The following is a 143,177-nucleotide window of genomic DNA, read 5'->3' on the forward strand; positions in this document are numbered from 1 at the left end:
GTGAGAGTAAATATTCGACATCCCAATTATTAACGGGTCATGAGCCAGACATATCTCATCTAAAAATATTTGGGTGTGCCGTTTATGTACCGATTGCATCATCACAGAAAATAAAGATGGGACCTCAAAGGAGGATGGGAATATATGTTGGATATGATTCTCCCACCATTATTAAGTATCTTGAGCCAACTACGAGTGATTTATTTAAGGCCAGATATGCGGATTGTCAGTTTGCTGAATCCGAATTTCATATGTTGGGTGGAGAGAAAGACAAGCTGGTCAAAGAAATATCATGGAATCAAACATCCTTAAATTGGCAAGATCCTCGGACTCTAGCATGTGATGCAAAGGTCCAGAAAATTATACATTTGCAAAAGCTAGCTATACAATTGCCAGATTCCTTTGCTGACCCAAAGAGAGTAACAAAATCGTACATACCAGCTTGTAATGCACCAGTATGTATTGATGTTCAGAAGGAACACAATAAGCAAGTTGCTACAGAGTCTAAGGCCCGTTTGAAACATGGTAGACCATTAGGTTCCAAAGATAAGAACCCTCGGAAATCTAAGAAAGGTGCAAATGAATCCGGGGTTAAGGAAATGATAGACATGGCCGCGGCAAATCCTAAGGTACCTAATGAGGTTTGGGATGCTGAACCTCAAGGTCCTGAAGGTGTTGATAATAATGAGATCTCAATCAATTTTATCATGTCTGGAATACAATAGAACCGTAAGAATGTCGACATTGATGAAATATTTGCATATAAGGTAGCACTTGAAATAAATGAGGATCATGAACCCACGTCTATATTAGAGTGCACTCAAAGTAAAGATTGGCTAAAGTGGAAAGAAGCCATTGACGTGGAGTTGAACTCTTTAAAGAAGAGGAACGTGTTTGGTCCGATCTTAAGGACACCGTTCGATATAAAACCAGTAGGACATAAGTGGGTCTTTGTAAGGAAGAGAAATGAGAATAATGAAATCGTGAGATATAAGGCATGGCTTGTAGCACAAGGATTCTCTCAAAGACCAGGAATTGATTATGAGGAGACTTACTCCCCTGTGATGGATGCAACGACTTTTAGATATTTGCTAAGTCTGGTTATAAGAGAAAAACTGGATTTGCGGTTAATGGATGTTGTAACCGCATACTTATATGGTCCACTGGATAATGAAATTTACATGAGATTATCAGAGGGTATAGAGCTCAAGGATAAGAGCGGTTCTCGAGAACAATACTGCATAAGGCTAGACAAATCCCTTTATGGACTGAAACAAAGTGGTCAAATGTGGTACAATAGACTAAGTGAGTACTTGACCAAGGAAGGCTATAAGAATGACCCAATCAGTCCATGTATTTTTATAAATAAGTTTGCAAACAAAGGGTTTGTTATCATAGCAGTGTATGTGGATGATTTAAACATCCTTGGAACCTCTGGTGAAATTGCCCAAACAATAGAATATCTAAAGAAAGAGTTTGAAATGAAAGACCTAGGTAAAACTAAGTTCTGTTTGGGGTTACAGCTTGAGTACATTGAAAATGGGATCCTTGTGCATCAAAAGGCATATACTGAAAAGGTACTCAAGAGATTTAAAATGGACCAAGCTCACCCATTGACTAGCCCAATAGTTGTGAGGAGCCTGGATTTGGATAAAGATCCATTCGGTCCAAAGAAGGCCGATGAAGAAGTTCTCGGACCTGAAGTGTCATACCTCAGTGCTATAGGAGCGTTAATGTTCTTGTCTAGCCACACTAGACCAGACATAAGTTTTGCCGTGAACCTCCTAGCAAGATTTAGTTCTTGTCCAACCCAAAGGCACTGGGACTGTATTAAACATGTATTACGTTACCTACAAGGAATGTTTGAATTGGGTTTATATTATACTAACTATAAGTTAGAAGGTTTAGTTGGTTTTGCTGATGCAGGTTATCTATCGGATCCACATAATAGATTTTGGCGATGCATGAAGCTAACCGTGAGTGTGTATGGTTGAGATCGATGACTCAACATATCAGGACAGATTGTGGAATGACCGACGATAAAGAACCGACGGTTATATACAAAGATGATACAGCCTACATCGCACAGCTTAAGGAAGGATACATTAAGGGAGATCGGACAAAGCATATTCTACCGAAATTCTTCTTCACACATGAACTACAAAAGGCCGGAGAAGTTCAAATGGTACAAGTTCAATCTTGCGACAATTCAGCCGATCTCTTCACCAAGTCACTACCAACATCAACATTCAAGAAGCTCACGCACTAGATTGGAATGCGGAGACTTAAGGACTTCTAGGGATGCTTGGAACAGGGGGAGTAATGCGTGATGTACTCTTTTTCCTTCACCATGGTTTTGTCCCAATGGGTTTTCCTGGTAAGGTTTTAATGAGGCAGCACCCCCAAGCGCATTACAGAGATCCTTCCTAGCACTTGCATGGTTATGTCATCCAAGGGGGAATGTTGTAAAACATTGGATGGTGGATATCCATAACCGGTCCATACACGGCCCATACTCGACCCATGTACGTCCAAGGCCCATCGGCCACCTCCTTAGTCTATGTCGGTTTATGCTTCCTAATGTAATTGGGCTTTGCCCTTGACTATATATATGTAATGTACCATTGAATCAATGAGAATAAGAACAAGAGATTTACACTTTCGAATTCTCTAGTTTATAACAAAAACGACATAATCAATGGTTACACGAAAATATATATTTAAAGAAGCAAATTTACGATTAATTTACACACAAAAAAAAAGAAGAAGCAAATTTACACTATACTATTCTTGATAAGAAGTATAGTGTAAAGAAAGGATTATGGATACATAAATCATGTTCTTCTGTAAGTCGTAGTGACACAGGGGAATTGAATGACCAAAAAAGACACTATCAATGAACGTTGCTTAAATATGAGGAGAAAGTGTTGCTTGCATTGCATGATGTGGTGACGTGAAAGACATAATTCTTTGTCGTCAAAGAAAACAACAGCAACGACAAAACCTAACATACAACGTCACCAGTAGTCATTTCCAGCAACAGTGATCATATTCACCAATCAGCATTGTATATATTTTTCCTCATTGTAGCGACTTGCATTCGTAAAAATCAATTGTATTCCCATAATTAACTACTCACTTTTATTATCTACTCTTCTCTACCCGAGTCCGCCCTAGCCATTGTCCAGAAGATCAAATCTTCGTCCGCCTTCTCCGTTGATCGGTGCTCATCGCCGTAGCTGTGAGAGGGCCCCGTTGTTCTGTTCTTTGTTGTTTCCTGCCTTCGTTTGTGTTGTCTCGGTTGGATCTGGTGGATCGATGGGGTGGTTAGAAGCTCAGCGAATGATACGTTCTTCACAGTGAGGGTTGCTCGACGGTCTTTGAGCGTTTGTTTCGTCCTCCCCCGGCGGTTTCAGGAGAAGCCTTGTTTGCCTTTGTCAGATCCAGCGGTGTCTTGATCTCTTAGGTGTTGCTTCTCGGTTTTGTGGCCATGAGTTCCTGTTGTCTCCTGTTTGAGTAAGGTGTCTTTCCCGTCCTTCACTTGTTCCGTTTAGATAGGTCTAAGTGTTTAGTGTTGTAGAAGTGGTTGAAGTTTGGCCCTTGATTGGGGAGTCTTGTGGTTTGGTTAAAGTTTCGATCTTGGGTTTTGTCATTGCGGTAGGAGCGGTCTTTTTTGGGTTGTGTGGTTGCAAGTTGATTGTTTTAATTCCAGAGCTAGCAGCTCCACGGTAAGACTCGAAGAATAATATATCTCTTGACCATTCCTTTCGTTTGCTTCCGTTCATGTGCTTCTCATTGTTTGAAGCCGCTTGGTTTGTTTGGTTGCGATTATGTTTTATCCGCCCAACCTTTGTCTCGTCCATCACCCTTGGTCTTCTTTTCCAGTCTTTGATTCCCTTTAGGTTATTTCCCTTTCTAAGTTTAGGCTTCGGTGTGTTAGAAGTTATGCTATTCTTAGTTGTTCGCAGTTGGCTCTTCTCTTGGTTGTTTGTTTCGCTGTGGTTGATAACTTCTTCGTTCCATCATCGTGCTCTTCTGAGTTCGGTTTTATCGAGAGGTTAGGTTGCGCTCCTTGTCCTTGCTTTGCAGATCCGTTGTGATCTGATTGCTTTTTGGTAAGGCTTCTACACAGATGATTCTGGACGATGTTGTCGTCATCGTCGCATTCAAAAGTGTTTCGAGTCTTTGCTTGTCGGGTTATGAAGTCTTTGGTTCTGTTTTTAGAGATTGGTTCTCTTCTTGATAGGAGGTAGTCGTTCTTAGCTTGGGATTGGCCGTAGGCATCCTTGGTAGTTCTCATCCAAGTGGTTCGTGAGAAGAGTATTCTTGCATGCTAAGACTAGTGTATTGTGTAAGGGATTTTGCCTTGTTGCCTATTTCTTTATTTTAAGGGTTCATCCTCTTTTTTGGGTGTAATTTCTCTACTTTGTAATTTTTACCTAAGTATCGTTTTATGTCTCCGGGAATTTCTGTTTGTTCGCCAGCTTAGTTTCCCTCTTTTAGGCTTTAGACTCCAGAGATATTTTTGTTTTCCTCCAGCTAAGTTGTAATTCACCATGTATCCTTCCAAGTTTTTATAATATCAGTTGACAAAAAAGCGACTTGCATTCGTAATAGGTACATTGCTATACTTATTTAATTTGTTTATTCTGGATACTTATTTAATTTGTTTATTCTGGATGATTGAAGCAAGCCTTCTATGTATAATGGGCTTTCAGTTATGCCCAATTATTTTAAAATCCATAACAAAAAATTTACTCAATATAATTGTATTACCTGCTTATATGCATGGTTGTGTTAGAGTACAGAAAATATTAGCTAGCATTTGAATTTTTCAGAATATTAGTAGATATATAAGACGCAATCATAGAAAAAAGATATAATTTTAATGGTTAAAAGAAATTTCTTAAGAGAACTCTACAAATAAATTTAATTCTTAGTAAGAAGTATTTATTTTTTATTAATTCAAGAGAGGTTGGTCTTAATTAGCCGTTGTTTATAAATACTGTTAAGCATTTTACCTATAAACAATGTTACGCGACACACAAACAGTGCATATTTATAATACATAATCTTATTCTAACATCTTGGTCATATATAAAGTCTATAATTTCAAAGAGAACAAAACAAAACACGACAAAGCAAACGTACATATATAATATCAAGAGAAAAACAAAACAAGATAAATCAAAGTTTGATTGTGCATCCACACCAACCACTAACATGGCAGATTTAGTTACAATTATCACCTTACATGCTAAGCTATGATTCCTATAAACATATATACCCTCATCATACAAGAATTGAATATTGTAGCACATGCGTGGACAATTATTTTTCCTTGTACAGTAGTATAACATATATAGAATTACTAATAAGAGATTTCTATTAACATTAAGTTTGTATAATCAAACGGATATACATTACGAAACTAATTGTACCCACACATTAAAATTCGTATATCATTGAGAATTCTTTTGTGATTTCTTATAAATATTATTCGTAGATCGCTATGTACATGATATTTGTATCATTTGATAGATCCCTATCTTTAGTCCAACATCTTAATAAATACATAATTAAACCTCTACGATCAGATTCAATACCACACTTCTGAGTTCTGACGATTATTAAATCACATCGTCGTACACTATATAATAATTACAACTTACAAGACCGTTCTATCTACATTCATTTTTTTTTTTCCTTTTTTTGAGTTTGTTGCAGTGTATATCCCTAGATTTTTTCTGTATATAAAATTAGATAATTATAATGGGATAAACGAAACATCGTTGAAGCCGTGAAGTGGCATTGGTCTACACCAAAAGCAACACAAAAAGACAACCACTTCACATGGTTTGCTCTTACATTCATAACCGAATCTAAGTCACTTTTTAGTTGGTTGTAAATTTGTAATTACTATTCCACCACCACTTTTTTTTTTTTTTTTTTTTTACCTTTTAGAGTATTTTTTTTATAATCAATGGAAATGTAATTTTACTCAGTAGAATATGTGACACGAGGCTTATAAAGTTGCCAGAATTTAAGACGCATTTTATTAAACGTGTTTGAAGATTTTTTTCTTTGAAACCTTTGTATATATAGGATCTGCACTGAATAACTTTTAGAATATACAAGATTGAACATAAAGAAAGAGTTATAAAAAATTAAAAAAATAGTTAAAACAAATGGATCAAACCTTTTGAGATTAAACTCCTTCCCTTTCAATTAGAGGGTTTCAACTCTATTGAAAATGTGTAGTTTAATTGGGAATATCTTTGTATTTTGCATGGAAATTTTAGTTGTTTTACAATAATTTTTGGAAGATCTTTGAAGATTTTGGAAGATTTTCGTCGGTGTTTTAACCTAGTTCTTCAATTCTTGAACTCTGCCGTCCAAATTTTGAAAGTTTATTTATTTAGAGCAGTATGTTTTCGTTGATTAGTGAGTGCTAAAGTATACAATGGAGTATGCGCTTGATAAGGCTCTACATGAAATGTCGCTTGTAGAAGACAAGCCGATTGTCCTGAAGAATCTTCTGCTGTTCAACTCTTGTATTCAGAACGAATACAATATCATTGGCTGGTATTATGTCCAAGAATCAAAAGATGTCGGCTTTAATTCATGAGATGCCCAGGAATTGGAGGCTTTATATTCGAGCACGGGGATAGCTTTGCCTAATGATTAGTTCCAGTTCATTTTTTATTCTGAATCAGATCCCTCGACGGTGCTAAATACAGGGGCCTAGACGTTTAATGATTGGAGTTTTACGCCTGAGCGTTAGGTAGAGAAACCTCCTTCGGATTATCTGAAGATTCTGCCAATTTGGGTTCGGCTTCGCAACATTCTGGTGAATTACACCACAGCTGATTCAATCATGGAGATTCTTCAACACATTGGGCAGGTTACACATGTTGCTTTTTATCCACTTAAGCCATGCAGTAAGGGTTATGTTCGAGTTATGGTACTGCTTTTTTATGTCAGTAGACCGTTGAAGACGGTTAGGGAATGACAAATTCCTTCAAGACAAATAGTCAATATTGGAATTGAGTATGAAAGAATCCAAAGACGATGTTACCAGTGTATGCATCTCACACATGATAAGGAGATATGTCCTTTTAATCTCTTAAACCTGCAAGTTCTTGTTATAGGAGGAGTTTAGCAACCATCAGTCATTCCAAGTCGATTAATACCAAGGATAAGCAAGGATGACTCTCTCTTTGGTGTGCTAACAGATGATGATGTGGGAATTGATCTTGTCTATGGTAGACCAAAGATAGCAAAAGATGTACTTGATGAAATGCGACAATATCTTTTTGTTGCAAACCCATAGGTAAGAGAAGTTCATAAGGATAGGGTCAGAATTGAAGGTCTGTTTGGGATTTGGATGGTGATATTCATGGTCAGAAAACCAAACTACGACTTGAAGATTCAACCAAGTTCACATCTGATGTTGAAAAGGGAAGGGATTAGACTTTAATTTTGAGGGAGCAAGCTCTATTGAAGTGGCTACAGAAGAACGCATTGCCTTGGCAGTTTGTAAAAAAAAGGCATAGAATTGCAATGCTGAAATGTCACATTTGTGGTTTTTTATGGGATTTTCCCTATATTGCAATGCTGAAATGAACCCTCTTTAATTTGAATGCAAGAAAACATGACGAACAAATCCCGACATGATAGCAAGATGTGGTTCCTTTGAGAGAGTTTCTCAAGCATTTCCATAAAGCTGAACGTCGTGTGTTTGCCTCTAAACTTTAATCCAACTTAGTGAAAATGCATAGAATTGTTGTGGATTCTCCTCACATGTGAAACAAGGCTGATAGTCTCATCTTCGGCCTCTATCCCAATTGTAAATCCATCTTTGGCTTATAAGAGTTTTTGAAAGTGTTACATGAGCTTAAGATTTTAATTTAATTTTCTTTTTCAAATAAAATCAAGATCAACACAAAAATATTTTGCATTGGAAACCTTCACACCAAAGACTTTCATTGCATTAAGTTTAGCTCACAGGACCTTTAACTTGAAAACATCGGAAATAAATTGAGTATACACGGCGAGCCTCATCGAGAAAACCTTGCATCTCCTAGAATCTCTTTGGAAGTGATCCATTATATTTACATTTTGATATTCTTACCAACTTGAATATACCAAATCAACCATAAAAAAATTCAAGAATATGGACTCCTATTATGATAAGATAGAGCAAAGTTACTTTGTGAAACTCGTAAGACCTCTTTAGTATCCTTACAAATCATCGTGAGATGTTTTTTTTTTTTTTTTTTTTTTCATACTTGCATGTTATTATCACTTTTAAATAGGTCACAGATCCTAAAGTTACTTTACCTCTAACATGATTTACTCTTGATTTATCATAAATCTATGGTTTTATCCCGATGATTATTAGTTATGAGTCTTATGATCATCAAACACATGATTTAATATTAATTGGTCATCACTTCCTTTGAACCCTTGATGCGTAGCCCATAACTTATCACACTCATCTACGGTCATGTGATTGTTAACCCATTCATTTTTAATACACATTTATACATTTTTCTATTATATATGTTTCTTAAATTACATGTTTTTATGTCATAAATATTGTAGATCAAATAAGATATTATTATATCAATGTTTTTTGTACATACACATTTTTTTGACAAATTATGAATATATATTAAATTTATCTAGTATTTCAAGTTATTTGGTAGACAAGTTATTTGATGTTATGTTAAATTTATCTATTATTTCAAGAACAAGGGCCTTACTACAACCATCACTTTCGAAAAAAATGAAAATATAGAAATTTCAAAATTTCAAAATAAAAAATTGTGTTCAAGTAACAAATTAGCTTACTCTTTATTTGATTTGATAAATTTCATTTAACTGAATAAATGTGATGGTACAATGTATATTTGATTATTTATAAATTATGAGTAAAATTAAATTCATTATCATAGTGATAAAAGTTTTATTGGATTTTTTTTTTCGTCAACAGTTTTATTGGATTCTTAAATAGTTAAACATATTTTATATATATATTAAAAATTTTACTTGATTTTTAAAAATATTATTCGAAAATATATGATGTTGTCTAAATGTGGTGATACAAAATACATGATGTTGTTTAAAAATTATTAGACAAATTAAACCAAAGTTCGTCATCATTTTGATGAAGACTTTATTGGATTTATACAATTCAAAGTTATAACATGATTTTTTTTTCGGAAATGACAAATCTAATTAAAATTTTGTATTGTTAATATTTTGACTAGAGAAAATCACTTAAATTATTTTTAAATCTCTATTATATCAAAACATTTAACTGAACTCACCAAACTTATTAAATCTAGGAGCGTACCAAACATGATTTAAATGTTTCCACAACATGTATATAGTTTGATTACTAGCGAATGCGAATTATGAATATTGATGGAGATAAACTTATATAAAAAATCAAGAATAAATCTACCTATCTATCCATTATAAGGTCAAGTGTAGGACGTGGATTCTTGTGATACATGTATAATTATTTGTTGTGGACTAGTTGTATACTTGTATGTCTGTGGAAGTATGTCTTTGAGAGTGTCGTATGAAATAAGGTTTTCTTTACCGATAATATCATTATTACTGAAATTTATAAAATCATTAATTAAAAACAACAGAAATTTAAGAAATTATTGTTCACATTTGATATCAACCGTAGAAGTTAATACATAGTCAAACACATCCAAATTATTATAACCCCAAATATAGCTTATTTTTAAAATGATATCAGTTCAAAATCCATGTCATTTAGAAGAAAAAAGCAGTGTTCAAGAAAGCGATAGGCGGTATCTAGACGGTGACCCAGCGCCTAGTACCTAGAACGCTTAGTCGGAGCATAGACGGTTTATAGGCGATTTAGGCGTTTACAACATAAAACATTATATATATAAAATTATATAAAAATATATGTTAGAAAACTAAAAAAATTATAAATTATAAACAAAAGTAAGAAAAATACATTTATTTAAGTTATATTAACAACATATAAATTTTTATAATTACATATACATATATAAAACTTAATAATTTAAATATATGTAGTTAAAAATCAAAAATAAATATTAAAATAAAATTTATGTCATTTTAAACGGTTTATGCGGTCATCTAGGCGTCTGCTGAACGCCTAGACGGCGCCTATACGGCCGCTTAGACCACTTTCTTGAATACCTATTTATTTATGATTTTTCCTCCATATAAATATATGTTTTCTATTTAGAGTGACTATTTAGTATTAATTCTAAATAAATTTAGACAATCTGTCTAAACATGATGATGCAAAATATATATATATATATATATATATATATATTGTGGTTTAACTATTGATAATACATTGTTATTGAACTATACGTTTCATATAATATATATAAGTTTAACAATCTGTCTAAACATGATGATGCAAAATATATCTATTGTGGTTTAACTATTGGTAATACATTGTTATTGAACTATACATTTAATATATATATATATAATTTTAACTTGAATATTTTTTAAATGACAAGTTCAACAACATTTAATATATGTCTCTTCTTTTTATTTTGACCAGAATAAAAAAATTGCATAATCGTTAAGATCTCTAAAAATGCAAAATACTTAAATTACACCAGATTCAGGTTTGTGTTCTTTTCTAAAAGGAAATTAATTAAATGAACACAACTTTAAATCAAAATCCAAACAGACCAATGCATACACCACACACAAGACACAACCGAACAAATCAAATCAAAGTAAATTTATTGAAACCTTGCAATAATCTTATTTTATTTCACATTATAATTACACATCAAAACTACCGTCTCACTCAGCTAGCTCATACGAATCTCTCTCATTTCTCGATGTTCTGCTTATAATAAGTCTTTGACCACTAGTCTTCTCTCTCTCTCTCTTCCTATATATACCAAATCACATCCTTCTCCATCCACACTCTCATTCTCTCTCTCTCTCTCATCAGTTCTAAACAAGACACTCGTAAAAAGAGTTCTTGAACTCACAAAATCAAAATTGTCAGATTTTCAAGAAACTTTTCTAAACAAAAACATTATTCTCTTTCTCTCTTTCTCTTACTCAATGATCTCGTTTTCTCACTGAGCCAACTCGTTTCTTCCTTCCTAATACTTTAAAGAACTCGGATCTTGAAACCATGTCGGAAGCTAATAATAATAACACGGCGGATGCAAAGACTGTTCCTGCGGAAGCAGAGAAGAAGAAAGAACAGAGTTTACCGTTCTTTAAACTCTTCTCTTTCGCTGATAGATTCGATTACCTCTTGATGTTCGTTGGCTCTCTTGGTGCCATTGTTCATGGCTCTTCCATGCCTGTCTTCTTCTTACTCTTTGGTCAAATGGTTAACGGATTTGGTAAAAACCAAATGGATTTACATCAAATGGTTCATGAAGTCTCGAGAGTAAGTAACAAATCTTTTTTTTACCTTTTCTTTTTCTTGTTTTTATCAATTTAGATCCAAGATCTGATCTGTCTTGTTGGTAAAATCTTTTTTGCAGTATTCTCTGTATTTTATCTACTTGGGTTTGGTCGTTTGCTTCTCTTCATACGCAGGTTTGTTCCATAAAACTTCAATCCTTTTTTTCTTTTTTTTTTTTCTGAAGCTTTATATTCACTTACCAAACCCAGAAAACATCACATTATAGACAAGATCAAGAAATTAATTTATTTAGATTCTTGTAAAACAGTATGAAACTAAGCATTTTTAAAAAAAGTTGTATTTTTTTTTTACTTGATGAAATTTCAAATAAACACAGAAACAGAGTCAGATTACAGCAAGATCAATAAATGTAAAAGGTTGAATTAGTGAGTTTTTTCTCATAATTTTTTTACCAAATTTACTGTGAAAGTAAACATTTTTTTACTCAACATTTTTTTTTCGTGCCTCGATTAAAAACCCAATAGAAATCACAATCTAGAGAGAATCAACTTATATATATAAAAAAATGTTTGGTGTTTTTTTTTTTTAAATGTTAAAGGATAAGCCAAGTCCACGTGATTCATGGACTACTACTTTGTCTGTATCGATCAAAGAATATGAACATCTCTCTCATATTTATTACAACTTAATAACCATTAATTTTTTTTTTTTTTTTTAACAGAGATTGCATGTTGGATGTATTCTGGAGAAAGACAAGTAGCTGCGTTAAGGAAGAAGTATCTTGAAGCAGTTTTGAAACAAGACGTTGGGTTCTTTGATACTGATGCAAGAACTGGTGACATTGTCTTTAGTGTTTCTACTGATACTCTTCTTGTTCAAGATGCCATTAGTGAGAAGGTAATTAATGAACCAAATTTGCTTTTATTGGGTTTTGATTTTGATGTTCTGTAATTTTACTAGACATTTTTGTATACCTTTTAATATTTTTTTTTCTGTTACTAATGAGGGCCATCAAAATCTAGTATTTGTAGGTTTTTTTTTTTTTTGTTACCGGCGGGTCCTTTTGTTTTTCTGATCAGTCTTTATCAAACCTAGCTTTGGTACGGTTTATGTTAGCAACCGTCGTTTTATCTTGCGCCCTTCAGGTGGTAGGGAAAGAAAAAGGACGACTATGTTTTTTTTTTTTTAACGGTTTTTACAAAAATTAAGTTTTTTTTTTAACTATCAGATTTTCAAATATTAATAATACCATTTTTATCTTTTTTTTTCTGTAATTATTTAGTTTTGTTTCTATTTATTTTTCCCTCCTGTCTCTGTGGTGCACGCTAGCAAGTACGAGATAACGTGCACTGGGGTCCTTTTGTTTCATTATTATTGTCATCACTCTGTTGGGTTGATGAAGTGATTTAATAACAGAGTAGTTGAAATTTATTTTTGTAATGTCAGGTTGGAAACTTTATACATTACCTCTCAACATTTTTGGCTGGACTAGTGGTTGGGTTTGTATCAGCATGGAAACTAGCTTTGTTAAGTGTTGCTGTGATTCCCGGAATTGCTTTCGCCGGCGGTTTATATGCTTATACTCTCACCGGAATCACTTCAAAGAGCCGTGAGTCTTACGCTAACGCCGGTGTTATCGCCGAGCAGGTAAATTAAAAAAAATATATATCATTTCTTTAATAATAATGCCCACCAACTGTTCGATGTAATGCTTTTTTTTTTTTACTGTTCTTAGGCTTGCTTCTTTGTACTTGATCTCTCAAATGATTATGTTTTTTTGTTTTTCAATCTAAGGACATAAACAGTGTTTTTATTAATTAACATTTAACTTTATTGAGAAATGATGTGTTTTTTTTGCAGGCTATTGCTCAAGTTCGAACTGTTTACTCTTATGTTGGAGAGAGTAAGGCACTTAGTTCGTATTCAGATGCGATTCAGTATACGCTTAAGCTTGGTTATAAAGCTGGGATGGCTAAAGGGTTGGGTTTAGGATGTACTTATGGAATAGCTTGTATGTCATGGGCTTTGGTTTTCTGGTATGCTGGAGTTTTTATTCGGAATGGACAAACCGATGGAGGAAAGGCGTTTACTGCTATATTCTCTGCCATTGTTGGTGGAATGTAAGAAACAACAACATAGTAATATAAATTTGGTTTTGTTGTGTACTTGGATGTGACTTTTTTATGTGTTGTTGTTGTTTTTAGGAGCTTGGGACAATCTTTCTCCAATCTTGGGGCGTTTAGTAAAGGTAAAGCGGCTGGTTACAAGTTGTTGGAGATTATTAACCAGAGACCGACAATAATTCAAGACCCGTTGGATGGGAAATGCTTGGAGCAAGTTCATGGGAACATTGAGTTTAAAGATGTGACGTTTAGCTATCCTTCACGGCCTGATGTTATGATCTTCAGAAACTTCAATATTTTCTTCCCTTCTGGGAAAACTGTGGCGGTTGTTGGTGGCAGTGGCTCTGGAAAGAGTACTGTTGTTTCCCTTATTGAGAGATTTTATGATCCTAACAATGGTAATTTGATCGGAAATGTTTCTCTCTTTTTTTTTTATCTGAGTCTTTTTTGGCTTGTGACTGGATCATAACTTTAAGTGTTTCTTTAATGAGCAGGGCAAATTTTGTTGGATGGTGTTGAGATTAAGACGCTTCAGTTGAAGTTTCTGCGTGAACAAATCGGGCTTGTGAATCAAGAACCTGCGCTCTTTGCCACTACTATACTTGAGAACATACTCTACGGGAAGCCTGATGCAACAATGGTTGAAGTGGAAGCTGCTGCCTCTGCTGCGAATTCGCATAGCTTCATTACATTGCTTCCTAAAGGTTACGACACACAGGTATCAGTCACTATCTATGGATGGTATTTGAATTTATGGCTAAGATAATATCATGGCCTTTTGCTTACTTTCTGGTTTTTTGCTGAATGTCAATACACTTAGGTTGGGGAACGTGGTGTTCAACTATCGGGTGGACAGAAACAGAGGATCGCAATTGCTAGGGCGATGTTAAAAGATCCAAAGATTCTGTTACTAGATGAAGCTACAAGTGCTCTTGATGCTAGCTCTGAGAGCATTGTTCAGGAAGCTTTAGACAGAGTTATGGTAGGGAGGACCACCGTGGTTGTTGCTCATCGTCTCTGCACCATCAGAAATGTTGATTCCATTGCCGTGATACAGCAAGGCCAAGTTGTTGAAACCGGAACACATGAAGAACTCATTGCCAAATCTGGTGCTTACGCATCTCTCATCAGGTTTCAAGAGATGGTTGGTACTCGGGATTTCTCAAACCCGTCAACTCGTCGCACTCGTTCAACCCGTTTGAGCCATTCTCTTTCAACGAAATCACTCAGTTTAAGATCAGGAAGTTTGAGGAATCTGAGCTATTCATACAGCACTGGAGCTGATGGTCGGATAGAGATGATTTCAAACGCAGAGACTGATCGAAAGACTCGTGCTCCTGAAAATTACTTCTACAGGCTTCTCAAGCTCAACTCACCGGAATGGCCTTACTCACTCATGGGAGCAGTTGGCTCAATTCTTTCTGGTTTCATCGGACCTACATTTGCTATTGTGATGAGTAATATGATCGAAGTCTTCTACTACACAGACTATGACTCAATGGAGAGAAAAACAAAAGAGTATGTTTTCATCTACATCGGTGCTGGACTATACGCTGTGGGTGCTTATTTGATCCAACATTACTTCTTTAGCATCATGGGAGAAAACCTCACAACAAGAGTAAGAAGAATGATGCTCTCAGGTATGTGTCCAACTCGGAGCTATTCTCCTGTAAATTTGCTGTAATGTATTTCCGTTTCTGATTATTATTTTGGTTTCTTGATTATTATTAGCTATCCTGAGGAATGAGGTTGGTTGGTTTGATGAGGATGAACACAACTCGAGCCTGATTGCTGCCCGGTTAGCTACTGATGCTGCTGATGTTAAATCTGCCATAGCCGAGAGAATCTCAGTAATTCTACAGAACATGACTTCACTACTCACATCCTTCATAGTTGCCTTCATTGTAGAATGGAAAGTCTCACTTCTCATCTTAGGCACATTCCCACTTCTAGTCCTCGCTAACTTTGCCCAGGTAAAAAAATCTAATCTTTTTACTCAAAAAGTCATTTGATTTCAGCAGCTACATTCATCCACAACATTAAAAAAATTAAGAGTTATATGATCTATGAGAATCTTGCATCAACCATTATGATCTCAAGAAAAAACGACAAAAGGCCAGATTTCTATTTTAATTTATATTGCTTTTCAAAAGTTCAAAACTTTATAGAACATGGCAACACATCCCACTGCCTCTGCACGTGCTTCATCTTCTTCTCTTTCTCTGAGTTGCATTTATTTTTACAATAATAATCATAAAAAAATTATTAAGAGGCTCTTTTATTTTTTTTCTACTTTTTGGTAATAGTGTAAGGGTCAAGATCATGGAGCCCTCACATCAATAAATGTGAAAAAATACATAAACAGTAGACTTTTTAATTTAATCTCTGGGCATCTGTGTAGAATATTTATTATATAGTTTCTATTGGTAGTACGGCCCATAGATAACAGTGTTCACGAAAATAGCTAAGATTCCTCTGTCTTTTATGCATCTATCTTCTTGCTTTGCTTCTGTTAAATCTATCCTACTTTAAGCTTTCATATTTACTTCTCTCTCTGAACTCTGAACTTGTGATCCCAGTCTCTCATTATTTAATTCCTTTGCCCATAAAACCTCCCACTACATCCAAAAAAAACCTGCAACATTTTTTTTCACCCAAGAACCATTATTTTTATAATCTGAAAGGCTTCATTGGTCAAAGTTGTTGTCTCAGTGTATTATTTACTTATCACAGTGTGTGTGTCAATGTTTTTACACAATCCACTAGTCAATGGTTTGCTTGTGTTTCTTTGTTTGGTACATTAGGTTGTGATGAGTTTTTTTTTGTTTTTTACTGGCTGCAAGCTTCAGAACTTTGCTTAGATATCACCAACAATTTTTTTCACCCGTGATCTACTTAGTTGAAAAATCTATCAATAGATTTCACAATCAAGGAGATAGATTCATTGTACTTGCAATTATTTTGATGTGGTTGATGTTTTGCATATGTGATCAAAGTAAATCTGAAAAGAACAAGACTTTTTAAGATTCAATTTTACGTTTACAGTTAAAATGGAAAAAGCAAGACTTTTTAAGATTAGGCTTTTGATTTGTTGTCTAAATATGAAAAGTTAATTGTTATTAACCATCCATAATTGTTCGGATGCATAATGTAAATTTATGTGGCTACATTGCAGCAACTGTCTCTAAAGGGTTTTGCCGGAGACACAGCCAAGGCTCATGCAAAGACTTCGATGATTGCTGGTGAAGGAGTAAGCAACATTAGAACTGTAGCAGCCTTCAATGCGCAGAGCAAAATTCTCTCTTTGTTCTGTCACGAGCTTCGTGTCCCTCAGAAAAGAAGTTTATACCGAAGTCAAACATCGGGTATACTATTTGGCCTCTCACAGCTTGCTCTTTACGGATCCGAGGCTTTAATCCTCTGGTATGGTGCTCACCTTGTGAGCAAAGGCGAGTCAACCTTCTCTAAAGTGATCAAAGTCTTTGTGGTTTTGGTTATTACTGCTAACTCTGTTGCTGAGACTGTCAGTCTTGCTCCTGAAATAATCCGGGGAGGTGAAGCTGTGGGTTCAGTTTTCTCGGTCTTGGATAGGCAGACCCGGATTGATCCTGACGATGCTGATGCTGATCCAGTTGAGACAATCCGTGGAGACATTGAGTTTAGGCATGTGGATTTCGCTTACCCTTCAAGACCTGACATCATGGTTTTTAGGGACTTCAACCTTAGAATCCGAGCTGGACATAGCCAGGCTCTTGTGGGCGCAAGTGGGTCAGGGAAGAGTTCTGTGATCGCGATGATCGAGCGGTTTTACGACCCTCTTGCTGGAAAAGTCATGATTGATGGCAAAGACATCCGCCGGCTAAACCTGAAATCTCTAAGGCTCAAAATCGGTCTTGTTCAACAAGAACCAGCTCTTTTTGCAGCAACCATCTTCGACAACATCGCATATGGGAAAGATGGTGCAACTGAATCCGAGATAATTGAGGCAGCTCGAGCTGCAAATGCTCATGGTTTCATCAGTGGTTTGCCTGAAGGTTACAAAACTCCAGTTGGCGAAAGAGGAGTGCAGTTATCAGGTGGACAGAAACAGAGGATCGCGATAGCAAGAGCAGTGCTGAAGAATCCTACAGTGTTGCTTCTAGACGAAGCAACTAGTGCGCTAGACGCAGAGTCAGAATGTGTGCTGCAAGAAGCCTTAGAGAGGCTCATGAGAGGCCGGACCACCGTGGTAGTTGCTCACCGCTTGTCCACCATAAGAGGCGTTGATTGCATTGGTGTGATTCAAGACGGGAGGATTGTGGAGCAAGGCAGCCATTCCGAGCTGGTAAGTCGACCAGAGGGAGCTTATTCAAGGCTGTTACAGCTTCAAACGCATAGGATTTGAAGCTTGACGGATTAAAAACAAAAAGTGGGTTTGTGTAATTTTTTTTTTTTATCTGAACTTTAATTTGGAAGGTTTTCAATGAACTATAATGATATTATGAATAGGTGTAGATAATGAAGCTTTTGAGTATCTATTGAAGGGTTCTTTCAGGTTTCTTCTTCTCTTCTTTCTCTGTCAGAACTCAGAAGCTTATGTGCCCGTTTTGGGACTAAACACTAAACTAGCTTCTCGTTAAGTACGATGGCCTTCACGCTCTTCAGCTTCTTTTGGTACAAAGGCCTCAGAAGTATTTTCATGAAAATCCATTCTTATCTTTTGTGACAACTAGGTTGTTGTTATTCATTTGGAAATGTTCCATGAACGTATCAAAACTCAAAAAAATCGATCGTCACTTACTTTGAGATGAGATCCTCAATGACAGCTTCATTATCTACACCTATTCATATATCATTATAGTCCATTGAAACCCTTCCAAATTAAAGTTAAGATTAAAAAAAAAAATTACACAAACCCATTTTTTGTTTTCCCACACATGATCAACTATATCAAGGCAAATAAGACATGTTTATAATTGGTAAATATTATTTTTTACAAATATTAACTTCTAGATATCTTAGAAGAAATGTTCATATGTTGCATGTACATATATCATCTCGATTTATTAGATTATGATTATCAGTGTTTAATATACTTAACTGTGTTCTTCTATATTAATTATCTTATAATTGTTGAAAATCAAAAGTTGAACTTCAATTATTCAGTTCGTTTTCATTATTTTTTATTTTCTTTTGTGTGTGGGGGCATAAAGTTCCAATAATTTATATGGAAAGAAATTAAAACTAAAGAATCCAACTGTGAAGCTCTTTAATCTTATTCTATCTGTTGGATCTCTTTGCCTTTATTTGCTTTGCATGTGGTTTTTGCTGTTTATTGTAAGGACCATATCTTCTTATAATTCTTTTTTCCCAATCAACAACACATCAAATAGTATAAAACTACAAATATTTTAAAATGAAAACATAAATTTTTAGCCTTTTAATATCATTATAAAATTAGAAAGAAATCAAGAAACTATATAATTGGGACTATTTCCAAACTGCGATTTTTGCCTAAACCATTTCTTAAATTTGCCTTTTTTTTTTTTTTTTTTTTTTTTACTTTTTTTGCCACTTAAAAAAACCAAACTAGCTTAATGGGCTTGACCTTAGATTACATACAAAAGACCCAACAGATACAAAAAGAAGGAGAACTGACAGATCTGAGTTGTTTCCGTCAAGGGATTCGATCTGGTGAATCCGCCGCAATGCCGTCGATCTTGCAACCATCAGCGCTACAGTTCGAACAACTATCTCAGGTTGATCAGAAGGATCCGATCCTCCTTTCCGGCGAAAGCACTTTGACGTCGTTTTCCTTCTTTTTGTATCTGTTGGGTCTCTTGTATGTAATTCAAGGCCAAGTCCATTTGGGAAGATCCATTATATTTTAATATAATAAATTTTAAAAAAAAAAAAAACAAAAAAACCAAACTGTTGGGATTTTCTTTTGTATAAAATACATATTTAATAATAATAAACTATACCTTAAAAAAATTCGGAAACAAATAAACTGAAACATCATCTGTAAAATTATGTTTTAGATATAAAAAATGACCAATTTAAAAGATTTTTGACGAAATAGTAAAAGTTACAAATGCCACTAAAATTAGTCCTTATCTCGTAATTGATTCTATTGTAATTTGTGGATCTATCACCAACACCTGCGACCACATGGCAGTACATGTAAACAATCAAATTTTCAAGATACTAATGCTTAAAAGAAATTGAGATTGTTGCACAATAATATAAACATTTCAAAAGGAAAAGAAAAAAAGTAATAATCATCATTGCATATCTCAGTGAACAAATATATAGAAACTCAGGAAAAAGCTGAATTTATGAATTTTATGAAAAGTGTTACACTACTGTGTTAGTAAGTAGTGTTGTTATCATTACAACTTTAAAAATAATTGTGAATGTAAGCAAAACTTTTAACTAAAGAAATAGATTGAACATGAAGCAGCCAGCATTGGGAAGGACTCGCATGTCCCTACTCTCACTGACACACCTCAAGTGTCCAGTGCGTTGGGTTTCACTTTACAGTATATGTTTTTTATCTGAGTATTTTGTTTAATACTATAGATAGTGTGGAGACATCATGAGGAAAATTAATCATTCAACTTAGGCATAATTTTGATTGTGTAAAAACATTAATATTTTTCTTTTTATGGCCAATTAATAATTCGGCGCCAATTGCAAACTAATTTTCTGATTTATAGCAGTTGAATAGTATATACACTAAGTATTCTAATGAATTAAATAATGTATTATTTTGACTAATTAAAAGGAAGTAAAATATTTAGAATGGAAATCAAAATCAAAAAAATGAGCCGATAGATAATGTCCCCAAATTTTTTGTTTGAGTGTAAGATATTCAATCCAAACAAAACAGAAAAATGGTGTTTGTAGCCCATTATAATAGAACTATACACTTAAGAGTTTTTAGAATTGTGTTTCTAACTTATTGTATTATTTTTTTTTTTGCTTATTTTTACTATTGTTCGGGATGCTTGTTTATCTATAAGAAAAAAAAATCTACGTGTTTAACTTTATTTCATGTAAATTTTACAGTTTTCGTTTAGTTTTTCTCCAGAAAAGAGTTTGTAACCGTAAACTTAATAGTGGATTCTTTACTGTGAACAAAAAAAATATTACTACACTCATCCAATATTATTCTCATACATCCTTGTTTAAAAATATCTACAAAATCAAAATCGTATTTGGGAATCCGACCAAAAAAAAAAAAAATCGTATTTGAGACACGTAAAGATGTTTTTTTTTTTTGAACAAACAGATGTTATCATTTACTATTGAAAGAGTAACATACATGAAGAAGAGTAGAGTAGCTTAAAAGATAACAGGAGGGCATGCCCCAAATTTTACAACAACAAACTAACATAGTAAGATAAGAGCAAATGATATTAAGAGCTTGAGAGCTATAGACCACAAGCTAGAAAGCTTATTGGAACATATGAGATCAAGACATATCAAAACTGCTTCCAAGAGCAAGCCAATGGAAGAGAAGATGGCCATTTCCTTCAAACGAGGATTTGGTGGCAAAGAAGCGGACAAAGCTGACGTTCTCACCAGGGTGGGAAGGACTACTCTAGGTATATCTTTGTCAAGGGTTCGAGCAAATTTGAGAATGCTCTGAAAACCGGTCACTACAAATGTGGTGGCGGTACTGATGATGGGATAGAGACGCTTGAGGAGATTGGGGTAACCTTTGCTACCTTGAGCAGATGTCATAATGCCCCGAATCTTCAGGCTGATCTGAGGGAACTTCAAAAAGTTGATGAAATGCAGATTGGAGAACATAGTCAATAGGCAGAGTAAAGGGAGGAGGCGGATGAAACAGAGGTAATCCTCACTCAGTGGAGCTAGGATCATAATGCCAAGTTTCAACAAGTTATTTCCTTCAGAGAATACAGTCCTATGTGTTTCAGGTAACATGGTTTTTAAAGGACTCTTAAGCCAATCTAGCAACGTAACTAACTTAAGGTTCACTAGCAGTCTTCGAACTAATGGAGACCTTAAGCTACATAATTGTTGACTAGAATGGGGAAGAGTGGATTGCAGGTCAGACCTAGTTACACAATGACACTGAGGCAGTCGAAATATTGGTGATAGATACGGTACAGGTGCAGAGGATGCAGGCAATAAACCAAGCCCGACTGGCGGGACAAACATACTGATGAAGCTCAGCCAAACAATCATCCAAACCAAGCCAAACGACTGGCCATGACATAAGGGGTTTTCAAGACAAATAAGTGCATCAATTGTACTGCTACCGAGTAAGACTCGACTTGACCAAGGAGTGTAGATTGACACTAACCAATTTGACCTTGGTATGAAGTTATAAACGGGTCTAGGGGACTTCCAGATCAAATATAAATCATGGTTTATCTGAGGACAACTAACTTCCAGGGTTCCAAGAAAAGAGCGAGAATACAACCTGGGCCAAATGGATAACAAGAGAGCAAGAGAGGGTGCCGAGCATGTAGGTTGCTTTGTCAAGATCTTCATTATCTCCGGCGTCAGAACAGAGCTCCCGTCCAACTGCAACCAAGTGAAAGCCTTGGTGAGGGGATTAAAATCCGAGGAGCGGTAAGATGTTGCGGTTGACAGCAAAGTGAGGCAGTGAGATCGACAGGAACCGAGACTAGTGGGGCAATCATGGCTCTCAGAGGTAGTAACAAATGATTGGGGTCTCAATGAATCAGGCTCACTGAGAAGAGACACCGGGTGCGGAGGAGAGGGAGGGGGTTGAAGCTGGAGCATGGTCGGAGGTGAGATTTGGAATCTCAAAGAGTCTCCGATGGGGTTGAACAAAGAACCAAACGGACTAGAGAGAGCGAGAAAGCAGCAGAGATGAAGGAACAAAGACCCAGCGGCGCCGATCGGACTTGGCGCCACCAGAAAAGAGTACCTCGATGGTTGTGCCAGAGAGAGGGTGGCTAGGACGAACTCGGGTTTTCAACAAAAAAATATAGAGATAGACACGTAAAAATATTAAATCTCAACTCAAGGGTGATATATACTAATATACACAGTTCGTTTTTCTTCGGTGAAAAGTATGCTTTTTGTATTAGCAAATTTTATATTTAAGATGGCCAAAATAATTTATGCATTGAGGCCTTTTTTGAGGTTATTATAATTCGGATAAGTAGGGAAAAAGTGTGAAGACTATTTTTGGTTTTCATAAAAAAATATCTTTCCTTTATGATTGTGCAGACATGTGAATGCTTCACTTTCTCCCATTTTCAACAATGTCACTCATTGTATTATTCATATTTTGCCAGACTGTTTATATGTGTAAAATCTCCTATCTGTATCTATCAATCATTTCAGAACATCATATCCATCAGTTCTTGGACATTGCTACATACGTTCGTTTTGATGTATGAGTTACGCCTACAGGCTTTGAATAAAGTGGACCGAACAGAACACGCGATATATGATGCAGTTGAATTGCATGTTCTACATATTGTTACCATTCAAAAAAAAAAAAGATGTTTATCTGTTGAATAAAGACGCCCAAGAAAATTACAAAAAAATTTCCTATGCAATTTTAATTTTATCAAAAATAAAGACGTGAAGCATTAAAAACGCAAAACATATATATTTTCGGGGTCATTTTTAAAACCACATTTAAACCCACACTAGTTGTCCAAATTAGGTCAAATAGTAGTATCATGTATATACCATATCTATAAATAATATTATTTTTTATTTAACTAATTACGATTATGACATCTAATTCTATTTTTTTTATCAAAGTACAGAGTATTTATTGTTATCGCTGAGGATAAAATGATGAAATTGTTACTTTGTAAACATTTCTCATATGTGAACATTTTTGAAGTCATATTTTGGTGGCTAGTAGCTTTAAGAAGTTTTCTCTTATATCCACCCGAAAAATTGTGAATTACTAATCATTTGATCTTAATCTTACTAGATAATTTTAAAAGTTATCGGTCAACTTTTTTTTAACGATTTCAATGTTGTAACTTCAATATATTCATCCCAAAATGCCCTACAGAACTTATTTTAAAATACATGTATCGACTATCGTCATGCATGTTAATATCATTGGACGTAATTCGTTTTACATAATTCGAGCTACTATTATCTCAAATTCTCAAGTCATCAACTCCGAGACAGTACACAAGAGACCAATTCATTAGCAAAAATACATCAGATTGATGTAATAGATCAACAACTAATAAAATATCAAGAAGTGATTGACATGGCTATTAAACTAGGGGTTTAACTACTTTACTGTTTTGTATATCTCATTTTGATAAACTGATATGGATCATCTAGGCCCTTGCAGTTATAAATCTCGAAACAAACTCATTCTCCGATTCTCGTATCAAAAATATAATTACATAAACACATAAAATTCACAACATTAATGCTCACAGCCTCACACACAAAGCAAAGGGTCCCTTCCCTTATACACGCATGAAGATGTGATATATGTTCAAAAGGTGAACTACTTCAGAAGAACAGAGTACAGGTACAAGAACAGAACATCGGGATGTTTATTAACAATCAAGAAGACTTACACAAGAGTAGAAGGCACGAGAAGCTTCTAGAAGAGTAAAGAACTTCCTGTTTACAATATGAATGTAAACATGAGGAAAGAAGAAAATTTCCTTAAACATAAAGGAAAAGGAAATTGTCCAATTCCTATTAGGATTAGAATAGGTAGATTGCCTATTGTGTGGCAAAGACCTAGTTCTATAAATAGGGTGCTAAGGCCGATTGAACACTTTAGCACAAACAAGAGAAAGTTAACCTAGCTACTAAGTTTTAGTCTTTAAGAAAAGAAAAGAGCTAAGAACTTAGAGAGAGCGTGAGGTTTCTTTAAAGAGAGTTTTGAGAGATTAGAAAATTGTTTAGAACAAACTTGTAAACAGATTTTCTATTAATCAAAAGAGAGTTTAAAGAAATCATTGGTTCATAGATCAGATCATAAGTTCTCACACTTTCAATTGGTATCAGAGCAACACTTGTTCGGATTACTACAGGTGAGATTCTGCGGACAGGATGGATAGCTACGAAGATCTGATCAACAACAACAAAGTCATCTTGGATGATGGAAATTATGGGTTTTGGAAGTCGATGATCAAATCCATCATATGAGGTATTGACCGCCTTGCTTGGAAGACTGTTCTAGAAAAGTGGGAGGAACCAACGATCAAGGATGAATCAGGCAAGCGAATTCCCAAACCCGAAGCAGAATGGACTGATGAAGAATAAAAGAGATCAAAATACAACTCAAGAGCCTTAAGTGCTATTCATTGCAGTGTTGGGAGAAAACAGTTTGATTTGATTCAAGGATGTGAAACTGCTAAAGAAGCATGGGATATCCTTCAAATTCATTATGAAGGTACAACAAAAGTGCAGAATTCAAGAAAGGATATGTTGGCTTCTAGATTTGAGAATCTAAAGATGGAGGAACATGAATCAATTTCAGACTTTAGTTCAAAGTTGAGTGCTCTATCACAAGAAGCCTTTACTCTTGGGAAGACGTATAAGGATCAGAAGTTAGTCAAAAAGTTTTTAAGGTGTCTTCCATCTAGGTTTATGGGACTGTCTCTCAAGATTTAGAAAATCTCAGTTACGGTGAAGTGGTTGGAATGCTACAGGCACACGAGATGGACCTTAATGGGATTAAGAAATCAAAAGGAATAGCTCTAGCAGTAAGCAAAGACTTAACTTATCAAGGAGAAGAAGATGATGTGAGCTTGTTGGTAAGAAGATTTGATCAAGCTTTAAGAAGGATAGAACAAGGTCAAGGTCAAAAGAAGAGTAATTCATTCAAGAAGACAAGTGAAGACAAAAAGGCTGATATGCAGTGTCATGAATGTAAGGGATATGGTCATTTTATCCGAGAATGTCCAACAATCAAGTTACGAGATGCCAAGTGCACAATCTGTAAAGGGACTGGACACACACATGAGGAATGTGTGAGCAACTCTAAAGTCAAGAAAGTAAAGTCTATGATTAGCATTGAGAATGAATCAGATAGTGATAGCAGTAGCGAAGAAGAACTCATTAATTTAGTAGCTATGGTGGGTATTACTGAATTTGAGAATGGGGAAGAAGTAACTGATTCAGAATCAGAAGGAGATGAAGTTCTTGACATTGTTCAGAGTTACAAGAAAGTGCGAAATACACTTATTTCTCTAGGAAAGGAAAATCAAGTTTTGATAACTGAAAAACTTCGTTTAGAAGCACTTGTTATGTCGTTACAGAATGAATTGGTGGATGAGAAAAAGCTGGCTAAAGATTCGCTAGATCTGATGAAAGAGAAGTTGGTCTTATCGGCAAAAGCTAACAAGCTTGAAGAAGAGCTACTTAGAGAAAAGAATAAATCTACAGAACTACAAACTGAATTAGACCAACAACATAGGAAGATTCATATGTTTGCAGGAACCAAGCAACTTGACAAAATTTTGAGCTATGGGAGAACTGAGAAGACTCATAGAGGATTAGGCTTTAATGAGAACATGGGAGCTAAATCACAGACAACCAAATTTGCATCTGCGGGAGCCTATCAATCTGAGAAGGAGACATCTTATGGTGTTTCTAATGGATCTTTGACTTGTTACTTTTGTGGAAAAATCGGTCACTACAAACGTTTTTGTTACAAATATTGGCAGAAGGTCTGTACCTTAAAGCAACAAGGAAGATTTTTCTGGAATGGAGTTAGAAGACAAGTTTGGATGAAGAAAGCTGACCTATATCAATCGGAATCAATGGTAGCCTCAGGATCAGGGTTTAGATGCAATATGGCCATGATTACTGAAGAACAAGAAAAAACAGAATCAATGTGTGATATGGCTTTGGTTACTGAAGAACAAGAAGACACGGAGCCTTGGTTTTTTTACAGCGGTTGCTCAAGACATATGACTGGAACAAAGAGTAATCTACAGAATATCAAGAAATTGAAAGGAGGTACAGTAACATTTGGAGATGGAAGTCATGGTTTTATACAAGGCAAAGGTACAACACGTGATACAGAGCTTCCACAACTGGTGAATGTGTATCTAGTTCAAGGACTGCGTGCAAATTTAATAAGCATTAGTTAACTCTGTGACGAAGGATTGTCAGTTTTATTCACAAAAGTTGATTGCAAAGCATTGGATGTGTCGGGTAATGTCAAGTTATATGGTGTAAGATCTGGGAATAATTGTTAGATGTGGGAGAAACATTCAATCAAATGTTACAGTGCTAGAGGGAGTATAGATCTATGGCATCAACGACTTGGACATATGAATACAAGGAATCTTGCTACTCTTGTGAATAAAGAGATAATTCGAGGAGTACCTAAGCTTAAAGGGGAAGACAATATGGTGTGTGAGCCTTGTAATCAGGGAAAACAGGTCAAAATTCAGCACAAAAAGGTTCCATATGTTCAGTCAAAATCAGCTCTGGATCTGGTTCACATGGATTTAATGGGACCAATGCAAGTAGAAAGCCTAGCAGGAAAGAAATATGTGTTTGTTTTAGTTGATGATTACTCCAGATACACTTGGGTTCGTTTTATTCGTGAGAATTCAGATACAATAGACAGCTTCAAGATTTTAGCTTTACAACTACTGAATGAACGAGGAGGAATCAAGAAAATTCGAAGTGATCATGGTGGAGAATTTCAAAATGAGGCTATGAAGGAGTTTTGTGAGCAACATGGGATTGCACATCAATTCTCAGCACCAAGGACTCCACAACAGAATGGAGTAGTAGAAAGAAAGAATAGAACTCTTCAGGAAATGGCTAGAGCAATGATTACATGGAAATCAAGTTCCTAAGATATTCTGGGCTGAAGCATTGAACACTGCGTGTTATATAATTAATAGAGTTTATGTCCGAAGGGATACTACAAAAACACCCTATGAGTTGTGGAGAGGCAAAACACCAAATCTGAGTTACTTCCATGTGTTTGGATGCAAATGCTATATCTTAAATGACAAAGATTATCTTGGCAAATTTGATTCCAGAAGTGATGAAGGCATGTTTTTGGGTTATGCCGAAAGTAGTACAACATTCAGAGTCTACAACAGACGTACAGGTTTAATCATGGAATCAGTGAATGTAGTCTTTGACGATCAATCTGTAGCTGTACAAGATGATGATTCAGACAATGATTCAGAACAGGTAAGCATCACTAAAGCACACAATGAAGTTTCTGAGTTGGATGTTCTAGTTACAAAACAGAAGAAGTACAACAAGTTCATAAAAATCATAAGAACTAGAACAGTTTGAGCGTAATGATGTTTGGGAACTGGTTCGTAGACCAATAGATGTGAATATTATTGGTACTAAGTGGATTTTCAAAAACAAGATTGATGAGAGTGGTGTTGTAGTTCGCAATAAAGCAAGATTAGTTGCACAAGGGTATACACAGATTGAAGGTGTAGATTTTGAAGAAACTTTTGCACCAGTAGCAAGGCTTGAGTCAATAAGACTGTTTTTTGGAATGGCTTGCATTCTGAACTTCAAAGTTTTTCAAATGGATGTTAAGAGTGCCTTCTTGAATGGGATCTTGCAAGAGGAAGTGTATGTTGAACAACCCAAAGGGTTTGAAGATCCAGTTAGGCCTGAGTATGTATATAAACTAAAAAAGGCTCTTTATGGTTTGAAGCAAGCCCCAAGAGCTTGGTATGAAAGGCTGACTAGTTTTCTTATGGAGCAGAACTATAACAGGGGAAGTGTGGACAAGACTCTGTTTATTTTGGAACAAGGTGGTGATATTATGATGGCTCAAATTTATGTTGATGACATTATCTTTGGAAGTACTTCAAAAGAGTTGGTGGATAGATTTGTGAGTAGTATGACACAAGAATTTGAGATGAGTCTGGTTGGAGAATTGAAGTATTTTCTTGGGTTGCAGATTATACAGTCAGATCAAGGTATTTTTATTTCACAAAGTACTTATGCTAAACAACTTCTTAAGAAGTTTCAGATGGATAAGTGCAAAGAAGCTGTGATACCTATGAGCACTTCATTGAAACTGTCAAAAGATGTTGATGGTAAGGATGTAGATGTCAAGCAATACAGAGGAATGATTGGGAGCTTACTTTATCTTACAACTAGTAGACCAGATTTGAGTTTTAGTATGGGTATATGTGCAAGGTATCAGTCAAAACCAAAACAGTCTCATCTTGAAGCAGTCAAGCGAATTATCAAGTATGTCAAAGGAACTGTTGATTTTGGGATTTGGTACTCTAAAGGTTCGAACAAAGGGTTGGTTGGTTACTGTGATGCAGTTTATGCAGGAAGTGTAACAGATCGAAAGAGTATAAGTGGAGGTTGTTTCTTTCTAGGCAACAATCTAATAGCCTGGTTGAGTAAGAAGCAAAATTCAGTGTCCTTGTCTACAGCTGAATCAGAATATATAGGAATGGGGATTTGTTGTACTCAATTATTGTGGATGAAGCAGATGTCAGCTGATTATGGTATGGATTCAGGGGAACTACAAGTATATTGTGATAACAAAAGTGCAATTGATACTCTAAGAATCCTGTTCAACATTCAAGGACCAAGCACATTGATGTAAGACATCACTTTATCAGAGAAATGGTTGAGAGAAAGCAGGTTCAGATTGATCATGTTGATACTGAAGATCAGTTAGCAGATATATTCACAAAGACTTTAGATTTTAATCGTTTTTCAACTTTAAGAAATTCAATTGGGGTTTGTGAGATGTGAGTCTTTGTGGGTCTGGTTCAAGAGCAAGATCGAGAAGATGTTGAGTTTAAGGTTAATTAATCGGTTTAATTTGAGCGGATTATATGATTTTGATTATATTTTTGGAGAAAATCGGTTTAATTTTGGTTAAAGTTTTAAGAAGATTTGCTCGAGACTTGTTTGATTTATGAAGCATAGGTTGTATCGATGGGGAGAAGATAAAAAAAGATAATAATAAGACTTTTTATTTGGTATTGTCTTTGGTTGTATCGAAGAAAAAAAAACATTGTGTGGTGTTCTTCGGGTGTATCGACGATTTGAGAAGATGGTGAGATCAACTCGACGAGGGTTGGTAAGAGGAGGAAGGAGATCAATGGAAACTCGAGATGATGGTAGGTTTAGTCGACCTCAGTTGGTTGATGAATCGAGTAGTGATGAAGATCAATCTCACTTTGTCGATAAATCCGGTGGTGATGCTCAAATCGATTCAATAGAAGGTGAAGATTCTTCACAGAATGACCAATCAGAACCAGATGATCAAGTCTTTGAGATGGAAGATGAAGAATCTTCAAAGAATGAATCGGCACAAGAAATTAGCTATGAAAAAACTATTGGTAATGAGGAAATCGATTCTGACTCTGAGAAAATTCGTGTGCAAGAATCGCTTAAGCGTCGAACAGTAAAACGGAGAAAGACAAAGCAAGGATCTTCTTCTACACCGAAGCGGTCAAAATTCGCAGAATCAAGTGACAAGAGGACAAGGGGAAAGTTTAGGTCTAATGTGTTTGTGTCAAAAGCTGCTCAAGCCAGGTATTCCCAACTTATAACTAGGGAGTTTATAGAAGAAAGGAATTTAGATTTCTCGCAACCTGATGAATTTGGGATTTTTGATAAAATCATGGAGTTGGGATTACAAGAATCAGTTCAAGGGTTATCGTTATATGTCAAGGAAGTGATATGTGAGTTTTATGCCAATTTACCAAACGAAAAGGCCAAAGATGGTGTTAAGGTGTTCATTAGAGGGCAGTGGTATGAATTCTCTCCTAGGATGATCAATGAGGCGTTTAATCTAGATTATTTGACTTTAGATGAGAACAAAGCCAGTGATGCGGTTAATAAGCTGAGTAAGAATGAGCTTGCAGTAGTTCTAAGTGGAAAAGATAAGTTGCCTTGGTCGAAGTTGAAAGTTAGGGATCTTCCTGGAGAGGTTGCAGCTCTTTTGATGTTCGCTGCTTATAACTGGGTTCCATCTGGTCATCCGAATCATCCTTCAGTCGAACGTGCTCGAGTTGTGTATAAGCTGATTAAAGGTATTCGTTTTGATCTCGGACAGCTGATCTATGATCAGATTGTGGGTATGAAGTGGAGTGATCCTTCAAGGCATGTGATTTTTCCTTGGACAATTTTTGGAACTCTTAAGATTCAGGATGGTCCACTTGAGTGGTCAAATGCAGAAGAAGAAGTTACAGCTAAGTTATACACTAAAGATGTTCGAACTGGATATGCTTATGGGGTTAAACACGGGTTACTCACTGAGGATGGACATCCTATACCAGTTCAAGAACAAACAGATGAGGGATTTTCTTCGGCATCTGAGGTAATTCAGTTGGGTAGCATTCGTGTGCCACAGTTAGGTCAAGCAGATGAGGAGAGTTCATATGCAGCTTTGGTCGATACATCACAAGCTCTTCAGAGACTTACAGAAGTAGTACAGAGGCTCATACAGAATCATCCACTTTCCAAGATGATTTGAGTTGTTTTTAACTGTTGTATTCTCAAGCAGGGGGAGCTGGAGAAGAAGCTGGTCTGAGATTCTGGGGGAGCTTTGAGCTTAGCTTCTAGCTGGTCTGAGATTTTGGGGGAGCTTTGAGCTTAGCTTTGTGTTTTCATTACAACTTTGGAAGTTTTTTCGGTGATCATTTTGGTTCATTTTGTTTGGATGTTTGACTATGGCTTAATGATCCGTTTTAGGATTCTGTTATGAACGGTTGACCTTGGTTTTAAGATATTTGTTTTATCTAAGCCAAAATTTATTATGCTTGAGAAACACAAAGTTAAAAAGGGGGAGATTGAAGATGTGATATATGTTCAAAAGGTGAACTACTTCAGAAGAACAGAGTACAAGTACAAGAACAGAACATCGGGATGTTTATTAACAATCAAGAAGACTTACACAAGAGTAGAAGGCACGAGAAGCTTCTAGAAGAGTAAAGAACTTCATGTTTACAATAGGAATGTAAACATGAGGAAAGAAGAAAATTTCCTTAAATATAAAGGAAAAGGAAATTGTCCAATTCCTATTAGGATTAGAATAGGTAGATTGCCTATTGTGTGGCAAAGACCTAGTTCTATAAATAGGGTGCTAAGGCCGATTGAACACTTTAGCACAAACAAGAGAAAGTTAACCTAGCTACTAAGTTTTAGTCTTTAAGAAAAGAAAAGAGCTAAGAACTTAGAGAGAGCGTGATGTTTCTTTAAAAAGAGTTTTGAGAGATTAGAAAATTGTTTAGAACAAACTTGTAAACAGATTTTTTATGAATCAAAAGAGAGTTTAAAGAAATCATTGATTCATATATCAGATCATAAGTTTTCACACTTATGATATGTAATATGTTGAAGGTTTTTGAGTAAATTGTAATGTGTGCATGAAACGTGGTTTGATAATGATAAGACGTTGACAATTCTATTGCCTCTGCTTCAAGCAGAGGGTCCCTTATCTGAAAGTGTCCCTCAAATCTTCCAGCCTTATATATCTTTCACAACTTTACTATATATGCTCATCCTTGTTTCTTAAAGTAAATATTTTTTTAATTTGCATATTGAAATCGACCTATCACACAACTTGTTATATTGTGTAGTGTTTTTTCCACTTTGACATGGGTTCTGTTGGTGTAGAAAGATAGTCAAGTTACGTCTTGTTCACATTCGATGAATTATAACGTTATCTTAAGGTAAGATATATAAAGATTTTTCCATGCAAAAACAGACAATGCACAAGATTACAATACTTATACTTTTAAAATAGTTACATGCACTTATTCTATAAATAGTAGTATAATAAATACACTTAACTATGATAAATAAAATGTAGCCGAGAAGACGGATTATCTACTAACGAACCTATGCAAATATATTTAGGGTTCGACTCTCTGCACCAACAGCTCCGCCTACCTTGCGCAAACTCGTCTCACAAGCAACAATATACCACATCTGGAAGCAGCGAAACAACCTGATCCACAACCAAGTCTCAATACCTCCGACCATATCTTTCAACATCATTTATAAGGAGGTAAAAAACATCATCACCGCACGACAGTACCGGAAGCGTTTCGGAAATCTGATGTAGCGATGGATTTAAAGAACTCTTTTAGAGTTTTCCCAATCTTCTAATCTTGTTTTTATTCTTTTTGCCAAGGTTCAAGACTTGATAGCTTTCCATTTTCAAAATGTAAAAGCAAACCTTTTCATTTTTAATGATATTAACATTCTTAGCAAAAAAATATATGTATTTAGGGTTCGTATCGTATGGACTTATTCTACCTACATACCGCCAAAGAAACTCACATGGACCGACCAAACCCGACTATATTTCAATAAGGCTTTATAATGGGCTTTAATTTAGGCTTTTCTTTCCGGAATATACATTTTTAACTTAATGTTTTTTTGAACAAACATTATTAGTTCAAAACAATATTCCCTCCGTTTAAAAATATAAGATGTTTTAGAGAAATTTTTTGTTTTATAATATAGGATATTTTCTAGTTTCTATACAACTTTTAGATTAGTTTAGTATTTTATATTATGCAGTATTGTTTCTGATTTGTTGAACTTGTTAAAAGTAAAGACTTCTTAATCTGCATGCTTTAATTAAAACAACATATATTTTGAAACGGAGGTAGTATTAATTAGATGCAAATATATAACTGATGCAAAATAGATAATTTTGCTATACTAATAAGGCCAATTCTCACAAATAGCACTATATATATCTTGTATAATGAAGTTCATGAATTTTTTTACAACAAGTGCATAACATCAAATTTGTTACAACTGTTTTAAAAAACTATAAGAATTATAAACATAAATTATATTTTGCTAAATACATATATTTATATTCATTTTGTATTTAAAATACTTCAAGGTAATCAAATGTTGTTAACTAAACATATACACATTTTATTTAATTACAAATCAACCACATACATATATAAGACAAAATCCAACTAATATGTGTTGTCTGTTTTTTCCTAATTTTTTTCATTAATTGACTAATATATAAATTAATACAACTAAAGAACATACATGTTAAAAATGTATGTAGGTTACAATATTTTTTCCTTTTCCTTTTATTTCTTCAATTTGAAACTATACAAACTATGACTATTTTCTTTAAATCGAAAACCTCATAAACTAAATCAATCATCTTAGTTTGGTAGGAAACGATAGTAGGATAACAATAGCAATTTGTTACGAAAACGACTTGCATAAAATTGGTTAGGCTATATAATTATGTAACCAACCATTTCATCGTCTAGTAGCTTAAATCGTTAAAGAATGGAAGAAATCACACAATTTGATTATTCATTACTCTCATCAATCTATTAAAAAACAGATGAAGAGATAAGCAAACGGTTGAACCAGCCATCCAATAACGATATTGAATTGGTGTTCAATCCAATTTTAAAAACAATGGTGATTAGCAATATTATGAATCATTTGACAGATTGTGAGCATAATTCAAAGAACAACCGTCTTTCTTAATTAATTATCTGCCATTTATGCATAATGTGCTCTACAAATTGAAATGAACAATCTTGATAATTATTCGTTTGTTTCTTTTCAAAAATACATTTTTTCTATGCCACTTTTGAAAAATATCTTTTCATGGTGTCCATTTTCAAAAATACCCATTTTCAATATATAAAATGATTAAATTCTAAACTTTAAATTGTACCTCCTAAAAACTATACCCTAAATATAAAATTGAGATTGTGACAAAAAAATATATTTATATATATATATATATAAAATTGAGAATCCAAACTAAAAAAAAATCTAATAATTAATTTAACATATTGTAATTGTGTAAACGAGAGTAAAAATAAAAATGTTCAAAAAGAGTATTTTTGAAAAGGGGTATCTCAAAAAAGATATTTATAACAAATTCTCTTTAAATAATTGATTTTAAAATTATAACTTGGAAAATCTTGTAATATGCTAATATGTACTAAAATACATTTCAAATACATATTGTAAATGAATGAACATGAAGATTTATGTGCCTATATTTTGGACTAGATGTTTATTCATCATTTTTCTTAAAAGCTACTATGTAGTTGAATACATTTTATTTTTAATTTTTTTCATCACTTATTTAGAACGCAACAGTATGTTTATGTCTTTTTTCCAAGTTAAATAACATATATATATATATATATATATATAAAGTAATTTGTAACAAATAACACCCCATTATCACAATATATGCTTTGATGGTATTTAAGTTTCGTTAGATTTGAAATTCAAATATAATTATTGCATCTCATTACGCTGTAATAGTCATATTATAAAAATGATATAATGTTATTTTATTTGGTATTAGTAAAGAAGTACGCTTAACAATCAATAAAAACACTTAAAAATCAACAAAAAAACCAAAAAAAATATATGCCTAGGCATTATACATTAATCCACCAACCGCCTTAGCTAAAATTCTGTGTTTAGTTAAATATCATTCTATTTTTACTTTGCATTACAATAACCAAATTTGATTTTTAAACATGAAAATTAATTAATTATTTTATTTTGCATCCATATTAATTTGATATATTCTACCTAATACATATATAATATCAAGTCTTATACAAAATGTAAAGTTGAAGAAAGAAAGTTTTTAAACATTCAAATCGGAGAAAAGAAAGATAAAAAAAAAACAATATTGTAACCGAACATTCATACCTACATACATTTTTAACATTTTATGTTTCTTATTTGGTTTAATGTATATATTTAATCAATTAATAAAACACAAGGAAAAACACAAACAACACATATATGGATGTTGAATTCATCTATCTAATTCTTCTTGGTTAAGATAAGTTCATCTTGTAACATTGGTTTTTTTTTTTTTTTTTTTTTTTTTTCTTTTGTAATCATTGTGTTGATATAAATTTGATTTCTAAAATATCAATGTACAATATATTTGATATTGTCTCACAAAAGTTTCACTTTTCAACTACATGAAATATGAGTCATTGTGATCTTCATGACACTAAATTAAGCTTTCCTTTTGTTTTTACTCTCTTGCATAATTATTTTTTTCTTGAGAAATCTAATTTCAGTTTGATATCTATCCTAACAAGCTCATCTGTGCATAAATCATATTGCTTTAGATTAACACAAATAAGACTTTCTCTCCAACATGTAGCACAAAATATAATTCGTATACAATGCTCTAATAATAATCTATATATAATAGCAATCCAAATAAATGCCATCAAAAATTGAGTTTTTTCAATCATATATTTTAAATTGTGTATTTTACAAAAAGTTGTGACTGTTCATTATAACGGTTTTTTTTTTGTAAAATTGCAACTGTTCATTGTAGAGCTGTGTTTATTCGAATATTCGTATCTTTTGAAATCTATATAGTATATATATATTTGTCTGTTTGAACTGTTTTATTTTTTTACCATGACACAAAATAATATAAAATTTTAATCTCAACGGTTTTACAGCTTTCTAAATTATGCTCGAGGATTCATTCTTTTAAAAGTTAGAAATTCCTCCAATTCTTGATTTAACAAAAGATTTTTGGAATGATGAATCTAATTCACAATTTTTAATTAATTCACTTATAAAAAATTTGATGAAAATACCTAGTTTTTTTTCAAAAGATTTGGATGGATTATATAGTGAGTTTTTGGATTTGACTTTTCAATATGGTAATAAAGATGTCTTCTAAGCAGTTTATATGAGTTATTAGGTATAATCAAGTGCAAACACAACCGTTGCAATTTTTCGTAATACCTTTTTGTAAAAATTTTGTTTTCATTTGTTTTAAAAAAATTCAAACGATTGTATCTGTTCATTGTAGACTTTTGTTTTTTTACTAAATTTTATTTCTGTTTTTTTCATTACAACTTTTCGTTCTAATAGGTATATCTATTTAAATAGTCATGTCTTTTGAACTCTCCTTATATTTGTCTCTTCATCAGTAACTAAAAAGTTCGTTGAAACAAATTTTATATTTTATGTTGAACCTAAATAATTGAATATTAATATCTAATATTTAATATTATTTTATAATCTAACTAAAATTTTAGAAATTATTATAGCAATATAGAAATTTAAGAAAACTTAATATAGAATTTACATAGGGGTCTAGTTATTGTAACTTTTGTTAAAAACTATTTAAATATTTAAAATTTATTTTATTTTGTTTTTAAAAGTTGTATATTTTAATTTTTCGCTGTACAGTTTTACTCATTATTAACTATATTTTTAATTACAATTATTTAATAGAAAGTTACATTTACTTATTACAACCATTAGTGCAGTATTCTAGATAACATTTTGTCATAATGATTTTTTAATTGTAGCTTTTTACCATAATTTTTCATAAAATTTCTTATATTTATAATACATTAAACAATATGTTTTGCAAAGTTGCATCTCTTCTAGATAACATTTTTTGATAGAAGTTTTCATTTTGATGGTTGTATTTTTAGTAACAGTTTATGTTTAATGATTATATATTCAAACTATTATTATATTATATTCAAATGATTTTATAATGTATAATTTAAATTTTTTTTTTAATTTTTTCCTCGCGATATCGCCAGGGGGGTTTGAGTCATAGTTAACATATAGAGAAACACAATAAAATAGATCAATTACTAATATGGTGATTTAAATTGTTTGAGCAAGATTATTACGGATTTATCATTTAATTTAGAAATTTTTGTTGCAATAAATGTATAATATGGAACATCACATAGTAATTATTTGTTTTAATCTATAAGAATTATAACATAATTTTTTTCTAAACACATATTATAATAATATTCAATTTCTATTCAAAAACACTTTAAGGTAATACATGTGTTAACTAGCCAGACACGTTTTATTATATAACAAATCCCCACATATACATGAGGCAGAATCCAATTACTACATATGGTCGGTTACAATATTGTTTTTCTTTCTTTCCTTTTTTATGTTTTGAATGGAAAAAGAATGTTTGATCTTGATATTTTATACGGTTTTAGGTATAAAATAGATAAAATCAGTATGTATGTCAAACAACTTTATGTCCGTGAAACTCAAAATGTTAATTATTTTCTCAGGCAAAGTAAAAGTTTGATGATATTTGACTAAACACATAATTTCAGTTAAGTGAAATATCGGGATTTGTTGATTAATGTATAACGCCTAGCTAGGTTTTTTTTTTCGGTGTATCATTTTTTATAATATAAAAATTAGACATAATATAATGCAATGATTATATTTACTATTGAAATTATCAAAAACTTATAAAACCTGATTCCCAACAATATATACTAAATTATGATATCCGAAAAAACAAAATACTAAAAATATAATTAAAATAAATTTTTTTAAAAAAATTGGTGGTGTAGCGTGGATACTGTTATAGTTAAATATAAATCTAAAAAATCCAAAGTAAAATATGTAAATCAAAGTTATTCATTTGGTCAGGAAGCAAACTCCTCCACTCACTATCAAACAAGTACGTCTCTACTCAAATCTTTTTCAATAAACAAATATATCTGCATGTACTTGTTCACAAAAAAAAGCTTCGGAACTTTTCATACCAAGCAAAAACATCGAGCTTTTTTTTTTTACAGGAGAAGTTCTGTAACAGAGAGTGTGTTGAGAGATTCTTGAAGGTGAAAGGAGATAATGTGAAAAAAGCTGCGAAACAACTAACCTCATGTCTTTCATGGAGACTAAACTTCGATCTTGGTATGGTTTTTTTTTTCCTTTCACCTTCATATATGTTTCTGTATATACGTTTGCTTCATTTTGAATCAAACGCTTTTGTGTTTTTTTTTTGCATGTTAAGAGCGATTGGGAGCAGAGGAGTTCTCAACGGAGCTTGGCCACGGTGTAGGTTTCCGGTTTACGCATGATTATCAGAATCTGCGTACCCAAAAACAGTAAGTTTATATGATTAATCAAAAAAAACTTTTTTTTGGGGGGAAGGTTTACGCGTTTGGTGGCGTTTACGATGGATACTGCGATCAGAGTGTTGTTCTTCTCTTCGATGCAAGTAAGTATGCTAAGTCTATGCTATTACCGTATTTTGGGTTTTTAGTTTTTAGTTTTTTTTTTGGATTGAGTTCGTTCGTTTGTGTCGAGGACGGGACACTCCGACATGTATGTAGTAAAGTTATGCATTAATTTGATGTTCCGACTTGTCTTCCAATTCATGTGTCAACGTCAATGCTTTTGTAATTACGGCTAATCGCAAAATTATCTTCACTATAGTTTTTATATTTTACGGCTAATCGCAAATATCCTAGTAACTACTAACTAGTTTGCTAACTGTTTGATATTTACCGTTTTGTCCTTCATAATATTTTTTTGGTACTTGATAATCTTCCAAATTTCTATGTACTAATCCGTATTTTGGGTTTTGTTTTGGTTTATTTGGTTTTTCTTGTTTTTTCGGATTTGAGTTTCGTTCGTGACTTCGTGTAAGGGACCGGAACACTCGTACATGTATGTATGTAACTATATATGCATTTTTTTTATGTTCATGCTTCTTTTTGTAAAGCTTATTACTCACTCATTAATCGTTTTTGTAATTACGGCTAGTCCCCGATATTTTTTGAATAAACAAATTTTTCTTATTGAAAGTTTAATAGGAAAAAGCTTTTCCACTCACTAATTGTTATTGTAATTACCGCTAGTCCCCAATATTTTTTGAATAAACAAATTTTCCTTATTCAAAGTTTACTAGCTAGCATAGGCATAAAAACCACATCCAAATACCCAACTTGAAATCTGGAACCCGACTCAAAAAACTGGATTCGGTTTGAATATAGACTTGCCTATAAATTTCGAAAAGACGAGATTACAAAGAGAACTGAGTATATAACATCGATGATTGGATCTGTTACGAGTACTTTTTTCTTGACTGTTAGCATTTAGCTTATGAAAGCAATTTATTTCAATCTTATAGTTATAATTTACTAGTTGATACTTGAAACTTACGAAGGATCATTAACTTTGTGGAGATCAAACAAAAAAAAAAACTTTGTTGAGATCAAATTATACTCCCAAGGATCATTAACTTCATGTAAAATCTCAACTTTGGAAAAAAATGCGCACGTATGTGCAACGTTTGTCATGAATTCGAAGTCAATTGTTCTAATTAAGACAGCGTGGTCGTTACGTTGAAACAATTTATAGAGCATTTTTTAAATACTACTCCTATGTTCTTTTGTGAAAATTATCTACAAAACATGCATATATATATATATATATATATATATATATTTTGCAATGTCGTTCTGAAGTTAAATGTACTACTTTACATTAATCAACGTTTGAATCTTGATGTTTAGTTTAAACTTTAAACAGTTAACGCGTTGCAATGAAATCTGTCATATTTGATATGTTAACTGACATAACTTGGTAAAAAACGTGATTGATCATATAGATAAATGTTGAGTTTACATGGCTTTTTAGCTTCTTCTTTATTTAGGACTTACGAGTGATATGTGTTTTAATTATGTGGTAAACTGAAGATTGATAGAAAATAATTAATTCTATGTGATATTCGAATCATCTAATATGTACTCTTTAATTGTTTTCCTTGTAGTGGAACATATTGTGATCCACTATAAACACTTAAACAGTGTGGGAAGTAAATAAAAACAATTAAGAGGTAGATATATAGATTTTGAACGACCCAAAAAAATGAATAGTAATGTAGAAGAGTTCATAATAGCAAGCAAAATCCAAAAAAATATTAATATTTAAGTTCGAAAAAGAGACATAATCATGAAATTAAGAAGAGCAACTCTAGATTGAGACACTGTTAGGGATCCCTTTCCCAGTAACCCACCCTTCTCTTATGTAATCCGTAGTATTCGGGTATAACAGAGTGTACGGTATGTTAACCGGTCCAGTCCTGTTCTTCAATCTCTTGTTTTTGTTTCTTTTTATAATGTTGTTCTCTATTAGCTCCAGTTCTTTTCCAAACCGTTTAAACGCCTCCAAAGCCTCTTCATCAGCCGTCCAATTTGGTGATTCTCTCTGCCCTAAGTAGACCTCGTCCGTTGAATGCAGAGACAAGGTCTCTATGATTGAGATCCCAAGAAGAGTCTGTAACTGCGGCGTGATCATCTTCAAGAACACTACATTAGTGTCTTCTGCCAGCTCAGTGTACTCAACAGTACCTGGATCTGGCATAAACCGGCGGCTGATCGTAGGCCGATTAGGAAGAAACCCAGCGTAAGGATACTGTCCAAAATTGACTGTTGCGTGAAGAGCAGAAGCGATCCAAATGATGATCGTGCAAGATTCGATGAGGTCATCGCGGGTTTGCATCGATGGCCACCATGACTCGTGTTGTTTGTCACCGTGGCCTTTGGTTCGGAGCTCGGTCCACCATGATTGGATCTCTGTATCGGTTTGAACGGTTTTGTCGTTCTTGTAATAGAATTAGCAATATTCTATGACCCACGTTTTGATCGCTGACCAAATCTCTAAACCGTCAACAGCATAAGGGTAATCCTCGATCAAAAGCTTAACACCACTGTAGCTATTTGGATCTTCCACGGCAACTCCTCTGCAGAAACATAGCATTTTAAGGCTATATGTCCCAAGACTCTAGGTTTACTTGTGACTCAAGAATTGAGTAGAAAGAGACTTGATGCTTTACCTTTTTACGAGATCATTAGGGAGAGCTTGATCGGTGAAAACCCAATTCTTGTAAATTGAAGAAGCCAATTCCATGGCATATCGACCAGGGAAGACCGTTATCTCGAGAATCCCGTCTGAGTTTATTAGGACATGTCGCGCCAATGCATTGATGTTCATTGTGTCATGGAAATGAGGATGTAGAAGCTTATAGATAGGATGAACTACACTGAGTTGCCTATTCGACGCTATTATAAACGGTTCAATCACCGCATGCGTTAACAACCTGCAAAAACCATAAGCGAACCGGTTACTTCAAACCAAAAATCAAATCTTTCTAGATACTCCACAATGTTGTCACCATTTATTTACCAATGGCTTATAAGCTGGTGATAACCAGAATCATTCACCGCTGCGTAAGCCTTTGCAAGCTGCCAAACTGATCCCTCTACTCCTTTCTCTGCTGGTGTGAAAACTTTGCTCACAGATCCATGTGCTTCACCTTGTGGGTGTGGAAGACTCAGCTCTATTGCAAGAGGCTTCAGAGTTCCGTCTTCTTGAAGCAAGAGAAGGGTTCGAGTCGCGTAGGTTTTAGTGTTTGTTGTGTTTATCCTCCTCAAGTAAGGCATTAATGCGTCATGGTGGTCCAATATGTATAGCTTATTCTGTTCCAAAGCCTTTTTTTATACAAACACAAAACAAAATTACACCAATTGCAATTAACTACAATCCCTATAGAGCTGTTAATTATCAAAGAAGTAAAGGTATATAATATATACTTACGTCTTGAACATTGATGCAAACATTCATGTTTGCTTCTATGTGCTCTTCGCGTATTGAGCTATCTTGATTTCCGTACTTTGAAGAGTCCAGATTGCTCTTTGGTGGAAACTCCTACATTTTTGTATATCCAGTTTATTTAGTAATCAAGCAAGATCAATCGATGAATTTAAATTATTTCAAATCAAGAAGAAGTTAAATGATAAGATTTAAACCTGGAGACGACTAATCACCACAGGATTGAGACCAGCCAGCATTTCCCTGGCAAATTCTTCATCAGTTCTCCAAGCCGACCTACTCTCTGTAACAAATATAGGATCACTATATGTCAAAACTATAAAAAGTTTAGGTCTAAATCGACTATCCAACTATTTATATGTTACCTTTGAGAATGTCAGGCAATGGAAACTTCAAGAACCGTTCTCCGTCATTACGAATGAGCTCCCTAAACATCTCCCATGGAATAATGTCACGAAGCTTAGAAAGGGTGTGACCATTGGCAAGCTTAATACTACCGTCATAGAGGTGAAAAACATCTTCATAGGAGTCAAACTCGTTGATGGTCTTGTTGCAAACAGAAGCGATCTCAGGGACAAGCACTTTAGTCACCGCTTTGAGTGCATAAACGAGGACGTCAGAGAACTTCACATGGCTAAACCGCTCATCCCGTGGCACGTATATGTTTAGGTTGAGTAAAGCGAGCCTGCTCTCAGACTTAGGGTCTGAACAAACAATGACATATACATCAAGTAACCATTGAGTTTTGCAATGTATATATGATTTCAAAAGTTTGAGTTGACTAACCAGATTTATTGGGTTTACGACCAGTTTTTCCACGACGGGGATAAGGAAGCTCAGGTGAACCACCAAGAACCGGACGGACTAAGTTAGGGCCTTTCTCCGGAGCACCTAAGTCGTTGTAATAAGCGTAGTCGTAAACTCTGTCCCATTCTTTGAGTTCTCCTTCTTTCTCATTACCTCTTAGATTCGTTAGCTCTTCTTCTCTTAGTTCTTTCAGTAGCTCCGGCATATTACTTGGAAGATATGTCTTTTTTTTAATTTAAAAAAAAAAAATAGTAATTTGGTTAAATACTAAAAATAAAATTAAATTTAATAAACATCACTTTGACTTTTGACGACTATAGTCCCACCCCACTATATTGTGTATACAGAAAATTATTTTAGAATAACGGAAGAAGGTGATTTGTAAATCCGGTTTCATTCTTTGGTACAATAATATGTTTTGTTATACACACACGTACACGAATATTACTTTACAGTACACACTACTACTACTAACATACCACTAACCAGTACCCCCTTAACATACTACTTATCAGATTAGATTGTCAAATATTACAGGTCAATTTATATTATGACTTGCACACTTGTCCCAGTTCGTTTTAGCGTGTTACCTTGTCAGAGAAGAAAACGCGGTCGGAACGGTATCGGTGACTCGGGTAGATCCAAGAATTGCATAGGAAATGTATCGGACCGCCTTCACCTTCCGGGAAGCCGCGGAGGGTAAGGGACTTGAGGTAGAATTGGCTATGGTGGTGGTTCTTGATCATAAACGCAGCCGGTGGTCCCATTGACTCGTCCCAATCAAACGTGACTCCAAACGTGGTTTCCTCAGCGGTTACTGACGTTTTTATTTTTGTTACCCAATTCTCCAGATATGCTGCTTTCCCAAGTCTACCTCTCTTCTCATTGGCTGATACATAATACCCAAAATATTATTTTATTTAAAGTAAAACACATAAACTTAGGTTGGAATGTTGGATAAACTAAATAAATTAAAAAAAAATAAAAAATTTGTCACAACATCATGGTTTATATCAACAAATGAATCTACTATATTGACTACTAATCTTAGTTTATTCTCAAATTTGATTGATTTGAGAAAAAAACAGATTGATGAATCGAGCCAACATGTAAACTTTAGTGATGAAATCGAAAGAAATGAGAGGATAACTTTTAGAGGTGGAACTTAATGCAAAATGTAAACGGGTCGGGTAAAAGAAAGAATGAATACCCGGGTCGGGTTGGAGAGAGCTGATAAGGTGAAGAGAGACGCGACGACCAAGAAGTTCATGGATTCGATCAAGAAGAGATGCCATGACGTCTTTGAAATCAAGAAGGTTCTTCTTCATCACAACCACTTCTCCTTCTATCTTCATCGTCTTAGAGTGAGGTTGAAGAAAAGGTGAAGAGAGATTGCGAGAGTAGAGAGATTCTAAGCTTGGGGGTATGGTATGAAGATAATAGAGAAAAATGTGTAAGATTATAAGAATGTTCTTCTTTTTCGCATATTAATCTGATGTTAATGTGTTACTCTATTTATATTGAATCTAGACAAAACACCAAGGGGTTTTAGTTCTTACATTCTTTTCCTACAATAAATTATTTATCCAATTCCCATAAAGTCAAAACTACACCAAGTACTATATAGTTTGTTTTGAATCAGCCTATACATGCATGAATATACGTTTCATATACTCCAACTCCATACGTTTCATTTTCTCTGTCCTGAATATATGCTATCCAGGACAATAAAATCAATGATCTCTCTGAAGTCTTATATGGTGGAATTCATGAAGTGCAAAGTAAAAGATGGAAAGTCTGTTTCTTTCTGGTTCGATAATTGGACAGGTCATGGGCCTCTTCTTACTTTCATTGGTGAGAATGGTCCACGGGATCTTCGCATTAGAAAGTAAACCAAGGTAGCGAGGCGGTGAGAAATGGTGAATGGTGGATGCTGGGAGCTCGCTCTGAGGCACACCAGCAACTCATGATCACACTAACAACAATCACCCCGCCCCACGCTCTTTAGGGCCATGATGTTTATCTATGGCGACGAAGGACACGTTCACTCTCAGAATCTTTCTCTTCGAAGGAAACTTGGGAGCAACTGCGATCAATCTCCCCTCTAGTACCTTGGAAAAAAGTGGTCTGGTTTAAAGAAGGAGTTCCCAGATTTGCTTTTATCCTTTGGCTAGTAATGAAAGGAAGACTGCCTACGAGGGACAGGTTGCGAGTGTGGGGACTAAATGTTCCTGCAGCTTGTGTGCTCTGTTCAAACGGTTTGGAAACTCATGACCACCTCTTCTTCAATTGTCCTTACTCCGCAGGGATTTGGCAGACTTTTGCTTCAAAAATTTGGAGTCACCCACCAGCATCAATTGGCTCCATCTCCACTTGGATTATGCAGACTAAAAACCCAAGATTTTCAGGTGAAGGGATGCTTGTCAAACTGCTTCTGCAAACAACATGCTACCTTATCTGGAAAGAACGAAATGCGAGGATTTTCACCAGCATCCACTCTTCCGCCTCATCAATGCAAGCAGCTTTGGATCGCGCTATCAGGGATAAGCTCATCACGGTGCCAGGATCTCTTCTTGCTTCATACTTTGGTTGTATCTCTTTCCCTTTCTAGTCCTTCTTTGTCTTTCTTTTAATAAGTTGTCTCAACATTGTACAAAGAAAATCAGAAAATGGTAATAAATTTAACCTGTTACCAAAAAAAAAAAAAAACTCCATAGTTTTAGACTTTAGGATAAATTAATGAGACTATATAGGTTAATTTACTAGTTTTAGTCAAATGTATTTCAATTTCATTTATGATAAATGATCAAAACCAAGTAATGTAATTAAGATTATAAATTTATTTGGGAGTATGTAAATTTTTGTTTCAATATATTAATATCTGGTCTTTTGCATGTCTTTCCCCCTTAAATTCAAACTAGGTATTATCCTGCGGATCCGCAGGCTGAATTTTTTTTTTTTGATAAAAAGTTGTATTAATTTATTTTTTTTATTATTTTATTTATTAGTTTTTAAAATCTAAATTGTTAAATGGAACTGATTTAAATTTTATTTGATTAGATTTTTGAGAAAAAAATTAACCCTTTCTAGTAAAAAATGTTGATAAAATTTGTAGTTGTAGATTTTATTAAATTAGATTTGTAAAATTTTAAAATTTTAATTTTTTTTTCAAGTACGAATTAGTTATATTCAAATATATTTTTTTAACTTATTGATTTAATTTGCTCTGTCGACGATTTTATTTATTTATTTATAATTAATAAAGATTAATTAAGTAATTAAACTTTTCTAATGACAAGTGAATGTAATTTCTTACACATTTTAAGGTTAGTTTCATATTTGTATTTCAAAATTAATATAGTTAGATTTAATAAAAAATAATCCGAAATATAAACTGCAATAATCTTATGAATAAACCAGTGTATATATCGTACACACTACATAGATCATGGTCTGAGAATCGATTATGTCTATGTAAAAATGTTACAACTTAGAACATACATCATTTGGAACTACATGATCCATACGGTGCAAATTAAAAATATTTCTTGTTTTTACATAAGTTCCCATATTATTAAAAATATTACTGTTCTTAAAAGCAGTAGAGAGATTATGGATTGAAGGACCATCAAGGATGGTCTTAAGAAGCAGCAGAAAGAGCACTCAAAGTAGGAGGAGGATTCTCATGAACGAATTTGAACCCAATTCTTTTGCGGTAAGCATAAACTTGCATGCGAATGAGGGAAGGAAATTTCACCTTCATTTTGCCAAAGATTGCAGATACTGTGCGTGAAGGAACCTTTGCCACAGCTTCTCGGAAAGCAACATGGAGGAGTATTTTTAAAAATGGGTTATTTTTGAAAATGCCCTTATTAATATTCATAAAGTATACAATAAAATTTGAGCAAAATCAGAATACTAAATTCCAATTTTTTCAAGACTTTTAAATGATTAATCTTGTTTATCTTAAACTACAGTTAATTATTAAAATAGTCCGCATACCAACAGGTTCCAAACAAATTAAGAAAAAATTTAAAAAGAACATAAAAACACAACAAAATAGTAATGTAAAAGGAAAAAAAATTAACCCGCGATGTAGCGCGGATACTATCCTAGTTAAATATAAAACTAGAAAATCTAATGTAAAATATGTAAATCAAAATTATTCATTTGGTCAGGAAACAAACTCTCATCATTCTATTGAAAAACAGGTGAAGAAAGAAGGAAACGGTTAAGCCAGCCATCCAAGAACAATATCGAATTGGTGTTCGATCCAATTTTAAAAACAATGGTGATTAGCAATATTATGAATCATTTGACCGATTGTGAGCATAATCCAAGGAACAACCGTCTTTCTTAATTAATTATGTGCCATTTATGCATAATGCTCTACAAATTGAAATGAACAAACGTCTTTCCTGTGATATGATAATTATATGTTTATTTGCATTTAAATAAATTTTACAATTATAACTTGAAAATCTTGTAATAAGCTAATATGAACTAAAATACACTTCAAATACATATTGTAAATGCATATTTACCTGGACAGTAAGTAGATGGCTGCGCTTGACGACTCTAGGGTTTTTGGTCTCACTGAACACGATGCCACCATGGTGGATGCCGGGGCACGGGATCGACCTCCAGGAGACCCGCCGAATGGTTCTCGCGTGTGGGTTCAGAAGGTGATAGGGAGTGCTGGAGGAGGGCGTCCAATTCCGGAAGAGATCTTGGATGATGACTTTGTGGGGGGGGGGATAGGATGCGTTTGAAGTTTCCTGATGGAGAGGATGGAGAGCCGGTGGTTACTATTGGACGAGAGATTCTGGATGCAATGCATGGCTTGTGGAAGAATTGCATGATTGTGAGGGTGCTGGGTAGGCATGCATCACTACCGGTGTTGAGTAGGAAACTGCATGAGTTATGGAAGCCTCGTGGGGCGATGTTTGTTATGGATCTACCGCGTCAGTTTTTATGGTTCGTTTTGAGGGTGAGGATGAGTACTTGGCTGCGTTAACCGGTGGTCCGTGGAGGGTGTTTGGGAGTAATCTGATGGTGCAAGCGTGGTCACCGGAGTTTGATCCGATCCGGGATGAGATTGTGACAACCCCGATGTGGATAAGGTTGTCTAACATTCCGATACGCTTTTATCATCAGTCCATTTTGATGCGGATTGCTAGAGGATTGGGGAAGCCGATCAAGGTGGATTTAAACACTTTACACTTTGAGAGGGCTAGGTTTGCAAGGATTTGTGTGGAAGTAAACTTGCAAAAGCCGCTTAAAGGGACTATTATAATTAATGGGGAACGCTATTTCATGTCATATGAGGGACTCTTAAACATTTGTTCAGGATGCGGTGTATATGGGCATCTGGTGCACGCGTGTCCGAAGGTGGTGTTAGCCAAGAAGGTTAGCACAGTCAGTCAGTCACTAGAAATGTCGTGGAGGAGAAGAGCTGGAGAGGAGATGCTCCCGCGGACGATGGGTTCACCCCGGTTCGTCGACCAGCCTGGAGAATTGGACCGTCGAGGATTACGTTGACAACTTCGACTGTTAGAGAGGTTGTTAATTTGGGAAACCAGGATCGGATACCATTAAGGAATATTGATGCAGCGAATATTCTAGTATCTAATCGATTTGGTAGTACTAATGAGGATATCCCATTAATGGAAATGACAGAAGATGTGAATTTTCCAGAATCGAATAAGGAAAACGCGGGTATATTAATTTTCGGTGGACAAGGAAAGAGTACTTCCCAAGTTAATGCTTGTCCACGTGATGAAACTCAGCTGAAAAAAAGGCTTTACCACGTTTTGAGGCCCATGAGAAAAGACCCGATTCGAAACAGCGTGTAGGGGCTAGTGGATCCAAGCCCACTAAATCATCAAATACTCGCCCAACTCGTGGGTTGGTTTTTCGACCCGTAAGAGAGAACTTCGAGATGTCTGTTAATGGCAAACGTCTCAGAGTGGAGAACGCAAATCTGGGTCGTGCCGGAGGGTCTAATGGAAATGAGGATTTGGCAAGTCAACGGTCGGCGATTCCGGGTAAGAGTTCTGTTGATGCTAATGGTCATTTACCCTCGGGGATGGGAGAGACTTCTGTGTCGACTGAAGTGGTGATGGCTAGTGAATTGTCTGCGATGGAGACGATGCAGCTTGTCGCTTAACGTTTTGGCCTGGTGGTTCTGGTTGGGATCCAAGAATTTATGATGAATTGCTTGTAATGGAATTGCCGGGGGGGGGGGGCAAATAAACCCGCTTTTTGACTATCATTTAGGTATATTTTGAAACGACATCCTGTGGATCTGCTGGCGTTATTTGAAACTTACGCAGGGGGAAGTCGAACAAATAAAATTTATCGTAAGTTAGGCTTTGAAAACTCATGTCGAGTGGACGCAGTGGGGCGGAGTGGAGGTTTGTGGTTGTTGTGAAAGTCGATATTGGGCAGGTAGAGGTTGTGGACTCATCTAAGCAATTTATCCATGCACGAGTTGTAAATGGCCTGGAGGTGTTAAATTTGATTTTGTTTACGCAGCTCCTACTGTTAATCGAAGGAGTGGACTATGGGAAAATTAAAAGAGTTTGTCACAGCAATTTCTGGTCCAGTGCTTATTGGTGGTGATTTTAACACAATTGTTAGAATAGATGAGCGAACTGGCGGAAATGGAAGGTTATCCGAAGATTTTGGAGAGTGGATAAATGAGCTCTCTCTCATTGACTTAGGGTTTCATGGCAATCAGTTTACTTGGAAACGAGGAAGAGTGGAAGCTAATTTTGTTGTCAAGCGATTGGATCGTATCTTGTGTTGTGCTCAGACTAGGTTGAAATGGCAGGAAACCACAATTCAACATCTACCTTTCCTTTCGTTGGATCACGCATCTTTATTTTTGCAGTTGTCCCCGACAATGAGTAGTAATCCTTGACGGAGACCATTTAGATTTGAAGCCGCGTGGCTGCAACATCCCAGCTTCAAGGAGTTAGTGGCTACGTCCTGGCAAGGGAGTTTAAAGACGCCTGAAGCCTTGCTGGCACTACGCAAAGTTTTGCGGCAATGGAACAGAGAGGTGTTTGGAGATGTTCACCACCGTAAAGAACAATTAGTGAGTGAGATTAAAACTGTTCAGGATCTCCTGGACATTACTCAGATTGATGCTCTTTTGGCTAAGGAGGAGGAACTGCTAAAGGAGTTTGATGTTGTTCTTGGACAGAAGGAGGTACTCTGGCTTCAGAAGTCAAGGGAGAAGTGGTTTGTGCAAGGAGACAGAAATACCAGTGTTTTTCATACTTCTACAATTATTCGAAGACGAAGAAACCGAATTGAAAGTCTAAAAGATGATTCTGATAGGTGGGTAACAGAATCAAAGGAATTGGAGTCATTGGCAATTGAGTATTACACACGACTATATTCTATCAATGATGTTGATGCAATGGTAACCATGCTGCCAAGGGAAGGTTTTACGAATCTCTCTCATGAGGATTGTGAGCTTCTATGTAAGCCGTTCACGGGGGTGGAGGTTGAAATGGCAGTTCGAAGTATGGGCAGTTTCAAATCACCAGGTCCAGATGGGTATCAACCGGTGTTTTACCAACGATGCTGGGATATTGTAGGGAACTCAGTGATACAGTTTGTGTTGGAGTTTTTCGAGTCTGGAGTTCTACCACCAGCTATGAATGATGCCTTACTTGTGCTGATTGCTAAAGTAGTGAAACCGGAGCGGATCAACCAATTTAGACCGATCAATATATATAATGTCTTGTTTAAGACAATTACAAAACTATGGTCGAACGACTTAAGAGTTTGATGCCTAAACTCATAGGACCAGCCCAAGCTAGCTTTATCCCCAGTCGCTTAAGTACTGATAACATTGTGGTGGTACAAGAGCCAATGCATTCCATGCGGCGTAAAAAGGGTCGTAAAGGGTGGATGTTGCTCAAGCTCGATCTTGAGAAAGCTTACGACAGAATTCGATGGGACTTTTTGGCTGACACTCTGCGAGCTGTAGGTTTCTCAGAGGTTTAGGTTGGTTGGGTGTTGCAGTGCGTCTCGGGTCCTGCTATGAGTTTGTTATGGAATGGAGAGCGAACTGACTCTTTCACTTTTCAGAGAGGACTCCAACAAGGTGATCCAATGTCACCTTATTTGTTTGTGTTATGCATGGAAAGACTATGTCACATGATTGATTATGTTGTCATTGATAAGAGATGGAAACCGATAACTTCGTCTCGTGGTGGACCGCAACTCTCTCATATTTGCTCCGCGGATGACCTGATACTTTTTGATGAAGCATCAGTAGCACATATACGAGTGATATGGGGGGTGTTAGAGAAGTTCTGTACATCCTCGGGTCAGAGGGTCAGTTTGGAGAAGTCGAAGATTTTTTTCTCCACTAATGTCTCTTGAGTTTTAGGACATGCTATTAGTGCAGAGAGTGGAATCAAGTCTACCACAGATTTGGGGAAGTATTTGGGGATGCCTGTCTTACATAAACGCTTTAACAAAGAGACATTTGGGCATATTTTGGAGAGAGTTTCGTCTCGTCTATCTGGCTGGAAGTGTCGAGTTCTTAGTTTTGTAGGAAGACTAACTTTGACGAAAGCAGTTCTATCTTTGATACCAGTTCACTCGATGTCTACCATTATTTTACCTCCGTCAATACTTGCTGAGTTAGACAAAGCCTCGAGATCTTTTCTGTGGGACAGCCAGCCTGAGAAACAAAAACAGTATCTTCTTGCATGGGATAATGTCTGTCAACCTAAGTCTTAAGGGGGGGGGGGGTTAGGCATCAGAAAAGCAAAGGATATGAACAAAGCGCTTATAGCAAAGGTTGGTTGGCATTTACTTAATGAATAGGACAAGCTATGGGCTTGCGTGCTAATGAGTAAGTATAAAGTTGGTTCTATTGTTAATACAGCATGAACTTGTGTGAAGAGTAACTGGTCTTCGACATGGCAAAGCGTGGGGGTTGGTTTGCGTGAGGTTTTTTATCATGGCCATAGTTGGGTTATTGGCGATGGCAGAACTATCAGATTTTGGCAGGACAGATGGGTGTCGATGGATATCCTTTCTGATTGTGCATTGGGTGCTCTTCCAACTGATAGTGAGGGAATGTTGGTACACAATTTATGGGTTGATGGAGTAGGATGGGATATGTCTCAGATTGCATCTTATCTGCCTAAGGATAAATGTCTGGAGTTAATGGCGGTGGCTTTGGACCGCTTTACAGGAGCGAAAGATAGACTTTCATGGGGAATGACTTCAAATGAAAATTTCACTGGTAATTCTGCTTATCGGATGATCACTTGGAAGAATGACTTAGGACCTAATATGTCTGCTTTTTCTGGGAATATATGGGGAGCAGTGGTTCCGGAACGGGTACGTCTCTTTCTCTGGTTGCTTGGACATCAGGTTCTCATGGTAAATGTCGAGAGACAACGCAGACACTTGTGTGATTCGAATATTTGCACGGTATGTAAGGGTGGGTAGGAGTCAATACTGCATATTTTGAGGGATTGTCCGGCTATGTCTGGAGTGTAGTTGAGACTGATTCCTACACGAAAGAGAAGTGTGTTCTTTAATCAGTCCTTACTGGAATGGATTTATGAAAATTTGGGGGATGGGTTGGCGGTAGGAGCTTCTCCATGGTTGAATATCTTTGCGATGTCAGTTTGGTGGGGTTGGAAGTGGCGTTGTGGTAATGTATTTGGTGAAATTGGGAAGTGTCGGGATAGAGTTCGCTTTCTCAAGGAGCTAGCTCGGGACATGGCTACGACAAATAAAACTTGTGGGGAGAATATCAACACTTCAGGTCGGGTAGAGAGGTTGATCGCTTGGACGCGACCTGAACCTGGTTGGCTGAAAGTTAATACTGATGGCGCTTCACACGGAAACCCGGGTTTGGCTACTACAGGGGGGGGGTTCTCCGTAATGAGTTGGGCGAGTGGCAGGGAGGGTTTTCACTGAAAAATGGTCGCAGTTCTGCACCTCTAGCTGAACTATGGGGTGTTTATTATGACTTATGTTTGGCATGGGAGCAGCAAGTACCTAGGGTAGCATTGGAGGTTGACTCTGAAATGGTGGTAAGTTTTTTGACGACAGGGATAAGTGATCACCCGCTATCTTTCCTGGTGCGTATGTGCCATGGCTTTCTCTCAAGGGACTGGGTGGTCCAGATTTCACATGTGTATAGGGAAGCTAATTGTCTTGCCGATAGATTAGCTACCTATGCGTTTTCGTTATCTTTAGGTTTACATATATTTGTTGTTGTTCCAGATGTTGTTGCACCTTTGTTAATGGACGATCTCTCGGGGCTTTCACGTTCTAGAAGAGTCCGTTTGTAATTTTCTTTTATTAAGTTAACAAAATCTCGGGGGACCTAGGTCACCCGGTGTTCAACCAAAAAAAAACATGAAGATTTATGTACCTATTTCGGACTAGATGTTTATTCATCATTTTTCTTAAAAGCTACTATGTAGTTGAATACATTTTATTTTTATATTTTCTCATCACTTATTTAGTATGCAAGTGCATGTTTATGTCTTTTTCCAAGTTAAATAATATATATATATATATATATATATATATATATATATAAAGTAATTTGTAACAAATAACACCCCATTATCACAATATATGATTTGATGGTATTTAGGTTTCAAATTTACATTTGAAATTAAAATATAATTATTGCATCTCATTACGTTTTAATTGTCATATTATAAAAAATGATATAATGTTCTTTTATTTGGTATTAGTAAAGAAGTACACTTAAAAATCAATAAAAACACTTAAAACTCAACAAAAAAAACCAAAAAAATATATGCCTAGGCATTATACATTAATCCACCAACCGTCGTTTTTACTTTGCTAAAATAATGTATTTAGTTAAATATCATTATATTTTTACTTTGCATTACCAAAATCAAAATTTGATTTTTAAACATGAAAATTAGTTAATTATTTTATTATGCATCCATATTGATTTGATATATTCTACCTATACATATATAATATCAAGTCTTATACAAAATGTAAAATTGAAGAAAGTAAGTTTATAAACATTCAAATGGGAGAAAAGAAAGATAAAAAAAAAATATTGTAATCGAACTAAATATAAAACTAAAAAAAAAAAAATCTATGGGAGATTTTCAAAAATACCCATTTTTCTAATGTAAAATATGTAAATCGAAGTCATTAAGGTTAGTTGGGTAATTATAATGAACGGGTCGGTTCTATTCATATTTTTACAACCCGAAATCAGTGATTTGGATCCTAATAACTACGTTAGTCGTTTGCAGAAACAATATTGAAGTCTCTCACATATGGTAATATTCGATTTTAACAAAACTCATATCGTTAATTGCAAAGACTGGGGATATTAATCTAACTTAAGGCCCTTCAAAACAATTAAACAAAATTAGGTAATAATTCTCTAGATTACCATAACGAATATGACTAATTAATGATACCACAATCAATAAAATCTATTATGTACAACCACAACCTTTAACCTGAGAATATTGAAGGCAAATTCTCATTTACAAGATCTTATAAATTTGCTCATCAAGATTGGGAGATCCTTTCTAATCCACCACCGAGCAAAACTCTATCATTTTTCATAAACACTATAAATAATACTTCATTCTCATTACCTCTATTATTGCCCCCCTTTTGTTCACATGGGTTAGAGTAATTTTTTCTACCCACGTCTGAAACAGTTTTTGTTTTTGAGATTCAATTCAAACTGATAGCTGTGGATTATGTTAGTTTGATCTTATAGTTTTTGCAACTGTGGTTGGTTAGAAATGTGTAATTGAATCTGGACTTATGTGTGTCATTGTAGCTAACTATGATGATTGATTTCTTACTCTTAAGAATTTAGAATTCAATTTTGGTTTTTAGGCCCCAAAGAGTAGTCTAACTCTAAGGTGACTGCAAGAGGAAGAATGGTGTAAGTGATTCTGTTTTGCTCTCTAAACATATAATATCATTCCTTTATCTCTCGATTTGTTGAAAAAGTCTTCGGTTTCAAAACGAAGTAACAAATCCTCTCTTTGAGAAGCGTCAGAAGCAGTTTGGCATCAGAGGATCTCTCCAGATACATCAAATGGCTTAAGTCGAATCTATTATATCGAAATCTATATAATGACTAGAAAACTAAGTTGCTTAGTATACCATTTTATCATTTAATGGGAAAAGTGATAATATTAATATGATTTGAGTTTTTACAAACTAGTTTTTAGTCTTTTATTAGATAACATATACAATAAATATTTGCAAATAAAATGATATATATATCAAACATTTTACTATCATATATAAAAATATACTAAAAAATTGTCGTGTACCAAAACAATATTCTTATATTTTATTATAAAGATATCTAAAAGTGCATAACATATTCAAATCATTTTCATCAGAATTAGGATAGAAAGAATATTTCAACAATAAATTAAAAATATAACGTATTAAAATTTGTTTAAATAATATGGGACAAGCTTATATGAAGGGGTGAATTTGAAACAATATTAATATATATATTGTAATCCAAAACTACGATGAGTTAAATTTTCAATTTATAATATATTTTGTTAACACCATTAATACTAGAATATATGATATATCAAATCATATCATTTTAATAAAGAGAATGTAAATAAAAAAAAAAATAGCATTATCCGAAATGTAACATATATGTTTATATAATGACATAACGTGCATATTTCAATTCAAAAAAACTCAGTCTACTCATGATACAAAATCATAAAGTTTTTATATATAAATAAAATACAAAAAATTGTTTCATAGTGTATCACAGAGTAAATCCTAGTTGTAGATATTTTGTAAGATCTAAAATAAAGGAAACAAAATAAACAAAAAAGTAATAATAAAAATAAAAATAAAGTTATTGACATGCGCTAGATGCGCTAACCGCTTTGCTTAGGTTTTCTCCATCTTTTTATTTTTTAGGCGCAGAAAAAAAAAGACAATATGTATCAAAAGACAATGTTGGTTTGGAAGAGAGATACTTCTACAAGTGGTGATTGTTCCAATTTTGAGGTTAGTTAAGAGCTTTTCTCTGGTGGGCACAACGAGATTTTGTTCATAGCAATGTAAGTTTTTTTTTTTTTTTTGTCTCGTTAACTTTAAGACTGCGTTTTAAGAATTTGCTGTGTATCTTAATTATATAGTTCGTGGATGCTTATATAGACATCAAATGTATAAGTATATATATTTTCTGCTAAAATGTATTGGTTAAAAGTAATTTCTAATTTTGAAAACCAAATTTTATATGATAAAATATAATATACAATGTAAATTTTTAAAATTACCAATACATAAATATTCTCTTGCATTCTATATTACTTTATATTAGCTTTAAAAAAATGACGAATGAACATCTAATGCACATGCATCTTCATGGACATGGTCGTGCATTTACACAGTGTATACTTGTATTTGATGTGTATTATAAATACTAGCTTATTGCATAATTTTACAAGTTATAATGGTAAAATGTATTATTTGAATCCAAATAAACGAATAAAGATCTTGTCACAAGAAAGACGTTTGTTCATTTTGTATTGCATCATGTTCGATAATACATATAACTAAAGCATGTTATTTTAACTCTGTGGCACTTACCGTGTGAAATAGACATTGATCCCGGAGATTATCATATAACTAAAGCATGTTATTTTAACTCTGTGGCACTTACCGTGTGAAATAGACATTGATCCCGGAGCTCAACTATGGAAGTTGCTCTTTTCTCACCAATACCCTGTCATTCATCAATATAACCCAAGAAAATTAGTTTTCCGTTAAATTAAGCTCAGGTTTCGTCAAATGATTCAAGATACACTTGCTAATCATCATTGTATTAAAAACCGTATCAAACATCGATTCGATATTGTTGGTGAGTGGCTGGTTCAACCGATTGGGATGATGGACTTTCAAAATTTATGATATTTTAATAAAAAAATATTAATATTAATTTAAAATCTATTTAATAAGATATATATATATATAGAGACGGTTAAAAGAAATTTATGTATATACATATATATTTGATCTTTTGGTGTCATAATATAATAGTTTTAAATAATAATACAGAGAAGGATTTGAGCTTGGTGGTGGATTGGCATAGCTATTATCCAGGTAAGTTGTGTTGTTTTATTGTTAGATCAATTAGGAAATCAATAGTTGTGAGGAATTAGGGATTTGCGGCGAAAATGAGCTTGAAGGGAGGCTCGGATCTTGATTTCTGGGTTGGTTGCGTTCAACACCGACCAACACTAACACCTGCGGATGAACAACGCGAACTGGTTCGAGAGGGCTACTTCAGGGCAATGTTTAGAGGATGAAACAGAGTCCGATTTTGCTGAATTTTGGTAGGTATCTTCGTGGTGCTGTAAGCTTCATATCCAACAGTGGGTTTGTGAAGTGAATGGTTGATTTGTGTTTTAATCAAGTGTTTGTATTGTGGTCTGGTATAGATTGTTTTGTGTGACGGTCGACACCAGCATGTTTTTGTGTGTTTGGGTTCTAGGAGGACAGCTAGAGTTAGGTTTGGATGAGGAGAGTTGACGGAAGTGATTCTGTGAGCGTCGGTGTGTGCGTTGGTTCTCAAGTGGTGCGATGGGTGACGTTCGACACCAGGTGAAGGTGTCGTTCGACACCAGGTGAAGGTGTCGTTCGACACTAGAGGAAGATGATGCAGGGTCTCAATTGTTGTGTTGTGGTTATGTTAGTTAGGTTTATATTTTTCTGTTGTGCATGTTGATGACTGGTTTATGTTAATTGGAGTTGTAGATGTTGGATTATTGTTTGGCTTGTAATTAAATATTATGGAATATTTAATTATATTTTTATTTTGTTTTTTAAACGGATCGGGTCGTTTCAGTTTGGTATCAGAGCCCTTACGGTTCTAGGGCGGTTCAGTGGATTGGTGTTAGAGTGGCTTAAGGAAATTTAATTGGTGGAATTATTTTTCCTGTTGTTTGATGAATGATGTTTTTGATAGAATTGATTATGAGTAGTTAGTCAATTTTCATGTGGTATGAAGTTCTAGTATCATTCTCTTCGAGCCTTCAATGAGATTGCAGGGTAAGTTGTTTTGTGTGTTGTTAGTTGTGTAATGTTTTTAGCTTCTGTGTGGGAGGTGCAGTTGGAGAAGTTTTGTGGATGAATGAAGGTGTGTCCAGATTCGAGGACGAATCCTCGTTGGTGGGGGAGAATTGTAACATCCCGGTTTCCTAATTTTAGAAATTGGCTGGTTTGATTTAATTTCTCTTGGTTTAGAATCGGTTTTGAGAAACCCTAAGATTGTGTTTATAACTTTATGACGCCTCCTTCTCTTTTGTGAGTGTCCACACTGGTTTCTCAGAGGAAGAGAGAGGGAGAGCTCTTGGTCGACTGTGAAGAATAGGGAGAAAGAGATCAAGAAAGCTTTGTGTTAGAGAGCAGAATCGTTAGGGTTTGGGAGGAAACGGTTTTTACGTATCAAATCGTACTCAAAGGTAACGAAATTTGGTATATTTATTCTCAACCTTTTCATTGTCATTCTCCTTGTTACAGAAGTGGATTTGGATTTAAACTTGATGAGTTATTGGCATTTTTGTGAGACACGTTTTCTCAGACGCGAGTTAGGACCATCGGGGATTGTAACTGAGATCGTGGTCTCGTCTGGTTTCCGATCGGCACGAGATTTTGTGGGAAGCTTCATGACGTCTAGGGCTAGCTTTTCACCAGAGGAGTTGATAGTGAGTTGGTATAATTGTTGGGAAGTGTTGTCCGTGGCTGGACAGAATCAAATATTCCAGCCCACCTCTCTTGTTACTCGGTCTCTAGGGATGGTTGGTTGTGCGACTCAGTAACTAGATGAGGTGGTGTTTGGTGTATTTGTTGAATTTTTTTTAAGAAGCGATTTCTATGCCGGTTGCCTCGTCGGAATTATGGGGTTCTGGTAAATTCCGTGGATCCTATGTGAGGATTGGGAATCCGGGTGCGGTCGTTTCAGACTTAAATTTAATGACTTGAGAATTCTATCTAAGGAAGTGTTCTTATCAATAGAGTGAATCAAACGAGTTCCAAGATTTTGAAGAATAAATCTTGAAAGGAACTAAGAGCTTAATATCAATTCAGTTCTACTTTTAATTTCAGATGACTCTTGAAATGAGAAAACATATAACAGTACTTCATATAGATCAGGTGAAAAGAAAAAATACACCTCGTGGCTGAATTGATGCGAAGAAGAAGAAGGTTTCGAAGAAGAACCATCGTCTTTGCGCTGAAATCAACGACGGGAGTAAAAAACTCTCGATCTCTTTCACGATTGGCTACTACAATCGCCGACGTTATTTCAGGAGGACGAACCGTCGTGTTCATACAAATCCGCATCTTCCACTTCTTCATTGAACCAATTTTGGCATAGGAGTTCCAAACCATCGTTTCATCCAGATCCGCCTCTTCCAATTCTTTGTTACTCATGAGTCTTCCTCTTCTGAAAGATTGCTAGTCTCTCTCCCACTCTCGATCTCAACAGATTGCCCTAATTTTAATTTGGGGAAAAGAAAAAAAAAGATAGGTCATTGATACTTAAGGAAAGAATAATGTTTAAAGTGGTTAAGGGTGAGGAAAATGCTATAAATTTGCTACGTTTAGTGTTGCGGGTCATAGTGTTACAATATTTTATGTGACTAAAATATGTAGCATTTTTCTACAAATTATATATGTTACAATTTATTACTATATAGCTACACTTAGTAACTAATTAGGCACAAATTATATTAACTAATATTTTGTCACTAATTTGTAACATTCCGATTATAGTTTGGTACTATTTTTTCCATAGCAAGCACATATAGCTATATGAACGTGTTTTACTAGGATCTGCAGTTTCATCATTGTCAAACTGAGATCCATTAGGCTTCTCTGATTGTGGACTATCCCCATAATCACTGAAAGCTGTCCTAAACAACGCATCGAACCAGAAATCTGACCATCATCATTTTTATCTTCACATGTATCTCAATGCATACTCCACATTTAGGGATTTTAAAAGTAGGTTAAAACCCTATGGGTACCCGAAACCCACATATAATGTAGAGTTTTCGGACCCGTTTTTCAGTAAGAAAAAAGTGGGTAAAAACGGGCGGGTATCCGAAACATACAGTCATACACAAGTTTATCCTATAAGACTGTGAGTACCCATTTGAGTTTTTTTTCTGAAACTTTTTTTATTAAACGAAACCGTTTGATTCATAATAACCCTAGTGTAATTGCTTCCACTCGATTACAACATCAAATCAGTTGTGTTCTTCGTTGTTTTCAATTTTCAGACAGAGCTTTTCTAGATGATTTGCGGTGAATGCTTCTTTCAATTGATGAATTGGGTGATTTGCAGTGAATGCTTCTTTCAATCTTCGGACGGAGCTTCTCGTGACTCTCTCTTTCAGGGGCGGATCTAGTAAGAGTTGTATGGGGTCAGCTGACCCCACTAATTTTTTTTTGGGTGTATTTTTAGTTATAAATTATAATATAACCCTTCTAAATTTTGTAATTTGACCCCTACAAATTTTGTATTTTGATTTTGACCCCTACAATTTCTGCATTTTTACCACATTTTAAATTAAATTTTTATTTTGAGCCCCAAAAATTGTATTTTTATCCCCATTCTTTTAAAAAACTTCATTTTAACCCTCTAAATTTTTCTTTTTCATTTCTTTAAGAAAAATAAAAATTATTTGGACTCCTCTAAAAAAAATTTCTGGCTCCCCCACTGCTCTCTTTGTTAACGAAATCGTAGGTACCACTCCTCTTTGATTTTTATTTTCTGGGTTGGTTTTAAATAACAGTCTTTGATTAATATGGTTTTTGGTCCATCAGTGATTGGGAATCTTATTTCTACTGACTACTGTTGAATATAAAACGTTTGGGATATTGTAAACCGACGATTTCGTTATAGTAATTGTGTGAACTAAAGTGTTATAGATGATTTAAATCCATATAATGTAAACATGCGATTCTTTCATATGTATTTAACCTTTTTGTGACTTTTATTTATTTTTGGTTTTTGCTTAATCTAATTAGAGATTATAAATATTTGAAAATTGTCACAAATATAATAAAATACACAAAATACATAATATAAATCACGCTTGTTTTTGGTACAAAAAAAGGCTATGACATAAAAATACACAATGTCTAATGTAAAATACATTATATGAGATAAAAAAAATTGGGTACCTATGAGTTTAGCCACGAGACTTAAAACTAGTTCTGGTTTATCCACAAGAATTAAAATCCATTCGGATTTTTTGAACTTGGGTTTTTTCAGGGTGGGTTTTTTTGGGTTTGGGTCTGGCCGAGTTTTTTCACCCACCACAACATCCCTATCCACACTACTTTCCTCTTGTATTTATGATCCATCCCTCTAATCACTAAATGATCTACAACTGCATCTACCGGTTGATGACTAACATAACATTACGACAATCGATGCACGGACATCAAATCTCGGTAGGATAACCCAAATATTTTGATGAAGCATTCACAAATTTATTTGCCCCTTCAACATACTTAATGTTATTCCTGTAAGTGAAGTCCAACTACCCATATAACTCACATTCACACTAATACTTTAAAATTATTTTAGAGATAGAAAGAGAGAGAGAGATTTTTTTTTTTAGCAGGCGGGAAACAAAAAAAAAAATCCCGCTTAATACATAAGATAACACAAAAGACACTCAAGCGCAACTAAAAATTAGTAATGTAAAAAAACAAAAAGAAAAATCACACTTTCTAATCCCACACACTTTTAATAGCATAACCAATACGTAACCGCTACTAAAAAGTAGCGTCTATCTCTTTTATTGCGGAAAACAAGAACGCTATCTTAAATTGCTATTAATACTCACATTTCTTGTAGTATGAAATCATAGATTATCCATAATTCTTCTCGGCTAATGTTGGGTTTGTGTTCTTCTCATTGTAAGTCCAGGAAATGCCAATTCATGTGGTTTTGAAGATGGTAGAAGGAAAATGGACGCCCAGGAACCGTCGATATTCACCGTCTCAGCTCGCCGCCGCAGCTACACATCATTTCTCAATACCATAATGTATAATGGATTTAGCCATTTAGGCTTGTCACTATGTGAAAAAACCCGACCTGTTTTTTAAAACATAATTAAATCTAATTCATCCATCTTACAATAACCAAAACACACAATAAAAGATACCAAACAACTACAATACGATATTGCTTATAACCAATATAAACCAGCAACCCCAATTAGACACAACCACAGGAATACAATAACAACAATAACAAGAAGTTCTCCAATAAATAATAAACCAACAATCAATCCAACATAAAACTGTAATAAACCATCCAACAAAAACCTGAAACATTGAACCAGCAACCTAGCAACACTCTAACGACTCAAGTCTAGCAACTCAACATAAGCCAGACAACACATCAATGAGCCACTAGAACAGCCTCCTCTTCATTGCTTTGGTTCCACGATCACACTTTGCCATTACTTGCATCACAAACAACAATTAAGACACATGAGTATTATCACAAATACTCAGTGAGACAATCCTCCCATCTAATGGGCTATACACATAAGCAATTGATAATCCAATGTTCAACAAACAACAAACAGCACAATCAAACAAGAAAAGCAAGTATCAACCGTCTGCTGAAGAGGGTGTCGATCGACACCTGATGTCTACTGACACCCTCCTCGACAAAAAAACCCTAGCAATAACGATCAACACCTGTCTAAGTCCTCGCGCCGTCAACATCTTGGTGTCGACCGACACCCACCTGGTGTTGATCGACACTGATACCGATCCCGTAGACAAATTCACTTCGAAGCTAAGAGTCTGTTCTTCACCTTCCACTGTCTCCATTGTGGCCAAGGCTCACCCATAAGTCACAAAGGCCATAGAAGCCACGAATCAATCCTAAACCAGTAAAGAGCAAGAAATACAACCCATACAACATAGTTATAGAGAGAATCTCAGGGTTAGATTAGTCATGGTCATGCACTCACCTCTTAAACAGGAGAAATGTAACCAACCAATGACGAATCCAACACACCAACAAGCTTCTCTGACACCTCTTACCCCGGATCTTCCCTCTCACAAACAGTTCTCACAAGGAACATGCACAAGAGCTTCAAGGAAAGGGGTTAGGAACTCTTTGGAAATTTTAAGAATCATTAAAAGACTAAGGGAGGCGACCATTAGGTTAATCCATCGACCACTCCCCTTATATATGACCCCTAAATTGAACCACCTCGAACTGAGAACTATAAAAAACAAACTGAACCGTCCGCTAACTTATGGTGTTGATCGTTTAAATTGTTGGTTTGAAGCAGTTTGGGATTTGGAAGCCCTAGATCGTGGTATTTAAGGGGACGGTCGACTTTAGGGTTTTGTTAGCCTCCTTGTCGTTCCAGAGAGTTGAGGAAAGGAAAAAATCCTAAAATTTCCTGAGAGTTCCTGGAGGCTTTCCTGAAGGTTTCTAGACTTGTTGGTGGTGTGGGTTGTTTGTGGAGAAGGAGATCTGGGCGTGGGTGACATTGGGGAGCTGCTGTGAGGCTTCATTCTTTCTAATTCAAGGTGAGGTGAGCATGACTATGGCTTACCTGAGTGATTAGATCTTTGTTAAATGTGTTTCTATGATTTGAGATTGATTTCCTTGTGTGTTTGTGTAATGTTGTGGTTGTTTGTGGCTTGGTTTGTTTATTGTTAGTGCCATGGACGATTTTGTGGCTTGTGGAGGCCGTGATCTGTCGCTGGAGTCGATGGGAATTGTTGCTAGGGTATCAGGGTCGATTGACACTAGGAAGATGTCGGTCGCCATCCAGTTGTGGAATTTTGTGATGTACTAATGAGGGTGTCAGTCGATAATGGTGGTCTGTGTCAGTCGATACCAGGAAGGTGTCGACATTGGTGGTTGGTCTTGGCCAGCACCAGAAGGATGTAGGTCGACACCAGTGTTCAGCATACTGCGGATGTATCATTTTGCTTCTCTGGTTTAGTTGTTTTCTATCGACTGATGCGTGTGGACTTTAGAGGAGTTCAACGCCAAGTATTTCGCGCAAGAGGCGCTTGATCGCATAATGGCGCTGTTCATTGGATTGATCCAGAGGAACCATATTGTGCTAGAGTTAGACGCGGAGTTTAGTCGGCGCTTGGTATATGTAGGTCGGGTGTTGGAGCCGGAGTAGGCTCATGTGTGAAGATTTTTGTTAGATGATATGCTTAAATTGTAATACCCTAGATGTACTAATAGCTTTGCAGATGTAATATGTAAGGGGTAGAATCCACAGAGACTGAAGATGCATACAATAGATTTAATGGATTTTTGATTATGCTAAACAGGAATAGTAGTTATAATTTTTAATGCAAAAATGTAATTAAAGTTCTGGAAATTCAGATGGAATAAAAGGTAGGCATAGGGAATGATCAAAAAAAATTATGGAGTATCAAGTCAATTAATCAATCAGGATTCAATCAATTAATATCATTCTTGAACTCTAAACACAATAGTAAAATAAATCATTTCTCAGTGTGAATATTATCTAAATTCATAAATCATAAAATCAAATCTCTTTGCAAATTCGAATAATCAAATCAACATTACAGTTTAAGTTTAGTTTGTTCACAAAATTGCAAAATCAAATCTCTTTGTAAAAAGCAATTTTGTTCATCATAAGTTTTTGTCAAGAAATCAATCAGGCTCTCGTATAAATCGATTATCCTAAGGTATTAATTCTAGGTGATCAATGAAGAATCAAACAGTAAAAACAACCAAAGATGAAGAATCCAGAAAAATCAACAGATCTAATAAACCATAAAATCCTTAATGAGAATCCCTAAACCTAACAAATAAATTACTCAGACATCATTGAAAAAACACAAATCAAAATATGAATAAATTGCATTAAAAAGTAGAATAGAGAAGTTAGGGAGTTCAAAATCTCTCTCAACAGGATTGAGTTCTAACTTGTCTCTCCAAAGATCTTTGAATCTCTCTATCAATCGTCAATAGCAAAATAAAGCAGAAGCGTTTCTAGGATCCTAAGCTCCTCGCGATAACCTGAGGACTCAGTTTAAAGTGAGGAGTTACGCTACGAGAGCGGAGCTGATGTAAACTTCAGTTGGGATAGAGGATGACATGAGAGCATAGGTCGTGATAGTCAGTCCAATGGTTCAGACGAGTGAGACTCAACCAAAGCAAGGGCAAAAGAAGAAATGGGAGGATGCTTGGGGGCGAGCAAGGGCAGTCGAGGATGCTTTGGATGAGGGGGGCAAGGATCACAAGCAGGCGAATCTCCACATGGTGTTGATCGACACTTGCCAAAGCAATCGCGCCATCAATATCTTGGTGTCGACCATCACCCACCTGGTGTCGATTGACACCGACTCCTGCAGCTTCATTCTCCTCAAAGCTGCTGATCGGGTCTCCATCTCTGGCCACACCAAGCTCAACCAGGAATCTTCCAGGAGTCTCAAAAAGCAATAGGAAGCAGAAAAATCACACAAACAAGCAAGGATCAGTCGACAACTCACAAAACACCAAAATAGAGATCTCAGTTTAGATTAGCTATAATCATGCACTCACCTTGAGAATAAGAAGATTCATAACCTAAAACGATGAAGCTAGCACCTTAGAAACCTCCCCCACATTTTCTTAGCGTTATATCCTCACTCACAAGAAAAGAATCTCACCAACCAACACAGAGAAATTCAAGAAAAGGTCCTAGAAAACTCACATGAACTTTTTTTCTCTTCTCTTCTCTCTGGAAAGTCGACGCCTCGATCAGGAAGTCCACAAAAACTATATTTGATTCAATTTCAATGGGATGCAAAGTTTGATAGTTGTATACTGACTTGATTTGCATTGTCGTTAGTTCGGATTCTTCAAACACACTTAGTGAGGAGGAATCATCAAATTCAGTGATGATGAACTCCGTGATTTGAGTGACAGTCTGGAGTCCTAGAATGTATCCCTCTGGAGCATTGGTGTTGATATTGTTTGTGTCTGAACCACCACATTCAGTAAACAGATCAGGATGAGGAAAGTAATCATCATCATCATTGTTTCCAGGACCATCGTCATATGGTGGATTGTCATTGGGAGGATCACCATTTTCAGGTTCATCAAAGGAGAGAGGACAGTCTTTTGCATCATGCGTCAATGCTCCACATTTTGAGCAAATATTCTTATGTCTCTCATAGCGGAATTTGAGAATTGTGTTCTCCCCACCAGCAAATTGAAAGTTCTTCATGAACCATAGGGGAATGTCGTAATTCCAGTTAACACAATCTTAGTTCCTATGTAATTAATCATAGCAGCTGTGAGATATTGAACCGGAATACCACGAACCTGTATCCAAAAGGGGATAAACTTCATTGCCTCGTCCGTTATGTTTGGGTACCATCGATGAACCGACACCATCCAGACATTGAAAGCCCAAGGTCCCCGACGCAATGCCAGATTGAGGGTTTCTTCCAATTTGAAGATAAACAACACCTTACCCTCGCCTAGAATATGACCACGGTATGAATCAACAAAACCCCATACTTTTGGCATTTGCCCCATTATTGCTCGTAGGTTATGTTTCTTTTGGTTTAGAACCGACACAATTAAGGAGAAACGGTTCACGTTGGCAGCGTGAACACATAACTCCGGTGGTAATGGAATCAGGGCATCATTGATACCCAAGTCTAAATTCTTGAAATTTTTCCGGGTGTTATCACTCATATCTCTTTCTCTATAAAGAGTGTTTGGCGAGAAATAAGTGTTGGTGAGTGAATCCAGCACAGAAAGAGGTTGTTTATGTAGAGATTTGGCCATGGCGGTTTTTCAAAGCATTTCTCAAACGAGAAAAAGAGGGAAGAAAGCTGTCAACAGATAACTGTAAAATGGATAAACCGTCAAACCAAAAACAGAAACTGATTTTGATTGTCGGAAAGACACTCCAGATTGGAGAAGGAGGGGGCACGATGAAGAAAACGGTTTTCGCCCAGAAAATCGCCCACAGAGCGAAGAGAAGCCATTTGATGATGTATAATAAAAGTGTGAAGAAAATCCATACAAAATTAATTTTATGTTTCTTTGAAATCTTATACTCTTTTCATTTATTAGATGATTTTTTTTTTTTAAATTCTAAGATAGATGATTTTCTCACAAATCCATACAAAAATAATTTTGTTTTTATTTGTTTTAATCATATATAGTATACATATTCTTTTTTCATTGGTTGAATTGTGTGTAAATAAATAGTAAATGATATTTTTATTTAAAAATAAATAAAATTTAGATAATTTCTTAATTTGTGTGCATAATTATAGAAAATCATATATAAAAACGTAAGGAGTATTTAATTGTAGTCAACTAATCAGAAGTTATTTTCAAATGTATATGTTCCAACCACTAAACCAATCGAATAAATATTTTCATAACATTTTGAAACGCAACCATCTTTACAAACTCTCAAACCCATACCCACACTTAAGAGCATGGTCATTACACATACTCATATGAGTGTCTTTATCTTTTAATGATATTAAAACTAATATTAATCTCTTCACATCATTGTTTTTAATTTTTGTCCTCCCATTAGTCATCTTTGGGTGTCTAATTTTATTTATTAAAAATGTGTTTAAAGAATTACAAACAAACAAAACTCAAGACAAAATCCACAAGAGCAGAACCACTTAGCTGTTAATGCATCTGCTGCTGCTGCTACTACTACGTCTGGATTGGCGTATGTGTCTGAGGCTCCAACCACATCTGGCCTAAGACTGGGCATAATCCTTCTTCGAGTACATTGTTATAAGATGAGAATTGCAGTGACCTCGCTCTTGAAAGTTACAACACATATGAGTGAAAGAGAGAGAGAGAGAGATGGGCAAGTTTCATCAGTTTAGAAAACAATGCACTCACAATCTTCTCTTCTTTTTCAGCTATCTTCAGCACTTCTTTCTCTACCAAAAAACAGGAAACTCTTTGTGGATCTTCCTGTTTAAGCCTTCGAAGAATTTACGGATTTTCAAATGTAAATAATGACATTCAACAGTATCCATTACAGCGCATTCCATACATTCTCGACATAGCCATCGACCATCTGGAAGCATTACATACTTTGTCCCATAAGACTGCAAAGAACCATTACAAGTCAAATACTACTACAAGCCAAGGCTTTCTTTAATTTCCGTTATGACTTAGACCAATCATCAATAAGAGTATACCTCTAATCTTTCACAGCTGCAACACTTGGCAGTTCCGTCATCGTCATGACCAGGGCAGTATATCTCCTTCCAACGGATGAGCATGGAACTCTCTTTTAATCTGACACAAAAATTATTTCTACAGTTACAATTACATCCACAAGTCTTGTATACATACTACTGTCAGTCATAACTATAAATGTATTAAGTCCATTGTTGTTTCATTCTTATACTTCATCTGCTTCAAAGAAAACTAATTGATACGATTGTAATGTACCCCTCCATTTACTAAGCACAAACATAAACTTCCAACCAACAATGGATCTGAATAAGTTGATTCATAAACTAAACACAAACATAGTAGAATGTTGATTCAGAGATATAACAAAACAGATAGAGAGATAGAGAGAATTAAATCTCATGTCATCTTAGAACAGACAGACCCAAATCTACCATAAACGAACAGAGACATCAAATGTACCATAAACAAAGAAACATGAATCAACTTATCCAAATCGACGAAATCAAAATTCACCAATACTAAAAGACGGATCCTTACAACAAATAAAGAAAGTCCCACAAAAGCTTTAAACCTAGAACGAATGGAGATCCATACCTGATACAATCTGGATACCGATCAAAACTTATATGTTACAGGGATTCCTATTTTTGTATTTACCTAGTGAATAAATGAATAAATCAGGGGACACATGTGAGATCCATACCTGATACAATCTGCTTAATCAGGTGAAGAATCTTTTTTTGTGGCTAACGGAACATTGACGTAGCAGATAGTGAGCTGTCACATTGAGCTGTCACACATGAGTCGTTCAGCTTAAGAAGGAAGAGCGATGCTTCATCTTCCCCATTACGATTTATCTAAGAATAAGATCTTTTGTAATCTCTCTCTCTCTTTTCTGATATCTCTGTAACAGTGTTGAGCTCAGCTTACCGGAGTTGTTTCTGAATTCTAGACTCTTGTAAGTTGGGAACAGGATCCTTTGTTTATTACGACACCATGACCAGGATCGGTAAGATAGATTTTCCTCGTTTTCATGGTAGTGGGGTGAAAGAGTGGTTGTTCAAGGTGGAGGAGTTCTTTGAATTTGATCGAATACCACACTCGAGTAAGATCAAAATGGCAGCTGTGCATTTTGACAGCCACGCGGCTCATTGGCATCATGCGTTGGTACAGTCTAATCTCTATTGTCATTTGTTGCGTGATTGGCATGATTATAAAATGAAACTTAAGGAGAGATTTGACGATGTGTTGGAGGATCATATTGCTGAGCTTAAGCGGTTACATGAGACTGATGGTATTGTTGATTACCATAAGAAATTTGAGCTGCTTAGAACGAGGGTCAACATGTCTGAAGATTATTTGGTTAGTGGGTACCTTGCAGGCTTGAGAGTGGATACTCAAATGCATGTTCGTATGTTTCAACCACAAACGGTGCACCATTGCTTGATGTTGGGTCGACTCTATGAGAAAGCACATCCTCTGAAGCCTACACAGCAGAGTTGGACACCGAGTAAAGCACCTGTGGGAAACAATAATGGTAAGGGGATACTTGGAGTGAAGAAGGAACCGTCATCAGGGGGTTATTTTGAGAAAAAAACGGAAGATAAGGTTGATGGGTTGGGATCTAAGAAACTTTTATCTAATGCTGAGATGTGTGACAGGCGTGCTAAAAGGTTGTGTTACTTTTGTGATGAAAAGTACACTCTAGACCACTATTTGAAGCATAAGATGAAGAAAGTGATGACGAAGAAGAGAGTAATGGTACGGGGGAGGTCACACCTCGAGTGTCAGTGAGTGCACTGTCATGAGTGGAAGAATATGACACGATGCGGGTTAAAGGATTGTACGGGAAGAGGATCATTTTCATGCTCATCGATTCAGGCTCGACTCATAACTTCATGGACCCACGGTCTGCAGAGAGATTGGGTTGTGTAGTTTATTCTTCTCAAATGACTCGTGTATCGGTGGCAGATGGGATGAAATTGGTAGTAAGTGGAGAAGTTTACAACTTTCAGTAGACATTTCAGAACACAACATTCACTGCTGAATTTATGTTGATTCCACTGGGAGGTTGTGACATGGTCTTGGGAGTTCAATGGCTTCGGACTTTGGGCGTTATATCATGGGAGTTTAAGGAAATGGAGATGAGTTTTAAATACGGGAAGCAGAGGGTGATGTTACATGGAATTAAACCAGGTTCTGTTCGGGAGGTCAAAGCCAGCAAAGTAAAAAAGTTCAAGGATCACGAAGCGTGATTTCTATGATTTATGCAACAGAGGTTGGTAATGTGGAGGAAATGAGGTTGTGCAGTGTTCAAGCGGAGGAACAAGATGTTGTGGAAGGAACGGAGATTGTGGAAGTATTATGAGAGTATGAGGATGTTTTCAAAGAACCTACAACTCTACCACCCTTCAGAGTGACCCATGACCACAAAATCCCATTAAAGGAAGGAGTAAATCCTGTTAATATCAGGCCTTAGCGCTATGATGTTAACCAGAAAAACGAGATTGACAAAATGGTGGGAGAGATGTTGGTAGCAGGCACAATCTAGGGAAGCTCCAGTCCATATGCATCACCGGTAGTACTAGTTAAGAAGAAGGATGGTACATGGAGACTTTGCGTCGACTATAGGGGCCTTAATGACTTAACGGTGAAGGATAGGTTTCCCATTCCTCTGATTGAAGATTTGTTGGATGAGTTAGGAGGGTCGAGCGTTTATTCAAAGATTGACTTGAGAGCAGGTTACCATCAAGTGCGAATGAACCCTACAGACGTGCATAAAACTGCTTTTAAGACCCACAGTGGGCATTAGGAGTATTTGGTTATGCCTTTCGGCTTAACCAATGCCCCTGCTACTTTCCAAAACTTGATGAATACGGTATTCATGAAGTATTTGAGGAGATTTGTGCTCATTTTTTTGATGATATACTGATATATAGTGCTACGAAGGGAGAGCCTGTTGAACATTTGAGAGCTGTTTTTCAGTTGATGGAGGAGAGTCAGTTGTACGCGAAAAGAAGCAAGTGTAGTTTTGCTACAGACAGGGTGGAATATCTTGGTCATTATATCTAGGGTCATGGTGTGTCTACAGATCCGAGTAAAGTAGCTGCAGTTGCAGAGTGGCCTGTACCAGGGAACTTGAAGCAGTTGAGAGGGTTTATGGGCTTAGCGGGCTACTATAGACGGTTTTTTCGTGACTTCGGGACTATAGCTCGTCCATTGACAGTGTTGACCAAGAAGGATGCATTTTTATGGAAAGACGAAGCTCAACAAGCTTTCGAGGCATTGAAGAGAGCATTATGCGAAGCCCCAGTGTTGGCATTGCCTCGGTTTGACAAACCATTCTTGGTGGAAACAGATGCTAACTCTCGGGGAATAGGTGCAGTACTGATGCAGGAAGGGCATCCACTAGCTTACATCAGTCGTCATTTGAAAGGGAAACAGTTACTTCTCTCCATTTATGAAAAAGAGTTGTTAGCAGTGGTGTTTGCAGTTCAGAAATGGCGTCATTACCTTCTTCCTAACCACTTTGTAATCAAGACAGATCAACGGAGTCTTAAATACCTACTGGAGCAACGCCTGAACACACCGATACAACAGCACCGGTTACCGAAGCTTCTGGAATTTGATTTTGAAATTCAGTATAAGGCAAGAAAGGACAATTTGGTTGCCGATGCATTGTCAAGAGTAGAGGGAGCAGAGGTTCTCCACATGGAAATTCAGAATCAATATGAACAGGATGGGGAGGTGAAGAACATCATCGAGGCTCTTAAACAGAATCCGTTGGTGAAGAAACATTACTCTTGGGCTCAGGGGATTATGCGTCGAAAAAGCAAGATCGTGGTACCCAAAAAGCAGGAGCTGCGGACTTCTATTCTTTAGTGGTTGCATTGCGCGGGCAGTAGTGGTCACTCGGGTAGAGACGCAACTCTCCAATGTGTTACAGTTTTATTTTACTGGAAAAGGGATGTTGAAGAACATTCAAGCTTATATCCGAGCCTGTACTGTATGTCAATGCTGCAAGTATGAAACGGTGGCGAGTCCTGGTGAGCTACAACCATTACCAATTCCTGAAACTCTGTGGACTGATCTATCCATGGATTTCATAGACGGGTTGCCGGAATCTGCGGGAAAGACGTGATTATGGTGGTCGTTGATAGGTTGAGTAAGGCAGCTCGGTTTGTGTCTCTGTCACACCTTATACAGCAATGACGGTAGCTTAGGCATTCATGGACAACATCTTCAAACTTCACGGTTGTCCTAAGTCTATTGTCAGCGACAGAGACAAGATATTCTTGAGTACATTTTGGAGAGAATTATTCACATTACAAGGGGTGGAGTTGAACTTTTCCAGTGCCTATCACCCATAGAGTGATGGACAAACTGAGGTGGTAAACCGGTGCTTGGAAACATACCTCTGTTGCATGTGTAGTGATCGACCGTTTGAGTGGAGTAAGTGGCTTCCATCGGTACGATGGGCATGCTCTAACATTTGCTACGCTTAAACTAGTCAAACATTATCTCTTGATTTAGTTTAGCGATTGCCAATTTATACTATCATAAAACACTTTTCATTTGGCATTGGTAAAACTGTTAAAGGCAGCAGAAGTAGGAGTTATAAAAATAATTAATTGCTAAATTGACCAATCAGTATTTTTGTTGTGACTAAAGCAAAGGTAGGTGAAAGTGTGCTTAAACATCATTAAGTATTTTGTCGGGGCATAATTTCATTTCTTTGAACGAACTTTTTTTAGTTATCGCAAATATATTATACAGTATTCTACTTATAATAATTTGGAGACGTATAGATGACTCGTTAAAATCACTATTATAGCATGCTGTTTTGTATATTATTACGCATTTTAGTAACATCGTAAAGCTTAAACCACGTTGATTCCGCAGCATAAACCTATGTATAATTTTTTTTACTAACCAAATGAAAATATACTAAAATAGTTGCACTGGGAGATTCAATTATTGCATAAGGCTGCTTTTCTTATTATGTATAAATAAACTTAAATTTGAATAATCCTATTTTGTTACATTATGTTTGAATGGACCAAAATTGATGGAAAAAAATCATCGTTGGACATAGAAACATCGTGGAGCCTAAGAGGCCTAACATTTAGTACGTGAAACCCACATGGACTAACATGTTGCATCTCCCTTAGCTATTAAGTTAGAATAACTATATTTTCATGTATAATACAGACACATATACGCATAATGTCTGCATTTACCTGCATTGTTTTTTAAATGAATAGAGTTTTTGGTTAGATTCTTTTTTTTTCTCACTGAAAATTAAAATCTTATTAAGAAGAAAAGATGTAGTCAGCACAAGTTTGGCTGTATCAATCAAATCTAAGAGTTATAATTGCAAAATTTGTCCAAACAAATCCAAGTTTGAAGGGAAAAAGGCAGAGTCAAAACATAGTGATTAGCTTCTTTTCAGATATAGGAAACGAAGTTTCTCAAACAAGGGCTCTTGACTTTGATATATGAGGTGTATTTTTATGGTCAGTAGTTCTTCAAAGTCATTATAAATGCATGCTATATATAACCCCAAATCTTATATGAGACACTAGCTCAGCAATTACAATATCATTATTGGTATGCAATGCATGCTTTGTGTATTCAAAATATTCATCAGAGAACAAATTTAAATAATTTAAATCCGCGGATATAGATATCGTTATCGGATATTGACTTTACTCTTCCATAATCTCCAAAAATCGATAGCAACAACAAAACTGACTAATTGAAAAATTCAAAAAAAAAAACAAAAAAAATGTTTACCACCTATAATTATACAACAAGTCAAGATGGCTATATGGCTTATTTAATTGAAAGGTTTTTTGTTTTTTTTATAACAATAATATATTATATATTCAAACGAACGTGATGAATAAAACGTATAAGTTTTTAATATTCTTTGCCGTATAATTACTCTTTAAATTACGTACGAATTGTTAAACGTTACTCTTATAATTACGTATGAATGGAAAATTCGTCTTGAGTACTTTTCTCAACCTAGCTATAAGCCATAAAACTAAGAAGCAAGGAATAGTGCGCGTATTTTCCTTTTTTCCCGAACGTCTTATTTGTCTTCTTTTTTTTTTTTTTTTTTCAACGTCTTATTTTATTCAAATTATAGTCTAGGTCTTATTTGTCTTCTTTCAAATAAAACAACAAAAGACATTTGACTGTTTACGTCGCGGTCACTCAAAATGTTATACATTCAACTTTTGTTAACTATATATACCTAATATCATAGTAATTATAGTTATCATTCAACTTTTTTTTGATAACCATGAAGTACTTTCAGACCTAGACTCTTATATCTCTGGATCTAAAATCAGCTTTTAGTCTATTCTCTTTGCAAATATTCTTTCTTTCAAGTGGACTTGAACCTACTTGTTCGTGTTTGACTCATTAACCATTATCATATTTTAGCTCCTTAGACTAACATTGTCTTCCTTGTATTTCATTATTCTAGTCACCATTGTAAAAAATAACAATTTCCCAAGTTCAATGATCAATAATACGTACAGTACAGTTAGACTACAACTAATTGTTTTTCTTACTTAATTGAGATGTGTTTAATACCTTTTCATTCAAACAGAGGATATATAAAACAACCATGTTATTACAAAAATAATCAATGTGATGTGAAGCTTAGGCAAACAAAGATTTAACAATCACATACTTTAGTTGTCCCCATAATTAAAGAACGAGATATAAATAAGATAAAATAATTCGTATGAACAACTTGATTGATATGTTTTTTTTCCCTTTATATTTAAATCCGATAATATGTGTGAATCGTATATAATAAACGAATAAATATATTCCCCTCCGTCTACTGTTTTAAATTTCTAAATCATAACTAAGAAACGAAAATAGAATACACAATCTTAAACTGTACTATTAGCGATTAATAATTACGAATTTCTCCTTAGGTTTTACTTTTTTGATTAGTAATTCTGGTAGATATTTCCCTATCAGCTTGGAAGTTGGAGGAGAAGACATCGTTCAGTTAGCTATTATTTTAGTCGTTAGTTGTTAAAACGTCAAACAAGGTTCATGAGTTGAATAAAAATACTACTACTAATTAATTACTAGACTTTTCATAATTTATTGACACTTTTCTATGTCATGCAAACAATGTACACAAATAAAGGACGTAATTAAGTACCTTTGTGTGTCCCCGTGATAATCATGATTTAGAATCTAAAGTGGCATAATAATCTGAGATCTTAAGCAACCACATGGGACATGCATGCCGTTTAACATCGAGTATACTAAATCTCAAGCTTCCGAAACATAGGAGATAACTTCGGAAGCAGACGAACTTATCATGACTACTTTTTTTGGGTAATCGATTGCATGACTGAAACAAGTCGTCCATGCTGTTTATATATATAATTCTTTTCTAAAACCCAATTTTCACAATTTGTTATATCAGTTTTTTCTTATTATTTTAATTTCAAAAAATTAATGAATAAAAAATACATATAAACTAATCACTCATTTCCTATCTTAATTTCTATATAGAAAAACATTGATGTAAAAAAAAAAAGATGGACAAAGATTACGGGTAAAGTTCAGAACTCACGATTTAACAGAAAAAAAAAATATTAATTAAACATTCTCTTGCAGTCTTGCTACTGTCTGCAACAATGTGTTGTAAATTTTAAGCGACCACACTGATTCAACTAGACCAACTCATCGAAATGGATCATACATGACATAAAGTTAGGTTTGCAATCTTAAATGGATGGATTGCTATGTTGAGTTTTTAATTTCGTAATTAAGATGATCGATCAATTCAAATTTCCTGGATCAATTCTAGATCTTTCTATTAATCGAAAGTGGGATAAAATCGTAAATAGTAATGAAATGAAAATAGAAAGTCAATGTCATCACATGGTATTGCCTTTTAGTGACATGCACATAAAGGGCCACATTGTTAACTCAACATGGAACACATCACTTAAATCCCACTTCAACTTCAGCACCAGCTTTGGGAACATTCAGCTTTTTACATCTATCCTCCTCCATTACAAAATCCAAAACCATCGTCTATTATTCAGCATAACTATATTATATACAATAGTTTGAATTATTAATATTGTACTAGTTTTCTAAATTATTGTCGTCGGTAACATATTTTCGTATAAATAAATTTAGCTACGTAAATAGTTATATGATTGTATTGCATGAATAGTATTATAGTGTAAAAACCAACATTTAGTTTAAAATATACATTTTGAAATGGCCAAATATGTGTCTTTAGTAAAACAAGTTGTGTATTACTTATCTTTAATAATAGAAAAATTCACTTAGAACTCTAACATAAATTTCACGTCTAGGGTGACTATATTCTTTAAACGGTTTTGGGAAGAGGTTATCAAATATTCAAATCTCTTTCTCTCCCCTTACATCATTGTCTAGGTTTATTGCTCTGTTCTCTCTCTTTCTTGTGGTCCTTGACCTCTTTAAATTCTCTCTTATCACTTTCTCATTTTCTTTATATCTCTAACTGTCTCTATAATCCGAAACACTTTCTTACAAATTTCTCTCTTCCTTGCTCTTCCTTTTCTTCTTTCACACCTATTCAACACAATATACAACTATTGTGGAGTTAACATAAACCCTTTATATATAGCTTCTTCCACTTTCCTTTATAGCTCTCTTCTTAGTACAACCCTTCTCTCTCTATATATCTTCTCTAGATTCCAATCTAGAAAATTAGAGAGATAAAGCACACAACTTAAAGGTCTTTTTCTTGGGGCATTGTAGTATTACAAACTAAACAAAACGAAGAAACAAGAAAATGTCAAGCAGAAGACCAAGACAATCTTCGAGTGCTTCAAGCATCTCTGATGACCAGATTATCGACCTCGTTGGCAAGCTCCGTCAGTTTTTACCGGAGATTCGTGAACGGCGCCGTTCCGAAAAGGTATATTCCCATTTAACCTCTTCACATATAAAAAACAGAAAAAAAAGGAAAACAAAAAATGGGAGAAGACATATAAATCATACAAAAGAAACCAAAAAAAGTCTATACTTTTGACTCCTGACAACTTTTTTTGTTTTCCATTTTGAAGAAATTAAAACGTCTATAAAGTCATGTCTTGTGATGTCCGTACATGTATTTTTCATACTTGACTTGACTCTTAATGATGTTTGTTGAAAATGTGCAATCCTTGCTAACGCTATTATTTGTGCTCAAAACAGGTGTCAGCATCGAAGGTACTGCAAGAGACATGCAACTACATAAGAAAATTGCATAGAGAGGTTGACAATCTCAGTGACCGTTTGTCGCAGCTTCTCGACTCAGTTGATGAAGATAGCCCTGAAGCTGCAGTGATTAGTAGCTTACTCATGTAACCTTCCACTATATTATTTATCATGATTATAACTTCTTAATATTATATATTTTTTTAATTTTATCTATATATATATATATGTAATGAAATCTTGATCGTCCTTATCAAGCGACGTGTTTTAGCTTTTTATGAACTTCCGAATTTTTGTTCCAGCAGTTACATTAATTTCATAGTCAGTAGTATCCTAAATTTGTGATATTTATTGAATAAATAATGGACATTCTGATGACGAAAGATCGAGAAAAATGCAGGATGACTGGATGAATATGATATAAATATATATACTTTATCCATTTTCTTATAAAAATAGTTTAAAATTATTAATTGTTGGGTAAGCAACCGGCTCATATTTATTGCGTTTCTATAAATGACTATGACGTTGACGAAGTAATGAGACGTATCTACATTTAACGATGATATTTAAATGTGTGAAAAGCTATTGAGCATGAGTGAGTATACATGAATGTCCGACAAATCTTTTTGTAAATTTTTGGCGTATGGGCTGCCACGTAACTACGTTTGAAATGTCCCATGAAGACCTTTTACTTTGAAGAGAGATTCGTAATTTTCTAGAAAACATTTTGGAGGGAATTAAATGATGGTCCGCCAGTTTCTATTCGTTGTTATTATTTTTGTATATAGTTTCTTTAACTGAGAAAAATGCATCTGAAAAGTTATACTTCATTCTACTAAAAAAAGGTTTAAGGCTTCATTTTACGAAAACTTCGGACACCTAATAATATTGAGCCGGATAAATCAGACTTTTCTATTAACCTTCAAACTTTTAAAATTTTATTGATTTGAAAAATATGTTTAGTCAAGATGTATTTTACTATCTATCTTTACATTTTTGCCCGAAAAAAAAAAAAAAACCATTCCATTTTCGCTTTTTTCCCTCAAAATTATGTGTATGGTTTTTTTTTTATATATAAAGTTTTGTTGATTAAGACCATTTACATTTTAAGTACATATTTTATTTTACCAAGAGACTATAAATTAAAATTTGAGACATTTTTTTACGGTGAAAAAATAGACAGTAATTTTTTCTCCCAAAAGTTAAAAATAAAGAAATAATTGCTATACATTTGTTTCATTGTTTGTCACTTCACGAACATGAACATCTAACACATTTAGCACATTTCTTTGAGTAGATTCACTAATACTCCAAGTCACGCAGCAACAATGTGCTGAAAACATGCACAAAATCAGGCATAGGTGAAAAAGGTTAATTGAAGCAAAAAATGGATTTATGGGCCGGACTGGCCGAAGGGGCATAAAAATTAAAATTTGGAAAATAATCTTGGCTTAATAACAAAAAAAAGGAATCGGATTCTATTTATACTTTAATAAGTTCGTCATCATATTTATAGTACACATTGCAATTCCTGGAACATGCATCTCTCATGCACAAACCTTTAATATACATTACCAGTTTTGTTTTCGTCTACTTTCTTGCATACTTCTAGAAGCTAGCTTCTCGTCTTCACTCAACTCTCGTCCTCAACTGAGGATCAGCTTCACCGGCCCATCTCTACTCATGCAAAGTAGGCAACTGTCATAGGTCTAATATTAAATTTCAAAATAATTCTTAAGATTAAAATGCCTAATTTTGCCAATTTTTTTTATTAAAAGATTTTTTTCCTCTTTTGCTAGAGGCCTCAAAGATATTGAGACGGGCCTTAGATACCCAATGACATTTTTAGAAACTTTGCTTTTCACAACTTTATGAAAGAACAATTCTTCTTTCTTACGTGCCAGATGATGACAACTGATAAAGTATTTGTGAATGCGGTAATTTTCTATGTGTTATGGTTTTGGAGAATTAGATATTGTGTGGTGCAAGTATTATAATTTTATTTCTACCTCTTTGAAGATTATTACCATATTTATTGTGGATTAGCTCAGGACAATACACTTGGAGATATTTAAGCTTGAGACTAAACAAAAAAAAAAAGAAAAAGCTGTTCAAGAATGATAAACATGGTCATGCTAAGTGCTGGTCGGCATTTAGGAGTGCCCTACACAAAAATAAAAAAATGTTCCATTTTCACATATTAAAAAAAGTTATAACTAACAGTAACAAATATAAAATCACATTATAGACTTTTTACATATCTTAAAAAAAAAAAAAAAATCTTTCTACATCTATATTGCTGTAATATCCATGATCCAAATTTTTGGAAATATAGTGAGGGTGTCGATTGACACTAGTGATGGTGTTAATCGACACCAATTGCAAATAGGTTAATCGGTTCAATTTTAATTCTCCGGTTCGCGTGCTTGGTTTAGGCAAGCCCTCGAAAGCAAAGAAGAAAGAGAGTTTAATTCTTCCTTCGTGCTTTTAGCCGTTTTCACCCTTTTAGAAAGCAAAGAAGAAAGAGAGTTTCCAGATACTGTTCTTCAGGTTTTTGGTAGATCCTTTGTCCTGTGAGTGAGTTTTCTTCCTGGAGAGTGGGGATTCAAGGCTAGGGACGTGGTGGGAACGTTGTTGTTGTGCTAGCTTCGTTGTTTGGCTTATCTAAGCTAAGATCTCTGTTTTTGTGACTTTTTGTGTTGTTTGGTTGTTTCTTTTGGTTGTTTGTGAGTTTTTCGTGGCTCACGAGGCTTGGATTCGTAGTTGGGATCGTGTGGAACAAAAAGGAGAAGCTTGGAGGCAAGATTCGGAGGTTCTGTTCGAAGGAATTCGATGCTCGGTAACGGTGTCGGTCGACACCAACGCGAGGACGACTCAAGGACTTGACAAGTGTCAGTTGACACCATGTGGTGGTGTCGGTCGACACTGTTAGGGATTTGGGGAATGTCGAGCATGGTGTCGGTCAACACCAGATGACCAGTGTCGGACGACACCCTTCTGCAGCAACCGGTTACTTCATGTTGCGTCGTGCATTGCCTGGTTTGTTTTATTGTTTGTTGATTGTGGCATGAGAGATCTTATTGCTTGTGTGTATAGCCCAATAGATAGAAGGATTTCCTCTCTAAGTATTTCTGGTATATAGTTACGCCTCTCTTTTGTGTTGTGGCGCAGGTAAACGCAAAGTGTGATCGCGGAATCAAGGTTATGAAGAGGAGGATGTTTTAGAGGCTCGGTTGTTTACTCTATGTCTTTGTTAGGATGCTATAGTAGAACTTAGTGGTCTAGAACGGATGCCAGGGTTGTTGGATTTATGATTAGTTATGTTCTGGATTGTTGTCGGAATTGATATTATGTTATTTCTTTAATTGCTATTGATTAATGGAGTTGAAAATTTGTTATCCGCTGTTGTTATTATTTGGGGGTAGGTTGATAGTGATTATGAGATCACTAGATATTAGAATATATATAGAAAAAAATGGGTTAGGTTGTTTCAATTGCTTAAAAGATTTCTAAGTAAAAATAGCCTTATAAATATCTTACAAAAAAAAAGAAGTTTTTTTTTACATATATATTGCTTAACAGATTTTTCATTAGAAAATACCTTCAAAATTTAAAGCCCGAATCTTTGGTTTCAGTGACTTCCCTTGTGGGCCGGGCCTATTCATGCTTAGTGTTAGTTTGTCAACTGCTGCAAAACAAAATTCAAGGAACTAAGAGTGTTTGTAGAGGACATCACTCCAAAGCCCATTGAAGCTTTTGTCCAGTAGAAAACAATGGGCCTTAACAATTGAACAAAGCACAATGCAGCTTCTCCAACGGTAACAAAGTAACCTCTTTCACACCATGCATGTGCGGCAATTCGTACAGTCAAACTAGCATTTACAGCTAACATTACACCCAAGTGAAGAACAAATTCGATGTTTTTACATCTCCAATTCTATGCAAATGATGACACTTGTCAGGAATCAATCCAAACATAGTAATCCTTATTCTATTTTATACTATATATAGAATATGTGATATAATGAGTGAAGATAAGAATGAAGTTATCCTTTTGAGTCTTCTTTCTCCAAGTTTTCTAGGGATTTATCCCATGCTTTTATGGTATCATAGCGTCGATAATACGATCATGGCTACACTGATTCTTTTTCTTCCGCTCCTTTATCTATCTCATAGGTTGTGACTCTCAAGCTTACAAAGTCCAAATAACTTTTATAGAAAACTCAATTTTGAATCCTTTATTTCACCCTAAAATTTTACTCGGATATATTAATGGTTTGATTCCTCGACCAGCAGCTACTCGTTCTATCAATAATGGTCAAGGTCTGTCTAAAGAACCAAATTCGGATCGGAGTTCATGAAATGGGTCAGAAACGATTAACTAGTCATGGCGTAGATTTTTGGCTCTCTGTTTAAACCAGCGTTGCGAGTGGTCTATCGTATGGAAGACCTACGGAAGAGTATCTTAATGAAATGAACCAGATTTTTGATCAACATGATTCTATTGGCTTTCTTATGACTGAGTTAGAAAAGATATATGGATTACTTCCTGGTCTAGGCAAAGAGTATGAGCTGTTACTACTATCATAGAACACTCTTATGGATTTGTTGCCTGGTTCTTTAAAGTGATTCAGCTTGATGATAAGTTGAAAGCATACTTTACTGCTTCCACCGTTACGCCACATCTTGCCTTCCAAGCTGGAAAAGGCTACTTCGATAGAGGAGGATCTAATAACAGAGGAGGCAGGTCTGGATCTAGTGGTGGCTATCGAGGCAAATGAAATGATTACACCTTAGATCGCGGTTTCCAGCAGCATGCTAGTAGTCAGAATAGTGAGAACAATAATTCTTCGCGGCCAACCTCTCAAATATGTGGAAAGTATTACTCTCAAAAGCTACAATCATTACAATGAATCTTTTGTTCATCCGAAGTTACCTACTGATTTAGCTGCAATGAGGGTGTATGAGGGAGACCAGAACACAGGAAATAAGTGGCTTCTTGATTGTGGATCCAACTCACATTACTAACTCCACTGCAAATCTGCAACATGCACAATCTTATCAAAGCCACGATTCTGGAATGGTTGGAAATGGTTAGTTCTTGCCTAAGAACTCACATTGGATCTGTTCAACTTTAGACGTTGATAGTTAAATATCTTCCTCTTAACGTTGTGTTTGTCTGCCCGAATGTTACTTAGTCTCTTCTATCCATATCTAGGTTGGGTTCAGATTATCCTTGTTCTTTTAGATTTGACTTTGATGGTGTGCGTGTTAAGGACAAGCATACGAAGCAGCTCCTCCCAATCGAAAACCCGAATAAAGATCACTATGTGTTGAAACCTATTATTCTACAAGATAACTTTCTACTAGTGATGAAGTTTGGCACAAACGTTTGGAGCATCAGAGTGCAGAGGTTTCACAACACTTGTCAACTACTCAAGAGATATCAATAAATAAACGGACCAACAAGCTTTATAAAGCATACAGGCTTGGAAACTGTGCTCAGCTTCCCAAATTTTCTTCAAGTTTTGTAGCTAGTAAACCCCTTGAGAGATTGCATTGATATATGGTGTTTTTTTATCAGTTTTCAGTCTTTTAATCATTCTTATTTTATATCTTTTATTGAGTCAAAGTATGTTTTTAGAGTCTTTTAACTTTTTATCGAGTCTTTACAGGTTTTAGGGCACTTTGGAAGAAAATGAGCAATTATTGGTGAAAACAAACATAAAAGAAGTGAGAGAAGACAAAGGCTTCACAGAAGATTCTGGTGGTCTACTACCAGCTGTCTACCTCCCCTGTGATGCTTGACTGCTGGCTTTATCAACGATTATGGTGGTCTACTACCAGTGGTCAACCTCCCCTATGTTGCTTGATTGCTGGCTTTATCGAGGATCTAGTGGTCTACCACCAGCGGTCTACCTCCCATGTGTTGCTTGACCGTTGGATTTATTAAAGATTCTGATGGTCTATGACCAGCTGTCTACCTCCCCCGTGTTGCTTGACACCTGGTTTTTGGCTACTCAATCTGGTTTGATATGGTATTTTATCTCCTTTTAAATACTCTACACATGATTAGCAAATGACGTTTTATGCTATTTTTCACAGTTTTTTCTACACTTGAGATTAGAAAATACCTGAACCGTCTCTCCATACAAGTAGGATCTCCATATCCTTAATGCAAAAACAACTGCAGCCATTTCCAAATCGTGCGTAGGATAGTTTTCCTCATGCTTTCTAAGCTGTCTTGAGGCATAGGTGATCACTTTATCCCCTTGCATCAAAACGCATACTATGCCAACCCTCGATGCATTTGTGTAGACTGCATATGGTTGGTTTGGCTCTGGTAGAGCCAAAATCGGGGCTGTTGTCAACGATTCCTTCAATTTCTCAAATGCTTCTTCCACTTCCTTACTCCAAATAAACGGAACTCCTTTACCGGTAAGTCGCATCAAGGGTTTAGCTATTGATGAAAACCCCTTTACGAATTTTTGATAATATCCTGGGAGTCCTAAGAAACTCCAAACATCCGTCACCAACGTAGGTTTCGGCCATTCTTGAATCGCATCTATCTTCTCGGGATCGACAAATACTCCTTGCTCCGAGACTCGATGGCCAAGAAATCTAATTTCTCTCTGCCTGAACTTACACTTACTAAACCTTGCGAACAACCTTTGTTCCCTTAGTCGCTCCAACACTTTCTCTAAATGATGTTGATGCTCTTCGTACGAGAGTAAATGAGGATATCATCGATAAATATTATCACTAACTGGTCCAGATAGTCATTTCATCAATCGCGTGAATGCTGTCGGCGCATTGGTGAGCCCAAAAGGCATCACTATGAACTCGTACTGGCCGTCTTTATCGAAAACACAGTCTTCATTACGTCAGACTCAAAGATTGGAAATTTGTGATGGCATGAGGCTAAATCGATCTTGGAAAACCAAATTGCTCCCCTGAGTAGATCTAACAACTCGTCAATTTGCGGGAGTGGTTATTTGTCCTTGATAGTGATATTGTTTATCCCATGGTAGTCTATGCACAACCGCATACTCCCATCCTTCTTTTTGACAAACAAAATTGGGGTTCCCCATGGTGATGAACTTGATTGAATAAATCCCTTCTCAAGTAAATCCTCCAATTGAGTCTTTAGTTTGGCTAACTTGGTTGGGGCCATTTGATACAGCTCCTTAGCAATTGGAGTTCCACCTGACTCCAGGTTTATAGTAAAAGGATGACTTCTCGGTGGAGGCAATACTTCTAATGGCCTGAACATGTCTCCATAGTCTTTGACTATATCAATGTCCTCAACATTCAAATCTTTTATGTCACCTCCCCCAACAGTGGTAAGAGTGACAAGATAAACGCTCTCTTGCTCAATCAAGTTTCCAACTCTTATGGGCGATGCGAAATATGCCCCTCTGCTTGGGCTAATCCCATGGAAGATTAGAGGTGGCTCGCCTCCTCTCTCCATTATCACTCTACTCTTACTGCAGTCAAGCTAAGCTTCTTACCCTAACAGCCAGTCCATACCTAAAATGACTTTAAATCTGTTCAACAGCATAACAAGATGATTTGATGGGAGATTTGTGTCATGCACGACCACTGACACTCCTTTCAATATCCTCTAGGTCTCCAAAGGTGGTTGGTTACCAGCAGTGTGAACAATAACACTAACTTCCTCTTCCTCAAACCCTTTCTCAAACTGGTCGATCACCTCAGTTGTCACAAAACTGTTGGTCGCCCCAAAGTCGAACAATACATGCGTGGGGTTACCACCCACCAGTAATGTTCCTAATCCATAATAAAAAAAACTGCATGCAATACCAATCAACCAATCATATAATCACACAAACACACACAACAAGGAAGTTAGAACCCAAACAAACCTGTTATAGGACCTTTCTGAGATCCTGAAGGTTTGGCTGGCTCTATTCCTAAGGTATACACTTTAGCCGAGGTTTCTTGCTTCTTCATCAAGGGTTCCTTAACGGTCACCGCAAGCGAAGCTCGATTGGGAGGTTGGGCGTTTGGCTTGTTTGGATTCATAGGACATGAGGTCGCGTAATGGCCTATCTCACCGCAAAAGAAACATTTGACTAACGCACGTTTGGGAGACTTGGTTTCCACAATTGTCGGGCAGGATCGGGAAAAATGTCCGACCTGGCCGCACATATAACATCCCCTCGGGTCAATGTTTACTGCAGTACGTCCACCTTGGTTCACAACCATACCACCCTTACTACGGTTGATGTTCCGGTTTCCATTGATCTCTTGTTTGCTCCTTCGAGAATTCACCACCCTCCCTTGTGGCATCATCTCTTCCTTTTTCTCTTAAACCACTCTACCTTTTTCCAGTTTAATCCCTTCTTCAACGTTTTTGGCTCTCTCTGCAAGTTAGGTGACACTCGCATAGGTCACAACTTGTAGTCTACTCAAAATCTCTGGCCATAGTCTCGTAAATACTTGGCCATAGTCTCGAATGCTCCTTTCCCCTTGTTCTAGCCCTATGAATTGCTTCTCCAAGCGATCACGGGACAAAGGAGGAAAGTAATTGAGCTCGAACTCCTTCTTAAATATTTCCTAGGATATTGGTAAGTAACGATAGCGAGAAGCCTCCATTTCTCACCATGCTCCTGCATCTTCCTCTAGAAAATTAAATGTGATCCGCCTCCTGTACCCCTTGGGACATTCGGAGGTCTCGAAATGCATATCCTGATTGTGTAATCATCGGTTCGCTTGCACAGTGTTGGTCTTTCCCGTAAACTTTCGAACTCCTAAATATCTCATCATCTTCACGAGCTTCACAAACTGGCCCATTTGCATCTCAGCTTGGTAGTCTCCTTGATTTGGTTGCTACCGTTGTTGGATCATAAGAGTCAAAAGATTTTGAATTATTGAGAGAGTTCATTGAGTCTCAGACACTCTCTTCTCCCCATTGTTTCCTTCCTGACCTCTTTGCCCTCCCCTTGGCTTAGCTGGGTTTGGTTGTGCAGCAAACTGCTTGACATGAGTGTATTGCTGAGTTTGTGGATATGTAAACTCAGGCTAGTCATAACGCATGGAATCCATTGGACAATACCTTGGCGTATCTCTGGGATAATTCCAATTAAACATGTCACCCACGTTTGGTGTGTGGTGATCATGCACAAAATTATAGTTTGGCTCATCACCAAAATACGGACCCCATTCCTTTGGCTCAAACGATAGACTCCAATTCTCCTCTTGCTCTGGTGAAGAGTCTCTCGATTTAGTTCTTCCCGAACCTCGACCAGAAATCTGCAACCATTGATAGCAAGGTAACTTAATCCCATCTACCTAAAGTGCTGAACGAACTGGATTTCCTAAGTGCCCTTATGCGACCATTTTGACTCGATAAATCTAAAACAGTATGAGTCCTGCGAGGCATCATAACCATGCTCTGATACCACCGTTGTAACGCCCCCAAACCGTCCTATGACCGGGAATACCCTGAACGACCCTGGCAAACTACTTGGAAATAGTCACCAACGATTCGGTCGTGGTTCTAAAACCCATTTAGACCCTTAGCTAGTCCACTGGTGCTATTCCCTCCACTCTAGACACCACTTAGGCTTGCCAACCCTCATGATGCCCAAGTGTTGAGCCGACTCGGACTAAGTCATTATCAGACATTACTCGTACACACGAAAATATAAAACCGATTTCTTTCATTAAGTAAAAATATTCTACAAAGTTGACAAAAGGACTTTAAGAATTTCTGGCTAGGCCTAAAGCCAAAAAGATTATACATTTAGACTTTTTAAACAAAATTTTTCTTTCTTTACACAAAGGCACAAAAACTACTTCGTGCTCATATTGTCCAACACGCCCTCTAGCTTCCCTCTACTAGTTACCTGTAGGGCAAAATACTATCATAAGTAATCTTGGATTACTTAGTGAGTCTCAGGGGTCCCTACAGAGGATTAAATTCCCATCCCAACCCAAAGATGTCAAGAATCAATCACCACACCAACAATCAATCCGAGAAAGCATGCAGAAGGTAGTAAGCCAAGCAAATAACCATAAGCAAGCATTAATGCAATATGCAAAACTTGAATAACAAATAACCATAAGCCCGAATATGCTCTTTTTCTTCCCACCACATTTTTACACTCGGGTTACAACCACAAAGGCACGCAACCGGTACAATACACCAACTACACCGTCGTGTAGACAACCTCGACCAAGGTAGCGACTAAGTCCACCGAGCTCTTCGCAACAACATGCAACTCAATAACCAAGTCAAGGCTGCATGTTGAGACGGATCCACAAGGAAGATCAGCCACATGCTAGTCGGACCTGCAGTCACGAACGCCACTCACTTAGACCATCCACAATTGATACTTAAGTTTATAGTCTTAAAGAACATATAAACAACAAGTATTAATACTTAACCTAACATGAAATAGATCAAATGAACAGATCAAAGATCCCGAACATGATCTACCATGGAATTCACCTCAACACTTTACTAAACAAATTTAGATGCAAAACTTCAAGAAAATCTACTAAGAGAATCAAGAAGATGCAATCTAAATGCACATGCAAACCAAATCTAGAACGAGTCTCCCAACTTCGAACTAGATCAGATCAATGCTCCCTGAACTCACAGATTGTTGAAGAACTCAAGTTTCTCCAGCTAAAACCTTGCTAGCTTTGACACTTCTCGCAGACGCAGCAAACAATCGTTCCAAGTTTCTCACAATTAAGCAGAAATCTCACAACCTTTCTCTACTCTCTCCAACAGCCTTTGGACTTAAACTCTCTCTTTCTCTTCTCCAAAAATGAGAATAAGAGTGAATATTTATAGAGAGTGTGGGCGAGCTTCTATGGCCATAAAAAGAGGTGAGGTGTCGCCACCACATTTCTCCACTCCAACACTTGTCATTTTCGTGGTGGCCAAATAATCCACACTTTCACCATTATCAACGAGTCTATATTGCCAATGATCCACTAGATACAAAATTTTAAGAATTACAAAATAAGTTTATCAAAAAGTTGATAGGATTCCTTTTTACGCCCGACATAACATCTTTGCATTTAGTCATGATTTTCCGATTGGATTACCATGCAAAGTGATTGATATTATACCTCGAAGCCTACAACTTCTTGTCATTTCCTTCAATGTTTGCAACTCTTTCCGCCTCTTGGCGAGACAAGCTACCTTGAGTCCAGCGGCTTCTTTTAATTTGATTATTATTTGAAATCCTGGATAATGCAATTAACCCCATGTAAGCAGAGAGAGAAGTTATAAACTCTCTTGGGGGATGAATAATATCTCGAATGACTTTCTAGTTCTCGACAATATTTTTTGTTTGCAAAGATTTCATTCTGTGAAAAGGATAAATTATGCTCAGTCTAGGACAACACCCCATTTTTAGTTATCAACAGCAAAATCGAAAGCTTAATTTCTCTTAACTATTCATTTTTAAATAATGTCCACATTATTTAGAGTGTGAAACACCATACCTTACCTAATGACCTTGTATATTAAATAAAGAAAATTTAATATGCGTACATAACTATGTATATTAAATAAATAAAAAAAGTCAATATGTGTAAATAACTATGTATATTAAATAAAAGAAAAATCAATGAACTTTGATGTTAATACAAATATTTGACATATTCATATTAGAAATTGTTTGAAATTAATACTTAATGAGTTAAATATTAATATATTTACTTTAAATAAATATTCAATAGAACACAAGAGTTTTGCATATCTATAAATGAATCAACTTTTAGAATAAGATTTGGCGCATTAAACATTATTATATTCATTGGCGCAAGCTATCAAAGATATATTCAATTAATGTATTTAATAAAATAGAAGTACATTTCAAGGTGGAATCAGAAAATTGCATTTACTTAATTTAATCTTCACATTACGGTTTACCCTGAACAAATACACTTTTTGTTCCTCCAAGTCTCCCAACATGTATGCTTATATGACAATTAAAAAGGGAACATCATATAAGAAGAGTTTGACGTATCGACAAAAAGAAAAGCTCTAGAATTATGACAATTCCCCTTTTCTCCGGTCATATTTTGTTAGCTGACAAATACACTCAGCTTTTAAATATATGAGTCAAACATAGATGTAAAAGCATGACTTGAATTTCAAAGAATAGACGACGACAACAACAACACTTTCTGAATCAAAAACCTCTTTATGTACAACAAAATCTTTAGAGGCAAGAAAAAAAAAACTCTCAATCACTCAAAACACAAATTTTGTAAAACAAACATAAATTTAAGGTTCCCTTTTTTATGTATGCATGTAAACTAATCACAACAAACAGGACATCTAATAAGACCATTCTCATTACAATCAGGACATGTTTGAAACCCATACTCTCTTTCTTCCTTTACACTTTCATCATCATCCTCTTCTTCATCCTCATCGTCTTCATCTTCATATTCATAGTACACTTTGCAGCTCCCTGAACATGTCTCACACGGCACAAACCTTACATCTCCACAAGCCTCGCATTCTTGACCATTACCATTTTGGTTTTCTTCCACCCTCTCGCAGCCTTCAAGAAGCTTCTCCAACTTCCCATCTTCATTCAACTTTCGAATCTCCTCTGCTCCACCAAGATACTTCCTCCCCAAGAAAACTCTAGGCAATGTGATCCCAACGCCATTGTTGAACTTATCCCCTAGCAGCTCCTTCAACTCCTCCTTGAAACCCGAATGCATGGATACATCTCGCTCATCCACTCTAATCCCTAGACTTTTTAGTATAACCCGGACATCGCAGCTTTCCTCATATGTCTTCCTTATACCTCTAAGACTTGTGAAGTAAAGTATCACTTTCTCTTTAGCAACAACACATTCTCTTGTTTCATCCAAACACTCCTCCTTTTCATCAACAGAGAAATTAAAACTTGGATTCAATCTGAAATCGTGAACCGAAATGTGAAACGGATGATCAGAAGGAAGTTCTTGAAGCGATTTCCTAAACGAAGAAATGATCTCAGGATCAAAATCTTCAAACCCTTCTGCTTCCTCCATTTGAAGCCAAAGCGTCTCACCGTTACCATTCGACTTAGGTCGTTCGCAATCACCATTACGTGAAACATTAAACGAAAAGCTCCTCACATGATTTGGTGATCGTAAAGGACTAAGATTGTCTTCAAGCCCATCCATCATTTCCCATGTATTAATCGTTTCAGGCTCCCCCGGAGGCGTCTCAATCGGTGTCTTCGGCACAACCTTTGGGATCTTCTCATTCATCATACTTGACCAAACCTTCGCCTCCATAAGCTTAGCCTGCAATTCCAAATTCATTTTCTCCTTATCAGACTTCTCTCTGACCACATTTGAACCAAACCCATTACCCGTTTTCGCAGATTCCTCGGAAAAAAGCTTATCGCTCAAGTCTGCCAAGTGTTTGTGATTATGCCCAAAAGAAGAATCACATAGCTTCAGAGATCCAAGGCTAGAGGAACTTAGAGCCACCATGTGACAGCTATCTTCAGAGTTTTGTGGTTGGTGATGCACAGATTGGCTTCTCGGTACGTCTACCGGAGAATACCCTCGCTGGCAATGAACACAACGCTTACTACGATGCTTGGAACTCGCACAACCCATAACTGATCTCAAAATCAAAAGCACAAAAAAAATGGATTTGGGGAATAAAAAGTTGGATTTGGAGACAAGGATTTTGTGAAATCGAGATGAGTTATGTCGAGATTTGTGAAAAATAATAGCTGGAAACAAAAAGCAAAAAAGATTTCAAAGATAAATCTGAAATAAAAATTAAACCTTTTTCTTTTTCTCTTCTCTGGATTTGAGATCAATCTCCAAAAACAGAGACCAAAACAGAGGATTATGGATTCTAAGGGAGAAAAAATTAAAGAACGAGAAAGAGAATGATTTTAACAAAGAGAACACAAGAACATGTTGTTCATCATTATCATCATGATGATCATCGTCTGGGTTTTACAAAGTCTCTCTCTCTCTCTTTTTAAAAAGTTCGAAGAAGGAAGGAGAGAATGTCAAAGTTTTTTTAGAAAAGTTGAATAATTTTTCTCAGATATTAGATTTTATTTATTAAGTGTTTTTTTTTTTTTTTGGTCACACAATTTGGTAATTTTTTCAATTTGACTCCTTCTAGTCGTGTTTTAAGGGTACGTGAAGGCGCGTGATAACATGCTCCTTTTTCAGATAAAACTTTTTTGGATTGCTTAAATTAGGAATCATATCTACCATCATTTACTGGATTTGATATTTAATTTTATAATTTTCTAGGAATTTATTTTGGTTTTATATCTACTAACTGTGTGATAGTTATTAATGGCCGGCTTAGTATTTCAAAAATTCATAAGAATTGTAGGTAAGGTTTAAGGATCACCACAAATTATTTCTATATTTTTTTGATATATTTATTAATTAATATTATATATATATATGGATATCCATGATAAGATAGAAATTAATCAAAAATTAAAATAAAATATAAAATAAATAGCAAGAGAAATTTGTTTACTAATATAGAGAGGTATATAAAATAGTATACATAAATGGTTTGCTTATATATAGAAAAGTCTCCTTATATATTGTATTGATAAATTCTATTTAATCAATTATTTTCATTTTAACATTATCACATTATTCAAGACTTTGGATATATATAAAATAAATTACTAAGGTTTAAAACATTATCTATTAAAAATATGTATTTAGTTACAGCAGACATATTTAATACGTATAATTAAATACACTTTAAGTAAATTTATGAGACTCGGGTATTCATTTATATACATAAAGAAATTTTGACTTATCACAAACATAAATTACTTATCAAAACGTAAAAACAGTTTTGACTTATCAGAAATTGTGCTACCATTGGTAGCTACTCGTAATTTGTTATAGGCAAAAAAAAGTTTAAGAGCACATTTTGACACTTACATAAACTACTATTTTGCCTATAACAAATTGGAAGACTTTATTAGGCGTTAAACCGACGCCTAGACGACTGTTTAAACCGCCTAAAATCACATATATTTTGATTTAATATATTATTTAATTTTTAATTATGTATATTTAAAATTTAAATTTTTACATTTATATACATAATTATAAACCTTTATATGTTGTTGATATCAATTAAAAAAATATTTTTTTTCTAATTTTATTTATGATTTATTACTTTTAACTATCTAACATATATTTGTATCTATAATATAACATATATAATGTTTTATGTTGAAAACGCTTAAATCGCCTAAAATAGCCTAGACCCCGATTAAGCGTTCGAGGCGCTAGGCGTTGGGTCACCGCCTAGTTACCTCTTAGCATTTTCTTGAACATTGGCAAAAACATGTGCAACTAGTCTAAGGACATCGAGAAATCTACGAGTAGCTACCAATGAGTGTGGTAACTTATCCACGCTCTCACATTTTTCATCCCACTGAAAATCCTTGTTCCCCGCATAAAAGTTGATAAAACGGTAAGCATCTATCAGTTGATCAGTCGATGAAACGATTTGAAGTCTATGATGCAACATGACAATCACTATATATCCTTCTTGTTTTTTTGATGAAAGAAATTTGATTACAGTGAGAATCTTTTTCAGATTGGCTTCAATCCCTGTCTCAGTAACTATGTATCCAAGGAACTCTGTTGACGCGATGCCAAAAGTGTACGTACCTGGTTCAAAATTCATTTAGAACTAATCCTATATATTGAAACAACCCCTCATATGGTCAATATGATTCTTTACGAATAGAGATAAATTTGATAAGCATGTCGGCAATGTAAAATTTCATCTTATAACAAAGGATATCAACGAACATATTATTGACATGTCGCTGGTAGTTTGTACTGAGGTTTTCAATCCAAAGTGCCTCAGTTTTTACGAATAGGTTCTATTGTCGGTTATGAAGATGATTTTCTCTCATCATTGGTTTTATCTTTCTTTTTCCATCATAGGTTTGTGTAGAGCTCATCGGACTTATGTTGACGGGCTGAATATGACCTTAGTGGTTTATTCTTGATTTGAACCAAGATAATCTGAGCAGAGGCGGAGCTAGTGTACAACCATGTGAGTTAAATGATCCTGGTGAATTTTTAAAATTAGTTAAATTTTTAGGGAAAAAATCAAATTAACCCTTTTAAAATAGCACAATTGACCCCTATAAACTTTTTTTGACCTTGGTAAACTGATTTCTTTTGTAGAGTCCGCCACTGAACCGGATGATTCTAAAAATTCGTCATATACAAAAATCATAAAAAATTCATATAAAGCGATCTTAAAAATCAATATTTTTGTTTGTTTATCTTGGTTTTTTGTACCTCTACTTTATACCATGTTAACTATGTTTTTATCGCTTACTACTTTCTTCACCTGAAATTTTTTTGTATGGCATTGTGTTAAAAGTCATACCTATTATTTTATTTTAGATTTCGTCCTAATCTTTATTCTATCTCAAATCCCAAGTATGAAAACTCTTCTTGGTTACTTTTTTTTTGGTTTTTATTTTGATAAAAGTCTCTTCTTACTTCTTTAAACAACAGATAACATGTATAAAGATCCATAAATGAAACAATGGACATAGACATTTAAAATTAATTATACAGATTCATGAATTCAGCTAAGGTTAAACAAAATGTATAGTGTCTTGAGTAGTTCGTGCTAGATTCTCGTGGTTTACTCTCGGCATAAATGCCTTGTAAGATAGTTTTTAGTTAGGCCATGTTACAACAACTAAGAAGGTTTTCAGGATCAAATATATAAAGCTAAGTATTTATGAAGTATTTAGAGAATGATTATCAAAAGATATAATAAAGATCTTTATATAAAGCGAGAAGCTTTTATTATTTAAACACTTAAAGAATTACAAGGATTTTTGTTATTTTTACTCAAACTCACTCTCTCAAGCTTGAATGAAACTCTTCACCAGCCCTCGCTATTTATAGTAGAAGTCTTAGGAAATATTACATAGAACATTCTTTAAAATATTTTCATACTTTATTTTACAACATCATATTTATTCAACTCCTCTCACAACCATATACTTTCACATCATATTTTGTCTTTTATTTATCATACATGTTTTCATGATCTATCACACACTTGTGTCACACTTATTCCCATGTCTCCAAAAGAGAGGCGACGTCCATCTTATCTGTTGTCGTCTTTTTTCGCTCTTTGTGGCGTCTTGTGACATAGATCTTTTGGCCTATAATGTATCGCTTTATCTTATATTTTTTCCTTCAATTCTATACACTAAATGATCTAGATTAGATTATTGCCATGCGTATTGATCATGGAAGCCTGCTAGCACTTGTCGTATTTCTTCTACCAATCCTAACGGATAGACGTGTCTGTTGGGTCAGTGCACTATGTGAGGACAACAAAGATTGGGGTCAGTGCTATTTGCTTTGTGCATTGATGAAAGTTCCCCAAGTTAAAAGCGTCATTATTGTAGCTTGTCTCAACGTTTGCATCATATTTCTTTATGATAATGATTCTGCCGTCTTGTTCTTCTTGGATTGTAGTGATCCTGAACGTGACAAGTATTTCCAGCTCAGGCTGTGCTCGAACATGTTCTTGCCACTAGGTAACATCGTGAACATCATGAGCCATTTGTATAGTAAATTATAATGCGTCTTTCGTCTGGTCAATATTCATTTCTCCAAGTGTTGGACTTTTGTGGATGAGGAATGTAATAGTGTATAAATCTGCCAAATACTAAAGTAGGTGAAACAACCCTTTCCGTTTTTTTTTTATATTATAATCTCTAGTGGTTTCATACCCACTCGCAAACTAACATCAATAATCAACAGCGGATAACCAAACAATTCCATTAGCCAATAAAAAATCCAACAATGAAATCATCAAATAACCAATCAAGTAAATAACAAATTCCAACATCCTACAATGTTCTATCAACTCAACTATGGAAACTTAACAATAGCTAGACCACAATCAATCAAGCCTCTAGAACATCTTCCTCCTCATCGCCTTGATTCCATGATTACACTTTGCCTTTACCTGCACCACAACCACAAATTGAGATGTATGAGTATGGTCATAAATACTCAGTGAGGCTATCCTTCCATCTACTGGGCTATACACACAATCAAGTGAGATTCCAATGTTAAGCCACACAAATAACACAAAAAACACATCAAACCAGGAAACAAACACATCAAACCAGGAAACAAGTGTCGAATATGGTGTCGACCGATGCCATATTGGTGTCGATCGACACTCCTCCTTGGTGTCGACCGACACCAAACTGGTGTCAATCAACATTGACTCCGCAGACGCGATCTGTTCAAAGCCGAACGTCGAACCTCTATTTCCAACCATCTCTAATCCGTCCCAAACTCACCCATAAGCTTGAGGAACCTATAGAAACCATAATAAAACCAACCCAAGCAAGAAAACACCACAAACAAAATTAAACAAGCAAAACAAAAGAGATCTCAGGCTTAGATCAGCCATGAAGATCTGGCTCAAAAACGATGAATCCAAAACCTTAAGAAGCTTCTCCTTCGTTCCCAATAACAGCACTCCCTTCCACAACAACAGATCTCACCAAAACAGTCAAGAAAAACCAAAAAAACTCTAAACTCACAAGCTCTCTCTTTCTCCCTCTGTTCTTTCGGAAAACGGCGACAAACACACTAAAACCCTCGACTTAGATCGCTTCTCCGCTTAAATACATACTATGGAGATTCCACTTAAACCCAAATAAACCCAAATCAACCCAAATCAACCCATATCGACAAAACAAATCAATTCGGTCGAACTGGAATTTGCTGGTGTCGATCGACTCCCACCTCCAAAACACACTTTTTGGTTAGCGGGTGTTACAGTAGGAGGTATGCTTCTATAGGGAATCAACTGTAATGAATAGTAGTGAGGAAAGGATAGGCTGGATGATAAAGGAAGCCAAGAAGTGGATGTTGGTTAATACAATATGTGTATATTAAGTTTCATGAAACCATGCAGTGTCTCCAGCCCTGTATAGATCAGTAAGTTGTCGAGCAACAATTCTCTTAGTCCATGCGGCATATCGACGATCATTCTTCGTAGATTATATTCAGTTGGATTGTCTGGAATGAGGATGTAGATCATTGGTACTATTGTTGAAATCTGTCACTGAGTCCTGGAAAGAAAGTCCAGGAGGAAGTTGTCTTTTCTTTTGATGTGTTTGACATCAAATTTCCATTAGGAAAACCAACTTTCCCACCTGAATAATTGAGCTTGTGATAGAACTTTCTGCATGAATTGAATCATTTTTGGAAAGGATGACATGTTCATCTCAATGAGGAAATTTTTCACACCAAATAAAACTCAAATTTTGTTATTCCTCTTTTGACTGCGAGTATCTCCTTATAAGTAGAATGGTAGTGTTTCTCGCTATCTTTAAGAACTCTATTTTTGTAGCCACATATATGTCTTTTTTCCCTTCTCTTCTCTCATCTTCCTCTAAGAGTACTGTTCCCCAATAGCAATCACTTGCGTCCGTCAGCAGAATCGTCTTTCCTTTTGCTGAGATTTTCAGAGCTAGTAAGGTCATAGAAATTTTCTTCAATTCCTTTACTGCTTCTGTGCATATCTGGCTCCATTTCTTGTGTTGAGGAGAGAGAACTGATCTATGTTTTACAAGACCATGGATGAAATCCGCCATATATTTGACAATTCCCTGAAACTATTGGACTTGCTTGAAGGATCTGGAAACTCATTGAGCTGGGTGGCAATGGGAGATTGAAGGTTGTATTCACCTTTAAAAATGTGCATGTCCAGAAAATCAAATTTCATTTCTCCAGTCACCATCTTCTTTTCAGATAGCATAATACCGTATTTTTGTAGGATACAATGAATGTGCGCCATTAATGATGTGTGGGAAACTTTGTCTGACAAGAACATAAAATTATCATCAACGTACACCATCGCATTTGGGAGGATAGGCTCAAATATCTTGACCATAGCCTTCTGGAATAGTGAAGGGGGTATCTTAAGTCCAAAAGGCATGACTTCCCAGTTGTAACGGCGATCTGGTACACAAAACCATGTCTTTGGTCTGTCTTCTGGTTTGATAGCAGCCAAAATCCCCCTTTTAAGTTAAAATTTGAGAAGATTTGCGCTTGTGGAAGTTTTTGGAATAAATCTTCTCTCTTCGGCAAGGAAACTTGTCGTTTGCAAAAAAATGGTTGAGTGGTTGGTAGTTGATGACTAATCTGAGTTTTCCTCGCACTTGTTAAGCTCGTTTGTTGACATCAAATGCTTCACATGACCAAGGTGAAGTGGTCTTCTCAATGAGGTCTTGTTTCTGGAGTTGGTCAATTTCTTCAAGCGCAAGATTTTAGTGATCGTTGTTCATTCTTGGGTGGCTTGCTTTGGTTAGGTTGTCATCTTCATTATTCTTGAAGGGTAATCTCCGAATGAGAGGTGGCTTAGGACGTCTTTGCAATATTTTCTTTCACGATTAAGTATCTCCATATGGTACAGATGAGACACTTTTGTCCAAGGTAGTAGATGGTTTTTGTGCTTGAGAGCTTTCGGGTTCCATGAAAATCTCTGAAGGATATGAAAAACATCAAATCCAAGTATAAAGTATTTTCCAGGGAGTTCAGAACCATATAATTTGGATTTAATCGTATTTGGGGAAGAGTTGGATGTAGATTGTCTTGTTTATAAGAGAGATGTGGAATATCTGGCCGTTTGCTGATTTGAAGGCTATTGAGCATGAATTCCAATGTGAGGCTAGGAGGAGGTCTCATTTGATGGTGGGTGAGGCAGCTCCAGTGTCAAAATAGGTTATGATCAGTATTGGTTTATCATAATTGGTAGAAAAGATGTAGATCTTGGCATTTGGAGATGGTTGGTTTAGATACACCAATTCTTCTTGATATGGTTGTTCCACTTTCCAGAAATCTTGTAGAGGTCGATCACCATGAATTGGTCGTCTTTCTCGCTGTCATCTTCGATATCTTCTTTTTATGATTCATCTTTAAACTCCATACCCATTGCAAGAATGTATCATATGTTGGTTCATCATCAATAGAAAATATGGATTCAATATCCGAGTCATCAATATCTTCAACTTGTTCTAAGTAGCCATGGAGATTGTCTCTCTTTTTCTTGTTAGGACACTTTTTTTGCATAATGTATTTTCTTCTTTCAGATTTAACATCTATCTGATTTCTTGAAACCTCTTTGAGTTTTCTTCCTGAGAAATTTCTATTTTTTTGGAAGATAGTTTTCCATATCTCTTCTGCCACTTACCTTTAAAGCTCATTTCTTTTCCATGACTTGTAGAACAATGGCATTTCTTGTCTCTGCATTTGATTGTGAAATCTGGCCGATCACATGCTTTTCCAAGAAGTTTTCCTGTTCTGGAAGTTGTTTGAAGAACTTCTGGTTGTTGCATAGCTTTTCAAGGGCTGACAAAGATATGTGATATATATCTCCAAGTGAAGCTTGGTTGAGAAGCATATTCTTGAGAAACAATTTTTATGACGTCTCATTTCCAAGTGGTTCTGGAAGTTAATTCATGTACGCCTGCTTAAGGTTGACATCATCTATCCCATTCAGGGCATAAAATCTCTTTGACATTCGCTCATAATGTCTTTCAATATCCTTCCTCTTGAAGGACCAGCATATCATGCTAAGATATTTTTCTCTCGCTTGGACAGTATAGTGATTCCATGTGCCTAGAAATTCATTGTGGATATATCCCACCAAGGCATCAACTGTTGGAGATTATCGGATTTTCAGTTGTCGATATTGACCTAGGCTTATAAACCATTGCCTGAGGCGTCCTTGGAATTTAAATACCAGTTTATTGATTGATGTAGGTAGAGTGGCTCTTGGGTTAAGAAGTTTTTATGTCAGTCAAGCATTCATCTCGTATACTTTGTCACACTATTTTGAAGGGGGGACATCGTCAAAAGAGAAACCTTTATGTGGTTCTGTAATAAAACCGCATATTTCCTTCTATTTGAGTTCATCTAGATTCTTGAGTCTCTTCATATACGTTTTTGCCTTCACTATGCATGTCTTCTTCGACCACAATAGGTTCAACAATCATGAATGTTGAGATTTTGGCCTCATATCCTCATCCTTTAGTGTTGTTGGTGTCCTTTTGATAACATTTTTTTTGCTTAGGCCCCTTTTCTGTTTTGCGACTTTTTCGAGAAAAGTAGTAATTGGATTAGCATGCTCCACCATTAATTATTCTCTGCTTTTTTCGGGTTGGTCTTGAGATTTAGATTTCTTGGGAAAAAGCTTGGGTGGTTCAAGTGTAGCTTCCTTTCCTTTTCATTTTTCTATTGGTTTTTTCTTTTTGGTGGTTTGTTGTTCGGAAACAACTTTTTTTGGTAAGAAATAGGATGCTCCAAATATATTTGGATCTTGGGAAAATGACAAAAGTTGTGTTTGGGCTATGTAAGGTGGTGTGTAGATGGGATATGGTGTTAAAAGGTCATATGGCATTGGGGGTTGGGTTTTTTGTTGCTTTTGTAAGGAGTTTAACTGGGCTTTGAGAGATTTAAGTTCGGAATCCTTTTGAGACATGAGGGGAGTTTACGGAGACAGTAGGTGCAAGCTTGAGGAGTTCTTGGTGGAGAGAGGTTATCCTTTTAGTAAGTTCTTTAATAAAAAAGTCCATGATGGTTATCTTTTCAATGTTTTGGCGTTCTCCGACTACCATTTCAATGTTACTTCTACGACGCTGACCTGCTTCACTTAATCATTTGGATTCTTAACATTCAGATTCAGATTTTCCATGAGTGCTTTATATTGTTTTCTTCAAACTCCTTGGATGGAAATGGTGAATCCTACTGAGATGAGGGTCCAGAAATATAACTTAGTTGCACCTCTTCTTGGTCAAGTGTTGTGGGAGTTGAGCCACCATAATACAAAACATAGTATTCAAAATTCTTGCCACTTTTAAAAAGGCTAATTTGTGGCTCTCCGGAGTCCGGACTCGTATCATTATTTAAGAATTTGTTGTGAAGTTTTCTTCTTTCTTCTATGCTTTGGGGTATCATCATCATCAGATTTATCTACTAGACAATGTTGGCAATCACAAACATAAAGAATTTGTGGCTTGATTTATTTTCAGATGTGTAAATGGGATCTACTGCGAAAGTTATACTAATTACTAAACAATGTTTTGAACTAAATATATAGGATTTAAGAAACTAAATTCAGTTGCAGCTTAGTTTTCATAAATACTAAATATTTATTTTCTTTTGGTTTTAATATGTACTAGCAGATATCCTGTGCTTTAAGCACGGGTCAACATTAAAAAAAAAATTCTAATATAATAATAAAAATTATTGTTATATATATTTTTTAAGTTATTTTGTTTGAGATAATATTTATTTTAATTGTTCTATAAATCTATTAGTCTTTTTGAATACTAATTATTATATAATATTATAATATTTTATTTTTTGACGTATAATACAGTTTTATATTGTTTGTTTGTTGTATTTGTATCATTATTTTGTGAAATATGAAGTAATAGTTTTAATATTATAATTGTGAACAAATAAAAATTATTAATTTATCATCTATATAAATTTAGTTTTACCAAACCGTCAATGTGGAAATTAAAACACACATTTTTCTTAGATTGAGTAATATATCTTCGTTTTAAAAAATTCAAATCACAACATATGGAGATTTTTTTTTGCATTTTACTAATCATAAGTATTATATGAAAATTCCAAACAATTTGTAAATAAAAGAAAGTAAAATCTTAACAAAATCTTCGAAATTTAGTTATTAAAATAATTATATTGTGTGCTTGGATATAAAATCTTAGTTTTTGAAATTCTGATTCGTTTATATTTAAAAAAAATATATTTAGTAATTGTCGTCAATAATTTATTAGAGAGAGAAAATATATTTTTTTTTATTTTTCTAGATTTTTTTTATATTTGATCTGGCAGTTTTTTTATTTTTTAATTAATTATCTTTATTAAATTAATTAACTAAGCTTAATTATGTAGTTCTAATGGCAATTGAATGTAATTTTTTAACACATTTTAAGGTTAGTTTCATATTTGTACTTCCCAATTAATATAGTAGGATACTCTAACACAAGTTGAATAGTGACCCTATTTATAGTTATAATTATTTTCGCCATCTGTTATTATGATCATAACTCATACAATTATATAATACATTACAATTAACCCGTCGCATGCGATAAATATTTTAAATAATCTGATTAGAGTATATGTAATTTTTAACTGATCTAATTAATTTTAGGCAATTTTTACAAATAGCACCAACTTCAAGTTATAAATATACTTGATTTTAAACTATAGACTTGACTTTAAGTTATATATACTTGATCAACTTCAAATTATATATCCACTTGATTTTAAACTATATGACTAATATGATGAACATGCTAAACTATTATATATATACTTGATTTTTAAACTATATGACTAATGTATGCCCAAAAAAAATGACTAATAATGACAAACATGCTAAACTATATTCCTAATAATTTGTAAGTTAAATTTTCAGTTCAACATGTTATATTAACATTATACAATACATAAAGCTTCTCATGTTTTTGTGTGGATGATCGTCTCTTTGTTTTTATATCTTACTATATTAATTGGGAAGTACAAATATAAAACTAACCTTAAAATATGTAAAAAATTACATTCAATTACCATTAGAAAAAATTAATTAAGTTTAGTTAATAAATTAAATAAAAATAATTAATAAAAAAAAAATAAAAAACGCTGGCAGATTAAATATTAAAAAATCTAGAAAAAGAAAGAAAATATATTTTCTCTCTCTAATAAATTATAGACGAAAATTACTAAATATAGTTTTTTAAAATATAAACCAATCAGAATTTCAAAAACTAAGATTCTATATCAATGTACACAATATAATTATTTTTAATAACTAAATTTCGAAGATTTTGTTAAGATTTCAAATTATGATTTTTGTATCATCTTTATTTTCTTTTATTTACAAATTGTTTGGAATTTTCATATTATACTTATGATTAGTAAAATACAGAATTTTTTCTGCATACGTTGTGATTTGAATTTTTTAAGACGAAGATATATTACTCAATTTCAAAAAAATGTGTGTTTTAATTGCCACATTGGCGGGTTGGTAAAACTAAATTTATATAGATGATACATTAATAATTTTTATTTGTTCACAATTATAATATTAAAACTACTACTTCATATTTCACAAAATAATGATGTAAATACAACAAACAAACAATATAAAACTGTAATATACGTCAAAAAATAAAATACTATAATATTCCAAAATAATTAGTATTCAAAAAGACCAATAGATTTACAGAACAATTAAAATAAATCTTATCTCAAACAAAATAATTTAAAAAATATATATATATAACAATAATTTTTATTATTCTATTAGAAATTTCTTTTTAAATGTTGACCCGTGATTAAAGCACGGGATATCTCCTAATTTTAGTATTATTTCTTTATCAGAGTTTTTGACTTTATAATGTCAAAAAAATAATATAAAACACGTTCATGATGAACATATATTTCGTACACCCGTTTGTGAATTGCATATGGTTGTAAATGAGTTTTTAATAGCAAATAATAACTTAATATTTTGATATTTATTTTTATAAATAAATATATTACATATAATAATTTTAAATTTGATATCTATTCGAAATAAGGATAAAATTATCTAAATTTTACAAAAAACGTTATATTGTCAAGTGTACGTACTTCCAAATTAATAATAAGAGAATTTCTCTATCTTAGAAATTTCCGGACATTTGCAGGACACTGTCATCCAAAATAACACGATTAGTCTCAATGCTAATGATTAGTACAATTATAGTTTTTGCATGATCTAAAATTCTGTGAACATGCACACAGTACAGCACAAAAGCCACGAACTAAGTAACAAAGAGAATTAGACGTATAAGAAAAAGTAACCAATAGAAATAGTAAAACTTTGAAAAGCAAAATTAGTGCTAATTTTGTTGAATGTGTTGCAAATTGCTATCAAACAAAGATGTAAATCCAAATCTCAGCCTCAATTTCAGGATTACTGCATCTATGCGTCGTACTCTTCATATATATATTTATGCATATATAAGAAAACGACAACAAAAAATAAATATATAACTATACCCCCCTCGATTTTAGTCTCCGATATTAAAATTGTGTAGTTTGACTCCGCACAAAGTCGACTAGTAAATGTGATCTTATTGTTATATCTTAATGCCAATAAATTTGTATATAGCATTTTCTGAAAATAAGTTGTAAGAGTATATAAAATCATGATTTTGGAGAATTTGATGGGATTTAAGAAATTTAGAATTTTGATAGATTTTAGGGAAGTTCATATGATTTTCTGTAAAATTCTTTCAAATCTCACCTAAAACCATGAGATTTGGATTTCTCTATTTTTAACTAAACAAATCCTCCGGAATCCTCCAGAATCCTAAAAATTATTATTATCCTAATTCACAAAACTGTTTTGAATAACAGTGGATTTTAAAGTAGATATTTAAATCATCAGTTCAATAACAAGAGATTTTAGTGGATTTTAAAGTAGATTATTAAATCATCAGTTCAATAACAGTGGATTTTAATAGACTTTTTAAAATTCATGATTGAATAACATAGAATTTATAAATTTCACACAAATCATTTAAAATGTCAAGTTGAATACACTCCCTTAATGCTTGAATACAACTAACGATAACTACAATAGAAACTATAAATTAAATAGCTAGCTAATACTGTTCCGCATCAAAAGAGAAAGAAATTTCAAAGTTATTTATTAATCTTCCAATATATATTACTGATACATGTAATTCAAATTAAGACGATGTTGGAGTCTCTATAAACTTTGAAAACATGCTTATTCACAAATAATCTAATCTTACAAATACAAACTTCCTATTTAAAAAGAAAAATTATGTGTAAAATTCATATAAATATAATTTTGCATATTAATCTGGCTTATAACGTACACTATTACAAAAGTAATATAAATAACTACGCCACAAACTTTGGACATGTAAAAATACATTATTATTATTTCCTTAACAAAAAATAAATACATTATATTATTTGATCAATCATTAGAGAACAATACTTTCAGGGCCAAGCCAACGAATGGTAAACCTTATACATCAAATTAAGTGTAAGATATGAATTGAAACAAAAGATATAATTAATGCAGTCGCAAAATATTACCCAAAAATGGGGATTATGGTTTATGGAGGGAAGAGAAAACAAAAAGAGAAGTGGGTTACTAAGTGGCTTCATGGATGGTAATGTTGGTCTTCTGTCTTGTTTTGTGTTGCCGTTTCGAGACAAGTGTTAGATGGCCTCCACTAAACCTTATTTTATGAAACTTATCTTAATCCACTTAGGATCAGTTTAGCCATTTTAATAATGTTAGCTCTTTATATGAAATGGTTTAATATTATTTTAGATGTAGAAGTAGAGTTTGACAAAAACTTATTAGATTATATTATATAGCTTTAGCTGTTAAAGTTAATTCAGATTCTTTCCAATTTCCATGCGTCGTCATACTCATGAATCATCATCACTAACAAAAATTTCATATAATAATACTAATACATACAACATAAAATTCCGGAACGTACTAATATATCCGAGTGTACTGTATTATACATCGCTAGGTTTATAGACAATTTTATATACAACAGTTTAAATTGGGATTTGTTTTGTTTTTCTTTCCTTGTGTCACAACAAAGATCTCTTATAAATTAAAACTAAATCCCCTGATAAATTTTTGGGACTGCCCAAGAGACTCTTCCTTCTCATACATGAGCAAAGAAGACATGCATGAGCATACAGACTTCCTTTATTCTGTAGCGGCAATGAGCAGACATACAAACATGCATGAGCATAAAGGGCTTTATCATTGCCAAAATCATTGACCTTCTTGTTGTGGATAGAATCTCACTTCCCACATAAAGTCCGGCCCATAAAACATTTGCAGAAGCCCAAGAACTATTAGAATGTGAGTGGAGGTATTTCAGTCATTTTTTGGTGGACGAACCAACACAGTATCTTATAAATACGGGAGTACGATACTTGATCGGAAAAAAAGAAAAGGAAACGGTTAGAAAAAACGACAAGCCATTGACGGCCAACTCATCGATAGTTTATACTGGACACACAACTTGGGTCATCTATTTTCTTGTAGTCCGTTATTCTTGTCTTATTTGACTCGTCTAGTTAAGCTTTGTAGTCCGACTTTCACGTGCCTCAGCATATATTTATAAAGGGTATTTCGATATTGTCTTCACCAAACAAAATCTCTAATTGGGACCAATAAGAACATCAACATTTGTTTAATTTCATTGCAAGAAAAACTAGATTGACCCAAATTAAGAGCTTAATTACTAAAATAACTCATAAAATGTGAGGGTTATATGAGTTATTTTTTTGCCCAAAATACCCCTTTTTGTTTTTTAGGAAAAAAATAAAGTCAAATTTACCCTTCCAGAATTTTTTTTAAGAAAATTAAAATATTTTCAAAAGTCTGTCGGACTAGTTGTGACAGATTTATTTGTCTATGACAGATTTATTTTTGCACAACCGATTTATTTTTGTATTACAGACTTATTTTGGACGACAGATTTTTTAATTACAGTTATGACAAATTTATAATTGATGACATATTTATTTTTCACGACAGACTTATTTATAAAGACACCACAGACTTTTACAATATATGACAGATTTTATATAATGTTTGGCAGATTTATTTTACAATATCGCGGGAGAGTCTTGGCCAGCGGATTTGCTTATCAGCCCTGTGGAGTTGTATGACGTGATTTTGGGGATGGAATGGCTGCATCGGCATATGGTTCATCTGGATTGTCATCGGGGTAGAGTGGATTTTGAGCGTTCAGGAGGGAAGTTGGTTTATCAGGGGATTAGACCGAATTCGGGGAGTCTCGTGATCTCGGCCATTAAGGTTGGGAAGATAATCGAGAAGGGCCGTGAGGCTTATTTGGTTACTATATCTATGCCAGAGTCAGTGGGGAAGTCTACGGTTAGCGGTATTCCGGTTGTGGAGGAGTTTGAGGATGTGTTCTAGTCATTGCAGGGATTACCACCTTCTCGGTCTGATCCTTTTACGATTGAACTGGAACCAGGGACGACACCGTTATCCAAGGCTCCTTACAGGATGGCTCCAACAGAGATGGCAGAGCTGAAGAAGTAGCTAGAGGATTTTCAGAGCAAGGGATTCATCCGTCCTAGTATATCACCGTGGGGAGCGCCGGTGTTATTCATTAAGAAAAAGGATAGGAGTTTCCGCTTGTGTATCGATTACAGGGGTTTGAACCGGGTCACTGTGAAGAACAAGTACCCTCTTCCGAGGATTGATGAGTTGTTGGATCAGTTGAGCGGTGCTACTTGGTTCTCTAAGATAGATTTGGCGTCGGGTTATCATCAGATTCCGATAGATGAGGCAGATGTGAGGAAGACTGCTTTCAGGACAAGGTATGGGCATTATGAGTTTGTGGTAATGTCTTTTGGGTTGACTAACGCACCAGCTGCGTTTATGAGATTAGTGAACAGCGTGTTTCAAGAGTTTCTGGACGTGTCTGTTATCATTTTCATCGACGACATCCTGGTCTATTCGAAGAGTCCTGAAGAGCATGCAATGCATTTGAGGGCAGTTCTGGAGAAGCTGCGGGAGCAGGAGTTGTTCGCTAAGTTGAGCAAGTGTAGTTTCTGGCAGCGTGAGATTGATTTTCTGGGTCATATTGTGTCTGCCGAGGAACCAAAGCAGAAAGAGATCAGCAAAGATCAGACTGAGTAAGCCACGGAGGAAGGCATGATCATCAACCACCTTGGTAGTGTGGATGATTCATATGTGATATATATGGATATTTCAAGTCAGTGGATCTGTCCTTGTCCAGTTTCGCATATGAGCCAAAGATCGTGTTACACAGATCAACTCAGCAACAATTTCGACGCGAAACAACTTGGAAAATGTCAATGGATCTCTTATGTTTCCAACAAGCCCAAGAACACATGATTTGGCAAAAAAAACTACAAGGTTACGCTCCATTTGCCAAAGGAGGTCAATCTAATTCTTTACTTGAAGAGTTTTAGGTCCAATTGGTTTAAGAGCTTCCAAAATTATGTTTGGCAACCAGGAGTTGTTTTCTACTAAGCCCAAGACGAAGAAATGATACAACCCATGTTGTTTCTCATCAACAAATTGGACCAAGGAGTCAAAACAAATAGAAGATCAAGGAATGCACTTTATGGGCTAATACAAGAGCTTATGGCCAAAGAGACTATGGGAAATGTATTGGGGATGATACCTATCAAGTCCAGCCCACTTTGAGCCTAATTCAAGTTCAAGAAAGCCCAAAATAATCACTTTATTTTGTGGTCAAAGAAGAGTGACGAAAATTGAGATACATGCACCTAGAGTCACTTTGGAGGAAGGGATACATGCACAATAATTGATTCTTCATTCAACTATCTATATTTATTGTTTTTTTTTAGTTTCAAGAATAATACTTGGCTTTGTTATCAAGTTTTCTTATCCTATATAAATTCATGTAAGAGGAAAGAAATAATCAATCCAACTTTTTTATAAAACCTTTTCTTTTTTAGAGTGATTTTCTTCTGTTCTTTGTGAACAAAACCAATTGCTTGGTGTGATTCCAACAATCAAAACCGACTACTTGGTGTGATTCCAATAGTCAAAACCCCAATCTCCTTGGTGCGAGGCTGAGAGATCCGATCTTTTTGGTGTGAGGCTGAAAAATCAAACCGGTATATCAAGAGTCTTTCCACAACTCTTGTGCGACCATTCATTCCACCATCCTTATCCTTAAGGCTTCATTGTCTTTTAATTAAGGTGTCTCTATCAACCAACTCAAAGGTGCCGAATCCTTGGGAGGATCATATCATGTTTGTTGATGCAGCATGGGAAGGTAATTGCCTATGCTTCGCGGCAGTTGTGGAAGCATGAAGACAACTATCCTACTCATGACTTGGAGATGGGTGCTGTAGTTTTTGCCCTGAAGATTTGGAGATCTTATCTTTATGGTGCAAAGGCACAGGTGTTTACAGATCATAAGAGCCTGAAGTACATATTCACTCAGCCTGAGCTGAACTTGAGGCAGAGGCGGTGGATGGAGCTGGTGGCGGATTATGATCTAGAGATAGCCTACCATCCTGGTAAGGCTAACTTGGTTGCAGATGCTTTAAGTCGGAAGCTGGCGGCTTCAGCTCAGGAGCAGGATATCGACTCTCTGGTAGGAGAGATATGTGCGTTGAGCTTGTGTGCGGTTTCTCAGGAACCGTTGGGTTTGGTTGCAGCTGATAGAGCAGATTTGTTGAGCAGAGTGCGGTTGGCTTAGGAGTTGGATTTGGGGCTGGTGAATGCCTCAAAGGATATTGACTCAGAGTATCAGGTTTCGGCTAATGGTACTATTCTGGTGCATGGGCAGATCTGTGTGCCCAAGGATGAGGAGTTGAGGCAGAAGATTCTGAGGGAGGCTCATGCTAGCATGTTCTCTATTCATCCAGGTGCGACTAAGACGTACCAAGATCTCAAGAGGTACTATCACTGGGTCGGGATGAAGAAGGACGTGGCTAGTTGGGTTGCGAGGTGCGATGTGTGTCAGCTAGTGAAGGCTGAGCATCAGGTACCAGGTGGTTTGCTGAAGAGTCTTCCCATTCCAGAGTGGAAGTGGGATATGATTACTATGGACTTCGTGGTGGGTTTGCTAGTGTCCAGGACGTTTGATGCTATTTGGGTTATTGTGGACCGGTTGACTAAGTCCGCACATTTTCTGGCCATTAAGAAGACTGATGGAGCAGCGGTCTTGGCGAAGAAGTATGTGAAGGAGATAGTCAGGTTGCATGGGGTGCCAGCGAACATTGTGTCTGATAAGGATTCCAAGTTCACTTCGGTGCTCTGGAAGGCATTTCAGACAGAGATGGACACTAAGGTGCATATGAGTACAGCTTATCATCCCCAGACAGATGGATAGTTAGAGAGGACGATCTAGACGTTGGAGGATTTGTTGAGGATGTGTGTGCTGGATTGGGGTGACCATTGGGCAGATCATTTGAGCTTGGTAGAGTTTGGTTATAACAACAGTTATCAGGCGAGTATCGGGATGGCACCTTATGAGGCTTTGTATGGGAGGCCGTGTCGTACACCGTTATGCAGGACTCAGGTGGGGGAGAGGAGCATGTACGGGGCAGATTTTTTTTAGGAGACTTCGGAGAAGATCCGGGTTCTCAAGATGAACATGAAGGAAGCTCAGGATCGGCAGAGGAGTTATGCCGATAGGAGGAGGCGAGATCTTGAGTTTCAGGTTGGAGATAGAGTGTACCAAAAGATGGCCATGTTGCAGGGTCCGATCAGGTCATTGACTGAGACTAAGTTGAGTCCGAGGTATATGGGTCCGTTCAGAGTGATTGAGCGAGTTGGACCGGTGGCATATAGACTGGAGTTACCTGAGGTTATGCGTGCTTTCCATAAGGTTTTCCATGTGTCTATGTTGCGGAAGTGTCTCCGCGAGGATGATCAGTTGTTGGCTAAGATTCCTGAGGATCTTCGGCCAAACATGACTTTGGAGGCGAGACCAGTGAGGGTTCTCGGGTGGAGGATCAAGGAACTTCGGAAAAAGAAGATTTCTTTGATGAGAGTCCTTTGGGACTGTGATGGTGTTGAGGAGCGGACTTGGGAGCCTGAGGCGAGGATGAAGGCAAGGTTGAAGAAGTGGTATGAAAAGCAAGCCGCGACTTGAGCTTGCCTAACCTGGTTCCATCTGTAATCCGTGGTTGGAGCGGGAATGGAGTATTCCAGCCCATCTCTCTTGTTTACTTGGTCGCTTGGGGTGGTTGGTTGTGCGACTAAGTAACAAGATGAGGTGGTGTTTGGGGTACAAAGTTTCCGCGAGGCAGTGTGTTGGAGGAAAGTTTCCTGTTTGGAAGTTTTATAAGTGGAAAGTTTCCAGAAGTGGAAAGTGCTAAAAATGGAAAGTTTTATGTGAGTTTGAATTTGTCCATTTTTAGTGGCGGAGAGCCTTGGAGAGGGCTTGTGTGGCCTTAGTGGCAGACTTTTGAGTCATTTCGCCATGTGTGGCGGTCTTTTGAGTCATTGCGCCATGTGTGGCGGTCTTTTGAGTTATTGTGTGGCCTTTGTGGCGGGCTGTTTAGCCATTGTGTGGCCTTTGTGGCGGGCTGTTTAGCCATTGTGTGACCTTTGTGGCGGGCTGTTTAGCCATTGTGTGGCCTTTGTGGCGGACTGTTTAGCCAGAGTGTGGCCTTTGTGGCGGGCTGTTTAGCCAGAGTGCCAGTTGAGGCGGTCCTTTGGGACAGATGGTCTTTGTGACGGTCCTTCGGGACGAGTGGCCTTGGTGGCAGTCCTTTTTAGGACATTTGTTTGGCCTTGGTGGCGGTCCTGTTTAGGACATTTGTTTGGCCTTTGTGGCGGCCCGTTGGGCAGTGAGATTCCTTGTGTGGTCATGAGGTATTCCAGTCAGGGGATATGTGGTTGGTAGGACATCGTGTTGTTTTACGCTAGCCACGGGAAGGAAACATGGATAGGGATAGAACTCAGACGTGTTCAGAGTTGTTTGCTCGCGACTCTTGGGGGACTTAGGTCCTCCTAGTACCGTCATATTCTAAGACTTTGTGGCTTGGGAGTATGGCTGGTATATCGACTTCCGATGACGATCCGGGGGCGCGCTGTAGGGTGGCAACTTGAGAGACAAGTATTGGGCTCCCTTATATACATTATGTTATGCGGGCTTAGGCCCGATGAGGAGCCAATATTATGGCATGCAGACTTCGGTCTGATGAGGAGCCAATAAAAAAAATCAAGGTTTAGGCCTGTGAGTATAAAGGAGAGTCCAAAAGTCGAGAGCAAATAATGCCTAGAGCGTGAGTCTATCGCCTAGAGGTGACCTTTCGTAGATCGGTCGGGGGAGTGCAGGCCGTGGAGACAGTTGCACGGTAGTCCTTGACTGAGGATTGTTCGAGATTCGAGGACAAATCTATATTGGTGGGGGAGAATTGTAACATCCGTGTATCAAAACTCTGCGTTTTGGGGATCGGTGTCGATGGACACCACTTATTTCTGGTTCGACCAGATTGAGTTTTGGATCGTTTTGGTTCGGTTTGGTTTAAGGAAAACCATTGAACCAAGGTTTAAAAGGCTAGAAAACGACCTAGGGTCGTGTTTTTGTTGTTTTACGCCGCTTGAGAGAGAGGGAAGAGGAGAAAATAGTTTCTAAAGGTTCTTGAGGAAGTTTGTGAGATTTCAACGCTTTGTGGGTGAGATCTTGCTCTAGGAGTGAGGATTCAAGGCTAGGAACGTGTTAAAAGGTTGCTGGGAGTGTAGGATTTGTTGCTGTTGGTCTAGATCTTCCTGCAAAGAGGTGAGTGCATGACCATGGCTAATCTAAGCCCTTGATTTCCTTGTTCTTGCTTGTTTGTTGTTGTTTTGTGTGTTTTCTTGCTGGGGATTGGATTATACAGGTTCCTAATGATGTTTTTGGCATGGGTTTTGAGCATTGGATGGTTTGGAGGAGATTGGGAAGCGAGATTCGACTCTCGACTTCGTGCGGTTCGCAGTTGCAGGTGGAGTGTCGATCGACACCACTTGGTGTTGGTCGACACCAGCAAATGGGCATCGATCGACACTGTGGGGTAGTGTCGGTCGACACCAATGCCAGTGTCGGTCGACACTAGGTTGGTGTCGGTCGACACCTCCCTTCCAGTGAGACGATGTTCGTTTTCCTGGTTTGTGTGTTTTGTTCGTTGATTGTTTGGAACATTGGAATCACTGTTGCTTGTGTGTATAGCCCACTAGATGGGAGAATTGCCTCACTGAGTGTTTATCAAATACTCAGCATCTCAATTTGTGTTTGTGGTGCAGGTAAAGGCAAAGTGTGATCGTGGAATCAAGGCAAAGAAGAGGAGGATGTTCTAGGGACTCGCTTGGTAGCTGTCTAACGTTGTTTGGTTGCTAGAGTTGGGCTTTAAAACTTGCTAGGTTGCCGGTTCCTTGTTTCTTGTTGTTTGACATTGGAATGATTATGTTTGGATATTGGTTATTTATTATTATTGGATATTTATTGGATATTGGTATTTGTTATTCCGCTGTTGTTTGTGATTGTGGTTAGGTGGCTAGTGGATATGGGACCACTAGTTGTAGTTATTTATTATTATTATTATATTATTATTATTTATTATTTAAAAAAAAACGGGTCAGGTCGTTTCAAATATTAATTTATCGATAAATTAAAATCTCTATAAATTAATAAAATTTCATGGTCCCGACCTTATTAATTTATAGAAGTTTTACTGTATTTGGGGTTATGTAGTGTATAGTTTTGTATATTTGTGTTTATTTATATATTTGGGGTTATAGCTATCCCTTGAAGATGTCCATAATCCAAGAAAAATGAAAATTATCTGTCTATGGCAAGAAAAAGGAAAATTAAAAAAACAAATTACCAAAAAAAAATATAATCCCGTGTTGTAGCACGGGGTATCCCCTAGTTCCTTTTTATATCTTAAATCAAACATGTTGGTCTTTTGACCGATGCCTATTAGCTTTAATTCCCTTCTCCCTTTTGGCTTGTAGTCAATTTCTCCTTTATTTTTTGCTTTCTCATTGAGCGTATAAAAGCATTCCAAAGGAAAGTTCCTGTTTTTCATCTTAGAACGTAGTCGTGATATGTCTTCCGCACTTCGCCACTACAAGAAAACATGGAATCGCTGATTACAAAAACAGTCAATATACAGTCGCAAACTACTTAGTAACGACTGATTGGCGACTGACATGCGTAGTCGGTAAACAGTGCGTCGCTAAAATAACCAGTCGCTAAACAGTTGACACCGAGCTACTAATTGGCGACTGATAATTGTGGTCGTTCTTCCCTCGCGGAACAGGTGCTAAATTTAGCGACTGAATTGCAAAGGTTTAGCGATCGATCTGGTTACTAATTTGCGACTGTTTTGGTTACTGTTTTGTGTACGTTTCGGTGACTGTTTTACGAATGTTTAATTATCATGTTTTTAAAAAAAATCTGGTAAAAATAAATTATTTGATTTTGTAATACTAAAACTGATTATGAATACTATAACTAAAGCATAACAAACATGAAATTAAACAACGACATAAGTTTAATTTTACATCCAACATAAGTTCCAGAAAACATCCAAACAATCATTAGAAAAGTTTTTATGCGTTTCAGAGCAAAGAGGTACAGGAAGTGGAATCGGTTGGCATAGAAACAACAGGAGTTTCAGAGCAAAGATGTACAGCTGCTGTCATCTCTAACCTTCTTCCCTTGGACTAACACCCCAATATGTATTCCACCACCGAGTAAAGCAGTAACAGCCTCTTTCACAAGTCCTCTGAAACCAAAAGTATTAAGTATCATGACTAATGTTATTTCATAACATTGATCATTTCACATAGCAGAACCGAAACATCTAAAGAGACAGACAGGAAAAGACAAGTTAATCATGCACCTTCAGTAAGCCTACAGTTGCTGTCTCTCGAACTTCAATAACAAGCTCCAGAATCCTAATGGACTTGATGCTGAACTTTACTGCAAACAATGATATAACATGAGACCCACCACTACAAGAAATATGAGTTTTGTTAGCACTAGAAAAACACAAGAGTTATTGAATAGCTCAAGTCATGTTGAATAGTCCATAACAGAAAAACAAAAGAGTTATTGAAAAATAAAGATTCAACCCTTTATAATACTAAAGTGAATATACCTTGTAAGCACCAACATAAAACTCATTTTCGAGCATGTCCTGCAAGTGTTCATCGAGAACATAGAAAAACTTCTTGAACCGAGATAGCCACTTGCACTTCTTACAACAATTTATCTTCGTTCCTGCAAACATCGGAGGTTAAAACATGAATCAAAGGTTCTTTACTTTTTCAATCTCCAGAACATTTGTTCATTTATGTGTAAAGACGAAGAACTAACCAGTCCTTGACAATTTTTCTTCTTCCTCATGATCCAACTCAGTAAAGAACGCCTGCAAGATATCAACGGTATTGGATATATGGACTAACCTGCTCTCGACTACACCTGCATACCAAGAAGTAAAATTCTTCTGTTATAGTTCTCCAATTTCAAGCAGATTTTACTAATTCTGAAATAGAAATTAGGGAGCGACACAACAATGATGATTCTCTTGCTTCCCTTCTTTGCAGACCAACGCTCAAGTCTTAATTCAAAACTTGAGATTCTGGCCCAGGGCCGGTCGGACAATTTTAGATGCCCTATGCCAAAAAAATTTAAATATCATTTTTACTATGGGAAAAATGCCAATAAAAACCCAAACTTATTTTTATTTGGACGTTTAATACCCAATTGTTTTGTATTGGAATAAAAATACGCCAAATAATAAAAACGTGTCAATTAAAACCTAAATCAATAAGTTTTATTGTTTTCATACCCACGATATTTCAACAAATTCAAAATTTGAATTTTACCCCAGTTATCTGATTACTTATTAATTCTTAATATAAAAAATCTTGGTTTTCTGTTAACCATGTCAAACCAGGAATTAATTCTGGTTATCTCTAGTTCGGATTTTATATACAATAATTTTTATATAATTACAAAAATAGTAATATAAAAAATTATTTTCAAAAATTAGATTTTAAATCCACAAACCTAAATATGTTCCTTTTGCTTGCTCCCTTTTTTCATTTTTCTTTGTTTTTTATGTTCATTTAAAATTTTATATGAAAATAAATATTATATTACCTAATCACTCATTATTGTTTTAAAACTCTTCCAATATGAATTTTTTTACTAGAGTTATAAATTTGTTTTTTTATATAAAAATTTACTTCAAAACTCATTAACAACAAGTTTAGTTGACATTAATCTAATAATCATTTCACCAACAATTAAAAAGATGAGATAGATTGTGTGGAAAAACAAAGATGAGATAATATTTTTCATAAACCTAATAAAACTTCATCTCTAAATTGGATATATCTACACAAATAATATATTGTTTTCTTATATTGAACTTGAACTTATAAATACTTTTTTTTATTTATAAAAAAAACTAATAAAAAACTAAATATAGAACGAAAGAAAAATAAATCTACATATAAGGCTTAAAAATTTTGGGCTAAAATATGCCCCAAAAAAATTTGATGCCCTAACCCTTGGCTTCACTTGATTGCCCTATGGGCCGGGCCTGTAATCTGGCCAAACCAAACAAATCTGGCAGCGTAGAGAGAAGCATAAGAAACAATAGGTGAATAAAGACAGAGTCATCTAGCCAACTACAAATAAAACTTTTGGAAAACTTCATTAGCTTTAAAAAAGACATCTAGCAAGAAACACTTTGAGCTCAGCCGAGAACCAAACCTAAACTTAGAGACATCTTGAGATAGTTGAACATGAAATATGTAAAGTGAAGCTAGAAGAAAATTTGAAACTTTAACCTGAACTCTTTGCAATTTTAGAAAGAATCACAAGCCCATCTCTGTTAGTAACCCAAAACTGAAATCGTGTGAGATAAAAGGAGACATCAACGGCAATAGAAACTGCAGCATTATAGCTTGAAGGCGTAGTAGAGAGAAAGCGACGAGGGGAATGATGAGGAATAGGGTTTTGGATCTGGGTCTGGAGGAAGTAGTACGATTGAGAGCAATTTAGAGATACAAGGAGGGACTATGGCGTTTCTCGATTGAGTTGGCGATGTGAGGGATTAGGGTTTTGAGGAATAAACGAAAGAAGAAGAGAAACGATTGAGAAGAGATTTGAGGGATTAGGGTTTTCTCGGGGAAGAAAAGAAACAATTTGGGTTTGAGCAGTTTTGTTACGGCCCAAATTTGGTTGAGAGCCCAAATTAAATAAAACAGTCGCTAAAGATTACCTGTTTAGTCGCAATGTTTGGCGACTGTCAAATTGGTCTCCAAACTAGTCGCAAATTGGCGACTACACTGCGACATTATGCATCAGTCTCGACTTAGCATCTATTAGGCGACTGTTTTATTTTAGTAGCCATTGAGTAGCAAAACAATAGCAATTCAGTCGCTAAATTTAGCGACTATGTTTTAGGTCGCAACTTGCAGTCGGCAATTTCATGTTTTCTTGTAGTGCGCTTAGCAGACTAAATTATCTAGAAGCACTAAATCTATGTCATCAGAGGGTTCTGCTCAATGATCGAATTGCTTTCTTTTGGTTCACACAAATATATCATCAAGCAACAATGATGTTTTCCCACTAACACTACCACCACAACTCAACTATCTATTTTATCACAAAAATCCAATCCGGGTAATCTAAAACGAAGAAAAAGTCAACACTAATTAACCCGAAACTAAGAACTGCATGGAAGCATCTCAGATTGATCATACATGTGATTTATGCATGCAACACGAAAGGGAGTCACAACTATTTTTAAAGATTAATTAAATTATGTATTAATATTACATCAAGATTTGATAATAGTTGTAACATCCACGAACCGGAATCCCGGTTTGGGATGTGCATCGATCGATGCAGATGGAGCATCGGTCGATGCTGGCTCAATTTCGTGCGTTCTGACTTAAGTTGAATGCTGCGTTTTGGGCAAAAGGGAAAGGAAAACCCTTAAGTCGTTCCTTTTGTCTCATTATACGACTTTAGCCGTTTTTGAGAGAAAAGAGAATAGAGAAAGTGTTCTTGAGCGTTCTTGAGTTTTCTGGGAGATTTGAAGCTCTTCCTGTAGAGATCTGTAGCTGGGATCGTTGTAGGAGCTTGCTAGGAGTGTTCTATTGCTTGTTTGAGGTTCAGATTCTTCTGCGGCAAAGGTAAGTGCATGAACATGGCTTATCTAAGCTGGAGATTACTCTGATCTGTTTGTTTCTGTGTTGTTAGGCTTGCTAGTATGTTATTTGAGGCATTAGGAAGCTTTCTTGTGGCTTGGGATCGATTCTTGTGGTTGCAAAAACGAAGATCCGGCGAGAAGCTTCGGGGAAAACAATGCTCGGCATGAGCATCGGTCGATGCACTATGTGCGTTGGTCGATGCTAGTGCGAGGACGGCGCGGTTGACCTAGGAGCATCGGTCGATTCCATGTGGAGGCACCGGTCGATACAAATAGGGTTTCCGCGTAATGTCGAGCATTTGTCGATCGATGCAAGTGAAAGCATCGGTCGATGCAAGTTAACCTGGTATCGATCGATGCATGTCTGGTATCAGTCGATGCTGGTCCTTGTTGGTGTCGGTCGATGCAGAGCCTGTTTTGTTTGTTGATTATTTTTTGATGGTTAGAGTATCTCTATTGCTTGTGTGTATAGCCCAGTAGATGGGAGGATTGCCTTACTGAGTGTTTATAAAATACTCATGCATTGCAATTTGTGTTTGTGATGCAGGTAAAGGCAAAGTGTGATCGTGGAATCAAGGCAATGAAGAGGAGGATGTTCTAGGGACTCGATTGGTTGTTGTCTGGTATTGATAGGTTGCTAGAGTTGAGTCATTAGAAACATTGCTAGGTTGCCGGTTTTATGTTCTTTGATGTTTGGTATTTGGATATTGTTTATGATATAATATTAGTTATTATTATTGGTTTAATGTTTGGATATTGGTATCTGTTTTCCACTAGTTGTAGTTCAATTATTATTATTATTATTTTATTATTATTTATTATTTATTATTTATTATTTAAAAAAAAACGGGTGAGGTCGTTTCAATAGGAATAATTGAAGATCATTTAGTGTTTTTGAGGATTTTATTTTATTTTATTTTGTGACCTTATAAAAAAATTGTGAAAGAAAAATGTATACATACTAGGTACGGACCCGCACGTACGTGCGTGATTGATTTCAAAAACTATGTTTACTATAAGATTTGTAATATATTATGTACAAATAGAGTTACATTTATAAATATAATTATTTATTAAATTATTTACCGTTCAAACTTATATTAGTTTGGTTTAATCTAGTTTGTGAATTTTGAAATAATAAAGGTTTCAGCATAAAATTAAGATTCACAAAACAACATACCTGAATCTAATGTTTACCAAATTAATGATTAATCAGAATTGTATAAAATTTGTAAATTATGAAACGGATAAAAACCATCAAAAATATTAAAATTATCGAAACGAAAGACCTAAATTCTTAAGCAGGTCAAACCCGTCCCGGTAGCCATACTCCTTAAGGGATATAATATTTTTTTATCTATAAAAACCCGTCCCTCAAAATCTTTAAGAAATAATATTAAAAAATATATAAGATTTTATATTTTTTAACATGTTAATTTTGAAATTAAAGAATCTTTAATATATGTTAGTCTTATATATCAGAAATTTCTATATGGAAAACTGAAAAATTAGGTTTTGCATAATTTTAAATATTTTATAGTTTAAAATAAATTTAAGATGCCGTCAAATTTTTTTTTAAAGATTTTCCAATATCTATTATTCAAAATTAATTTCTAGTTTTTTTGGTCAAAAAATCTAAACAATAAGAAATAATATTATTTATATTTTTGAAAATATGATCTAAATATATTTTTTATATCTCATGTTATAATTTTTCTTATATTATAATACATAGGTTTTGAAAATAATTTTGAAAACATGTAGGGGATAATATTTATTAATATTTGAATAATATTTACCAATTTTAGAATTTATAGAAAAAAATATTGTGTATATAAATAAATTGAATAACAATGTCAGTTTTATTTAATATTATAGAATATTAAAGGCAAGTAATATTAAGCGATGACACATCAGCTTTTCTTCAAGAATACTTCTCTTTTAGTATATAGGGGATTCTTTCCAATATCATTTGAGGCCACAAATTACCGAAGCAGTGGTTAAGATGACATTTCTATATGTATTATTTCATCAGTTAAAGAAGATAAAAATACTATCAACTACTTAAATTATATATTAAATATTTCATTCTAATTCTTGTTAATGTTAATTATTAGTTCAAATAATTTGATAATAACAAATTTTCAGAAATAGATATTTAAATTAATTTTGTAACATATGTGGATTCCCAATTTAAACTAATAAAATATACAATTAAAAAGGTCTGATTTTTTTACTATTTTAAAATATTTATTGTAATGAATTTATAATCACTATTAATAACAAATCATTCAGCAGTTAATAAAATACCTAAAAATTGTATATTAAAACAAATATTTACATTCAAAGGCATATCGAGTGATAAATAACAAGTTTGGAGTTAAAGTTGATAACATCATTATTTTACCCATATTAGCTATAATTTTTATATGCATTTAGGACTATTTGATGAGATTTCAGGTATAAAAGGTCATTTATCAAGTATTTCAGGTTTAAAGAAGGTTTTATAGGTTTTATAGGTTTAGAGCGATGACACATCAGCTTTTCTTCAAGAATACTTCTCTTTTAATATATAGGGGATTCTTTCCAATATCATTTGAGGCCACAAATTACCGAAGCATATCCTATGGCATTTGGTTTAATATGTTTCTCAAACTTAACTCATGGAAATGCAGAGAGAGAGATTATACATATATATATCACTATCTAACAATCAACCCAAACCACATTTGATCAGATCAACAAATCAAAAAGAGATTACTGGTTATTTGTTGAATGCATTGGGCAACTATATATCGAAAATATTAGTTAAAAAAAAACTAATTTTATTATCAAAAACAGGCTTTATATATATAGTGAGCCAAACATTCTACAGCTCGCTGCTTAAATTATGCTTAGCAGGGCCGTCTTCTTATTTAAATAATATTATTAATACTTTTAATATATATATATTATTTGCTAGGTCGGCCTTTCTTCAGCTAGAGCCAGCAGAGGTTACGTCTTGTTGGGCTGTTGTGGTTTGTTGAGACTGGGAGGATGCCTTCCCTCCATGCTGAATGTTCACAGCAGCTTTAAAGGAGCTTCCACCACCATTAGAACACTTACTTGTGGTGCAACTAGTAGTTGGACTTCCAACAGCTGTGGTACCAGTGCCAGTGGCCGTATTGCCTCCAGAAGGGGTACCAGTACCAGTAGTGGAAGAGGTCTCGGTATTAGTAGTGGACTCTCCAGTTGCGGTCGCACTCGCGTCAATATCAAGTCCTAAAGATGAAATATCAATTTTTTTTCCGCTCTGTGCTGCAGCACTGACAACGAATTGACCAATCGTTTGTGCCCATTTCGCCATAGACAAGATCAACTCTTTCCTTTCTCCAAGCGACATTGTTGAACTGCTCTCTTGCTGGTGGCCCAATGTCTTACCCATTGACATTAATGTTTCCATAACCTTGCTGGAATCAGCCTGGTTACCAAATTAAAACAAACATTATTGAACTATACAGTTTTTTTTTGTTGGAATAAATTTAACATTTTATTCTTAAAAACGAAACAATATTATAGGAAGTTTATACCGATGCTCCGCTTTTGCCACTCAATGCAGAAATAGATGAGTAGAGGCCCTGGGCTTTTCCTTTCAGCTCAGAGTCATAGTTTGCCGACCCGGACGCCGAGTTTATGAAGTTCATGTAAGACTTTAGGTTTCCAAAGAAGCTCGTGTATTGTGGCTTCAATGGACACATAGATTGCAGAAGGGCCACAAACCTCAACATACCTTTGCAAGCGAATGGCCGAAAGTCTCTGTTCCTTCTGGGAAGTTTCCTCAAGTAATGCCTCAATAAGAAGGTCCCTTGCACTTCGTATACCTCACTTAATGCTACTAGTAACAATAGACCTAATGCTAGTGAAATTCTTGCCATTTTTTAGGTTTTTTCTTTTATCTTTTTTTTTTTTTAATGTTTATTTATTTATTTATTTTTTTTTGTTATGGGATGATTTAAGTTCCTTGGAGGATCGGTTTATAAAGATGCTTCAATGGTCTAAATTTAGGTTAGATATCAGAGAAAATTGTGGATCGAGTTAAGGTCGCAAGAGATTAGCAAAATTTCTAGGTTTTATTGTGAATGCTCTCCGAGTTTTAATCCTTGTCATTATTATTTTGGAAAGGATACTTTTTCGTGTATGGACTACTGTACTAGGTTACCCACCCTTTGTGTGCGGACGTGCGGTAATGTTTTAATAATACAAGTTAAGTTATAGGGGCGCCGGGCGTATGTAGAGAGGAAAAGGGTTGGGTACGTACGTGTATACTAATTTTAAAATTTTTTCAAAGTATTTATTTGCTAGGCTAATTGGTAATCGATAGATGTTGAAAATGAAAAGTTGGATTCTCCCATTTCTTATGTTTACATGTCCGTGGCTTTCATATTTTTTTTTTCATTTTTTAGGAAAACGATTTTAAATCAGTAAAGTAAATCATAAAATTTAATATATGAATAAAAATAATATGTTGTGAATTAGTAAATTAGAATTTTAGTTTAAACTTACTAGATCTAAATTTTTTGTGATAGATAACTAATATGGTTTAAAACATTTATGAAAATCAATAGAAAAAGTCATGTAATTTCAGAAATTTAACAAATTTCATTTTTTAAATTACATTACTACTAAAAGTTTTCCATATACTAATACTGTGGTTTCCGCAACATAACAACAACGTAATGAATTGCTATGTAATTATATGTCATATATAAATTTTCAGTCCAGTTTTATTTAGTAATGAAACTATAAAATTATAAATATCATTTTAAGATTGTTCCCAAAATCAAAGTATATACATATAGTACCCGTATAATTTAGTTACGAAATAAATTTGAAACAGTGGTTAAGTTGACATTTCTATATGTATTATTTCATCAGTTAAAGAAGATAAAAATACTATCAACTACTTAAATTATATATTAAATATTTCATTCTAATTCTTGTTAATGTTAATTATTAGTTCAAATAATTTGATAATAACAAATTTTCAGAAATAGATATTTAAATTAATTTTGTAACATATGTGGATTCCCAATTTAAACTAATAAAATATACAATTAAAAAGGTCTGATTTTTTTACTATTTTAAAATATTTATTGTAATGAATTTATAATCACTATTAATAACAAATAATTCAGCAGTTAATAAAATACCTAAAAATTGTATATTAAAACAAATATTTACATTCACAGGCATATCGAGTGATAAATGACAAGTTTGGAGTTAAAGTTGATAACATCATTATTTTACCCATATTAGCTATAATTTTTATATGCATGTAGGACTAGTTTGATGAGATTTCAGGTATAAAAGGTCATTTATCAAGTATTTCAGGTTTAAAGAAGGTTTTATAGGTTTTATAGCAAAAATGACCAAAAGACAAAGAAAATACGTTTCAGGACAGATTCAGAGCTTTACAGTACATATCACTTTTGAAGACCTTCCAGAACTCACATTTTGACGAGCTTGGTGTCTATGGAAAGCTGAAAGAGTCATCTTTCTCCTCGAAGTGGAATCAAGTCAATCCATTAAGCCATCCGGAGATATGCCCGATTTACCGAGACGTGTTATAAACCGACGTAAGGAGAACCAACCAGCCGATGGGCTTTTATTGAATGCTTGAACAGCAACCATCACGACGGCCCAGTCCAAGCCTCTTCCGCGGTCCAGAAGCCTTTTTCATCGCCTCTTGTCCTGCACTCAAGAAAAAGATGTTCCTACCCTTACAAAACCCTAATCCTAGACAAAACCCTATAAATACTCTTCAAGACCTAGGGTTTCCGGTGTGACTTCAAGTGCTCTTCAATATGGCCTCCAAAAACGCCGCTGCCGTGCAGCCCTAGCCAGGACTAGAGAAGCTCTCTCTTCCTCGCCATTCCACTGAAGCTTGAAGATCCACCATCTCTCTTTCTATTCTTTCTAGTTCTTTCACACTTTCTTGCTTTTGGGATCAAATTACTTTTGTGACAACTAGAGAAGTTTCCTTTGAATCTCTTTTTGTTTATTGATTCGTTTTGATGCTATTCTTTATAATATCAATGTCGTTTCTTTGCATCATGAGCGAGTAGTTTTATTTGTTTGGTTTTATGGGGTGATTCAAGGGAAATTCATAGTTCGCTTCAATTATATTGTTATATCTCATTTTTGGTTTTATATTAGAGCAATCCCATTGCACAACCCATGAGTATGTCTTTTATTTTTGGTTGTGTTTTATTTGCAGGTTGTGTTTTATTTCTGGTTCTGTTTTATTTGCAGGTTGTGTTTAATTTTTGGTTCTGTTTTATTTGCAGGTTGTGTTTAATTTTTGGTTGTGTTTTATTTGCAGGTTGTGTTTTATTTTTGGTTGTGTTTTATTTGCAGGTTGTGTTTAATTTTTGGTTATGTTTTATTTGCAGGTTTTGTGGTATATTTCTATCATTCTATGTTTTTTTCTTTTTTTATTGTATTCAGTTTTAAGTTTGTGGTTTTTTTAGGATTGTAATATATGTTTTAAAGTTTTTTTTAATGTAATATATATTTTTTTTTAAAATGTATTCTACTACTAGTTTTATTTTCCTAATATTGCATAACTTATATAACCTACATTTAAAAACATTATAAAATATACTTTAAACACTTTTTTAATATAAAAAACTAGACACCCAAAGATGACTAATGGGAGGACAAAATTTAAAAGTAAGGATGTGAAGAAATTTGTATTATCTTTAGTATTATTTAAAGATAGAGACACTCAAATGAGTATGTGCATTGGGTTTGCATGTGCTTGGATTGATCACCAAGTGCTGATCTAGAGAACGGGAGCGTTAACCGAGTTATCCTACTTCTCCGAACTAGTGTTATACCGAAACCTCGCGTCGTAACCTGCGTAAGTTGAGTTGCGGAGTTTAGTGAATGTATCAAACTTGTTTTACTAGCTGGTTGACATGGGTCGTTGCCTGCAAAAGTTGAGTAACGGAGTATGAAGACTTTAGACTTTCATTCTATGACAATAGCATGTTAGTTCATTAGTGTTTCGTAGTTGAGAACCTAGACCAAAATTAGTAGTTACTTGTTAGATCTTGACACTTAATATTGCTTAAAAACATGAAAACCCTAAGATGACTCCCAACACGCCCAACGCCTTAGTCTTATAGTTTTAAACCGCTTTTCTTTACCTGCAATAGATATTAGGAAAACCAAAACCCCAATTAATCTCTTATTTAGTCTTAGCCATAGTTCTTTCTGTTTTAATTCAATTTGTGTTAGCTATTACTCTCTGTGGGATCGATCTTAAAATACTACATTGATTAACTGTGCACTTTCAGTCGTCGTGTGGTCTTTTCAGGTAAAAGATTTGAAGTGAAATTCCACACACATCAAAAGTCTTATACGTACTTCTCAAATAATATTATATATATACTATATATATAATTTATGTAAGAAATCATGTTAATATATATATATATATATATATATATATATATATATATATTTTTATAACAAAATCATGTAATTTATTTAGTACTGACTTTTTTTTTGTTATTAATAGTGATTATAAGCTCTCTAAGTTTTTTTTTTTTTGGCAAACTATAAGCTCTCTAAGTTCAATACAATAATTATGCATCCAATCGGAGTTTCTGAATTTTTAAATTCATTAATAGAAATGTATGAGTTATATGAAAATTCGTTTTTCTTTGATCTATTTAAAAAAAAATACTAGTAAGAAAAGATTCTAAAAATGACATGTAAATACTAAATAGTGAAGAGACAGAAAAGTAAACTTACCCAGAGAAAAAAAAATATATATAGAACATGTAAAAACGAGAGATAAAAGATCAAAAGTGAAGAAAAGAAAAAGAATTTCGAATCCAAAGCACTCAAAGAAGTGGGTTTCAACAATTAATAAATTCACTCAATTGTCAATATTTGCGTAAAATGTTACTATTGATTTTTTTATTGTTAAGATAATTTTTTTTAGGAATTTTAAGAAATCATCACCGAAGTTTTTTAAATTGTTGTATCCACCACCGCAGTTGTTGTGCTAAGAAACATGTTATGACTTATGCCATAATCACATGAACGATACGAAAACTTGTTTTTGTGTCATCTTTGAAGTGTATAAGAGAAACTAATACATAAAAAGAAACTTGTTCACATATTGAAGGAGACGAAAGATAAATTCAAAATCCCTTTTATAGGTATATCACTCACTTTTGTATGTTACCCATACAACGCGGTTACAGTCTATCTTTGTTTTGTTTTTTTACAGAGTTAGTATTTGCATACATCGGTTTATACCGATCTTAGTTTTATTTACAGAAAAAAAATATATATAAATGATCTAGCTACTTATTATAATATTTGGCATTACTGGTTTTGTCTTTCTTGGTGATCTTTTGGCATATTAATGCAACTTTTGCCTTTGAACTCAATTGTTCTCGACCATCCTTGCACTGCCTTGCTGCTGAGTTGCAGAAGAAGATAAGGATGAAGACGAACTTGAAGAAGCAGCAGTCTCCACAAATTGGGTGGTGACTTTTTCCCACTTTGTGATTGTTTGCTTGAGCTCTGACTGTTGTGTCGATGACGCTGTCTTGCCACTCACTATTTTACTGTTGATATCTTGTATTTGTTTGAGACACTTCATCATTTCATCTTTGCTGGTTTCCATGTTGCTCTTCATCTATCATACCACAAATATATAATTTTATGACTTAATATTCAATCTTAATCAACAGGAATGACCATAAATTAAAGTTTACGCACCTTTGCTGATTTGACATTCTTTGAACCCACTAAAGCCATGGCTTCAGATAGTTTACCGGTGGCTGCTGCTGTGGCAGAGACATAGTCCTTTGATGTTTTGGAAGCAATGCTTGAGGAAGCTTGCATGGAAGCCTTCAGTTTCTCGAAGAAAACCTTGAGTTCCGTCTTTGCGGAATACTTCTTCTCGAGTTGCGTTATGAATGACATTACTTCTTTGGAAGTCTCACTTTCAACTTGTTTCACTGATATGGTGGATGAGCTCTTAAATGAACTTTGGCTCGATGATTTGGATCGGTTTTCGCTTGTTGTCTTTGTTGCTGAATTAGCCGAGAAACTACTTTTGCCGCTGATGCTTCCTTTAGCATTTGCGTCTTCTGTAGCACTTTCACTTCCTTTAGAAGGTTTGGCCTTGGGGGTTTCACTCGGACTACCTGAATTTTTACCTGTAGTGTCTTTGTTAGCTCCACCAGAACTTGCACCGCTCGATTCTTTTGTCTTGGATTCAGCAGAACTTGCACCACTGCTTGATTCTTTTGTCTTGGTAGAAACACTTCCAGCTTTAGTTGATGAGGCTGAACTACTTTCGGTGTTTCCAACAATAGAACTGTCGTTAACATCGACATCAAGGCCATAAGATCCAATATCGATGGACTTTCCTTTCTTCTCGGAGGCCGACTTCACGAATGTAGCGAGCATTTTAGTCCATTTCACCATAGAACCGATGAACTCTTTCTTTTGCGTCAATGTCATTATCTTTGTATTCTTCTTCTGCTCAACCAAAGTTTTTCCCATTGCCAACATGGTAGCTTTCAAACCACCAGCATCAGCCTGTTCATACAAGCATCAATTATTATACAAAAAAGGGAAAAAAAAAAAAAAAAAAAATCTTTAATACTATATGAATAGAAATGGTGTAGGACTTACTGATTTTTCGCCTTTACCGCTGCTTATTGCAGACATAGCCTTGAAGAGCCCATCACATTTGGTTGTCATCTCGGTGTCAACGTTTTTCGATGAGGCCCATGCAGTTTCGATGAAGGACATGTAAGACTTGAACTGTGTAAAAAAGTTTTTGAACTCTGCGGTTGCGGGACAGTTACCTTCTAGGTTGGTCACGAACGACAACATACCTTTGTTAGCGTAAGGCGTAAACTCGTTGCATTGTTTTGGGAAGTTCTTCCTTAAGTAAAGTTTTAATAAGAATGTTCCTTGTGCTTCATAGATCACACTTGATGCTACTACTAACATCAGACATATCCCTAGTGAAACTCTTGCCATTTTTTTTGTTTTTTTTGTTTTTTTGTTTTTTTTGGTTTTTCTCCTTTTGGGATGATTTTAGTTTCTAGGAGAATTGGGTTTTATATAGATGCTTAGATATTCTATTTTTTTAAGTGATTAGGAGAAAATGGTGGATTGATTTAAGGTTGTAATATAATAGCTAAAAAGGTCCTCATGTGTTTACTCTCTATTTTGATGACAATTTCTATAGCTGTGATGATCCGCATTCCTCTTCAATCTATATTTAGATGGATCAAATTATAATGCAATTGACTTATATCAAATTTGTGCGACAATCTTTAAGAAAAATCCTTGTGGCGATACTATTCATCTAATTTTGTAATTGACAATATAACCGGTTTTGCATATCTTATGATCCACGTTTTACCAATTTCTTTGGTTTTTGGTCTATGCAAATAGTTACATCTTTGACTATGTACTGTATATAAGTATATGGTCTTTTTCTAGCTAGACTCTAGTATATGCTCCTACTAGATTCATGTGTCCTTTTATCGTGTTGAGCTTACTCGCATTCATATGGTACTCGATCTTATCACTGCATTTAATTAGGATACTCGATCTTATCACTGCATTAAATTAATCTGACTAATTTATAGTGCTTGCAAGAAAAATTAATTAAAAACAAAAACTTACAAATGTATTTCCTATGGTGTAGTTCGGTCTTTCTTCTCATTTGTAACATGTCCAAACAATGATGTTTTTTTCAAAAATGCAAATAAGACAATGACTTAAAACTGATCATTAGTTTGGCTGTGTACATATGTTTTCTCTAATTTCAGTGAAAAGCCATGTTTTCACTAATTTGCATATCTATGATCCACGATTATTCTAGATTATATTCCACCCCATTGTAGAATTATTTGTAAATTCAACAAAGTTATATCAATTTTCCAATACGTAATAATAGTAGAATCTGAATATTTTATCATATAGAAAATTATGAACAAAAAATACTTTTAAAGAAAACTTTAAAAAATCAAAGGAGACATCTCAAATATAATTCTAAAACAAAGATTTTTTTTTATGCATTCCATAATTCATACTTTTAAGTTTCAAATCATCTCATTATTCTTATTATTTTAAGTCTAAATTTATTAAATTAATCTGACTAAAATAGTTAAACCTTAGAATCGAATACGTGAACAATAAACCCAAAAATTTATTTTGAAAAATTCGTTTGATTCACGTTAGCGGACCTAGCTTGTAGTACCTTGGACATTAAATCAGATGGGGCTTCTCTAGCTTGCCACAAAATGAAGAGATGAGATGAGGAGCAATTGCAGCGCTAATGAACTGCTCAGACCAAGCCTTAGTGATTATTAATGCCCATTCATGAAGCAAAAAATATATTTTCTCTATATCATTTGGAAAGGAGAAAGAGAAGTATCAAAACTTTATTAATGTGAACTCACTCACTGAGACTCACATGAGAGTGATTGTTACAATCTATATTTGTCCTTATAGAGAAATATTCCTTGCAGAGGACGATCAGCAGATCTATGCCTATACTGATCTTGATTTTATTTACAAAAAAAAAACAAAAATGAAAATCTAAATTTATTGTATAGCTAGTAATTATAAGATAAGGTATTTTGTTTTGGTGATTTGTTGAGAATGAATGTAGATAAGCCTTTTGAGTTTAGTTTGCCACCATCTTGCCGGTGGAAGATGTTGAAGACGTCTGGGTCTGAGTTGCAGTCTCAACGAATTGGGTAGTGACTTGTTCCCACTTGGTGATTGTCTGCTTAATCTGCATTTGTTGTGCTGGTGTGCATGTCAAAGACCCTTCTTTCTTGCCTTTGTTCTGACTCACAATTTGACTGTGGATGGTCTCTAACTCTTGGAGAGTCTTCATCACTTCTCCCTGGTAAGTTTCCATAGACTTTTTAACCTGTCAAGAAAAAACATTACGATCGAAAATGGAGTTTGCAATTGTGAATCACAAGATAAGGGCAATGTCTTGTTCCCGCACCTCAGCTGATTTGCTTTCAACTCTTGACCGAATAAACGCCATGGCACCAGATACTTTCCCAGCAGCAGATTTAATCCTAGTAAACAAATCTTTTCCTTCTTTGACGGGAGCAATCATTGTACCCTTGAGTTGCTCGAAGAAGGCTTTGTATTCTTCCTTCTGCGGGCATTTCTTTTCGAGGTTCATTATGAATGATGAGACTTGTTTGGAAGTCTCAGCCTCGACTTGTTCCACATTTACGGTGCCGCTCTGACTTGTTTCGGTATTTTCACTAGCGGAGCTCTCACCGTTAGCTTTAGTATCCGTAGAGGAAGTTTCTTTTCCACTTGCAGCGGATGAACTTTCTCCGTTAGTTTTAGTATCCTTAGTGGAAGTTTTTTTTCCACTAGTAGCAGAAGTTTTTTCATCGGTATTTTTAGTATCCTTAGAGTCAGTTTCTTTTCCACTTGCAGCTGAAGATTTTTCATCAGTAGTTTTATTAGCCTTAGAGTCAGTTTCTTTTCCACTTGAACCAGATGGGCTGCTGGATGGGCTTCCACTAGGACTGCCCGAGTTAGATTTTGATTCTTTAGTGTCTTCGGAAGAGCCTTTACCTTCAGAGCCAGAGCTTTTGCTTTTGTCGCTTGAATCTCCTTTCTCAGTTGTTGAAGTTTCACTCGAAGAAGAATCTTTTGTGCTCGTTATCATTGTGTTTGTTATGCGAGCAATAATCGTTTCCCATCTTAAGATCCCTTCTTTGATTTCTTTTTGTTGTTCTGCTGATAGCTTCATTGATTCTTCGCTCTCCTCCTTTTTGCGGCTGCCCAAAATCTTAGTCGCAACAAATCTCATATACTTGAATGTATTAATGACTTCCATTTTCTCTTCTTGAATTTCCTCTTTTATCTGGTATATATTTGCATAATGAAGTAAAATTAGATGGTTCATTAGCCATAAATATAATCTTCACCTTGACCAAAAACTTACCGTTCCAATCGCAAAAGATGATATGGCCTGAACGAGGCCCCCGGCTTTGGCCTTCAAATCGCGGTCGTAATCTACTTGGTCTTTTCTTTTTATTGGGCAAACATACTTGGCGTATGCCCTAAGTTTCTCAAAGAAGACCTTAAATTTACTTGTCTTGGGACATTCCTTCTCTAAGTCTGATACGAAGACCATCACTACTTTAACGGTGTAACGTTCCACATCCTTCAGCGTCTTCGGATCTTCAATCTGAGGCAAGCTTGGCTTAAGCTTCAGGTGTGCTGAAACGACGTCCAGAAGAGCCACAGATGCTAAAAGGATAGTGAAGCATAAAAATAGTTGAACTCTTGCCATTATTCTAAATCTTGTGAGAAACAAAAGAAGGTTGTGTAAAAAATGGATGAATTGAAACGGAATTCTTTGTTTGCTTTTATATTTATGTTTCTCGTTCTATGTTTAGAATCATTGATCCATTGACCATTGAAAAATTTGTGGATTAATATTGCCAAAATAATAGTAAGAGTTTCACAAAATCATTTATGGTCATGTTTTACGATACTATACGTCGTACATGCATTGGCTATTTTTAGGAAAATTTAAAATGATTTTTTTAAATTTCACAACAATAACTTATAGCTATGTTAAAATATCATTTCCATATCAAAATTTTAACAAAATTCTTCCTCATATAATTGATTAAACTACTAGAGAGCAATATAAAAAGCAATTAGATATTCTTTTATTACAATAATGCTTTGACCAAGGTGTTTTATGAATTAGCTGCATATTATAATAGTGTAAAAATTAAAAGTGAAAAATAACTTAATTTTACTAACCAATATAATATTTATATCAATTTAAGATAATTTAGTGTTTACCTTTGTTATTATAAGAGTTATCATTAGATTACTGAGTTGTCTGGTTTGCTTGCTTTTGTGTATTGTTTGTGTATTTCTTTTTGCTTGTGTGTATTGTTTGTGTATTTCTTTTTGCTTGTGTGTATAGCCCAGTAGATGGGAGCATCATCTCACTGAGTATTTGTGATAATACTCATGCATCTCAATTGTTGTTTATGGTGCAGGTAAAGGCAAAGTGTGATCGTGGAATCAAGGCAATGAAAGGAAGATGTTCTAGAGGCTCGTTGATGTGTTATATGGCTACTGTCAGGTTGCTAGAGTTGGGTCCTTAGAATGTTGCCTAGGATTGTTGGTTCCTTGGTTTATGTTATTTTTTTAGAATTATTGGTTTTGTCTTGGAATAATGATATTGATTATTTAAGTATTTGTTAGATAATTTGATGGTTTAATGTTGGTTAATTCCGCTTTTTTATTTGAATTCTATAAGGTTTTCAGAGACAAAAATGGTCTCTCTTTTGAGTGGGGCTTATCAAACACAAGGGTTCTATCACAAAAAGTAGATTGAGCTTTAGAAGAAGGCTAAAGGTAAGATACTTAGACACATACAAGAACAAAACCTTGTCTACCCAAAGACACCCAAAGTGTTTGTTCCTAATCACTCTAATCCCATAATGTCCTAATTCTACCCTTAAGCTTCATCTTTTCTCTTTTGCCCTTTTCTCTTTTCTGGTTTTTAAGTCTCAGGAGAGGTTTCTTACTTGATTTCTCTAGTGGAATGGGTTTCTTTCTTAAATTCTAAGGTTCTCTTTCTTACTTGTTTCCCAAGTCATAAAGCTTTTTACTAGACTCTTCTTTTCTTTCTTTCTTTTCTTTGACCAGAACCTTATTTGAAACTTTTACTACACCCCATTCTTTCACTTAGAGTTTGAATTTACTTTAAAACACTTCTCTCCTAAGGACTTTACCCTTTTCTTTCCCTTTTCACTCTTTTCTTTTCTTTTTGAACACACCAAGTCCCAAACCCATAATTTAAACCACCTAGTCCTATCTAGTTTGAAAAATGCAAACTAGAACTACACAAGGCTTTATTCTTGTCAGTTCAAACCTAACACTTTCTACCAAGCTCAATCTCAAAATAGGCCTCACACACATAAGAATAAACATGGCTTGAAAGAAAGGTTGGTTATGGGTGGGGAAAACTGATTCAATGATGAAATCAACTACTTGGATCAACAAGAGTGGTAAAAATGGAAAAGATGATCTAAATATGTATAAAGTATCCATGAGTTCAAAACATTGCGCAAATTGATAATTAAAAATCAATATTAGGTTCTTATAAATAGGAAATGACTTCAAATCTCAACATGCTTCAGTTTAGACAGAATGCAATATAGGAATTCTAGACTTGGTTCAATCTTATGTTTCTAGCCACTCAACTAGCATCAAAGTACTATTAACTAGGGCAATGATCCTAGTTTAGTGAATTCTAACAGTGTTAACAAGGCTAAACTCATCATTGATCCCTAATGCAAATGTAAAGCAATCCTATATGAAAAATGCTAACAAGATCCTAATATGCAATGCAAACTACATGAACACTCTGTTTTCTAAAAGATTTTTGTGAAAGATTTTTAAATTTTTTTTGGTTTTTTTATGCCTTAGATGCAATGCAAATATGGAATTAAAAATAAGAAAACAGCAAACTATGTTAAATGATGTCTTAAACTCTTCCCCAAACTTAAATTACATAGTCCTTTGTGTAATAAAAATTTGAAAGAGAATTTAAGAACTGAAGAAGAAAACATGCAACTAAATGGTATAAACAGTGGATAAGGTGATATTGGTACCTCAAGGTTTGGTGAAGAAGCTATCCACATCTTTAGCCATGCTGTCATATGTGTAGCTTGAGCCTTGGGCTTGATTCTGACTTGCTAATGGAGATGGGGGGTACTCCACTATGGGACCGGACATGCACTCGGTCGAGTGCTCGGTCGAGTGACTCGGTCGAGTGCTTGGCCGAGTTTGGAAATAATGTCCTTGCTGTGCAAAATATTGCTGCATGAGTGTCGGGTCCATGAAGTACTGCAGTGGGAAGGGAGGGTAAACTTGGCCATAGGGGTAAGGTGGATAACCCTGAGGAGCTCGGAAGCTGTATTGAGGCATGGAGAAATGCTCGGCCGAGTGCATTTGAGGCACTCGGTCGAGTGTTGGCTCGAGTGCACTGGTCGAGTGCCTCGGATTGGGCTGTTTTGCGCGGATTGTACCTCTTCTCCTTTGTGATGGCTCAAATGACGATGCTCTTGAAGGCTCCAAAGTGTTTCCAGCTCTAGATGGTACTCTGGTTGAGCTGCTCCTTCTCAATTGCTCAGATGGTGCTGGGGTGTATTTCCACTCTTCAATTCAGCAATTTCCTTTTTCATACCCTTGATGGACTTGGACATCTTAGCCAACTTCTTCTTCAGCTTCTCAGTTGTCTTGCCATGCCACTTGTTCCACTTCTGGAGTAGTGTCACCCTTTTTGCTGTCTCTCTTACCCCTCTAATATCTTTTGGTTGAGGCTCATAGTCTTCAAAGTAGAACTGTTCTTCCCCATCAGCCATATTGACATCACCAGCTTGTTCTTCAACATAAGGGGCTGACTCAACTACTGGCCAAAATTAAATGTTGAGCCCTTGGCTTATTGATGTAGCTCTTTGGTTTGGCAGTACAAATTGAGCCTTGCCTTCTGTTGGGTGGTCAAAATTGAACAAGTACTTCCCATGATGCTTCTCCTGGGCAAGAATGAGAGTGGAGGTGAGCTATGGGATGTCAATCCATCTTGACTGGGTCTTTTCACCTCTAAGTGGTACATTTGCAGCTTTAAGTATTGGAGTAATGATGCCTCCAATGGTTAGGACTCCAGTTGAGCCCCTCTTGTATAGCTTGCTGACCAACTTCTGTAGTAGGATATTTGATCAATGAGGACCATGGCTAAGTCAGTTGGGACTCTACTCCCACAGATTGTGATCCCATCTCTTGTTTTATCCAAAAAGCCATAGAGGGCCATATCTATCATCTTGAGCTCACTTTCATTCAAGTTCTCAGTTTCTTTTCTAGCAAACATTGTGTTAGCTAGAGCTTTATGAAAGTACCTCAGAACTGGGCTTCTAATTTTGGAGCTCTTGGATGAGGCTGAATAGTATGGTTTGTCATCACCAATGGTCTTCCAAACAGAGTACAGTTCTTCCTTTGCAATCACCATGTTGCAGTCAGTTCCAGTTTCAAACCCATAGATTGTGGCTACCTCTAAAAGTGACATCTCATAGTGTTTTCCTCTAATAGTGAAAGTGATGAAACCAGCTCCTCTCTCTTGATCAACACAATCAGTGAAGTAGTGCATTTGGACAGTGGATATGAACTCACAGCTCTCCCTTTGATATCCCTCCATGGTTATTTCCATAAACTTGGTCAATCTCAGGAACTCAAAGAGAACCTTCATATCTTCAGCAATGCCAAGCTCCTCCATAGTCTCCTTGTGAGGGTATATGGTCCCTTGAAACTTCATTGTCATTAGGGCCTCAAAGATTTGAATTGATGTCAGGGTGCCAGACTCTTCTTCATCTCCGCTTTCTTCTTGTTGGAATTCAGCTTCTGACCTCTTCTCCTTTGTCTTATCCCTTCTATACTCCTCATTGTCAACCTCCATTACTTCTCACTTTCCGTTTCTTTCTGACTCTCAGTTTCCTCTGAGTCCTCTTCAATGGGCTGCTTTCCCTTCTCTGTCAGATCACTCGACCCCCTGCTCGAGCCTGCACACGACCGCTTGCCCACTCGAGCGCATGGTCGAGTTCTTCCGCTTGCTTCTCCTCTTGAGATTAAGAGTGCATCACGGCGATCCATGAATTCCTCAGCAGATTTCTTGGCCTCAGCTCGGCGGATTGCAGCTTGTTCTGGTGTTTCCCTTCCTTGTGAAGACATTGTGAAAGAGACTCTTGAAAAAGGTTAGACTCAAAGCTTAATATTAATAGGTTAGTACCCAGAAAACAAAGAAACTTAAGCCTTGAGCAGCAAATAAAAGCAAAGAGAGTCGATTTAGGTGCTTATATAGAAGTGGGAGGGGACAAGAAAGCAAGGTGGAGCGTGTATACCATTCAAAATTTGAAATAGGAATCTTTGACTCACTTTGGCACATGCTCGACCCCACCACTCGACCCCACGTGGTCGAGTGCTTGACCAAGTTCGAATTTCAAATTTTTGCTTCTCCCTCCAATGAATTGACTGGGCTTGTGCTCGGTTAGGCACTCGATCGTGTGCTTCTTGGTGGGCTGGTCGAGTGGCCTTGAATTTCCTTCCCCATGAGATCAAACTCACTTGGGTCGATGTACAAACCTCATATAAAAGCCTACCCAAAACAAACATAAAAGAAAAACATCAAACCACAAGAAAAATTAAACTTATATACAAAGATACCTTAGGGACTTCCTCCCTAGTGAGCTTGTTTAAAGTCACTAAGCTTGACTTTTGTTTCCTCCTTAAGCTGGGTTTGGAGGCCAGAGAGGTGATGAGTTCCCCCCTAGTTCAAATTGATCACCATGGTCCTTGTTGTTGGTCAAAAGAGTCACTACACTTGCAGCTTGTTTACTCTTGATCTTGAGTCTTGGTCTTACCTTCTTCAAAGACCTCTTGTTGAGTTGAGCATGAATATCTTTTACTAAGCTAGTTAACACTTGAACTGAATCCTTGAGCTCTTCAACAGTCTTAGCTTGTGCAGTTTCCACTTCCCTTCGGATCTCATAGTCACTCCTGTCCTTAACAGCAAAAGGTTGACCTTGAATGGAGGGCAAGTTGGTTGGGTTATTGATATCAAACTTCATGGTTAAACCCTCAGCTATGTTCAAGGTTATCAACCCTTCGTTTACATCAATGACAGCTCTAGCAATGGCTAGGAATGGTCTCCATAGAATGATAGGGTCTCTATAACCACAAAATCAGTAGGAATTCTGGCCTTGTCTATCTTGACTGGTAAGCTTTCCAATTTACCAACCACCTCCCTGTCTGATCCATCAGCTAAACTTATGTGGAGGTTACTAGACTTGAACTCAGTGTGCCCAAGCTTTTGCGCTACAGAATAAGGCATTACACTAATAGATGCTCCCAGGTCACATAAACACTTGTTGAAGTGCAGATAGCTAAAGGAACATGGCAGATTGAATGGACCAGGATCTTCAAGCTTGGTTGGGATGATAATTCCTTCAGTCTCCTCAAGATCCTTCTTGTCTTGATCCTGAGCCTTCTTCTTGGAGATCTCAAGCAACATATTCTGGTAGAGAGGATATGGAGTATACTGTTCCAGAGCAGGGCTTCTCTCTTCTTCTTCGAATGCAATGATAACTTCTTCTTTCTTCCTAATGACAACTTCTTGCTGTATGGCCATCACTTCTCTTTTCTCAATGATCCCCCTGAGTTCCTTCAGCTTCTGTGCCTTGAAACGTCCTGGGAATGGCAGAGGTGGTTTATAAACTGGAGGAATGTACTTGATAGGTGCAATAGACTCAGTGGAGTCTACTCGACCACCAGCTCGACTCAGCACTCGATCAAGTGCCCGATCGTGTGCCATGTCGAGTGCACTGTCGAGTGCCTTCTCTTCTTGTTATCCTTCTTCATTCTGAGCTGAAACTTGTTGAATACCCTCCCCATCTTGATTCTCACTGTCCTCAGTGATAACATCCTCTGTAACATAGATGGCCTTGGCAAGGGTACAATGATTGCTCCCGTCAAAGAAGGAAAAGATTTGTTTACTAGGATTAAATCTGCTGCTGGGAAAGTATCTGGTGCCATGGTGTTTATTCGGTCAAGAGTTGAAAGCAAATCAGCTGAGGTGCGGGAACAAGACATTGCCCTTATCTTGTGATTCACAATTGCAAACTCCATTTTCGATCGTAATGTTTTTTCTTGACAGGTTAAAAAGTCTATGGAAACTTACCAGGGAGAAGTGATGAAGACTCTCCAAGAGTTAGAGACCATCCGCAGTCAAATTGTGAGTCAGAACAAAGGCAAGAAAGAAGGGTCTTTGACATGCACACCAGCACAACAAATGCAGATTAAGCAGACAATCACCAAGTGGGAACAAGTCACTACCCAATCCGTTGAGACTGCAACTCAAACCCAGACGTCTTCAACATCTTCCACCGGCAAGATGGTGGCAAACTAAACTCAAAAGGCTTATCTACATTCATTCTCAACAAATCACCAAAACAAATACCTTATCTTATAATTACTAGCTACACAATAAATTTAGATTTTCATTTTTTTTATTTTTTTGTAAAATCAAGATCAGTATAGGCATAGATCTGCTGATCGTCCTCTGCAAGGAATATTTCTCTGTAAGGACAAATATAGATTGTAACAATCACTCTGATGTGAGTCTCAGTGAGTGAGTTCACATTAATAAAGTTTTGATACTTCTCTTTCTCCTTTCCAAATGATATAGAGAAATTAAAAAATATATCTTATATAATATGAGAAGGTTTTTCTCAGCATTTGCTAAGGAAAAGACACTTGGCATGCTATTTATCTAACACATGTCCTTTTTGTTGTTTGGAGTTAATTAATTAAATTCATCTGTACTTTGGATCTAAGTAATTCGAGGCCCATAAAACAAACAAAAAAACTTTTAACATATCCCTTTTCTCTTCTTCAATAAGAACCAGTTGTAGACCTCTTATGATCTAAAGCCACCATTTATCAGTTTGTGGTTTCATCCTAGGAAAAAACCTGATTATAGTTATTTTGAAATTCTAAATATGGGTTTCAATCTAATGTATAATTCAGGGCAAAGCCGGATTCTAAATTACGCTCTTATATAATATGAGAAAACAGTCGAAATCAATCTAAATTATTTACATAACGCTTTTTCATATCCGATATATGATACCATGCATTTTTCAACCTAAACAGACTAAAAATTCAAATTTCCTACCCCAACTTTACAAATTTAGCCGATTTCAACATATCCGTAAATAGATTTATTTAGTCGTTTAACGGTGCTGAGTCAAACGCCAACAAAGCAACACGTGGCATCAGTACATATCTAAACTACGTCGTTTTGATAGCTTAAATAAAACAAAATTAAAATGTTGCTTTCGAACCTGCGACCATACGCAAATATATTACAACTTTGTTTATGATAACCAATGTATTTAATATGTTTGAGTTGTTTAAGCATTTGGTTTTATTGTCGATGGTCGCAGGTTCGGAACTAACAAGCAACATTTTAATTTTGTTTTATTTAAGCATCAAAAAGATGTAATTTTGATACGTCCAGATGCCACATGGTTGCTTTGTTGGCATCTAACTCAGCACCGTTAAACGGCCAAATAACTCGGTTTATGGATATGTTGAAATCGGTTAAATTTATAAAGTTGAGGTAGGAAATTTAAATATTTAGTCTGTTCAGGTTGAAAAATGCATAATACCATAGGTTGGATATGAAAAAGCATTTTGTAAATCGTCTGGATTGATTTTAGCCGTTTCCCTAATCATTGAATACAATTATCTGCAAACAAGTTGGAAAATAATTCCACGTCACTAGTGATGTTCAGGTTGTGTGTTTTATTGAAATTTTATTTTTGAACATGTTAGTAATGAAACAATAATCTGAATACTCATGCACCTGAGTGATGTGTCTGTATTTTATGGGATTTTAACAATGGTTTTTACACTTATTTTGAGTCTTTTGTTAGGTCCTAGTGTGCTTTTAGAGTCTTTTTAGTCTTTTATGAGTTTGTACATGTTTTAGGTTGCTTTTGAAGGAAACTGAGTGTTTTGGGGATGAAGACAAGCATCTGGAGCCAATTTGGTGAAGACTGATCGGACTAGCAAGCAGATGGAGCAAATACAGAAAAGCATCCAGGATCGGCTGATCCACATTCGGGATCGACCAGTCCCGTACCCGAAGCAACCTTTCCTTTTTTGTTTTAAACCGACTTTTAGGGTTTTATTTACTATTTAAGCACGGGGCTCGACCTAAAAAACACAACTTTTATTCTACGCAGCTTTTGAGTATTTGTAAACTTTGGGAGAAGATCTCTAAACCCTCTTTTTTTCTTTTGCAATTCAATTATGTCTTCTTCATCTTTGATTTGCTGTTTTTGTTTCTCCATGTCTGAGTAGTTACTCTATTGGGTTTTGGGTTTCAAAGGGGTTTATGATTCTCTAACGATGGTGTTTTAGATTAGGGATTGAATTATTTTGTTTTTCATCTATTGTTGTTCTTAAAGCCTAAACTAGATTAGCTACCTAGTTTATGATCATAGGTTAAATTTATCGGGGCACCGAAAGTGTTGTTGAGTTGCTAGAAAAGAACATAGGTGAGCAAGGTGGACCTTAGCCAACGAAAGTTGAAGTTGAGGCACCTTGTGAACATATCAAACCTAAACTTTTATTGCTTGCTTGGTTTGCTAGATCCAAACGACGGTTTAGGGTTTAGTGAATACATTGCATAGATAGTTAACGCTGCGGAAGTAGGTTAGCTTTACAACCGTGATTTGAGTTCTAGAACGGTGCTTAACGCATCCCTATCTATTCACCTTAGTCCGAGATTATATTCCCCATAGATTCCCTGCACCCAATATTTCCTTTTTAATTTAAAACAGCTTATTTATTTTCCGTTTTTTTAATTATTACTTGTTTCACAAACTTCCTTTTTTTCTGTCTTAGCTATATTCGATCTTTATAGTTTCATAGTGCAATTATTTGGTCCCTGCGGATTCGATCCTAAAGTGTTACGACGATACGACTAGATCGTAGTTGAGTGCACATTAAGTTTTAATTGACATGTTGATCACTGAGTATCAGTAAGGTACATGTTATTATAAATCTAATCATATACATATAGTGTTTCCTTTAAGATAATTTCAATAGTGTACCCTCAATAAAAAAATATCTTTTAGATCCACAGTCCGTTTACAGGTTGTTCTAATTCAAGCTACATGCTCCTAGCATGTACACACAGATGATTTTAAGTCAGAGATGTGATAGATCATTTTTAGTGTGATGAATTCATGAATAAGTCAAGGGTTCGAACTAGCATGGCCAAAAGTTTAGAATCTATAACTTGCACACACTTGGATTAATCAGAGTCAATAATTTGATCCTTCTTAATATAGATTGAAGAGAAATGCGCACAACAACATAAATTACAGTCAAAATAGAAAGTAAAACATGTGAACCTCTTTTGCTATTCTCTCGTGACCTTAAATCAATCCACTATTTACTCAAACTCACTTTAAAATAGACTCTCGAGCATCTATATAAACCAAGTTTCTCCTAGGAACAAAAATCATCTCAAAATCCCAAAAAAAAAAAAAAAAAAGACAAAAATATTTATTAAAAAAAAAAAAGGAAAAAAAAAACAAATAATCGTCTTGTTCTGTTCTATTATAACTTTTCATTTTAAATAAGAAAATGGCGAAAAATTTACTAGCAATATGTCTGGTGTTTATGGTTGCATCAAGTGTGGTGTATGAAGTGCAAGGAACTTTCTTATTAAAGTTATACTTGAGGACGAGGTTTCCCAGACGTTGTATGGACTTTGCGCCTTTTGCTGCCAAGGGTATGTTGATGCTCTTGAGCAACCTTCAAGATGGATGTCCCGCAACTAGAGAGTTCAAGGAATTCTTTTCAAGGTTCAAGTCTTACATAAGCTTTATCATCTCGGCATCGTCCTCAACGAAAAACATTGATACGGAGATTGATGGGAGATGTGAATTACTTGCCAAGGCTATGTCTGCATTGAGTGGTAGTACAAGCAGTAAAACAGTAAGTATTGTACCAAAACATTGATATGATATATATATGAAATAATGATTTTTTTTTTGTTTGGTGTGTTTTTCTTACAAAAATTGTTTCTTATTGACAGTCGTCGGAATTAAAAATGACCATGCTGTCAATGGGAAAGACTTTGGTTGAGCAGAAGAGGCAAGGTTCAACGATACTGTCATTTCAACAAAAGAAAGAATTGCTTAAGGCTTTTGTAGATTGGATTCGACTTGTTTTTACATTCGTAAAGAGTGTCGCGGAGCAGAAAGGAAAGACGATTGATGAGTCATCTTACGGTCTTGATGTCGATGTTAATTCCAGCATTGGAAGTGGAAGCGATAGTGATGATGATTCATCCGATAGTGAGGGTTCCTCACCTCAAGCTGGAACTCCCACTCCAACCACTCCCAGCACTCCCAGCACTCCCAGCACTCCCACTCCCACAACTCCCACTCCCAGCACTGAAACTGGATCCTCACCTCAAGGTGAAACTCCCTCTCCAACCACTCCCACTCCCACAACTCCCACTCCCAACACCGAAACTGGATCCTCACCTCAAGGTGAAACTCCCGCTCCAACCACTCCCACTCCCACAACTCCCACTCCCAGCACCGAAACTGGATCCTCACCTCAAGGTGAAACTCCCACTCCCACAACTCCCACTCCCAGCACTCCCAGCACTCCCACTCCCAGCACTCCTACTCCCACTCCCGCTACTCCCACTCCCACCACTCCTACTCCTTCAACTTCAGACAGTCCGAGTGGAAAAACCTCTGAAAAAGGAAGCGAGAGTTCTAGCGGAGGTGCTTCAACAAAGGAAGAATCCAACAGTCAAAGTGGAACTCCCACTGGCACCCCTTCTGGTTCGACTCCTACTGATAGTGAAACCTCTGCTCAAGGAAGTGCTACTTCTCAAAAGAAAGAATCCAGCAGTGTGGGTGATTCTTCTCAAACCAATGAAGAATCCAACACCGGAAGTAATTCTTCTGAAAAGAAGGAATCCAAAAGCCAAAGCTCATCTACCACCACATCAGTTAAAGAGGTTGAGAGCCAAACATCCTCGGAAGTCATGTCTTTTATTTCAAATCTTGAGAAGAAGTATTCACACAATGCAGAACTCAAAGTCTTTTTCGACAAACTAAAGACTTCCATGTCTGCTTCCTCAAAGCTTTCTACCTCAAATGCACAAGAATTCGTCTCTGGGATGAAATCTGCTGCTTCCAAACTATCAGAGGCCATGATGTTCGTGTGTTCAAGGTTTAGCCAATCCCAAGAGGTGCGTAAAATATAATATCATCTTTTCGAATTCTTATATTATGATTTTTCTTTGATAATAATAAAGTCATTTGTGTTATATATGTTTTGGAATGATAGACCAAGTCCAACATGGAAACTTCCCAACAACAAGTGTTGAAGACTCTCAAGGAACTACAAGACATCAACAGCCAAATCGTAAGTGGAAAGAAAGTGACATCAACACAAAAGACAGAGCTTAAGCAGACGATCACCAATTGGGAACAAGTCACAACCCAATTCGTTGAGACCGCTGCTTCTTCAAAGTCATCTTCATCTTCATCTTCATCTTCTTCTCATGGCAGTGTAAAGATAGCCCAGACGAACTGAGTTGAAAGCCTAAGCACCATCAATGAACCCTAAATCAGCAAGAAAGACAAACTAGTACCGCCAAATATTTTATTTTAGTATCTTACTAGAGATTTTGTTTTCGCTTTTTAAATAATACTAAGATTGGTATAGGCCAGCAATGGCTATAAACCAACGTATGCAAGTAAAAAAAAATTACTCTGTAAAAAATAATTATAGATTGTAAGCGCTCTGTATTGTTGTTAACATGCAGAAGTGAGTAAGACCCATTAAAGGGATTTTGAATAATTTTCTTCTCCTTTAAATTTAAGTATGTATAGTAGTAAATAATATTCTTCTTATGATGCATTTAACCAAACTATACACAGAAACTTGAAATAAACTATACTTATATCTTATGAATCAAATTCATGGTTTATCATAAGGAAATTGAGTTAGATGAGCATTATAAATATACTAGCAATATTTCTTATTAGGTGACATGTTCCATTCCCCAAAGAAGTCTCTCTTTATCTAACTCTCCATGCCCTGCGACATTTACCTCACATTTGTCGGTCCCAACAAGAGTTTGGCTCTCCAACTCTTACCATTTCCGTCATCAGTATGCTCAAAACTTCAAAACCCTTAACATACATGGTCCGTACGTGATGTATGACTAATTAGATAAAGTTTCCACTCTTTCTTTCATTGTAGATTACAATGACTACATTATGATGTTGTTTTTTTTTTGTTTACAAACAGATGCATGTCTACATTTTGAATACATTTTTTT

At 35.5% G+C, this 143,177-nt stretch overlaps 10 protein-coding genes and 2 pseudogenes across 10 annotated transcripts; 6 read left to right on the forward strand and 6 right to left on the reverse strand.

Annotated features, from left to right (window-relative positions):
• The first annotated feature begins 6,463 nt into the window (after nucleotides 1-6,463).
• Nucleotides 6,464-7,333, forward strand: LOC147945722 (uncharacterized). Its single transcript, XM_087509343.1, has 4 exons — nucleotides 6,464-6,610; nucleotides 6,785-6,904; nucleotides 6,988-7,000; nucleotides 7,236-7,333. The coding sequence occupies exons 1-4, from the start codon at nucleotides 6,464-6,466 to the stop codon at nucleotides 7,331-7,333; spliced, it is 378 nt and encodes a 125-aa protein (XP_087365469.1).
• Nucleotides 7,334-10,723: 3,390 nt separating this feature from the next.
• LOC104780119 (ABC transporter B family member 19) lies at nucleotides 10,724-18,095 on the forward strand. Its single transcript, XM_087510162.1, has 10 exons — nucleotides 10,724-11,455; nucleotides 11,553-11,607; nucleotides 12,156-12,331; nucleotides 12,881-13,081; nucleotides 13,295-13,554; nucleotides 13,639-13,955; nucleotides 14,052-14,275; nucleotides 14,378-15,197; nucleotides 15,289-15,530; nucleotides 16,733-18,095. Exons 1-10 carry the CDS (start codon nucleotides 11,192-11,194, stop codon nucleotides 17,939-17,941), a joined length of 3,768 nt encoding a protein of 1,255 aa, XP_087366288.1. The 5' UTR covers nucleotides 10,724-11,191; the 3' UTR covers nucleotides 17,942-18,095.
• A 22,195-nt stretch (nucleotides 18,096-40,290) lies between these two features.
• LOC104780118 (linoleate 9S-lipoxygenase 5-like) lies at nucleotides 40,291-44,105 on the reverse strand (annotated as a pseudogene).
• An 806-nt stretch (nucleotides 44,106-44,911) lies between these two features.
• On the forward strand, nucleotides 44,912-45,346 carry LOC147945723 (uncharacterized). Its single transcript, XM_087509344.1, has one exon. It carries the CDS (start codon nucleotides 44,912-44,914, stop codon nucleotides 45,344-45,346), a length of 435 nt encoding a protein of 144 aa, XP_087365470.1.
• A 2,002-nt stretch (nucleotides 45,347-47,348) lies between these two features.
• Nucleotides 47,349-48,904, forward strand: LOC147945724 (uncharacterized; annotated as a pseudogene).
• Nucleotides 48,905-66,037: 17,133 nt separating this feature from the next.
• On the reverse strand, nucleotides 66,038-66,610 carry LOC147945725 (uncharacterized). The gene has a single exon (XM_087509345.1). The coding sequence runs from the start codon at nucleotides 66,608-66,610 to the stop codon at nucleotides 66,038-66,040; it is 573 nt and encodes a 190-aa protein (XP_087365471.1).
• Nucleotides 66,611-76,474: 9,864 nt separating this feature from the next.
• On the forward strand, nucleotides 76,475-77,634 carry LOC104780117 (transcription factor PRE5-like). Its single transcript, XM_010504583.3, has 2 exons — nucleotides 76,475-76,970; nucleotides 77,249-77,634. The coding sequence occupies exons 1-2, from the start codon at nucleotides 76,845-76,847 to the stop codon at nucleotides 77,399-77,401; spliced, it is 279 nt and encodes a 92-aa protein (XP_010502885.1). The 5' UTR covers nucleotides 76,475-76,844; the 3' UTR covers nucleotides 77,402-77,634.
• An 11,738-nt stretch (nucleotides 77,635-89,372) lies between these two features.
• On the reverse strand, nucleotides 89,373-91,388 carry LOC104780116 (uncharacterized protein At3g28850). The gene is made up of 2 exons (XM_010504582.3): nucleotides 91,046-91,388; nucleotides 89,373-90,873 (listed from the first exon to the last, which is right to left on the reverse strand). The coding sequence occupies exon 2, from the start codon at nucleotides 90,869-90,871 to the stop codon at nucleotides 89,561-89,563; it is 1,311 nt and encodes a 436-aa protein (XP_010502884.1). The 5' UTR covers nucleotides 90,872-90,873; nucleotides 91,046-91,388; the 3' UTR covers nucleotides 89,373-89,560.
• Nucleotides 91,389-119,941: 28,553 nt separating this feature from the next.
• On the reverse strand, nucleotides 119,942-121,121 carry LOC104780115 (uncharacterized). The gene is made up of 2 exons (XM_010504581.3): nucleotides 120,703-121,121; nucleotides 119,942-120,593 (listed from the first exon to the last, which is right to left on the reverse strand). The coding sequence occupies exons 1-2, from the start codon at nucleotides 121,045-121,047 to the stop codon at nucleotides 120,108-120,110; spliced, it is 831 nt and encodes a 276-aa protein (XP_010502883.1). The 5' UTR covers nucleotides 121,048-121,121; the 3' UTR covers nucleotides 119,942-120,107.
• A 4,204-nt stretch (nucleotides 121,122-125,325) lies between these two features.
• LOC109132663 (uncharacterized) lies at nucleotides 125,326-127,307 on the reverse strand. Its single transcript, XM_019244574.2, has 3 exons — nucleotides 126,839-127,307; nucleotides 125,915-126,742; nucleotides 125,326-125,831 (listed from the first exon to the last, which is right to left on the reverse strand). Exons 1-3 carry the CDS (start codon nucleotides 127,190-127,192, stop codon nucleotides 125,577-125,579), a joined length of 1,437 nt encoding a protein of 478 aa, XP_019100119.2. The 5' UTR covers nucleotides 127,193-127,307; the 3' UTR covers nucleotides 125,326-125,576.
• Nucleotides 127,308-128,589: 1,282 nt separating this feature from the next.
• Nucleotides 128,590-130,545, reverse strand: LOC104780113 (uncharacterized). The gene is made up of 3 exons (XM_010504578.2): nucleotides 130,152-130,545; nucleotides 129,186-130,070; nucleotides 128,590-129,104 (listed from the first exon to the last, which is right to left on the reverse strand). Exons 1-3 carry the CDS (start codon nucleotides 130,500-130,502, stop codon nucleotides 128,853-128,855), a joined length of 1,488 nt encoding a protein of 495 aa, XP_010502880.2. The 5' UTR covers nucleotides 130,503-130,545; the 3' UTR covers nucleotides 128,590-128,852.
• Nucleotides 130,546-140,302: 9,757 nt separating this feature from the next.
• On the forward strand, nucleotides 140,303-142,693 carry LOC104780111 (uncharacterized). The gene is made up of 3 exons (XM_087510164.1): nucleotides 140,303-140,803; nucleotides 140,904-142,079; nucleotides 142,178-142,693. Exons 1-3 carry the CDS (start codon nucleotides 140,450-140,452, stop codon nucleotides 142,424-142,426), a joined length of 1,779 nt encoding a protein of 592 aa, XP_087366290.1. The 5' UTR covers nucleotides 140,303-140,449; the 3' UTR covers nucleotides 142,427-142,693.
• The last annotated feature ends 484 nt before the right edge of the window (nucleotides 142,694-143,177 follow it).

This window comes from Camelina sativa, chromosome 4, assembly GCF_030686135.1.
Source record: "Camelina sativa cultivar CO46 ecotype springtype chromosome 4, ASM3068613v1".
NCBI classification, from domain to species: Eukaryota; Viridiplantae; Streptophyta; class Magnoliopsida; order Brassicales; family Brassicaceae; genus Camelina; species Camelina sativa.

Coding starts and splice junctions, on each gene's coding strand:
- LOC147945722 (XM_087509343.1), top strand. CDS start 6,464: ATGGAGTATGCGCTTGATAAGGCTCTACATGAAATGTCGCTTGTAGAA. Junction 6,611..6,784: donor ATGTCCAAGAATCAAAAGAT/GTCGGCTTTAAT, acceptor CCTGAGCGTTAG/GTAGAGAAACCTCCTTCGGA.
- LOC104780119 (XM_087510162.1), top strand. CDS start 11,192: ATGTCGGAAGCTAATAATAATAACACGGCGGATGCAAAGACTGTTCCT. Junction 11,456..11,552: donor TGGTTCATGAAGTCTCGAGA/GTAAGTAACAAA, acceptor TCTTTTTTGCAG/TATTCTCTGTATTTTATCTA. Junction 15,198..15,288: donor AAGAAGAATGATGCTCTCAG/GTATGTGTCCAA, acceptor GATTATTATTAG/CTATCCTGAGGAATGAGGTT.
- LOC147945723 (XM_087509344.1), top strand. CDS start 44,912: ATGAAAGGAAGACTGCCTACGAGGGACAGGTTGCGAGTGTGGGGACTA.
- LOC147945725 (XM_087509345.1), bottom strand. CDS start 66,610: ATGGCCAAATCTCTACATAAACAACCTCTTTCTGTGCTGGATTCACTC.
- LOC104780117 (XM_010504583.3), top strand. CDS start 76,845: ATGTCAAGCAGAAGACCAAGACAATCTTCGAGTGCTTCAAGCATCTCT. Junction 76,971..77,248: donor AACGGCGCCGTTCCGAAAAG/GTATATTCCCAT, acceptor TGCTCAAAACAG/GTGTCAGCATCGAAGGTACT.
- LOC104780116 (XM_010504582.3), bottom strand. CDS start 90,871: ATGGGTTGTGCGAGTTCCAAGCATCGTAGTAAGCGTTGTGTTCATTGC.
- LOC104780115 (XM_010504581.3), bottom strand. CDS start 121,047: ATGGCAAGAATTTCACTAGCATTAGGTCTATTGTTACTAGTAGCATTA. Junction 120,594..120,702: donor GTGGCAAAAGCGGAGCATCG/GTATAAACTTCC, acceptor TTTGGTAACCAG/GCTGATTCCAGCAAGGTTAT.
- LOC109132663 (XM_019244574.2), bottom strand. CDS start 127,192: ATGGCAAGAGTTTCACTAGGGATATGTCTGATGTTAGTAGTAGCATCA. Junction 126,743..126,838: donor GCGGTAAAGGCGAAAAATCA/GTAAGTCCTACA, acceptor TTGTATGAACAG/GCTGATGCTGGTGGTTTGAA. Junction 125,832..125,914: donor AGAATGTCAAATCAGCAAAG/GTGCGTAAACTT, acceptor GTGGTATGATAG/ATGAAGAGCAACATGGAAAC.
- LOC104780113 (XM_010504578.2), bottom strand. CDS start 130,502: ATGGCAAGAGTTCAACTATTTTTATGCTTCACTATCCTTTTAGCATCT. Junction 130,071..130,151: donor CATCTTTTGCGATTGGAACG/GTAAGTTTTTGG, acceptor AATATATACCAG/ATAAAAGAGGAAATTCAAGA. Junction 129,105..129,185: donor TTGAAAGCAAATCAGCTGAG/GTGCGGGAACAA, acceptor TTTTCTTGACAG/GTTAAAAAGTCTATGGAAAC.
- LOC104780111 (XM_087510164.1), top strand. CDS start 140,450: ATGGCGAAAAATTTACTAGCAATATGTCTGGTGTTTATGGTTGCATCA. Junction 140,804..140,903: donor GTAGTACAAGCAGTAAAACA/GTAAGTATTGTA, acceptor TCTTATTGACAG/TCGTCGGAATTAAAAATGAC. Junction 142,080..142,177: donor GGTTTAGCCAATCCCAAGAG/GTGCGTAAAATA, acceptor TTGGAATGATAG/ACCAAGTCCAACATGGAAAC.